Source organism: Pan troglodytes, chromosome 18, assembly GCF_028858775.2.
Source record: "Pan troglodytes isolate AG18354 chromosome 18, NHGRI_mPanTro3-v2.0_pri, whole genome shotgun sequence".
NCBI classification, from domain to species: Eukaryota; Metazoa; Chordata; class Mammalia; order Primates; family Hominidae; genus Pan; species Pan troglodytes.
The window spans coordinates 87,056,221-87,194,403 of record NC_072416.2 but is presented as its reverse complement, the minus strand read 5'-3'; the positions used below and the strand labels follow the sequence as shown (position 1 = coordinate 87,194,403).

The following is a 138,183-nucleotide window of genomic DNA, read 5'->3' as shown; positions in this document are numbered from 1 at the left end:
GGTCCTCCTGGCAAAGATGAGGTGGATGTGTCAGGGTCCTCCTGCAAAGATGAGGTGGGTGTGTCACGAGTCCTCCTGCAAAGATGAGGTGGGTGTGTCAGGGTCCTCCTGCAAAGATGAGGTGGGTGTGTCAGGGTCCTCCTGGCAAAGATGAGGTGGGTGTGTCAGGGTCCTCCTGCAAAGATGAGGTGGGTGTGTCAGGGTCCTCCTGGCAAAGATGAGGTGGGTGTGTCAGGGTCCTCCTGCAAAGATGAGGTGGGTGTGTCAGGGTCCTCCTGCAGAGATGAGGTGGGTGTGTCACGAGTCCTCCTGGCAAAGATGAGGTGGGTGTGTCAGGGTCCTCCTGCAAAGATGAGGTGGGTGTGTCAGGGTCCTCCTGGCAAAGATGAGGTGGGTGTGTCAGGGTCCTCCTGCAAAGATGAGGTGGGTGGTGGACACTGACCCACTCTGGAGACCTGGACTCCTTGCAGTCCTTTACACACCAGAACCCGGGGCTGCCTCTCCATCAGAGCCTCATCCTGTGTATGAGGTGGGTCTCACTCAGAACCAGCCTCCGCCCAGCCCAGGTGGGTGTCAGAGCCTCTGATCCCATGTGAGGGTGAGGTAGATGGCTCAGCCAAGTCCCCTGTGTCCCACTGGGACTCCACTCCCTAGAGAGACCTTCCCACTGTCACCCTCAATCATTTATTTATCATTCTAATTAATGATTGCTAATGATCACTAATATCTGCAGAGAACAATCCTGCTCACCAGAAGCTCTTGCCCCCCGGGGGCCATGGCATTTGCTCATGAATAAGCCCAGGTACCCACATAGACCCGCCTCTGGGGAGAGAAAGTACAGCACTGGAGGTGATATGGACCAGGGGCAGCCAGAGACAGCCACAAGGAGGAGCTGGCCACTGTCCCCCAACAGCAGTGGTCTGTCCTGAGAGTCGGGGCCAGAGGCTTCTCAGCCACAGGAGTAGGAAGTCAGGTTTTCTTCTGCCCCGTGGGTGTTCTGAAGTTTTTCTGATTTGTGCCTGTTTTCTTTTAAACATGCTTGTATCTACCCAGGTAGGAGGAAATGAGGCTTCTCCTGCTGGCCTTCTGGGACCAGGAGGAGGCAAAGGAAAAGTGATGGAAGGGGAGGGGGGAGTGGGGAGGAGATGGAGGGAGAAGAGGGGAGTGGGAGGAGATGGAGGGAGAAGAGGGGAGTGGGGAGGAGATGGAGGGAGAAGAGGGGAGTGGGGAGGAGATGGAGGGAGAAGAGGGGAGTGGGAGGAGATGGAAGGAGAAGAGGGGAGTGGGGAGGAGATGGAGGGAGAAGAGGGGAGTGGGGAGGAGATGGAGGGAGAAGAGGGGAGTGGGGAGGAGATGGAGGGGAGTGGGGAGGAGATGGAGGGGAGTGAGGAGGAGATGGAGGGGAGTGGGAAGGAGATGGAGGGAGAAGAGGGGAGTGGGGAGGAGAGGGCAAAGGAGGGAGGGGAGTGGGGAGGAGATGGAGGGAGAAGAGGGGAGTGGGGAGGAGATGGAGGGGAGTGAGGAGGAGATGGAGGGGAGTGAGGAGGAGATGGAGGGGAGTGAGGAGGAGATGGAGGGGAGTGAGGAGGAGATGGAGGGAGAAGAGGGGAGTGGGGAGGAGAGGGTGGAGGGAGGGGAGTAAGGAGGAGATGGAGCGGAGCGAGGAGGAGATGGAGGGAGAACAGGGGAGTGGGGAGGAGAGGGCGAAGGAGGGAGGGGAGTGAGGAGAAGATGGAGGGGAGTGAGGAGGAGATGGAGGGGAGTGAGGAGGAGATGGAGGGGAGTGAGGAGGAGATGGAGGGAGAAGAGGGGAGTGGGGAGGAGAGGGTGGAGGGAGGGGAGTAAGGAGGAGATGGAGCGGAGCGAGGAGGAGATGGAGGGAGAACAGGGGAGTGGGGAGGAGAGGGCGAAGGAGGGAGGGGAGTGAGGAGAAGATGGAGGGGAGTGAGGAGGAGATGGAGGGGAGTGAGGAGGACATGGAGGGGAGTGAGGAGGAGATGGAGGGGAGTGGGGAGGAGATGGAGAGGGAGGGAGGGGAGTGGGGAGGAGATGAAGGGAGAAGAGGGGAGTGGGGAGGAGAGGGCAAAGGAGGGAGGGGAGTGAGGAAGGAGATGGAGGGGTAGGGAGGAGAGTGGGGAGGAGATGAAGGGAGAGGGAGGGAGGAGGAAGGAGATGGAGGGGCAGGAGGGGAGTGGTGAGAAGGTAGAGGGGGAGGGGAGTGGAAAGGAGATGGAGGGAGAAGAGGGTAATGGGGAGAAGAGGGGAGTGAGGAGGAGAGGGCGAAGGAGGGAGGGGAGTGAGGAGATGCAGGGGGAGGGAGGGGAGTGGGGAGGAGATGGAGGGGAGGGGGAGGGGATGGAGGGGGAGGTAGAGGAGGGGGAGGAGATGGAGGGATAGGGAGGGGAGTGGGGAAGAGATGGAGGGGGAGGGAGGGGAGGGGGGAGATGGAGGCAGAGGGAGGGGAGAGGGGAGGAGATAGAGGGGGAGGGAGGGGAGGGGGAAGAGATGGAGGAGGAGGGAGGGGAGTGGGGAAGAGATGGAGAGGGAGGGAGGGGAGAGGGGTGCCCACCAGCCAGGTCCCACCTTGTTTGGCTGCTGGAGCCTGTGAGCACGCAGCGGCCCCAAGCAGGGAGCATCTGTCTGGTGGCTGGAGGGAGCCAGCGTGCACATAGCTCACTCCCAGCCCTGGGGCAGCCCTGAGCTGTGCTCCACGCGTTCCCCAGAGACCCCCACCTGGAGGAGGTGCCACTCCCCTCAGCAGTGACTGGCCGATGGCGCCTACTTCCTCGGGGATCTTGCCCTCCCATCTCACTCCCCTGCCCTTGGGGTCGCCCTGCAAATGGTCCGCTTGCAGTCAGTTCCTTGTCTCCAGGTCATTTCCTCGTCTCCAGGTCATTTCCTCGTCTCCAGGTCAGTTCCTCGTCTCCAGGTCGGCTTCTATAGGAGCCCGGGCCGATGTGGCTGAGCCTGGGCCGATTCCGGGGAGTGGAGTTTGGGGCGCCGTCAGCACCTCAAGGCGTGGCCCACCCGGGAGGAGGTGGATGCACTCTGGGGTTGCTCCTGGAGCGGTGCCCCGAGGCCCCTGGTTGGCACTGGCGGTGGACTCCTGCCTCTTCTTCCTTGCCCTCTCCTCAGCCACCCGCGTTGGCCTTCTGCTCCTCACCCACCTAAAACCTCCACCTCGAAGCCTTTGCTCAAGCCAGTCCCTCTGCCTGGAGGTCCCTCCACTGTACTCACCTCTGACTGGCCCAGCCCCCGATTGCCTCAGCATCCCACCTCCCAGCCCACCCCTGCATCCAACCCCACTGCTCCTGACAGCCCTGAAGCGATGCCCGCCATACTCCACTTGCTGTTCTCAGCCCGAGGAACGAGTGGTGGAGGAAGTGGACACACATGCCTGCTCCCGTGGCACCCACTCTCGTGGCACCCGGACCCGTGGCATTTGCTCTCCTGGCACCTGCTCCTGTGGCACCCACTCTCGTGGCACCTGGTCCTGTGGCATTTGCTCTCCTGGCACCCACTCCCGTGGCACCTGCTCCTATGTGTGGGCAAGGAGGAGTGCATTAAAGGGAGGGGCTGGTCCCAGAATCCTCTCTGGGGAGGTGGCAGTTGAGCAAGGCCTTGAAGGAGGTGGGCGGGCTGCCAGGACGTCTGGAGGAAGAGGGCTCCCGGGGGCCTGCAGCTCATGTGAGGCCATGAGCAGAGAAAGCCCAGACCAGAAAGGAGGCCAGACCCGGTGGCCTGGGCTTCCCACGGAGGGCATTGCAGCCATGGAGGACGCAGGCAGAGTGGCGGCCTGGCTGACACAGCCTCAGCAGGAATGGCCTCCTCCTCACAGGGCCCTGAGGCGGCTCCGGCACCAGCTCACCTCCTTCCCCGCAGGAGCAAAGTTGTTTATGTGGTTGTGTGTTCAGCACTTGTCTCTGCCAGCTGGGCTGACACCGCAACGACAGAAAAGATAGAACTCGGCTGGGACAGGAGGATCACTTGAGCTCAGGAGTTCAAAAGTAGCCTGACCAACAATGGCAAAACCCCATCTCTACTAAAATACAAAAACTAGCTGGGTGTGGTGGCGTGCACCTGTAATCCCAGCTACTCAGGAGGCTGAGGCAGGAGAATCATTTGAACCTGGGAGGAAGACTTTGCAGTGAGCCGAGATTGCACCACTGCACTCCAGCCTGGGTGACAGAGCAAAACTCTGTCTCAATAAAAATAAAAATAAAAATAAAAACCAATCAATCAATAAACTCTCTGTCTGCTCCCAGCTGGGGTCTGAGGTGGGGTCAGTTACCTGAAGGTGGAGACCAGTGGGCTCTAGTCCTGCCTGTTCTGTGATGAGAGGAGATCTCCCCAGGGTCTGACCCTCCTCTGCTCCGCCTGCCTCTATGCTCAGGACTGGGAGACCCCCCATGACAAAAGCGCAGGAGGCCGGGCAGCAATTGCAGTTGGGAAAAAAAAAAAAAAAAAGATCAAATTCAAACTGGGAACCCAGCGCATCAAGGACTTAAAACGGTGAGATGTCGCCAGGCTGTGCACACGCGGTAGACTGCCACCGCTCGGCCTCTCCGCCTGGACCTCGGGGACAGCTCCCCTGAGGGGTGTGACCCCATGGGATTCCCCACTCACCAGGTGCTTGGAGGCCCCCCCTCCTGGCCGCTCCACCTGTACCTGAAAACTTCCCTTCCAACTGAAACTTGGGGCCCAGAGACGATGGCCAAGGAGAGAGGCTGAGAGGGAACAACGTGATGAAGTGTCAAGTCCCCGTCAGCTGCGCTGGTAAACTCCATATTTCCCACGGCATTTAAACGCCTGCGGGCGGATTAATAAGGTCGCGGTAATAGCGCGGCCGTGCGTGCTTATTCTATCTGGAATGCCAGTCGCTCAGGCTGTCTGCATGTTGATGGCGGCCGGGATTGAGGACAGGCGCGTGCTGGCTTTATCTCGCCCGTGCAGGCTACGAGGCCTTATCAGGCCCGCCCGGCTGTGCAGCTGCGTCCTCAAGGGCTCCCGCTGCCTCCCGCTGCCTGCTTTGTAATCAGAAGAGAAGTTGCTGCCTTGATATTTCCATTTTTATCTCTTTTATTTACTTCATTTTAATGTCTTTCAGGGAATATTTTCTTTGCAACAAGGCAAGGCTGTTGGTCGCCTACATCTTCCTGCGGCCCCTGCCCCTCGGCCAGGCTGGGGAAAAGGGGGTGAGGGGTAGCGGTCTGGGCTTCCCTTCTCCCCAGCACCTCCTTTCCCCACCGCAGCCTCTCCCTCTCGGTCCCGGCCTCATCTGCTCTCTTCTCCTATCTTCCATCTCCTTCTTTCGTTCCCGTCTGCTTCCAGCCCTTCCTGGCTGCCGTTGCCGGGTTGGGGGGGCGGGTGCTCCCCAGTGATTCTCCCCTCCAGATCCAGATCCAAGCCCCACAGCCTCCCTGGGCAGCCTCTGCTGCTCCCATGCAGGCTCTCCTCGCTTCTCCCCCAGGATCCCAGCCCCAGCTCAGCCCCCTCTGAGGGCTCCGCTCCAAATGCCAGCTGGGTGCCCCTGATGGTGGGGCCTGGGTGTGGGGCCTGGGTGTGGGGCTGGGCCGGGTGTGCACAACACAGCCTGCCCCAGTCGAGGAACGGGATGGTTTTGAGTGCGTCCGCCGTCTCTTCTGCTGCCACCTGATCCTGCGAGAGATGCAGTTATCTTCTTCTCAGACAACGAAATTGGGGTTCCAAGGGGTTCTCGGTCACGGCCACCTTGCTCCTGCTGTAGCTCGTGATGGAAAGCAGAACGCAGGATGGAGGTGGCACGTGACCTGCTCAGCCTCGCTGAGGCCGAGCTGACCCAGTGCCTGGCCCATCTGCCGCCTTGCCGTGCCGCCTCTCCTGTGAGGCAGGGGTCAGAACACGCTCATGAGACAATTCAGCGAAACTGGGGCTGGCAAAGCAGGTGGGATGGGCAGAGGGGCTGGAGCCCACACCCTGACCCCCACTGAGCCTGGCTCCTCTGTCCCCCTGGCTCCTCTGTCCCCCCGGCTCCTCTGTCGCCCCAGCTCCGGCTCCTCTGTCCCCCCGGCTCCTCTGTCCCCCCAGCTCCGGCTCCTGCGTCCCCCCGGCTCCTGCGTCCCCCCGGCTCCTGCGTCCCCCCGGCTCCTCTGTCCCCCCGGCTCCTCTGTCCCCCCGGCTCTTCTGTCCCCCCGGATCCTCTGTCCCCCCGGATCCTCTGTCCCCCCGGCTCTTCTGTCCCCCCGGTTCCTCTGTCCCCCCAGCTCTTCTGTCCCCCCGGCTCCGGCTCCTCTGTCCCCCCGGCTCCTCTGTCCCCCCGGCTCCTCTGTCCCTCCGGCTCCTGCGTCCCTCCGGCTCCTCTGTCCCCCCGGCTCCTCTGTCCCTCCGGCTCCTGCGTCCCTCCGGTTCCTCTGTCCCCCCGGCTCCTCTGTCCCCCCGGCTCCTCTGTCCCTCTGGCTCCTGTGTCCCCCAGGCTCCTCTGTCCCCCCGGCTCCTCTGTCCCCCCGGTTCCTCTGTCCCCCCAGCTCTTCTGTCCCCCCGGCTCCAGCTCCTCTGTCCCCCCGGCTCCTCTGTCCCTCCGGTTCCTGCGTCCCTCCGGCTCCTCTGTCCCCCCGGTTCCTCTGTCCCTCCGGCTCCTGGGTCCCCCCGGCTCCTCTGTCCCCCCGGCTCCTCTGTCCCCCCAGCTCCTCTGTCCCCCCAGTTCCTCTGTCTCCCCAGCTCCTCTGTCCCCCCAGCTCCCCAGTTTCATGTTGCCAGTGGACACATCCTAAAACCCAGAGCCTGGAAATGTAACCTTATTCAGAAAAAGGGTCTTTGCAGGAAAACTTAAGTGACGGATCTTGAGATGAGGTCGTCCTGGGTAGGGTGGGCCCTAAATCCAATGGCCAGTACCCTTAGAAGAGAAGGAGGATGGAGTCAGACGCGCAGGGAAGGCAGCTGCGTGCGGACAGAGGCAGAGATGGGAGTGAGGGCCACGAGCCAGGGAGCCAGGGAGCTGGATGAGGCAGGAAGGGCTCCTGGCGCCTTCAGAGGAAGCCAGCTCTGCCCGCACCTTGATGTCAGCTCACCGCTGCAGGCTTTGAGAGCCCCAACTTCCATTGTCACGGCCCCCAGAGTGTTGGTGCTTTGATACTCAGCCAGAGGACACACACGGACCTCCGCCTGGCTGTGGCCCCTCTTGGGCAGATGGCAGGACTCAATCCACTCCGAGTCTGCAGCCGGGAGCGTGGAGCCTCCACCCGCGTGAATTTCCCCCAGCGCAGGAATGAGGTAGAGTGCCAGCAGCTCAGGGGTGCCGGGAGCCGAGCACAGGAGGCTCCCAGGGTGCTGAGCCCAGGAAACTCGTGGCAGCCGGGCAGCGTGGTGCTCCCCAAGCACACTTGGCCCCCACATCTCCTGGCCGTGCTGTCAGCACTCCTCCTCCTCCCTGGAGATGCAGAGGCTGTGGCTTCAGATCTCAGCAGCCTGCAGCCTGGATCCCTGAGTCACCACGTGGAGGACTTGCCCGACTCACACGGAAGCCGTGGCTGTGTCGAGTGGAGGGTCTTGCCCCCCAACAGCAATCCCAGCCCGCCTGACCCACGCATCCTCTCCCCAGTGATCCAGGCCAAATAGAGTATGGAGCCCACCCCTGGGGGATGGGCAGGCCCAGTTCTCCGTCTTCTTCATAGACAGTGAGTGCTGACCAGAGGCCACAACAGGGCAGAAGCTGGATGGAGGCAGCTAAGGTGGCTTTAAAAACTGGGACTCTGAGTATCCGTGGGGGCTGCATGTTGGTCAGGAATTGTTATTTTCCAGAATTCTCTCTGAAGAACAGGAGGTGCTGGAAGCTGGCAGAGCACCCATGTGGCTCCTGTCGTTAGAAGGAGAAAGGTCGAGGCTGGAAAGGGCCCCTCCCCACTCCCTGCAGGTGCGGAGGCTCCATTCCCCACAAGGAAGCAGTGGGCGTGGGGTCACCTCCGACATCGCGATGAGGCTGTGGCACCACTGGGCCACACAGGAGGCACAGCGTGGGTCACTCTAGCGGCCTTGAGCGATTCCGGTCTGGAGGAGGAGGGGGCACAGACAGAGGAGGGGGCAGCGGAGGAAGCCCTGGGCGTGGGAGAGGCCCCAGCCCAGGGACGGAGGTGCGTGTGGGTGCAGGGAACATCTGGGGACTGGTCCATCTGGAGGGATGGCGGACACGTGGCAGCAAGAGAGAAGACAGACGGCGCGGGCCGCCTGGAGTCCGCTTTCGAGGTTGGTGCTGCTCAGATCGCTCCTAGAAGCACAGGACACCCCGTCTGTTCCTTCAGGGTCACCTTTCCCACAGCCCTGTCCTTCCCGGAAAGATGGAGTCTAGTGACCGATGAAGGCTGTGCTGTGCAGGTCTCCCCACAGTGCCAGCCGGACGGGCCCCTTGTGCACCAGAGCTGCCCGCGGGGTCACCTGCCCCGTGGGGCCTGCACCACACGTCAGCCCTGCCTGCTTCCCTTCACACGTGCTGGTCCTAAACATCTTCACACCCAAATCCAGTCTCAATTCGGTTTCCAGAGACATCTGAAGATGTGGCGCCGTTTGATGAGAAACCCAAGCCCCTTGCAGCAGTGCGATTCCTTCCCCACCCCCACGCCTCACGCTCCTGTCCTCACACGTTCTATGACTCAGACCCCACGAAGCTCATGATGCTGGACACACACGCGTGCAGATTTGCCCTTTAAAAGAGACAACGAGGACAGGACAGGCGCCTTGTTCACCTGCACGGTCGCATATGGGCTGTCGCCACCCTGCCCGTCAGCGAGTTCCTTATCTTGTGCAGATTACGCAGCTTTAGCATGTTTTTGTCATGCGGCTCTTAGGACGGCAAATGTTCTCAGTTTCATTTACTTCAGAGCGCTTTTATTTCACCTTCACCTTCACTGAGGATTTCCTGCTGGATTCAGAGCGGTGGGGGCGGCTCATTGTTTTCACTCCTCTGCCCTCCGCCCTCCGCCCCCCGCCCCCTCCCCCTTCCCTCCACCCCCCCGCCCTCCGCCCCCCGCCCCCTCCCCCCTCCCCCCTCCCTCCACCACCCCCCGCCCTCCGCCCTCCACCCTCTGGTTTTTGATGAGCAGGCAGCAGCATTTGGCACTTCCGGCCACCCTCTTCTCTGGCTTCTTCCACATTTTCGTCAGTTTTCAGCAGTTTGACTGTGCTGTGCCTACAGGTGTGTTTCTATTTATCCTGTTTGAAGTTAGCTGAACTTCTTGGGTCTATAAATTGATGCTTTTCACTACGTCCAGGGAAGTTTGGGCCATTATTTCTCTAAATAATGTGTCTGAGCTCCAATCTCTCTCTCCTCCCATTTGGAGACTCCAATTATACGTGGAGTTGGCAATTTCACATTGTTCTGTGACTTGGCTCTGTCTCTCTTTTTTAGTGTTTTTAAAATTTCTGTTCTTTAGATGATTACCACTGCTCTGTCTTCACGTTCATTGATCTTTTCTTCTATCTTTGCAATATGCTGTTAAGCCTATCCAGTCTAATTAGCTTTGTTTTGTTTTGAGACAGGGTCTCACTGTGTCTCCCAGGCTGGAGTGCAGTGGATTACAGGTGTGATTCCAGGTGTGAGCCACCACGCCCGGCCTCCCAAAGTGCTGGGATTACAGTTGTGAGCCACCTTGCCCGGCCTCCCAAAGTGCTGGGATTTCAGGTGTGACCCACCACGCCCAACCTCCCAAAGTGCTGGGATTTCAGGTGTGAGCCACTTTGCCTGGCCTCCCAAAGTGCTGGGATTACAGGTGTGAGCCACCGCGCCTGGCCCAGTGAATTTTTTATTTCAGGTATTATACTTTTTAGTTCTAGGATTTCTATTTGTTTCATTGTTTTCTGTGAAGCCCTGTCCACCCATTGTGATCACATTTTTTTGGTAAGCAGTTGAGCACATTTCTTTTGGGGTGAGGACTGGGATTTATTTATTTATTTGTTTTGATATAGGATCTTGTTCTGCCACCTAGGTTGGAGTCACATGACCACAGCTCACTGTGGCCTCAACCTTTCAGGCTCAGCTGATCCTCCCACCTTGACCTCCCAAGTAGCTGGGAACATAGGCACCACCATGCCTGGCAGTTGAGCACATTTCTTTTTGTTTGTTTGTTTGTTTGTTTTTGCAGACAGAGTCTCGCTCTATCACCCAGGCTGGAGTGCAGTGGCACAATCTCGGCTCACTGCAACCTCCACCTCCCAGGTTCAAGCCATTCTCCTGCCTCAGCCCCCCGAGTATCTGGGATTACAGGCACTCATCACCACGCCTGGCTAATTTTTGTATTTTTAGTAGAGACGGTATTTCACCATGTTGGCCAGACTGGTCTCGAACTCCTGCCCTCAGGTGACCCCCCCACCTTGGCCTCCCAAAGTGCCGGGATCACAGGCGTGAGCCACTGTGCCCGGCCAGTTGTGCCCATTTCTAATAGCTGCTTTAAAGTTCTTGTTTGCTAACTTTGGCATCTCAGTGTCTACTACTAGTAACTGTTTTTTCTGTTGACTATGGGCTCTGCATTCCTGTTTTTCTGTATACCCAGCAGTGTTGTATGTTGAGTACTGGGGATGATACACTGTAGACATTTTGAATTCTGCTTCTTCCCTTGAAGAGTCTTGCTTTTTCCATCTTTTCCTGCCTTCTCTGGTGTTAACTATATAAAATGCTCAGTCCTCCTCCCGCATCAACTTCTTTTCATAATTTTCTCTTTGTCTTTGGTTCTCTGGAGTTTGAACATTATGTGCCTGGGTGTGGGTTTTCGTTGTTTGCCATACTGTTGCTGTGTTATCCTGTGTGGCATTCCCAAGCTTCCCATATCTGTGGTTTGGTGGCTGCCCCAGGCCCAGCCTCCCACCAGCCCCTGCAGCCCTGGCCGGGCTGGGATCCAATGCCCTGGAGGGTGATGTGTGTGGCAGCCCAGATGAGTCACCTGCAGGCACCAGTGCGGGCGGCTGAGAAGGGCTGCATTGACTCAGTCCCAAAACCCATATTATTGGCCCAATCCAGTGTGACTGGCTTCTCATCCAAGCCAGTTGATTGAGGCTCAAGGCCAGCAGTCCAGAAGATGGGTGAAGGGGTGCAGGAGGCTCACCCACCATGGCTGGACTCATTTAGGGGGGCTGCACCTGCCAAGATCTGGAGCCCTCTCTCGAGGGTCAAACATGAATGGCTCAAGGCCAGGAGCCCAGAAGATGGGCGAAGGGGTGCAGGAGGCTCACCCACCATGGATGGACTCATTTAGGAGGGCTGCACCTGCCAAGATCTGGAACCCTGTCTCGAGGGTCAAACTCCTACTCCACCCTCAGTCCCCACAGGTGCTGGCTCTGGGAAGCCCAAGGGGATATGCCCCCGCCCAAGACTGTGAGGCCTAAGAGGTTTACCTTATGGGTTGGATGGAGCCCCCCACCAATTTATAAGTTGAAGTTCTGACCCCCCAACACCACAGATGATGGCCTTCCTGGGAAATAGGGTCTTTCAAGATGATCCAGGTGAGATCGCTAGGGTGGGCCCTCACCCCACAGAACTAGCTTCCTTCTAGAAAGGGCAGGTGTGGACACTGAGCTGTGCACACAGGGAGAACGCTGGGTGAAGAGGGAGGCGGAGATCGTGGTGATGCGTCTACAAGCCCGGGCGCGCCAGAGACTCCCGCATCCCCCAGAACCCGCCGGGTGCACCAGAGACTCCCCCATCCCCCAGAACCTGGAGAGAGGCCTGGAGCAGATGCCCACCCCCACCCCTCCAGCACCGCAGAAGGAACCGGCCCTGCAGACAGCTTGGTCTCAGAGCCGTGGGAGAACAGATCCTTGCTGTGGAAGCTCCTGGTCTGTGGTGATTTATCACGGCAGCCCCGAAAGACTCCCACACCAGCCACCAGAGCAGACTCCAGCTGTCACCAGGGGATGGCACAGGGTCCCAGAGGCCCCCCACCTCCACGCCAGGGGCTGCCCCTTTCGTTGATGGCTAAAAGGGGTGAGAGGCTAGGTGACCAGGATGGGGCTGGGGTCCCAGGGACCTCCAAGGCTGCAGTGTCACCCTGTGCCCGAGGGCCATCCCTCAGCCCTCCCGGCACCTGTAGGCCAGCCTTTGTCAGGCTGCGGGAGGTGGCCAGTCCCTGCAGGGGACGCGAATCCATTTAGCGGACCGTGACGAGCCTTTTTTAGTGAGACAGAATAAAATGGAAAGTGTGGGCGCTGAGAGGCACAGGCCCCAGGACGAGGTGCCCCTGTACCCCAGAGAGACTGTGTGTGTCTGGATGCCGGGCACTGGGTCTGGGAAGAGGGAAACAAGCTCCCTTCTCAGACAGCCGCTCATTCCGGGTCCCTGGACGTGGGAGCTTTCCACACCGAGCCAGTCTCCAGCTCTCTGTGGATGACCGTGGGGAGCCCTACGATTTAGCCTGATTACAATGAGTCACCGCAGACCTGGGGAGCCCAGGGCTGTCCTGCAGCTGCCCTCACTTCAGCGCCAGTCTCTGGGTCAGGCCACCTGTGCTTCTCACTGACCAGCTATAAACCCAGACTCCTGTGAGCCCTGAGCCCCGGTCTGGTGTGTGCTAGGCCAGCTCACAGAAACACTTACACATGCTGGTTTATTATAGAGGATGTTACAAAGGACTCGCAGGAAGGGGTCCGTAGGGTGGGGTCCGGAAGCTTCCAGAGCGCAGGAGCCCTGTCCCCACTGAGTGGGGGTGGCCGCCCTCACGGCAGTGATGTGTTTCCACCCTGGATGCTCCCAAGTCCTGTCTTTTGTCTTTTAGGGATTTCTTTCGAGGCTTCATCACATAAGCATGACCCCTGATGACCTCAGCGTCCCAGCCCTCTTCTTCCCAGGGGCTAGGGCTGAGAGTTCCAGGCTTCTAATCCTAGGGGGGGCTCTCTGATGTGCAGCCCCCATCCAGGAGCCCCCATGGGTGCCTCAGTAGAACAAAGGATGCTCCTGGCATCCCGGAAAGGCTAAGGGTTAGGAGCTCCATGCCAGGAACTGGGGCAGAGGCCAAATGTACGTTTCCTATGACGCTGCAGTTTGTGACTGTGAACGTCCCACAGCGGCCTGGCGGGACAGACAAATGAAGCGAGGAGACGTCTCCTCCAGCAACGCTGTGCGGCAGGAACGTGGGAGCCTGAGACTCACCCCCCACACGAAACAGAACTCAGAGGCAAGGAGGCGAAAAAGACGTCGGGTCCCGGCCACAGGCAGGCGATGCTGTGCTGAGGAAGGGACACGCACGGAGGCCTAAAACGACGGAGAAAGCAGGGATGTGATCGCAGCTCGAGCCGGGGCTGAAGCCACCTCCTGGGGCAGCCGTGGAGGATGCAGGGGCTCAGGGCGTCCCACCTGCTCTGTTTCCTGCTGCCCCAAGGGTGTGTGCACTTCACAGTGCAAAGGTAAAAGAAATGCTACAGTAAATAAAATGGAAGACACGGCACTTCTCCAAGGGGAAGGGGAAGGGGAAGGGGAAGGGCTGCTGTCCGCCACGTGTGAGCATGAACAGATCCCACATTCACGCACACAGAAATCACATAGACTCGTGCATCTAAGTGGCATAGCTGTGTCATTTGCAGAACACACAAGAGCACGTGAATATTGTGAGGAGATAAAATGCCTTCCTCGCTGTAGATTGTGCTCAGAAAGGCTCGCAAGCCACAGACCTGGGCAGATTTCAATGCAAACACTAGGAGAACTGGCTTCTCCTGATCCCCATTTGAGGGATGGGCAAACAGGCTTGTGAGGAGTGGGGGACAGCCAGGGATCCCCAGCCAGGCCCCAAACCTGGGTTGCTGTTGGGGGAGCCCTTGCCCCAAGCCCCTTGTGAAAGCCTGACTGTGGCCTTAGGGCCGCCCAGCTCAGGGCCCCGACTGCCGCCGGGAGGTCTCATCTGGGTCCCACAGCTCAGCCACTTGGGGACTGGGGTCATGGGTGCCTGACACAGAGGGGGCACTGGGTTCCAATTCTGGTGCTGCCTTTTCCTGCCTGGGAGACCCTGGCTCTCAGTGGCTTCATCCGTCCCATGGGAGAAGCAAACCCCCAGGACAGGAGCTGATGGAGGTGGGTGGTAGACAGGCCCCCTGGGCTTCGCCAGCCTGGAAGCAGGTTTCCCACCTGTCCAGCAAGGGCTGAACCTGCCTCAGCATCAGTGCTCTCAGACCCCAGGACTCTGGACAGGCCCAGTTCCTCCTGAGCCATCAAGACTCCTGGTCCTGGGGCTCCCTCGGCCGTCCCTGGAGCTGAACAGGTGCTGACCACAGAGAAGCCTCGTGCACAGGTGCCTGGGGGGCACCTTATGGGGCAGGGGCAGGGCCGACCGACTCCAGATAACCTCAGTTTTCTCATCCGCAGGATGGTCCTGTTGCTTCTTCCCCAGCTACAGTCAGATTCCAGCTCCTCCCAGCCGCCAGCCATACCTCCCCTGTCCAGCCCCAACCTCAGACTCCAAAACCACAGCCTCCTCACTGGTCCCCTGGTTCTGGCTCTCACAGAAGGGAAGGAGGAGAAAGAAAGGGAGGGAGGAGAAAGGGAGGGGAAGAAGGGAGGGGGAAGGAGGAGGGAAGAGAGAGGAGGGAGGAGGGGGAAGGAGGAGGGAAGAGAGAGGAGGGAGGAGGGGGAAGGAGGAGGGAAGAGAGAAGAGGGAGGGAGAGAAGAAGGGGGAGGGAAGAGGGAGGAGGGAGGAGGGGAGAGGGAGGGAGAGAGGAGGCGGGAGGGAGGAGGAAAGAGGAAGGAGGAGGAAAGGAGGGAGGAGGGGAGAGGGAGGAAGAGAAGAAGGGGGAAGGAGGAGGGAAGAGAGAGGAGGGAGGAGGGGGAAGGAGGAGGGAAGAGAGAGGAGGGAGGAGGGGGAAGGAGGAGGGAAGAGAGAAGAGGGAGGGAGAGAAGAAGGGGGAGGGAAGAGGGAGGAGGGAGGAGGGGAGAGGGAGGGAGAGAGGAGGCGGGAGGGAGGAGGAAAGAGGAGGGAGGAGGAAAGAGGAAGGAGGAGGAAAGGAGGGAGGAGGGGAGAGGGAGGAAGAGAAGAAGGGGGAAGGAGGAGGGAAGAGGGAGGGAGGAGGGAGGAGAGAGAGGAGGGGGGAGGAAGGAGGGAGGGAGGAAGGGAGGAGGCAGGAAGGAGGGAGGAGGAGGGAGGGAAGAGGGAGGGAGGAGGGAGGAAGGAGGGAGGGGCATCTGCTTTGTTTCCTCTCCACCCCCTCTGGACATAAGAGCAGTAAGGGCATCCGTTACATGAAGCAGATGGAACCCTCATGTGAACCCCCAAACAAGTTGCAAACATATTGTTTAGTCCAACCACGTGTTGGGATGGAGGGGAAGGAGTCTTGGGGCCCCTGGGGATGGTGCTCCCGGCAGGGGGAAGCAAGTGCTGAGGCTGTGAGGCAGCCGCAGTGCAGCCAGTGTCTCCACCCAGAGCGGACCCACCTCCTGCCCAGCTGCAGCCCAGGGCTGGGCTCTGAGCAGAGGCTCACAGCAAAGGGTCCCAGCTGGTGGGCCTGGCTCTTGTGGGGGCCCAGGACACTCCTCCCACTTGGTGGAGCAGGAGCCAGCCCCTCCAGAGGATCTTGGGGCTGGGAGGGGCTGAGGAACGAGATGGGGACAGGGAAGATGGGCAGCAGGTGCCGCTCCTAACAGCCCTGACCGGCTGCTGGCCTCCTCTGAAATCCGGAGCTCATCTGCGCTCATCAGTTGGCCAACAGATGGGCCCCGTCTTCATATTTTTGGATTCGGTTAGATTCGAGGGCTGATGTGAACCGACTCAGAGACTCAGAGCGCAGGTGTGAGAGCAAAACAGCCCTGGGCGGTGGGGGTGGGGGAAGCCGCAGGCAGCCAAGGGAACAGGGCTCTCGCGCTTGGGGCTGGGAGCCCACCCAGGCAGCTGATGGGAGACACTCCGGGTGCCCCTGGGGAAAGAGCACCTCGGGGTGGCTGGGGATTTGGGTAGAAGCCTCTTGAAGGGGCGCCTGACGCTGTGACCCCTGCCCCCAGTTCACCGTGGCCGTGATAAGGAGGCGGCCTGGCTGGGCTATGGGAGATAAACTCAGAGGAAGGCCAAGCAGGCCGGGTAACTGCCTCTGTCACAGCAGGAACGCTCCCAGCCCCCTGCCCAGTATCTCTCGGGCCACCTTGGGCAGCCTGTGGGAAGTTCCCAGGCACAGAGATGGGCTGCCGGATGTGGAGTTGTCTGCAGACTCAGAGCCCCAGCCCCACCCTGTAGAGGCGATGACCCCGGGGGTGGGATGTGGAGGTGGCCCAGGAAGACGTCCCCACAGCCGCCCAGCCGTCAGCAGCAGAGTCCCAGCCCGCCCCCAGCACTCCCGGCCCGGGGTGCTTTCTGCAGAGAACAACTGACTTTCTCTCACTATACCCCGTTATCCCTGTAGGATGGTGGGGAAACTGAGGCCCAGGCGGTCAGGGAGCCCCACATCACAGACACAGCAGGCCCAGAGAGAAGCCATGCACCTCACCAGGATGCGGAGGCCTCAGCCTCCAGAATCCACGAGGCCGCCACGTTCCAGGGGACCCAGTTGTTTGGGCAGCCTGGGGGATCCCAGTCACCAGGCAGCTCCGGGCCCGCGGGTCGCCAGCTGTGTGTTTGGCTTCTGTCATGGGCTGGAGTCTGGAGTCTTGGAAAAACAAATTCCTACCTTTGGGCTCCAGTCTGTCTGGAAAGAAAAGACTCACATTTACAAACAAGCAAACACATAACACGCCCCCCAGCGCCCACGTGTGATCAGGCATGTGCTGTGTGGGTCACGTTGGGCTTCCTGGGCCCATCACAGGGGTACTGTTCATTCGTTCCTTCTACAAACACGTACAAAGCACCTACTGTGTGCCTGGTACCAGTCTAGGCACTGGGGACACAAAAATACAGCCCCCAGCCCTGTGTTCAGATAAACAGCGGTATTTGTGGAGGAAGGGGTGGCTAAAGGGACCAGGGCCGCTGCATTTTATTTATTTATTTTTTGAGACAGAGTCTTACTCTGTCGCCCAGGCTGGAGTGCAGTGACACGATCTCAGCTCACCGCAACCTCCGCTTCCCAGGTTCAAGTGATTCTCTTGCCTCAGCCTCCCGAGGAGCTGGGATTACAGACATGTGCCACCACGCCCAGCTAATTTTTGTATCTTTAGTAGCAATAGGGTTTCACCATGTTAGCCAGGCTGGTCTCAAACACCTGACCTCAGATGATCCGTCCGCCTCGGCCTCCCAAAGTGCTGGGATTACAAGCGTGAGCCACCTTGCCCAGTCGCTGCTGCATTTTAAAGCAAAAATTGAGATTTTCAGGGCAAATGTAGAAGTGAGCCTCTTCTGGACTCCTCGGAACAGCCAGGCAAGGGGCACCATGAATCAGCTGCAGCCCTCAGGCGGGTACAGCTGAGGGTCCCCATCATAGTGAGGGGACACAGGGCTCCCAGCCAGCCACCATCCCCATCCCTCGAAGGTAGGCAGGGGAGAGAGGCAGCCCCAGGTGGAGGGAAAGTGGGAAGGATCCACACAGCTCCCCAAGGAGCCTCCTCGGAGAAGAGGTACACGTGGGGTTCCACCCGGAAAGAGGAGGGCTCCTCCGCTCTGCAGGCGTGAATTTGCTCCAGGCCTCCGTTGCAAGAAGCTCTCCTACTTTGCGTGTCTGGGTCTAACGGCGCTGCCTGAGGCCCTCCCCAGGACAAGCCCCCTCATCACCAGTCTAAGCCTGCTGTCCACACCTGGGGGGATGCTGTCCTGTCACCCCATCCTGAGCCCCAGAGCACAGGTACTGTCACTGAGGCACACACTCAGGCGCCCAATCCGCTCCCCAACACAGCACACAGCCTCCCGCCGACTGGAGCTGGGCCCAGCAGTGTTCCGGCCCCACTCAGCCTGGAGGAATCTCTGCTCTTCCTTCCATGGCCACGGCTAACTCTGTTCCCTCTGAGCCCTCGCCTTTATCCCCCCGAAAGGCAGGGACCCCACAGAACCTTCCCAGCTCCCTGGCAGCCAGGCACGGCTGTGAGACCCGGCTTAGCCAGTCAGCTGAAAGGGGAGAACTGCATGGGGTTTCTGGAAGAGATTTTCCTCCCTGGCTCTTTCTCTTCCTTCCCTGAACGCAGTGGTCAGAAGCTGTGACTCTTGGAGCTGCAGCACCCATCTGGGAACCATGAGGCAACAGGCCGGACAACAGCAGGCCGGGCAGAGGCCACGACAAGCCGGATGACAGCAGGCCGGGCAGAGGCCACGACAGGGCATGAGAGGGAACGGGCCAGGGTCCCTGATGACGTCACTGACTGACACACCCAGTCCAGAACCTCAGGATAGGCCCCACGCAGGCCTGTGTTTTTCCATTTGAAGCAGGAGAGGGCCCAGCAGCGCCCCCGTGGAGCCCCCCACAGTGCCCCGTCTGCCGCTGCTGCACTGGGCCACCCCCCAGGGCCTCACAGCCCAAATCACCCACTACCATGACTGAGGACGGGTGACTGGAGCTGGGGGTGGTGGGTTGTGAGGGAGGGGCTTCCGTACGGAACCACCGGGAAGCCCCAGCTGTGGAGAGGGCACAGGAGGGCAGCTCGCTCCGGGCTGTGAGGGCTGAACCTGCCTTAGCCTTCAGCTGATGGGACATGGGGAGCCAGTGCTTGTTCTAGAGGGGAGGCATCCCTTGCGTCCAGGACAGATCCCAGCTCTGCTCCCATCTCCCAGGGCCCCAGGGGTCTCTCAGGGTCTCTGGAAGGAGCCGCCGTGGGCTGGGAGAGAAGAGCCAGGAATTCCGAGTCTTCTGTGTGGCCAGAGGGTCCCCTGCCAAGATGACCCTGTGAGCTGCCGTCTGGTTTACCATGCAGGGCCGCAGGTGAGCACCTGGCTCTTCCCCAACCAGGGATAGGGCCAAGAGTGGGAAGAGGGAAGTTACCAGATGCTGCCAAGGCTGCAGATGCACACACCCATCGGGCTGGCGCCAGGCCCAAGCCCCTCAGATGCCCTCAAGGCCTCCTCAGGGCCAGGGCAGCTGGCACGGTCTCGCCCCACCTGACAGATGGCAGGGCGGGCAGCAGCCAGCGAGGGGCCGGCAGGACTCAAGTCCGACCCCCGCAGACACCCCTGGGGGCCCCACCAGGCAGTGCCCCCGCTTGAAGGCAGTACAGGCAGGAGAGGGGCCATATGGCCCCGGCTCCCAGCTCCCACGGAGGCCGCATCTCCCAGCTGCTCTGTGCTGAAAACATTTACATCCAAATACGTCCCAGCGCGCCATGTTTTTGCCTCAAGCCAGCCTGGGAGTCTGTCGTCGCCACCTGGGAGGCCCCGGTGCCCAGATTAGGGAAGGCCTTGCCTTCCAGGGACCCCACGACTGAATCCGCAGTGGCTGCGAGACGCTGGCCGGGGCTGGGGGCCAGGAGGAGCTTTGCACGTGCGGCTGGTCCTGCGGGGAGCGTGCCTCCCAGAACTTGACCCACGCTTGGGCCATGCGGGCTGCCCCGAGTTGCCTCTCCCCTTGAGGCCCTCCCCGCCCTGCAGTCATGCCGCATGCCTCACCCCTCCCACCGCACGGCTTTGCTCCCCTGTCTCATGGTCTGTTTTGCTGTCTTTCCCTGGTGGTGAGGTCAGACCCCCAGCCTCGTACAGGGACCAGCAGCCAGCTCCCAGCGGGCCCGCAGGACACGCGTGTGCCATGCACGAGACACTGAGTGGGTGGGAAGGGGATTGCTGGGAGCCAGGAGCTCCCTTTGCCCTGCGTGGAGCCAAGTGGGTGGGAAGGGGACTGCTGGGAGCTCCCATCGTGGAGTGGGACCATCACCCAGTGCTGACCCCTGGCTTCCCATCTGCAATATGGGACCGGAGGATAAGAGCGGGTTTGCGCCCCTGTGGCCCTGCACGCAAAGGCCCAGGGCTTGAAACCACAGAAACACGTTCTCGCATCTCTGGGGTCCACAGTCTGAATCAAGGTGTCGGCAGGGCCACCCCCTCTGAAGGCTCCAGGAGGAACCTTGTGATGGGGTCAATTCTGCCCCACAGATTCCCATGTGGAAGTCCCGATGGGACCTCAGAATGGGACTGTATTTGGAATTAGGGCCTTTAAATAGATAATTAACTTAAACAGAGGCCAGCAGAGTGGGGCCCTAGCCCAGTCCAACAGGTGTCCTTATAAGAGGAGGAAGCTTGGACTTACAGCCGGGTGCGGTGGTTCGAGCCTGTGATCCCAGCACTGTGGGAGGCAGAGGCGGGCGGATCACCTGAGGTCAGGAGTTTGAGACCAGCCTGGCCAACATAGTGAAACCCCATCTCTACTTAAAATACAAAAATTAGCCAGGCGTGGTGGTGTGTGCCTATAATTCCAGCTACTCGGGAGGCTAAGGCACAAGAATCACTTGAACCCGGGAGGCAGAGGTTGCAGTGAGCCGAGATCGCGCCATCACACTCCAGCCTGAGTGACAGAGCAAGACTCCATCAAAGAAAAAGAAAGAGAGAGAGAGGAAGGAAGGAAGGGAGAGAGAGAGAAAGAAAGAAGGAAGGAAAGAAAGAAAGAAAGAAAGGGAAGGAAGGAAAAGAAAAGAGAAAACAAAAGTTGGACTTACAGAGCCGCCAAGGGTGCGTGCACGTGGACAAGGCCACGCACGGAGGCGGCTGTCAGCAAAGACAAGGACACAGGCCTGGAAGAAGCCAAGCTCATCAACACCTTGGTCTCGACCTCCAGCCTCCAGAACTGTGCGAAAGCTGGTTTCTGCCACCGAAGCCCCTGTGCGTGGTGTGTTGTTCTGGCCGCCCTGCCTCTTTCTTCATGTATTAATTCAGGATTTGCTGAGTGTCCATTTGCCGTGTGCTGTTTGGACTCTGGGGCTGCAGCAGGAAATGCAGCTGACAGCATCTTACACGATGCACCCCTTGGTATTTACCCACACGAGTTGGAAACCTGTGTTCACACAAAAACCTGCACAACGGTGTTAAAGCAGCTTATTCACAATTGCCGATACTGAGACATGGAAGCTACCAAGATGCCCTTCAGTGAGTGAAAGGAAATGAGCTCCCAGGCCCTGAAAAGACACGAAGGGGCCGGGCGCTGCGGCTCACGCCTATAATCCCTGCACTTTGGGAGGCTGAGGTGGGTGGATCACTTGAGGTCAGGAGTTCAAGACCAGCCTGGCCAACATGGAGAAACCCCCGTCTCTACTAAAAATACAAAAATTAGCTGGGCGTGGTGGCACGCTCCTGTAATCCCAGCTACTAGGGAAGCTGAGGCAGGAGAATTGCTTGAACCCAGGAGGCAGAGGTTGCACTGAACCGAGATCACGCCATTGCTCCCCAGGCTGGGTGATAGCACGAGACACCGTCTCAAAAAGAAAAGAAAAGAAAGGAAAAAGACACGGAGGGACCATAAATCCATGCCGCTGAGTGAAAGCAGCCCGTCTGCAAAGACCACACACTGTAGGGTTCCGACTCTGACATCCAGGAAAGGGCAAAACTGTGCAGACAGTACAAAGATCAGCGAATGCCAGGGGCTGGGGAGAGGGAGGGACGGAGGGATGTGCAGCAGGAACACGGGGGACCTGGGGCAGTGAAACTACTCTGTATGATACCACAACGGTGGGTCCACATCAGGATACGTTCGTCCAACCATAGACTGCACAGCACCCGGTGGACCCTGAGGTCGTGTGGCCTGTGGGTGATGACGCTGTGTCCAGGGGGGTCTCAGCTGTAACAAACGGCCACTCTCGTGGGGATGCTGAGCCCAGGGGTGCAGGGGAACCCTCTGTACTTCATGCTCAATTTTGCTGTGAACCTAAAGCTGCTTTAAAAAATAAAATATGTTTAAACAAAAAAAAAAAAAGAAAAAGAAAAAGAAAAAGCTCATCTCCCTGGAGCTGACCTAGCGGGAGAGACAGGCAGTAAACAACATTCAGCACATCAGAGAGTGCCACCTGCTATTCAAGACAAGCAAAGCAGGGAGGGGGTTGCAAAGCAGGATGGGGGCTGCGGGGCTGTAGGGGGGCAGGCGGATCTCCACAAGGGGGTCCCAGAGGCGAGGGTCTGAGAGGCCCGGGGTGAGCCGTGGGCAGAGGTGGGAGTGGAGCAGGCTGTGGCTGGGACAGGGGGACAAGGAGCAGACAAGGGCCGAGACCCTCACTCAGAGCAGACCCCACATCATACCCCCCCTGCAGCACATGCCTGAGAGACCCCCCGGCTTGTGGGTTTGCTGAGTCACCCACAGCCTTCCTGGGGTTTCTGGGTGTCCCAGGACCCTCAGATGCCCTGCTACAGACCCCAAGGCCCCTTCCCCAGGGTCCAGCATCCAAACCCCCTGGGGGCTAGCGAGAAGGAACTTCCAGGAGGAGCCGAGTGAGCAGAGGGAAGAAAGGAAGCAGGACTGGAGGGCTGAAGCAGGTCCCTGGACATGGTGGGGCAGCCGGAAGGCGGTTGGAGGCCGGACCCCTGCCTGCAGGGCCAGCTTCCCTGGGTGCTGAATGATAAACCTCATGCTGTGACAGCAGGAGGAGGCTCAGGGGCCCAGCATGGAGCCCCCTCCCCTGAGCTGCCTGATGGGGGGACTCAGCTTGGTGGTCTTCCCTGCCCCCACCTCTGTGCTGCCCGATGTGGGGTTTCAGCCTGACGGTCTTCCCTGCCCCCATTTCTCCTCCATGACCTTCAGCTTTCTCCCAAGAAGCCCTACCCTCTTGGGCCGGCCAGGTTGGACCCCCTTAGACAGGTCAGGCCAGGTTGGACCCCCTTAGCCGGGTCAGGCCTGCAGGCGACAGCCAGGAAGGGGCTGGACCCTGGACCCACCCCCACGCCAAGCACCACAGACATGTGCTTCGAGCTCAGGTGGCTGGAACTGCCAGGGAGGTCCCAGAGCCTCAGGGAAGTCCCTCCACCCACCCATGGGGAGAGACAACAGTTGCAATGACAGAGTCACAGTGCCGCCTCACCCTGTCTCCAAGCAGACCCCGGGGCAACCTCGTCCCTCCAGATCCCCTCGGGGACAATCGGAGCAGACCCAGGACAGCCCCAGGTGCCCCACGCACAGATCCTGGGTGGGTGAGGATTTCTGACAAGCTCCCAGGGTCAGGGACCGCGCTCTGAGAACCCCTGGACTCCCCTCCCCGACCCCTCTCACTTTCCTCAGTGTCTGGAGTCGGGACTGAACACGGGCCCAGGGTCAGGGACCGTGCTCTGAGAACCCCTGGACTCCCCTGCCCGACCCCTCTCACTTTCCTCGGTGTCTGGAGTCGGGACTGAACACGGGCAGAGTGGGAAGGGTGTTTTAGGCCAGGGCACCCAAAGGCGCCTTAAAAGAATCTGATGTTTAAAATGTTTCAAGTTCAGTGAAGCAGAGTGCTTGATCCACAAGCCTGTGTTATATCCTCTAAGCTTGTGTGTGTCTGAAAACAAGGTCAATAGAAACCTAACTATTAAAAAGCCATGAGGCCGGGTGCAGTGGCTCATGCCTGTCATCCCAGCACTTTGGGAGGCTGAGACAGGAGAATCGCTTCAGCCATGAGTTTGAGACCAGCCTGGGCAACATAGTGAGGCCCCATCTCTACAAAACATAAAAAATTAACCAGGCATGGTGGCGGGCGCCTCTGGTCCCAGCTATTCAAGAGGCTGATGCAGGAGATTCGCTTGAGCCCAGAGGGTGGAGGCTGCGGTGAGCCAAGATCACACTGCTGCACTCCAGCCTGGGTGAAAGAGCAAGACCCTGCCTCAGAAAAAATAAATAATGGAAGCAAAACACAAAGTTTTTTTCGTATTGGATACAGGCCAGTTTGTCTTCCAGTTCAGCTCTAAGGTACAATAACAGTGCTGTGATCGTCCATCACACTCACAATCGCCCAGGACGCGAATGGTTAGGGTCCTGCAGCCTCTTCAGGGACGAAGTCCACGTTTGGAGCAGGTCAGGCTGCATGGTTCTTAACCCAAGACTCCCAGATCCTTCCGGGTCCTTCCAGGTGCCTGGAATATCCTTGGGCCTCTTGGCCAGACCTAGCTGGGTCTTCCATGGCCCCAGGCCCCACTGCAGCCCGAAGTAGCCACTGGTGGGAGGCAGGAGCTTGGCACTGCTTGGGGGAGGTGTCTATGACGCAGGAGGTGGCACCCTGGCTCTGGAGGGCGGGAGACTGCCTCTCCCCACGCACCACGCGCCACACACACAGAACCACACACCAGCCTCTTGGTATTTTCCTCATGTTGGATGCCGCTCGATGGCCCAGGTTTACCCAGTTCCCAGGCTCCGGGCTGAGAACAGAATGTTCCAGAATATTCTAGAACATTGGTGGGTAGGCCAGGGCCACATTCTTCCCTCTTAAGCTGCTGTGAACACCCAGGCAGGACAGAGGGGAGGAGAGGAAGGGCACAGGGCGGGGGTTCCCCCGTTCATTCCTTCTGCTGCACACACACCACCCCCCGTCGGCAGAGCCGTGGACTCTCGGACTCACAGGAGATGAGATGAGGGCAGGTCACCGGTGTGGGGCCTGCGGACTAGACATGGCACCAGCACAGGGGCAGCCGCCTCAGCCTGAGTCAGAGGGAAACCGGGGCGGCACCGGCACATCGCAGCCCTCACCCCGCCTGGGCTCCTTACAGGGAAAGTGGCCTCCGGACGGGGCTTCCCCCTTTGCAGCTGAGGTGCAGCAGCCCAGGACCCTGGGACCCCCAGGGAGGTTGGGACTTTCCCCTCTGGGAGCCTCGGTTTCCTGTTCTGCAGAACGGGCAGCCTTGCCGGGTCTTGATGCCTCCCGGGCGCTGGGGAGGAGCAGAGACCACGGTGGGCAGAGGGCTCCGTGTCCTGGAAGCTGGGTGGGTGTAGTCACAGCAGGCTGTCTGCCTCAGGGAGAGGACTGGCTTAGACCCAGCCTGAGTCCCAAATCCCACCTCAGGGCACCGCTGGTGACCTGGGAAATTGCTTAACCTCTCCAGTCCTGTCAGACACTGAATAGATGCCACCAGGTCACCAGCGGCCCCCGCAAGTCCAGGGTGCTCAGGAAGCGGGGGCGAGGCTGTCGCTGCCCTGATGCTCAAATTCCTGTCTCTGTTCAGACTCCACCCTGCTGGGCTCAGCCCCATGCGCTTCAGGAGGGGAGGAGGATGCCAGCCAAGGGAACAGCGGGTCCTGTGGGGCTGTGGCCTCTGACTGCCGTCAGCTCTCTGTCCCACACCCACTACCCGCCTGGGGTGGCTGACGAGCTGGGGAAGGCCCTCCTGTCCGGGCAAAGGCCACTGAGCCCCCTAGGCCTTGGGGGCTGCCCCAGGGTCCCAAGGCTGCGCTGGGCGGCCGGGCCTGGAGACTCAGCCCATCCTGCTCTTCGGAAGCAGCTGGGGAGACCGGCCATTTCCTCTGTGTTCCCTGGGATGTGTGTGGGGCAGAGCCCCAGGGGAGTCCTGAGGGCGAGAGAGGTGGAATTCAGCCTAGAGAAGTTCCAGGTGTCGTGTGGGGGACCCAGAGGTGGGCGTGCCAAACTCCGCCAGCCAGTCATCACCCATGGAGCCCTGCGCCTTGTGCCGGGAACGCAGCACAAGCAGACAGGCAAGGTTCCCGCCCAGGGCTGCTTTCCTGTGGGTCCAAGGAAACCAGCCCACAGCAACTGCAACCCAAAGTGCTAATGCTGTGATGGAGGCGTGCAGGGGGCATGGAGCCCAGGAAGGTGTACAGGGGGTGTGGAACCCAGGAAGGTGTGCAGGGGGTGTGGAGCCCAGGACAGGACAGGGCACTTCCTATGGGCTCTGAGGGCTGGGTAGGAGCCCGCCAGGTGAGGCAAATTTCGATGGGAGGGCTGGGGGAGGCCCAGAGATGAGGAAACACCCTCAGGAGAAGCGGCTCTGATGTAGGGTTGGGGCAGAGTGTGGAGGGGCCCCCAGCCACCTTCAGGGTCTGGCCTTGATCTTGAGGGAGGTGGGCAGCCACTGAAGGTTTAAGAGGAGGGGCGGGGCAGCCACATCACAATTGAAGCAGGTCTCTTGCCATGGGGGCGGGAGGGCTGTGGGGGAGGAGGCTGTGGCTGACTCCAAGGGGCGGCGGTGGGGCTGGGAGAGCCCTTTCTCCCTTCCAAAGCACTCTTCCGGAGAGGGGCCGCATCTGCAGGGATGCCAACCTGAGCTCAATTTAGGAAGAGCTTTCTAGCAGCAACGCGCCTGCCCCGGAGGCGGGCATGGCCAGAAGGCGGTGTGGGGATTCCACTGTCCCCCTGGGCTGGCCCCTTCACGGCTCAGGGATCTCGCAGGGGTCACAGCTGCCCGTCCGTGCTTGCCCACCTTCACGGGCACCATAAGAGAGTCCAAACGTGGACCGTTTTATTAAATCCTCACCACACCCCCATTCAGCTGACTCTGTTACCTTCTTACTTTACAGTTGGGGAAACGGGTCAAGACATTTGCCCAAGCGTACCCAGCACAGACAGGAAATGCTGAGTGTGAACCAGAGGCCTGTGACTTCGAGACCCTCAGTGGGGTTCCGGCTGTCCCACCGGAGACTCCTGGAAGCTGAGGTGGTGAGCGGGACCGGGGGACACCTTCGAGGGAAGCTGGAACCGCGGTTCTTTCCTTGGAATTCAGGGGATCCGTGGACTTGGATGAGTTTCATCTGGCATTGTGTCGTGTCTCTGACCAAAATTTAGCCTTTCCTTTAACCATGAACGTGGGCACCTCCCCAGGGCGTCAGCCGCGCCTGTGCCGTTGACACCGATAGAGCTGCCCCAGGGCCACTTTGGTGGGCCCCAAGCAGCCACGCCTTGGGAGGGTCCAGGTCTCCACAAAAGACCCCCCTCGCCTTCCACTCACCACCATGTCTCCTAATGCGGTTCCCACGCCTCACCACTTTAAATCATGGCTTAATGAAAAGCACAGTGCTCACTACACCAGAATGTTCTAACGGGGTGGTAGCTGTATTTTGGTAAAATGGGTTTCCTTCGTAATTCTGTGAACTTATTTGCTTACTAGATGCCCAAGGAGTCCACACACCGGGAAGGTGAAGACCCCGATTCCAGTTCCGTGCTCTCGTTGGGGTGTCTCCGGCCTGCGCCTCGGCTCGGACTCCCCAGGTAGACCTGCTCTTTCTGGGGGTGGCAGGTGTGCCCAGTAACTGCAGTCTCAGAGCCCTGGAATCCTACACCACTTTGTACCAGGTTTCCCCAAATCACCCCAGCCCTCCGGCCATGGCACCTTCTCCGTGGTTCTGGGTTTGCTCAGCCGCGCCCTGAGCTGGGGAGTGGCTGAGCATCCAGCTATGAGCCGCTTCACCTGCACTGCCTTGAACACCCGGGGCAGGTTTTTTCCTGCCTCCCCACTCCCCCGGCCCCCACTCCCTCTGTGGCTCACCCCAACTGTCCACACCTTATTCAGGACCAGAAAGCCGGGGCAAGGCTCCTCCGTACATGACAGTGTTCAGCATCCTCTGGGGCGGCCTTGCGACTTACATTCCTCTCTCCAGGCTTTGTGACTGGGGATGGCACCCTTGTGGGCCTCCTCCCTCCTCTGTAAAGTGGGCTGGCATGAGACTTACAGAAAACCATATTACCACTTATTCATTGATCCACCTGTCCACCCACCCACCCACCCATCCACCCACCCCTCCACCCATCCATCCACACATTGACCCACCCACCCATCTATCCACCTACCCACCCATTCACCCATGCACCCATCTATTCACCCATCCATCCATCCATCCATTCACCCATCCACCCATCTATCCACCCATCCATCCACCCATCCACCCATTCACCCATCCACCCACCCATCCACCCATCCATCCACCTATCCACCCATCCACCCATGTATCCATCCATCCACTCATTCACCCGTCTATCCACCCATCCATCCCTACCCACCCATTCACTGATCCACTCATCCATCCACCCATCCACGCACCCATTCATCCACCCATCCATCCACACATTCACCCATCCACCGATCCATTCGCCTACTCACCCATTCACCCATCTCTCCATCCATCCACCCATCCACCCATCTATCCATCCACCTACCCATTCACCCATTTATCCATCCATCCTTCCACCCATTCACCCATCTATCCACCCATCCACCCATTCACCCATCTACCCACCCATCCACCCATCTATCCATCCACCACCCATTCACCCATTTATCCATCCATCCATCCATCCACCCATTTATCCATCCACCACCCATTCACCCATTTATCCATCCATCCATCCACCCATTCACTCATCTATCCACTCATCCACGCATTCACCCGTCTATCCACCCATCCACACATTCACCCATCTATCCACCCACCCACCCACACACCCATCCACCATTCATTCACCCACACACCCATTCATCCACCTACCCACCCATTCACCCATCTCTCCATCCACCCATCCATCCACACATTCACCCACCCACCTATCCATTCGCCTACTCACCCATTCACCCATCTCTCCATCCATCCACCCATCCACCCATCTATCCATCCACCTACCCATTCACCCATTTATCCATCCATCCTTCCACCCATTCACCCATCTATCCACCCATCCACCCATTTACCCATCTACCCACCCATCCACCCATCTATCCATCCACCACCCATTCACCCATTTATCCATCCATCCATCCATCCACCCATTCACTCATCTATCCACTCATCCACCCATTCACCCGTCTATCCACCCATCCACACATTCACCCATCTATCCACCCACCCACCCACACACCCATCCACCATTCATTCACCCACACAACCATCCATCCACCTACCCACCCATTCACCCATCTCTCCATCCACCCACCCATTTACCCATTTATCCATTCATCCATCCACCCATTCACCCATCTATCCGCCCATTCACCCATCTATCCATCCACCCACCCATCCACACATCTATCCATCCACCCACCCATCCACCCACTCACTCACCCATCTATCCACCCACTCACCCATCTATCCACCCATCCATCCACCCATTCACTCATCCACCCACCCATCATCTACCCACCCATCCACTCATCCACCCACCCATTCATTCATCAATCTATTCATTCATCTATTCATCCAGCAGTGAAGGGTGTGTGTGTTGGGGGTGGGGGGGTTCCTACATGCTAGAAGAGAAGGCAAACATAAGACACTCTGCCTGAAGGAAGGCCTCCTCACCCACCCCCACATGGCGTCATCTCCCCCACTGCCCCTCACCCTCCTCCAGTTCTCTGGCCATCCTACAGATTCACCAAAGCCTGCCTTAGGGCCCCTCTGCCCACCCAGGGACAGTTTCCCCAACTGCCCTATGGGCCCCACATGCTGGGCCATGTTGATGGAACGTGTCTCCTATAGATCCCAGACAGCAGGACCAGGGGCTGTCTTGGACACTGAAAGAACCCCAGTAGGCCCTAATAGGTCTTTTAGGAAGGAAGGAAAGGCCCCTCCTGCCCCGCGAGGCTGGGTGCTGGCTGCAGACGGCAGGGGTCTCTGGGAGAAGCCGTGGCCCCTCCTGCCCCACGAGGCTGGGGGCCGGCTGCAGACAGCAGGGGTCCCTGGGAGAAGCCATGGCCCCTCCTGCGCTGTGAGGCTGGGTGCTGGCTGCAGACAGCAGGGGTCTCTGGGAGAAGCCGTGGCCCCTCCTGCTGCCCCCACCTCTGCAGCCACTTCCTCCCCAGCCCCTTATCTCCCGGCCGCCCAGCTCTGAAAGCCACAGCCAACGTCTGCTTCCCCACAAGCACCAACTGCCCGGCCTGGGGAAGAGGAGGCCGGTAGTGGGGAGGTGGGGAGTGGGGCCCACACCCCCAGGTGGCCGCCAAAGTTGGGGGGCAGCTCCTGCCCCCAACTTGTGGGCAACTTTCTTCTCTTCTCTTTCCAACCCCACCTCCGTCAGACCCCCTGATTAGACACCAGGCAAGACGGGGCCAGGCGGGGAGCTCAGGGCCTCATTGCGAAAGTGGAAGTGTCCCATCTGCGGGGGGCACAGGTGCAGGCCTCGAACATCTGCCTCAGGGCTGGGGGCAGGGCTGCCTGTCTCCTACCCCGGGTTGGGGGAGCCACCACCCTCACCCAGGGTGCTGTCCTGCTGCCTCACGGAGTGGGGGCTGTGCCCCCTGAGACCCTCAGTTCCCCGACTCTGAGACTCTCACTGCACACAGCTGGGGAACAGGCACTGACACAGACCAACCCCAGCCACATGCTCACGGTGGCCCCGGCCCATGTGGCGGCTCAGAGCCTCTGCTGTCTCCACTCCCGGAAACGCTCCAGGAGCTGAGGCCGTTAGGATCGTGCACCCTGCACAAATGAGGAAACCAGGAGGGTCAGGGCCCCCAGGACCCTGACTGTGAATCCCACCCTGAGCCAGAGCACAGGGAACAGCAGGGGACGTGGGGACCAAATGATGGCACCAGGGGATGGGCCCCGGGCTGGCAGGAATGTCTTCTCCAGCCTGAGTCCTGGGGACAGAACAGCCGACCACCCAGGGCAGGGGAGGCCCCGGGCGGGCCTGGCGTCTGGGAAGTTCCCCAGCAGGAACAAACACATCCCCACTGTAAGCTGGACACACACGCTGGCATGCAGCTTGTTGTCACCAACTCGAGAAGGACACTCGATTATTGGGACACGGAGACCCGGGACACCCGGAGACCCTGCGGGGAAGGAGTCGGCTTTTACTCCTGCACGGCTTGAATTATTAACTGTGTGCAAACGTGACCTAAAACTCAAATCAAATCAAATCAAAATAGCACAGATGCCCGTGAGCCGGCCCTGGGTCTGCGGGCTCCACAACTCTGGCCTGTCTGAGGCCGGGAAACCTCCAGCCATGGCATCAGAAAAGCCACCGAACCAGGGCTGCAGGGCCGAAGGGTCACTGTCCCCTCCCGGGAAGCTCCTGCCCTCTGACAGTTGTCAGGGAGCTTTAGAAAGTGGCTTTTTTTCCCAGCATCTGGGATGTGCCTCACTCTCTCAGCCCAACGGCCGCTAGAAAGGGGTCCTAGGACTCTCCCTAGGGTCTAAGTAGTCCCAAGAGTGCTCTGAGGTGGCTTCTGGAATTTCCCAGACTGGAGAAGCCACCTACCCCCGACCCCCGCCAACTCCAGGCTGCTCACCGGAGGCGGCCGGTGGGGCGTGGGGTGAGGGTCTTTCTGAGGCACCCCCAGAGAGTGGGGGAGCCCTGCTGTCTCCACAGAGGGCCAGGAGCCCTGTGCACGAGGCCAAGCAGAGAGAGAAGGTTTCCTTCCCAGCAGGCAGGAGGTACTTTGAGGACAGGTCAGGAGCCCAAGAACCCCGGAGCAGGGGCTGAGGGGAGGCTGGTCAGAGGCCCCGCCTGGCTCAAGGGCACAGTCAGCACACACAGGAACACGGGCAGGGTGGCCCCTGGAGCGGGGGCAAACTAAAAGGGGTGCTGGGGAAAGTCCGGCTGACTGAGGGCAAGCGGAGAGGGAGGACACCCCCAGATACCCGAGGCTGAAGGAAGGGCCAAGCCCTGGGGGGAAGATGGGTGGGCGGGGCAGGCCAAGGGCTCTGGGCCAGGATGGAGCTGCCCTCAGGCCTGCACACCTGCCCTGGGGCCGAGGAAACACATGGCCAGTGGCCACGCTGTAGGGCTCAGGGTGGGTGGGACGTCACCAGAGCTGCCTGGGAGGGGGAAGTTGTTGGAAGGTCAAACCGGAATGGCCCGAGGGAAGGCCGCGCAGGGCAGGGCCCCAGATGGTTCCTGTCAGGGAAGTGGCGGGCGCAGCTGCAGGCCTCCGGCCCCGGCATTATCACGGGGACACAGCTGGCTGCCTCACCCGCAGGCTGCAGGGAGACCTTCCCCAGCCTGCAGCCCCAGGCCCGCCCCGCATCACATGAGCCCCAGGGCTCCCACCCCCTCCCCAGGGCAGAGGACACCCAGTAGGTGGCCGGGAGGGCCTCGGCTTTCCAGGGACAGAGGCCCAACTCCAGGACGCCCCAGCTGGCCCAGCCCCTCCTCTTTCCCTCAAGGCTGCAGGAGGTCGGGAAGGCAGTCCCGGAAGAGGCCTGTCCTGGGCCCCAGGTTGGCCCCTGAGGGTGGCCCTCCTCATGCCGGCTTCAAGACTGAGGGACAGGGCAGCTGGTTCAGCCTCGGGATCCACCTGTGGCTCCATGTCCCAGACGCACCCTGTGCTGGAGAGCGGCCTCCTGGCATCTGCCGGCTGCTCCGCACCCCGGGGTCCCAGGAAGGGCGGCCCAGGTAAGAGGCTCGGGGGGAAGGTGGTGGGGTGGGGGCAGAGAGCGGCAGCCGGTGCCGGGGCCGTGACTCCTTCGAGCTTCGTGGGGCCTGCCCAGCTTAGTTGACAGCGCCGGCACGGACGGCCGTGTTGACTCACCTCAGATATCAACAGGGCCACCCCACAGGCAGGTCCTGCACAGCTGGGGCAGGTGGGCTGGTGAGGGCTTGGCAGGTGCCAGCCGGGTGCCCCAGCCCCACCCAGAGGCAGATGCTGGAGGCCGGGCTGCTCAGCCCCGTCTAGGAGGGTGGGCTGTGTTCTCCTGGGGGTGGGAGGGCTGCAGCCGGGAAGTGATGGGGGGGGGTCCTACAAAGAGAGCCCTCCTGCTCCTGGGATGCCCTCCGGGTGTGACGTCTCACAGCAGGTTGGATGAGGAAACTGAGGCCAGAGGGGAGGGCACTGGCCCAAGATCCCCATGAGGAGGAAATGGACCCAACCCTGGGCCCCTGTCCGAGGAACGATTCCAGCCAGGGCAGTGGGGGTTTATGGGGAAACTGGGCCTGCCCTTCTGGGGGCTTCGGGCTCTGGGGAGGGGTCCAGTCCAGCAGGACGCCAGCTATTGCTGATACCCCCCACCCGAGCCTGCAAAGTCCCAGGACAAGGATCCCCGGACGCTGGGGGCTGCAGCTGCAGGCTGGTGGCCCCGATTCCCAGGGGCACTCGTGGCCACACTCCCAGCAGCCGTCGGAACCTTCCGGAGCTCGCAGTCTCCCGTCTCACGGGTCTCTTACTGCAGCCGTCAGGTCCAAGGTCTGACTGCACCCCTGACACTCACACACAGAACCCGGGACCGAGGGGTGTCCCCATCTCTGGAGACCACATTCCCTGAGCAGGTCCTGGCAGCGGCTGCCTGAGGCTGTTCCCACCTGCAGCTGCCCGTGGGGCCCCAGGGCCATCCCCCACAAGGGCCCCAGACGTGAGCAGGAACTTCCCAACCCCAGGTGCCCGGAATGCAAAGGCCGGACCTCACCACAGCCAGTGCTACTGTTGGTTTCTCCCTAATGGGTGACTCAGAGCCACCTTCAAGGCAGCACCAGCTCACTGGCCCTGGCATCTGCCATCCCGTCCTCTCTGGAGCGGCCCTGTCTGTCCCCTGGCGCTGAGTGGCCTTGGGCCAGGTGCTTCCTCCCTGGGCCTCAGTTTCCTCATGGGTCAGACCCTTCCCACCTGCTCCCCGCGTGAGAGCAGGTTCTCACCGGCGCGGAGAGAGACGGGCTCTGAGGTGCATGGAGAGCCGCCGCTTTGTTAGGATGGGGGCGTCTACTGTGGAAGGACAGGGGCGTCTACCGTGGAAGGAGGTTAGGGCCAAGAGGTGGCCCCGTGCCTGAGTCATGCGAGGGGCTGCTGGCTAGAGGCATGAAACAGAGGGTCAGGGCGGGCCTCTGACATGGCTGCAGGTGAGGAGCAGAGGATCAGGGTGGACCTCTGACATGGCTAAAGATGTGGAGCAGAGAGGGTCAGGGTGGGCCTTTGATATGGCTGGAGGTCAGGAGCAGAGGGCCAGGGTGGCCTCTAACACAGAGTACCCAGCCACTGTGCCCACCCCCAGGGAGCCCCTGCTTAGGGGCTGCAATGTGAGGAGGGAGCAGGGTCTCACTTGGGTGCGGGGTCCTGCCCCTGGCTTCTAGGGGCTTCTGTCCGTGCAACCACCCGGCCCTATTCCAGGGTACCCACGGGACAGCCTTAGCCACCTCAGGCAGCAGAGCTACATGTGAATACCAGCGCTTGGGGTTTCTCATCCTGCACCCCAGGGGCCCCCCAAGGCCCCCAGGGGACAGATGTGGGGGCCTTGTGATGCCAGAAAGCCTCGGCATCAAGCCTCACCCGGCTGGAGGAGCGGGGGCCATGGGGGGCATGGGAACTGTGGGGGGTCCTGGACACACCTGAGGGCACCTCAGCCCCACTGTGTGGATCTCAGGCACACAGGCCTCCCAAGAGTTCCTAAAACCTTTGAGGCCTGAAAACAGGCCGATTGGCTTTAAACTCTGGGGAGAACAGTAATATTTCTAAAAGCTGAAGTAGAAGAACCTTCCTGTCTTTAGACCAAAGGCGTACCGAGCAGGGCTGTGTTGCTGCGCGTTTGGTGGCGGGCAGGAGAGACGTCTGTGTGCTGTGCAGGGGGTGGGAGGACCTCAGCCCCTCGTCTCCTCTGACAGCGTCCTGGGGGCTGAGGTGTAAGCAATCAGAAGATGGCCACAGAGCACAGGCCGCCGTCTGGGGGCCGGGACCCCTTCCCTGGGCTCCTTCGCCAGCCCCCTCACGCGGAGGGTCTGGATCCTCACTGACCCCTGGGCCCAGTGGTGCAGAAGGAACTCCTGAAGATGGTGCTTGCGGTGCTGGGTTTACGAGGCGCCCGCTGTGTGTGCTCGGAGCTGTGCAGGCTCTCACCGCCTTGTCCCCCCAAGCCCACTTTGCAGAAGAAGAGGCTGAGGTCAGAATGGTGACCTGACTGCCCCAGGAGAGAGGGATGGGAACCAGGTCACCCGAGGAGGGTGCCGGGGACAGAGACTTTGAAATCCACCTGGGAAGTGTAGGCTGAGGCAGAGAAGGTTCAGTGCCATGTGCTGGGACCTCCATGGGGGAGAAACTGAGTCAGGCCTGCCTGGTGTCACCTTAGAGGGACGACGTGGGATCTCGGGGCGGTGGTGAGCACTATCAGTGGAGGAGTGCAGGCAAAGGCGGGCGGGTGTTATGGGGACCAGGCAAGGCGGGCAGATGTTATGGGGACCGGGCAAGGCGGGCAGATGTTATGGGGACCGGGCAAGGCGGGCAGATGTTATGGGGACTGGGCAGATTCTGTGAAGGCACCATCCGTGCAGGAAGCTTGAGCCCTGGCTGGAGCCCACCTGGCAAAGGGGTCACGTCCAGAGCCTGCGGTCAGCCTGGGCTCCCTCCACCCGACCTTGCCCTTGGGGCTGGGCTTTGCCGCCACTCACTCTCCATCCTCCATCCCCTCAAGTGGCCATCCAGGCCCAGCTGTCCTCTGGAATGTTGTGGGTCTGGAACGTCCTGGGTCCGGAATGTTCTGGGTCCGGAATGTTCTGGGTTTAGAATGTTCTGGGTCCGGAATATTCTGCATTGGAATGTTCTGGGTCTGGAATGTTCTGGGCCTGGAATGCCCTCCCCGGGTGTTTCTATCTCCTGGGGCTGCAGTAAGGATAGGCTGCAAGCTGGCTGGGGGCTCAGAACAACAGAGGCTTCTGCTGTCACAGTGCCGCAGGCTGGAAGTCCGAAACTAAGGCGTCAGATGGCCGTGCTCCTCCAGGTCCTGCTGGTCCCAGGTGTTCCTGGGCTGTGGCCGCCGTGCCGCAGCCACTACCTCTGTCTTTGCAAGGCCTTCTCCTCCCTCCCAAATCTTCCTCTGCCTCCTTCTTCTAAGGCCCAGCCCACCCTAGGCCAGAGCTCCAGCCACTCACTCTGCACTCCAGGCGGTGGGACACAGGGAGGCACTGGAGAGGCTGCAGGCAGCCCCGGTTACGGGAGGTGCCCCATCAAGGGGGCGCGGTGGGAGGGGGAGTGGACATGAGCAGCCGGGCGGTCTCAGCCCGACTCCTCCTTCAGCCGCAGGCCCTGTGTCTGCTGGGCTATGGAGGTGGTGGATCATGCAGAGCTCGGCCAGGGTGTCTGTGGGCTCCAGCCAGAGGCAGGGAGGTCAGTGTGTGCATGACAAGACGTCTGAGGCCACAGACAGACAGGCAGCCCCAAGGGTGCCTGCAAAGGGGCCGGATGGTAGCTGTCAGAGCTGTGTCTGTGAGCAAAGTGCCATCACAGCCGTCATCCCAAGGTCCCCAGCACCCTCAGACCTCACCTCCCGCCTCCTGTCCCCACTTTTGTTGACCACATGGTGTTGGGGGGCTCCATGTCGGGGAGCCAGCCTGGGAATGCTGCTGTTACTGCTATCACAGAAGAAGAGACTGAGGTTCTGAGAGGCACACAGCAGGCTCTGCTGACCCTGTGGGGCAGAGGCAGATGGGCTGGAGATGTGAGGATCTTGCTGCTGTGAAATCAGACTGACCGTGGAGTCCAGCCCCAGGCTCGGAGGGAAGCTTGCCCTGGAATCCCTCCTGGGTCAGTCATGGCAGAAAGCCAGCAGCATCGCAAGGGGACAGGGCTGCCAGTGCATGGACAGCTCCATGAGGGAGGATTTACGAAGGTCAGACAGAGGCGGCAGAGTGCAGAGCTCTGGGGCCAGAGGGTGAAGAGGAATGGATGAGCTAGTAATAGAGAGAGGGGCATCCACAGAGGCAGGAAGTCCTCAGGAGAGTGGACGGTGGGACAAAGCCTGACTCCCCCCACAACTATCTCCCCACCGGAGGCTCCACTGGCACAGAGCAGGGAGCAGGGGCTCTGGGCATGTCCTCACTGCCAGGTGCAGCCAGCTTTCCAGGCCCCATAAGTGCACCTCCCTCCCTCCCTCCCTCCCCAGTAAGTATGGCACTGCTTCCCTGAGGCCTCAGTGGCTGCTGGAACGCTCCGCTCCTTCCCCATACCAGCCCATGGCCACACACAAGGACAGCAACCAGCCATGTCCTCCTGTCCAGCAGAAAGACCTTGAATCAGCACCTAGGAAAACAGGGGCGGTGCCTAGGGTCAGGGTGCAATCCGGGCCAGCTTCCTGGAGGAAGTGGCCCCATGGGGGCGGCTCTAGGAGGCCACTCTTTAGGCGAAGACAACTTTCACTTCTCACCACATGTGGACCGAGAAGCAGCGCGTCCCGTTAACCTGCCTGGGCGCTGGGCAGGGGTTTTCCGGCACTTTCACTTCCGTGACTGCAGTTGACCAGGGAGGCGCAGGCAGGAAGAGCAGCCTCAGGGAGAGGCCGATTGGTCGCAGCTGAGCCAGGACTCGCCGGCCAGTGCTCCTCCGAGGAGACGTCGGCCAGGGGCAGCTGGGGAGAAAGCAGGGAAAAGAGAGGCCTGTCTGAGGGCCGCCCACCCACCCTTTGAAGGAACTCCAGCCGGGAGCTGTGGACTGGGTCACTCAGGTCGACTGTTACAAAGCCAGAGGCCGGCCTGCAGCAGGCGCCAATGAAGTTCTCAGCACTAAACCCCCAAGTCCACCCCCAGGATGGCCGCTCCCAGGCCTGTCGGGCAGTTGCCCAGGACACAGGTCCACAGATGGGACCCCACCGAGGGGCTTCCTCTCCCAGCTCTGCCCACCCCAGGCCCCAGGCAGCTCTCTCAGGTGGGCAGAGAGTGGCTGGGTCACCATGTCATTTGAAAAATCAAGGCCAGGTGCCGTGACTCATGTCTGTAATCCCAGCACTTTGGGAGGCCGAGGCAGGTGGATCACTTGAGGCCAGGATTCTGAGACCAGTCTGGCCAACATGGCAAAACCCTGCCTCTAGTAAATATACAAAAATTAGCTGAGTGTGGTGGTGGGTGCTTGTAATCCCAGCTACTCGGGAGGCTGAGGCAGGAGAATCGCGTGAACCCGGGAGGCAGAGGTTGCAGTGAGCCAAGATTGCGCCCCTGCGCTCCAGCCTGGATGACAGAGGGGGACCGTGTCTTTAAAAAAAAAAGGAAAATTGAGTTGATGAAAACACGTCAGCCACATCACACCTGCGCGCACCCACGGCCCAGCCCTCCCGGCCCGACCCCACCGCGTCCGCCTCCGGCACTCACAGCCTCGGCTGCCTGGCGGCTCCGCAAGCCTCCCGAGCCCGTGCCTGTGCTGTGCCCTCTCCGAGGAGCCCCCTCCCTACCGACCTCCTTCCCTCGGTGTTCGTCTCCTTCAATCTCTCACCCCATGAGAAAAACCAGCTGCCCCCTTACGTACTACTCATCCCCCGGCCCCCAGCGTCGGCTGCACGAGACAGGGGCTCTGGTGCCTGCTTGCAGCAGGGCCCTCAGCAGACGGTGCTGGCCCAGGAGGGTGCTGAGCCCTGGAAGGCGTGAGTCTATTCCATCTCCAGGCGAGGCGAGGCCTCCGCGCTACTGGTCCTTCAGTTGTTACTTGGCTGTGTGCATCCTGCTGGTGCTGAGGCAGGGACTGGCTCCACAGTTTCCCCAGGAACTCAGGCCCTGTGGCCCCGGAGGGAAGGGGCAGACGGCAATCCTTTCCCGGCTTTCACCCGGCAACACTTCAAGAGCATCGCTGACCTCAGATGAGGACACAAATCAGAAAGGTCAGGAAACCAGCCGAGCTCGCACAGCGGGGCTGGGGTGGGCCACGTCCTCCCAGGCTGTGCATCTCTGCCAAGGACCCTCCCAGAGGCAAGGCAGCTGAGGTCGCATCTCAGGAGAGGGACCCCACTGCACGCCCTGCTCTGAGACAAGAGCCGCGCCCTCAGCTGAGCCCCTCCGAACCCACCTCTCTGTCTCCTTGCTTCACTTGAGGAAGCCCCACGCAGGTGCTGCCTGACACCCGCGTCGCTGACCCCTGGATCAAGCACATCCTGACACCCAGCTGATCACACAGCAAGGCTGCCGGCTTGGGGCCGCCGCCACCGCCTCCTGGAGTGAAATCCTCTCTCGGCCCAGGACAGCTGCAGAGCAGCCGTTTCACTGGCAGCTTTTGGAGAGTGGGCCAACCCCTCGCCCAGGCCTGCCCCCCACTGACGTGAATTTCCATCAGCTTTTCCAGGCGCCCCCTTTGTGGAGACGAGGACTCCTGGGGTGAGGGCCCCAAGTGTGGCTTTCTCCCTGGGAGGAGTGGGGCCAGAAGGCATGCCCTCCTGAGAAGACATGGCAGAAGCCGCCAACAGCCGCAGCCTCTGGGGCTCATATCGGGAGGCCCCTGTGGAGGGGGATGGGGTGAACCCACAGCCTTGCAGAAGGTCGGGGGCTCTGCCAAATCGCAACCCCCCAGGCCATGCTCACCCTAACTGGACCGGGTCCACGGTGCCCTCTAGCAGGGCCCACCGGGAGCCCCAGCACCTGCCCCCCGGCACCTGCCCCTCGCACCCTGGCAGCCAAGCCTGGTCTGCTGCCCTGAGCCTGCAAGATGCAGCCCCACGGGCGGTGCTGAGGTCTGTGCGACGTCAGGCCGGCCCTGCCCCCCCCCCTCTCGGCTCCCTGGTCTGTGAGGGGCAGTGGCTGGACCCGACCATGGCGGGAATGGAAACCGCTGTCCACCGGCCACGCCGACCCCAGCCTGTCTCCTGTTTGTAAAACGGGGTGGCGGCGAGCCCCTCCTGGAGGCTGGGGTGGGATTTGGTGAGGAAAGACCCTCTTCCTGGCACTCCCTCCCAAGGGGCCCCGCTCTTGCGACCCCCGAAGCTGGCCCTGCAGACACCAGGCCTCCCACCCCTGCCAAGGCCAGGAGGCACCGGCCGGGAGGGAGCCCAGTAGAGAAGGAACTGGAGAATTCACCCCACCCTGTGGGCTCCCGGAGCTTCCTCCTGAGCTCCCAAGTCCAGGTGCGTTTTGAGTGTCTAGAAAGTCCCGACTTCACAGACCTGAGGGGGACAGAGTGGGGGAGGGGACCTTGCAACCATCCCTCCAGCCGTGTCCGCTGCAGCCCCTCACTCCAGACAGCGGTGACCCCGGCTGCATCCGGGCCAGGCTGCAGCCGAATCCCAGAGCCGGCGGAGCCAGCCCGACCCAGCCGACTGCTCGCGAGAGGATGGGGGATTCCTCAAAACGGGGGCACCAGGCCGCACACTGGGGCTGGGTCTGCTGAGGGCTTGCTCGGGCTGGGCTCCCAGATTTAGAGAGCAGATCTTAGGCTCCCGGCCCCCAATTTGTGTGAGACCTGCAGCGCTGCAGACCCTGGAGCTCAGAGGGGTTATGGTCCATGGGGGTCACATGGCACTCAGGTCCAGGGCCTCGCCACCCTGTCACTGCAAGTCACCCAGTCAGCCCCACCCGCTGACCGCACACCCCTCCGTGCCAGGCGCAGGGTGCAGAAATGAAAGAGGCATCCCCGCTGGAGGGGCTCGGTGCAAACTGGACCCCGAAACTTCTTGCCGCTTATTTCCAAGGGGGCCTGTAGTGGTGGGTGTTGTCCTGACACCCCCAGCCCCAGACAGACGGACTGACAGGCGGGGGACGGACAGCCGTCTCAGCTGCTTCTGCCCCTCCAACACGGCAGCATATTCTAGACCAAGGGTTGGGACCACGTGTTCTAAAAGGTCACCAGCAGGTGACAGAAGATGCCAGTCAGATCTGCCCTCGTCTGCTCTCGGCCCCCAGGGGCTTCTCCCACCCCAGGTCCTCCTGAGACGCAGCTGAGGCTGGGCCTGGCTCTGTCCCCGCTGCCAGGAGCCGTGAGGCTTGTCCTGCGGCCCCTCAGCTGGGGCTTCCTCGTCTGCAGTGCAAGGGGCCGTCCCCACCTGGGGGGCTCTCCGGGCGGCGGGTGGGAAGGGAGACAGCAGGCGGCCGCTTCCTGGCGAAACTGAAACTGCCAGGTGCTTCCCGCCCCTCCCTGCTGAGCCCCTCCCCAGGGCCAGAGACAGCTGGGACGGGCAGGCCTGCGGCCAGGGCCCCTGGCAGGCCCCTGTGGTCCACCCTGACTCGGCCTCTCACCAGGGCGTGCCTCTCTGGGCCTATTTCCTCCAGGTGGGCCCCAGCATGGGCGGTATGGGGGGTTCCTCATCAAAGCCCTGTGGTCACATGGTCCCAACTCAGCCCCATGACCCGTCGAACCCACAGAATTTCAGTCACTTCAGTCATGGTGCGAAAAGAAGGATGCAGAAAGCTTAAAAGTTTATAAACTGAACATGTGTGAAAATGGTGACATTCCGGAGGCCACAGAGCGACCTCTCCTCTTGCCCTTCCACTTCCTACCTCTGACTGCAAGGGAGGGTGGGCGCCTCCACACAGCTCACGCCGACCCCCGCTGGACGCGCTGCTCCAGGGCAGGGGGCGCCCTGAGTTCCCCGGGACCCTGGACAGGAAGGGGCAGTGTGAGGGCTGAGCCGCGACGAGCCCCCAGGCAGTGTGCGCCTGACCCTCACCCCTGTGCTCTGTGGCTGATCTTTAACCCCTCCGGAGAAGCCAGGTCGCGGGAGCCATGCAGGGCAGCATGCCGTCCCCGTCCCGCTCCTTCCTTCCCTCTTCTTTATAGAAAGGAATTCCTGTAGGTTCAGTGTCCCCAGCCCGGAAGGCCACCCCACCTGGGGGCGGCGAGATGGGATCAAGGGGTTGGGGGGACCTAGCTCAGATGCTTAGCCACCCCACACCCCGCCACGGCTTCCTTATCGGTAAATGGGGCAATAGCAGTCCCCGTCTCCGGCACATCCGTGAAAACTGAACAGGTGGACGCATGGCAGCACTTAGGGTGTGGAAAGCCGTCCCCAGGCATCCTGCCCCGTCCGCGTCCCCGTCGCTCCCAGGCAGTGTGTCTCGCACAGTTACAGAAAAGGCATCGAATTCTCATTTTCCTTTGCAATTTCCTCTCTCGACACCTGCGAGGCTGACTGCATTGAGCATGGTGCTGCCTCGTGCTGGGGCCGAGCGGCGCCTCGGGGGCTGGGGGGGTGGCATGGCGCTGCCTCGTGTTAGGGCCGAGCGGCGCCTCGGGGGTTGGGGGGTGGCATGGCGCTGCCTCGTGCTGGGGCCGAGCAGCGCCTCGGGGGTTGGGGGGGCGGCATGCGCTGCCTCGTGTTGGGGCCGAGTGGCGCCTCGGGGGTTGGGGGGGTGGCATGGCGCTGCCTCGTGTTGGGGCCGAGTGGCGCCTCGGGGGTTGGGGGTGGCGCACACCAGCGCACTGTTCTCGGCTTCCCTATGGAGAGAGGTTGAATGCGTCAATTTCCCGTGCTACAAACAATGCTTCATTCAAGGATGCTTTCCCTGGTCCCCTGGGGCCCACATGGTTTCTCCAAGGCAAACACAAGACATTGGCCACAGGGACGAGAGTGTGATACGAAGTTCTCATCCTGGGCTTCCAGAGTCCAGGGTGGGTGTGGGCCCTATCCCGGCTTCCTGGGGGAAATGAGCACCTGGTCTCTGAGGGGCAGCAGTGGGTGTGCTGCATCCGACTTTCATCTGGGTGGCTCTGCAAGCCAGGCAGGGCCAGGGCACGGGAGTCACTGGAGACGCCCCCCACCCCAACCCACCCAGCTCGTGTTCAGAAAGGCCTCTGTCTGGCGCAGGTGTTGGTGATGGCAGGCAGTGGTTCTGGAGGTCAAGAGTGTCCATTGCTCCTGGAGGAATTCCTTGTTTGTGGAAACCAGGGCCGGCCTCCAAGGGAGGCTGGGAAGCTAGGCGCTGGGTAGGGCCTGGCACCGGGTGCTTCTACTGCTTCCACTACTGAGTTCATGGGAGGCCGGAGGTTGATCAGGCCTGGTCCTCATCTGGACATGGGTTTGGTGGTCACCCCAGGTGGGATGAGGGTGTGGCAGGGGAGGTAGCCCAGCCATGCTGCTCAGGTGGGAGAGGGGCCGGGAGGTCTGTGGACTCGCGATCCCCCGCTCTGCTCTCCTCTGTGGGCACTCACAGGGGCTGCCACCCCCCACCCTGGCACAGGCCTCACTCCTGCCAAGGACCAGGGTAAAATGGCAGCCCTGTTAGCTGGCTGCTCTGGAGTCTGTCCCTGGAGACGGCCTAATGTGGCCAAGATGTGTTTCAGGGAGCCGTGCTGTGACTCAGGTCGGGGAAGTCCTGGGACTGTGCAGGCCAGTGAGCAGAGTGACCCTCAAAGCAGAGCGACCCACACAAACCGGGAAAGCCCGCTCCGTCCAGAGGGGCCCCAACTTGCAGGTACAAGAGGAGGCGAGGTCTGCTTTCCCTGGCCAAGGAGTGGCCCAGGGGGAACTCTGTATCCACCCATGCTCTGTGGGGTCTCTCTGTTCCTGCTGCCGAATGGGCCCCCGTCCCCTCCCCTGACATCAGCCCACAGAGGAGGGACCGGTCATAGTGGAGAGGACCTGTCGGGTGCCAAGCACCAGGCCCAATTCTCAAAGCCGGTGGTTCTGTGGGCTTTTAACGCTTTTGTTTGCGAGCTCCCTAAAACTTTTTTTTGACAGGCCAAGTTCCCCTATAAGATGAAATTGCTTACAAAGCAGCCTCACCCACCCTGGCCACACACAGACCTTATGCTGCTTCGTTTTTGGCAGATAATGGTGGCCCAGGAGCCACTAGAGAGGTTTTCAAACATGACAGGTATCTGTGGACAAGACGTTGTTAAAATAAATAAGGTGACAGCTGCACCCCGCAACCTCACCACTGGGTCACAGAAGAACAGCTGCATAAAGTGTGTGAGGCATGTGTTGGCGTGGCACACACCTGTCCTGCAAACTCTCTGCCCCGCAGGGACCTAGCCCCCTGGGTTGTAGAAGCAGGATTCAGGGCCTGTGGCTGGCACTGCGCACCAAGTATCCTTCTAAACCAAAGGCTGGACACAGGACCCTTGGCAATGGTGCCACATGGGCCAATTTGCAGCCTCTAAACGTTGATTAAACAGTCTCAAAAACTGTATTTTCTAGCATACCTAATATGTTACCAGTCTTATGAAAATCTGCAGATTTAGCTCACTTGATTTATAGAAATGCTGCCTTAAAAACAAAGGGCAGAACTGGTCCTCACTGAAAAACAATCTGCCCAGACTGATGTTTGTCAGATATTAATTCAAATAAGCATGTTATTAAATGATCCAAATGCCTCACTTTGAATTCTAATTGTGATATAGATGGATGGATGTGTGGGTGGGTGGGTGGGTGGGTGGGTGGATGGATGGATGGATGGATGGATGGATAGATGGGTGGGTGGATAGATGGATGGATGGGTGGATGGATGGATGTATGGATAAGTGCATAGGTGGTGGGTGGATGGATGGATGGATGGATGGATAAATAGATGGTGGGTGGGGTAGGTGGATGGATGGATGGATGGATGGAGGGGTGGATGGGTGGATAAGTGGATAGATGGTGGATGGTGGATGGATGGATGGATGGACAGTTGGATAGATGGTGGGTGAGTGGATGGATGGGTGGGTGGATGGATAAATGGATGAATAGATGGGTGAGTAGATGGATAGATGGTGGATGGATGGGTGGATGGATGGATGAGTGGGTGGATGGATAGATGGGTTGGTGGGTGGATAGATGGATGGGAAGATAAAAAGGTAAGGAAGCAGGAAGGAAAGGTCAACGTATATTTTTCAAAACTTAAAAACATAGTTCTTATACACACATACAGTAAGCATGTGTGAAAGGTGTATTACTCCGCAATGAGGGAGCCAGTCGGGCAGCCCAGGTGATTCAGAGGGGACGAGGGACATTAAAGACCCCATGAAGAAGGAAAGCCACACGGAACCTGACGAGTGGGAATTAGTGAAGTGCAATCTTTCTTCAGAACAACAAGTAGCTTGCAACTTGTCAGTTTTCTGCACCCTAACCCTAACTGAAGCCTCACCAGCAGTAAATTAAAAGTCAAAAGAGGCCACTGGGCCCTTGGCAGCCTGGCTGACACCAGGAGGGCCAGAAGTCAACGTGACTTTTTACACCTTTGGGTCTGTGGTTTCCGAACAGGAGGCAGGCAGGGCATGGGGCCTGCCCCAGGTTTTCACTGGTGGGTCGAAGCCCTGTCATCAGACTCATGCTAGAGAGAGGCAACCCATGAATTGGGGGAAGAGCAGGCAGGAGCAGCATACAGCTGACCCCAAGCCGTGTTTGCAGAACAATCTGGAAGGTGAAGACCCACATATGGATTCCTTTAAGCCGATCGGCCCAGGTATGCAGACGGTCTTGTGTGCGTGGCCCTTTAAAGACCCCCATAGAGCTGTGCCACCTGCCTCACAGGTGCAGGGCTGGGAGCTCTGGGCAGCTCTCTGTCCTCTCCTCACTGCAGACAGAGCTCTTCTCTTTCTCAAGATGCACTGCAAGCGAGATGCAGAGTCCCCTAAGTCACCACGAAGAGACAGAGTCTCAGAGGGATGAGGAACCCACGCCCGTGTGGCCAGGCCGGGCCTCCTGCCTCAGACGTGCACGGACCCGAGCCTCCCTGCATTCCAGGATCCCGCAGGACCCTGAGTCACAGAACGCGGCTCTCCTCGGGCCGCTGTGTGCCTGGCTCACGAAGTGTCAGCTGAGCAGGGAAATCCAGGCATGACGCCGCTAAAATCTATTCCTGATGCGCACTGCAGCGTGGTGCTTCAGCTCTGAGACCATCACACTAAGTGAAAGAGCCAAGAGGCCGCATATGGTCTGGTCCCATTTTATGGAATGTCCACGATAACAAATCCACAGAGACAGAGTGGATTTGGGGTCGCTGTGGGGAGGGTGTGGAGAAGACAGTGACAGCTCCTGGGGCCGGGATTCACTGCGAGGTTGATGACGTGTTCTGGAGTTAGGTGGAGGCGCTGGTTGCAGAACGTTGTCAGTATACTAAATACCACTGAATTGTGCACGTTAAAATGGTGAAAATAGTAAATTTTATGTTCTGTTTATCACAAATTTTTAAAAGATCTTAACATTCTTTAAAAAAAAAAAAAAAGCCTGGCAGAAGATGAGTGCCTGCCCCTGGCAGAAGACGAGCGCCCACCCCTGGCAGAAGACGAGCACCCACCCCTGGCAGAAGATGAGCGCCCACCCCTGGCAGAAGATGAGCGCCCACCCCTGGCCTTCCCCCACTGCCCCTGGACTTTGGTAGAAACTCCTTACAGCCTCTGTCCAAGCCCCCACCTTCTCTCCCTCCAGCCCTGGGCCTGTGTCTGCTTCTTCCAGCTCCCACTCCAGATTTGAAGAAGCACCCCCAGCATCCTGCCGGGCCCAGCTACACATCTGCCCAGGGCCCCTGGCACTGACTGTGTCCCTGCAGCTCAGGTGCTGGGGATGTGGCTCTGGACCCAACCTCCGTTATCTCCCCTCTGCAAACCACAGAGTGGGGTGGCGTGCCCTGTGCCCTCCTGGAGGCCCTGTGGAAATCAAGCAAGTGGAAGTTTTCAGACACGCAGGGTGGGGTTGCCCAGCTCCCTTCCAAGTGGACCTGGGAATTCACGTCGGTGCTCAGAAGCCGTGCAGGGTCAGCGCCCCTCATCTCCAGGGTTCGGGGCACAGACGAGAAAGCAGCAGCAGGCTTTGCTCCTCCTGTTTTCCCATCAGCTGACATCTAAAGACACCCATGTTCGTGGCTGGGCCGAGCACCGTGAGGACCACACGAGGTGCTGGGTGGGAGGGCACTGGCTCCGGCTGCGTGGCTGTCTCCCCCGGAAACGTGGTCCAGGGGACTCGGCATCTGTGTTCAGTCCTCCCAAATGTGCGCTTTGGTGATCCAGCCCCACCATGTGCCCTCAGGGTGCAGAGTGGCCTGGGCCCTGGGCCTCTCCTTCGGGACTCACGACAGGCATGGGTAATGGATCACAATGCTTTTCCTGCTGAGCACAGAGGAAGCCTCAGTGTCCCCCACAGGACAGTGACCCCAGCAGACACAGCAGACACAGTGGACACAGCAGCCTGGGAAGTGCATTCACCTTCGAGGCTGGTTCATGGCGTCTCATGTTATTTGTGGAAAATAAATATCCATTGGCAATTGATGCTTTTGTAAAAGTAAAAAAGTACAAGTATGCAGTGGAAATCTCCAGTGCTGAGTATCAGTTACTATGGAGTGGGAAAGCCAAGTGCTGAGTGTCAGTTACTATGGAGTGGGAATGTCCAGTGCTGAGGGTCAGTTACTATGGAGTGGGAATGCCCAGCGCTGAGGGTCGGTTACTATGGAATGGGAATGCCCAGTGCTGAGTGTCGGTTACTATGCGGTGGGAATGTCCAGTGCTGAGTGTCGGTTACTATGGAGTGGGAATGTCCAGCGCTGAGGGTCGGTTACTATGCAGTGGGAATGTCCAGCGCTGAGTGTCGGTTACTATGGAGTGGGAATGCCCAGCGCTGAGTGTCGGTTACTATGGAGTGGGAATGCCCAGCGCTGAGGGTCGGTTACTATGGAGTGGGAATGCCCAGCGCTGAGGGTCGGTTACTATGGAGTGGGAATGCCCAGCGCTGAGGGTCGGTTACTATGGAGTGGGAATGCCCAGCGCTGAGGGTCGGTTACTATGGAGTGGGAATGTCCAGCGCTGACGGTCGGTTACTATGGAGTGGGAATGCCCAGCGCTGAGTGTCGGTTACTATGGAGTGGGAATGCCCAGCGCTGAGTGTCGGTTACTATGGAGTGGGAATGCCCAGCGCTGAGGGTCGGTTACTATGGAGTGGGAATGCCCAGCGCTGAGGGTCGGTTACTATGGAGTGGGAATGCCCAGCGCTGAGTGTCGGTTACTATGGAGTGGGAATGCCCAGCGCTGAGGGTCGGTTACTATGGAGTGGGAACGTCCAGCGCTGAGTGTCGGTTACTATGCAGTGGGAATGCCCAGCGATGAGGGTCGGTTACTATGGAGTGGGAATGCCCAGCGATGAGGGTCGGTTACTATGGAGTGGGAATGCCCAGCGCTCAGTGTCAGTTACTATGGAGTGGGAATGTCCAGTGCTGAGTGTCGGTTACTATGGAGTGGGAATGCGCAGCGCTGAGTGTCGGTTACTATGCAGTGGGAATGCCCAGTGCTGAGTGTCGGTTACTACGGATTGCGAATGCCCAGTGCTGAGTGTCGGTTACTATGGAGTGGGAATGCCCAGTGCTGAGGGTCGGTTACTATGCAGTGGGAATGTCCAGCGCTGAGGGTCGGTTACTATGGAATGGGAATGCCCAGCGCTGAGTGTCGGTTACTATGGAGTGGGAATGTCCAGCGCTGAGTGTCGGTTACTATGGAGTGGGAATGCCCAGTGCTGAGTGTCGGTTACTATGGAGTGGGAATGCCCAGTGCTGAGGGTCAGTCACTATGTGGTGGGAATGCCCAGGGGTGAGTGTCTGTTACTATGGAGTGGGAATGCCCAGTGCTGAGTGTCGGTTACTAAGGAGTGGGAATGCCAAGTCCTGAGTGTCGGTTACTATGGAGTGGGAATGCCAAGCGCTGAGTGTCGGTTACTTTGGAGTGGGAATGTCCAGTGCTGAGGGTCAGTCACTATGCGGTGGGAATGCCCAGGGGTGAGTGTCGGTTACTATGCAGTGGAAATCTCCAGTGCTGTGTGTCAGTTCCTACAGAAGGTTCCGTCACTCCCCGTGCGCCCCGTCTGGGAGCCACCTCTCACGGGCTCTGGCGGCATCCACAGGCCCCCTTCTTTACAGATCTGTTACAGCAGGTTTCAGAAAGCTCTAGTGACACCAGATCAGGATCAAAGCAAGGAGAGGCCGTGGAAGACAGAAGGCAGAGCCCCATCCACCACCTGCCCACAGCGAGACCTCAGACAGGTCTCACAGCCTCTCTGGATTCTGTGATTTCATCAGTGAATAGCATTGCAGTTAAAGTCAAATTTCAGATAAACAAATTTTTAAATTGTAAGCGTATCTCAAATATTGCCTGGGACATGCACTAAAAATCAGTTATTGTTTATCTGACATTCAAATTTAACCAGGCATTCTGCATCTGTAATCTCCAAAATCTGGCAGACCTCCCTGTGATGGATTTGATCCCTGTAGCCAATAGGATTATGTCAGCTGCAAATCACAGAAAACCTAACAGGAGTGTAAACAAGGTTTGTTTCTACATGACCAAACCCAGAGGCGGGTGGCCCAGGCTAGTGCCACAATGACACTGTCTGGTACCTGGCATTTCTGCTCTTTTGCTTCACTATCCTCTTGCTTATGGTTTCCTGGCTGCAAAGTGGCTGCCCCTGCTCCAGGCATCATGTCTGCATTCCAGGCAGGAAGGAGGAAGAAGGGGCAGAGGACAAAGACTAGGCCAGCCTCTTCATAAGGAAAATTGAGATTCTTGTGGAGGCCTCACTCAGCCGACTTCTGTTTATGCCCCATGACAAATGGATTCATTCCGGTAGGTTCCAGTCCACAAATCAATAGTGTTCAAATGTGACACTCCCGAGGCCCTTCTCACACCAGGATTTTCAAGCTTCTTTCTTCACATCTTCTCTGCTATCTTCAAACAGCCTCTGCACCCATAACCCCGTCGACCTGGCACCTGGCCCCGTGAGTTCAGCAGAGCAGGTGACACAGTCCCATTTCACAGATGCCGTCCACATTGAACTTAGAGCTTGAGGCAGAAGAGTGCCCTGCCCTCCCAGCCCAATAGGTGTAGGCCTGAGTCATTCAATACCACTCACATCTCGTGGGCTGTCCTGGGAGGGCAGACAAACCTGGGAATCAAGGACTTTGTCTTATCTCTGCCTGTTTTCTACTGAAAATCATCTGAGGGAAACAGACTCATCTTTCCTTGGAACCTTAATGATTTATTTATTTATTTTAATTTATTATTATTATTTTTTGGAAAATCTGGCTCTGTCGCCCAGGCTGGAGTGCAGTGGTGCAATCTCGGCTCACTGCAGCCTCTATCTCCTGCGTTCAAGTGATTCTCGTGCCTCAGCCTCCTGCCAAGTAGCTGGGATTACAGACGCCTGTCACTGCACCCTGCTAATTTTTGTATTTTTAGTAGAGATGGAGTTTCACCATGTTGGCTAGGCTGGTCTCGAACTCCTGACCTCGGGTGATCTGCCTGCCTTGGCCTCCCAAAGTGCTGGGATGACAGGCTTAATGATCTTCTTAAACAATGAGCCACCTTTCCTCCAGTAATCCCAGACACCGTCTCTGCCCTGCTCCCGTTTTCTCTCCATCGCCTTTCCCAGCTGCTGGGAGCAAGGAGGAGGAAAAGGAGGGTTTCCCCGGGACCTTCCCTCTCCTGCACCTGGGTTCCCTCTCAGGCAATCGCAGCATCACATTTATTTCTAGAACATTCTCTACTGCACCTGGCTTTTACAGGTGGTATGACCCATGCCACCTCCTGCCTCTGCCTGCACCTCTGTCCAAGACCTGCAGGCTCTGTAAGCGCTGGGTGCTGCCTCGGTGCCTGGGCCTCCTCACAGGCCCTGAACACCCACGTGCCTCCAGCCCTGGGCGTGCATGTGTGTTCCCTCCACCTCTCCTGGGAGCCCCCCATCATCGCCAGGACTACTTCAACTCTCTCCCGCAAGGAGACCCCTCTGCTCCCCCAACAGGGTCATGCCCTGTCCCCACCACCCGTCCACGGCCACAGCCGCTGCTCATGTGACTGTCCATGTAGCATGTATGAGACCAGGACACAGCAGGCCCAGGCCAGGCCTGAACACCTGGCACACAGCACATGCGGCGTGCCTGCCAGTAAGGACGGGGGCACACGATTCAGCGCGTCAATCAGCAGGGTGCTGCCCCTCCAGCTGCTGGGACCTTGGCATCGCGAGGATGGGGCTTCCTCTCTGTTCCCCTCTGAATCCTGGCCCTGGGTTGGTGCGGCACAGCCCGGGCACACAGCACTTGTCTATTAGGTGAATGAGCAGCTGACAGGGTTGCCAGGGGTCGGGGCAGAGAGAGGAATCGGCCCTCTGGGAACTCAGGCCCGCTCCATGGAGGCAAAGGGAAAAGGGCGGCAGAGGCGGTAGAGGGTCCTGCTCTGACCATACCCCTAGGGAGCCAGGCCTGTGGTGTGAGAGCTGCCCACGGGGGACCCACACCTGCAGCGGGAAGAGCGCAGAGCCAGCGCAGACCTGGGCTACGCTGAGGCCCCAAGGCCCCAGCCCTGGGAGAGCAAGTTCATCTCCTTCCAAAGGCCACACCGAGGCCCCCAGCCCCTGGCCCTGGGGGAGCGAGTTTGTCTCCCTCCAAAGGTAGTGCTGGGCTGCTGGGCGGCGACTGTGCTTCTCCACCTGCCCCCACCCAGGCCTCAGTCTCCCCATCTGAGAAATAGGAAGGACGCCTCTCCACCAGCTTCTGCTCCAGATGACACGCGTGTGATGCCCAGGGACGTGGGGCACTCACAAGCGCTGCACCAGGACATGGCATCACTCTAACGCCCTGCCCCAGAACCTTCCTCCCCCGCCGCCCCGCCTGGCGTCACTCTAACGCCCCCACCCCAGAACCTTCCTCCCCCGCCGCTCCGCCTGGCATTACTCTAACACCCCCGCCCCAAATAAAACTTCTCCTTTCCTTCCTGGAGGAGTTCCCCATTCGAGGTGACCACAACAACCTCAACTTCTCCCTGGGAGCTTTGGGCTCTTGAAGCTATTTTAGGCTCAAAATAGCTTTTTGAGGAAGCTCAAAGCTTCCCTGGGAGCTTTGGGCTCTTGAAGCTCTTCTGCCATAGCCTGTGCCCAGGGCCCTTTCCTCTCGGGATAGGTTTGTGCCATCTGAGTCCCCGACAGCCTGACCAGGCTTCCTACGGCCTCGTGGATGTGCACAGCCTTGACACCCATCCCGCTACTGCCCCGGTGCGCTGACAAAGTTCCATGGCCTCTCTGTGAGCGAGGGATTGTGAGCAGCTCACAGGTACTTTCGTTCCGGGTCTACTGTGGTTTTCCAGCAGCCTTGTTGAGGTATAACCCACACATCTTACAACTCACCCATCTCAAGTACACAAGTCAGTGGCACTTAGCAAAGTCCCAGAGGTGTGCAACCATCACTGCTAACAAGTTTTAGAACATTTTCCCCCAAAAGAAACCCCATGCCCACGGGCAGTCAGGCCCATTCCCTCCCTCAGCCCTGCCCACCACTGATCTGCTTCCTGCCTCTGTGGATTTGTCTTTTCCGGTGTTGTGTGTAAGCGGGATCCTGTGTCCAGCTCTTCCACTCGCCCGTGTTTTCTGGGTCCATCCCCACTGGAGCGTGTGTCGGACCTGCCTTCCTTCTTATGTCTGAATAAGTGTGCACTGCATCTGCATTTGAGTTTATCTGTGCTCGGCTGACAGTCTGTTGAGAACCTTGTCTCAACACAGCTGTGTGTCTCAGGTGAGCCACCGACCCTCTCTGGGCTTCCCAGATGTACACTGAGGACAGGTGTGGGGGTCAGCAAGGGGATGTGCCTGGGGGTGGAGGGACTAGCTATCACCTTCGTGTCATCCTCCCTGGGCTGAGGGGGCATCGTGGTCTCTGTGCAAGCTCCGACCCCGTTTGTGCTGTGTGAGTAGCACTGTTATCCCGAGTCAGGTGGCAGCCCCACGGAGAGTGCTCTGCCACGTCTGCTACTGACCCTGAAAGGCAGTGGCATCTGCCATGGGGGCGGGGGTGTCCCAAGGGCAGGGAAAGGCAGCACTTCTGACCAGGAACCTCTGGGGCCATCAGCTGGCTGTCCAGACTGAGGTTAGAACCACCGGCAGCATTTGGTGAGAGGGAAGATTCCGGGGAGCAGGTCGATGGGGGAGGAGTGAGCAACCAATCTCGTGTGATGATGGGTCTGCTGGGCAGCTGCCTGTGGGCATAACCTCTGGGGCCTGAAGCCCAAGGGCGGTTTTGTTCCAGGAGAGAGCGTGACAAAGACGTAGAGGGCCCCGACTTCAGGCTGCCGCAGTCTCCGGATGAGCCACTCATTCTGTGGTTCAGCCGACTTCAGGCTGCCGCAGTCTCCGGGTGAGCCACTTCTTCTGTGGTTCAGCCTCTGCATTTCAGAGGCCCTGGCAAAGTACAGTGTGGGCTGGAGGGTGCCAGGCAGCCGAGAACCCCAGGGGCCGGGCTTGGTGCAGCTGCTGCAGGCCCCCGTGACGCCACCTGGAGAAGGCACAGAGGGAGGGCAGGGGCCATGCGGTCCAGTTCAAAACTCGGTCAGGAAAGCAGCCAAGGAGCAGATGCCAGCCCCCGCCGCCCACGCCTGGAGCGCCTCTTTCTCCCAGGGCGCCGCCAGCAGGGTCCACCAGTAACAGACACCAGGCCAGGTGGGGCAGCTGCAGGTTGGGGTGATGGAGACAGAGCCTGTGGGTCCCAGCCTCGCCTCCCTCTGCCACGGTATTGTGTGACTCCAGACAAATGCTTTCTGGGCCTCCATGTCCCCTGCTGGGAAGCCGCGACCTGTGGAACTAAATGAATGGGGCCATGCCTGTGAGGCCCTTAGAAGCTCTGCGTTCCTCTACCCTCCACCCTCCGGGAGCTGCTGGGCTCTGAGCCTGGGGGAGCAGGGTCATCCTGGGCTCAAAGAGCAGAGAGCCCTGAGACCCCTGGGAAGAGCAGGCGGACACGCTGCGTCCCGGGGACCTGGCGGGTGGGTGAAGGTCTCCCGCCCACCCTGGCACAGGCCATGAGCTCCGTGTGCGTAGGGTTCTCCCGTGATGCAGGTCTTCGCCCTCCGTCACACGTGTGATAAATGGGCTCTGACTCAGTTTCCTGGCCATTCTGTCTGGAGGCTCTACATGGCCTCGGGCTGGGGCCAGGCGGCTGCCCTCCAGGGCTCTCCTGGCAGACAACTGACATCCAGGGTGTCTTTCCCAAAGCCTCAGGGAGCAGGAACTCGGCAGGCCTGGGGGTTGGCAGCCCTGGGCAGGGTCGGGAGCCCTGGGTGGGGTCAGGATCCTTGGCTGGGGTCAGAAGCCTTGACTGGGGTCAGGAGCCTTGGGCGGGGTCAGGAGCCTTGGCTGGGGTCAGGAGCCTTGGGCGGGGTCAGGAGCCTTGGCTGGGGTCAGGAGCTTTGGGTGGGGTCAGGAGTCTTGGGTAGGATCAGGAGCCTTGTCTGAGGTCAGGAGCCTTGGGTGGGGTCAGGACCCTTGGGTGGGTCAGGAGCCTTGGCTGGGGTCAGAAGCCTTGGGTGGGGTCAGAAGCCTTGGGTGGGGTCAGGAGCCTTGGCTGGGGTCAGGAGCCTTGGGTGGGGTCAGGAGTCTTGGGTAGGGTCAGGAGCCTTGGCTGGGGTCAGGACCCTTGGGTGGGTCAGGAGCCTTGGCTGGGGTCAGAAGCCTTGGGTGGGGTCAGAAGCCTTGGGTGGGGTCAGGAGCCTTGGCTGGGGTCAGGAGCCTTGGGTGGGGTCAGGAGTCTTGGGTAGGGTCAGGAGCCTTGGCTGAGGTCAGGATCCTTGGGTGGGGTCAGGAGCCTTGGCTGAGGTCAGGAACCTTGGGTGGGGTCAGGAGCCTTGGCTGAGGTCAGGAGCCTTGGGTAGGGTCAGGAGCGTTGGCTGAGGTCAGGAGCCTTGGCTGGGGTCAGGAGCCTTGGCTGGGGTCAGGAGCCTTGGGCAGGGTCAGGAGCCTTGGGCAGGGTCAGGATCCTTGGCTGGGGTCAGGAGCCTTGGCTGGGGTCAGGAGCCTTGGGTGGGGTCAGGACTCTTGGGTAGGGTCAGGAGTCTTGGGTAGGGTCAGGAGCCTTGGCTGAGGTCAGGAGCCTTGGCTGGGGTCAGGAGCCTTGGGTGGGGTCAGGACCCTTGGGTGGGTCAGGAGACTTGGGCAGGGCTGTCGGGGAAGGGGGCTGTCAGAGTAGATGGGTGGCCGGCCTATCATGGTGGACAGGGTGCCTGTTGTGGTCAGGGGACCTTTCATAGCAGTTGGGGTACCATCGTGGTGGCTGGGGGAGCCCACTGTGGTCAGGGGACTATCTTGGTCAGTGGTGAGATTTGGGGTCTTCAGAGGAGGAGTGGGAGCTCCTGGGCAGTTCTCTGACTGGCAGCTGTAGAGGGGCCATGACCACACCCAGGCATGAAGGACCAGGACTCTAGATGAAAGAGCCTCCTGCTAGGTAGCCACTGTCCTGACATGGTGTCAGCTGTTAGAGGCCACCTGCCCTCAATTGCCCAGGGCAGGAGCACAGCCCACCTGCTCTGTGGGCATCTCTGTCCCTGTCCTCACCAGCCCAACACAGGTGACAAGGCCCATGGCAGCCTCAAAGTCATCTTAAGGGGAGCTATCCCCCTTAAGGGAAACCCAGAGACACATATGATTAAGATTCAGGGGGTGCAGTCACAGCGAAATAAACCCAAATGTTTATTTTCCCAGAAGTAAACTGTGCCTTCAATAGGCAGACATAAGGGTCTCAGGGTGCCGAATACAGCAAAAGGCGCTTTGGCATCCAAGCCACACACAGCCCGGGAGCAGACACCTCACCTCGCCATCGTCCCGGCCACTCCTGCTGGCGCTGTCCCCAGCCGGGAGCCCCCAGGCCCCTACATTCCGATCCTGCCAGATCCTGATCCCCACTGCTCAACCCCAGCCTCCCCACACTCAGGGTCCCAAGAGTGGGCGGCAGCTGTGGGGACCATTTTGAGGGCTCCGCTGGGAGCTGTGGGGACCATTTTGAGGGCTCCGCCGGGAGCTGTGGGAACCGTTTTGAGAGCTCTGCTGGCCTCTGGACACAGTGTCTCCAGGGCAGGGCCAGCTCACCATCTGGGTGGACATGGGGAGCCTGGCTGGCTCTCCCCACGCTCACTCCTTCCTTCGTTCTTCCGTGAACCCTCACCACTGGCTGTGTGCCTGTCAGCCCCGCAGGCCCTGGAAGAAAGGGATGCAAAGGCAGAAATGAGGGTCACTCGGCCTCTCCACCAGGAGCGGGTCTGGCTGAGCATGACAAACCCAGCTGAGGGAGAGAAGCGATGGCCCAGCCCAGGCACGGCACTGCTCTTTCCTCCTCCTCTGTCATTGCTGGGGCCAGCAGGACTGGGGGCCGATCTAACTGGCAGATGGAGACCAGGTTGTGTTTTTTCTCGTGGGTGAGGACGGTCACTCATTAGATCATCTGCTCATTCAGCAGCAAACCCGATGGCGGGACATACCGTCTCGACACACGCCCTGCGTGGGGGTCCTGGACCTGCCGTCTCGACGCAGGCCCTGCGTGGGGGTCCTGGACATGCCGTCTCGACGCAGGCCCTGCGTGGGGGTCCTGGACATGCCGTCTCGACGCAGGCCCTGCGTGGGGGTCCTGGACATGCCGTCTCGACGCAGGCCCTGCGTGGGGGTCCTGGACATGCCGTCTCGACGCAGGCCCTGCGTGGGGGTCCTGGACATGCCGTCCCCAGGGTGTGGGGGTGGGGGGGAAGGAAGCCTTGAGCTGTGGCTCCAGGGTGTCCACCAAGTATTTGTTGAGGGAGAACACAGAGATCCGTGAACAATTGTGATGGGCTGTCGTGGGGGTACGGGAGGCGTCTCTCCCAGACTCAGGAAGGGTAGATCAGGGAATTCCTGCCTCCCAGCAGGAATGGCCACTCAGCAGGGACCTGAGGCTAAGAGGAGTCTGTGGGCAGAATGTTCTGGGCAGGGGAGCGGTGTGTGCCTGTGAGGCTGGAGCTCAGAGAGGCGGTGGGGGTGAGCAGCACGCACCCCAGGCTCAGGAGCTGAGACTTTATCTCGGTCAGGGAGTGGCAGGGCCGCATTTGTCTTGCTGAAAGCCGTCTCGGTGCCCCGTGGGAGAAGGATTGGAGGGCGGCAGCTCCCTCACCCCATGGCCTGGGCATTTGTCCTGCTGAAAGCCATCTCAGTGCCCCGCAGGAGAAGGATTGGAGGGCGGCAGCTCCCTCACCCTGTGGCCTGGGCATTTGTCTTGCTGAAAGTCGTCTCGGTGCCTCACGGGAGAAGGACTGGAGGGCGGCAGCTCCCTCACCCCGTGGCCTAGCAGAGCCTCACCGGATGTCCTGGCTCCAGCGATGATAGACGGCTTTGTCAGTGCCGGGATGCATGCGGTTTGGAGATTGTCCACCCTGGGGCCTGGCCAGGTATCTGGCTGATAAAAATTAGTCTCTCTGTCTCTGCATAGCAGCGGGCTTGTTTCCATCACTCGGGCTGTCAGCACTCAGGTGCCCAGAGCAGCTTCCGGCTTAGATCTCACAGGCTCCTGGGGCTGCTGGGGCCAGGGAGACCCAAACCCACCTCTGCACAGGGGTCCTGGGCCAAGGGTCTGTGCCAGAATGCTGCAGCTGCAAGTGACAGAAACCCAGCTCGGAGGCGTCAGGGCGACCTGGGACTGTGCCGGCTCAAGCACCAAACTATAGGATGGGCAGGGGCACCGGTTTCAGGCCCCACAGACCCAACCATTAGCACACCCTCGGCCGCTCTGCCCACCTTCTCTTCCCAGCAGCTGTACAGGCCACACTGGGCTTGCCTCCCACGCAGATCAAAGAAGAGGTCCTTCCTTCTTGTTCCAGTTCAAAAACTCCCAGGGCAGGATTGTGATTGGCCGCGTGTGGTCACTTGCCCTCCTCCTGGACCAATCGCTGGGGCCGTGGCTGCCTGCATGACTGTCCTGCTAGCCCTGTGCCCACCCTGGGGCCGTGGCAGCAGGTCTGTGACCCGAGCTGGAGCTGAGAAGCCACAGACCCGAGGGGACGGAATGGCAGCAACCTGGTCGCCACCCTGATTTTGTACCACAGGTGCAATTTTAAAACTGATTTTTTTAATTTAAAAAAGCAAAGATGAAACAAAAATACTTATAGGAAAATTCAAACATACAGGTAACAGAAAAGAAGGTGAAAATAAAATAAGATGGGGATAATGATACCTCTCGTAGAACTGTATGATAAGGAAATGAGAACATGCAGTCACTCAACAAACAAAGGGAGGGATGGAGACCCGGAAGACAGGTGCCAACACTCGACCCTCTGTGCCGGTGCCAGTCCAGGGGAGGGGTGAACAGACCCGGAAGACAGGTGCCAACACTCTGACCCTCTGTGCCGGTGCCGGTCCAGGGGACGGGTGAACAGACCCGGAAGACAGGTGCCAACACTCTGACCCTCTGTGCCGGTGCCGGTCCAGGGGACGGGTGAACAGACCGATGTGGTTCCTGCCCTGGAGAACAGGGAAACGCATAACAAGCACAGACAGATCCAGATAAAGAGAGGTGAAGAGAGACGGGAGAGGAGGGGAGGGGGCCAGGCATGAGGAAGAGAAGCAGGGAAGCCGTGTGACTTCGAGAGTGGCGGGGCTTATCGTTCCTTCGTTTTCTTTTCTTTTTTTTTCAGACAGAATCTCACTCTGTCACTCACGCTGGAGTGCAGTGGCACCATTTTGGCTCATTGCAACCTCTGCCTCCCGGGTTGAAGTGATTCTCCTGCCTCAGCCTCCCCAATAGCTGGGATTACAGGCACCCACCACCACGCCCAGCTAATTTTTGTGTTTTAGTAGAGACGGGGTTTCGCCATGTCGGCCAGGCGGGTCTTGAACTCCTGACCCTAAGTGGTCCGCCTGCCTCGGCCTCCCAAAGTGCTGGGATTATAGGCGTGAGCTACTGTGTCTGGCCCCTTTTGTTTTCTTCTTGTGGGATTTGCCTACTCATGAAGTTTGTTGAGCGTTATTTTGAGTGCTTGTATTGTTCTTCTCTGCAGCAATGTTTGTGTGCTGGGGCCACTGTCGTTTGTCCCCACACCCACTCCCAGCCCATCTTCTTTCTTTTTTTCTTTTTTTTTTTGAGACAGAGTCTCGCTCTGTCACCCGGGCTGGAGTGCAGGTGACTCGATCTCAGCTCACTGTAACCTCCGCCTCCTGGGTTCAAGTGATTCTGCTGCTTCAGCCTCCCGAATAGCTGGGACTACAGGCACACACCATCACACCTGGCTAATTTTTGTATTTTTGGTAGAGATAGGGTTTCGTCATGATGGCCAGGCTGGTTTTGAACTGCTGACCTCAAGTGATCTGCCCTCCTCGGCCTCCCAAAGTGCTGGGATTACACCCGTGAGGCGCCGCGCCCAGCCTCCCAGCCCATCTCTTATCAGGGTCCCCTGTCTCTTTCAGGACATGGAAGTTGCTCGTGCCTACACGGCCAAACCCCTCCAGCTTCTTAAAATTTTTTCAGAGTTTCTCGGCTGCCTTAATTTTAAAGTGGTATTATATAAATGCTCTGCTTTTTTCTCCTAATCCTTTCACTGTTCCAGTTTTTCACATTTTATTCTTTAACCCAAGTGGAGTTTATTTTTCCAAGTGAAGTAAGGAGTATATAATTCATTTTCCCCACATGGGGCAGTTGTCCTGACACCATCTACCGGCGAGTTTGTGCTTCTCCAGGGATTTTAAATACCACCTCAATCCCATCCACACTCCCTTTTACACACGTGCACTGGCTGGTTTTCCTACAGGACACTTCCGATTTCCAACTGTTTGTGCTGGGCCTGGTTCTCGTGTGAAGTTCAACAAAGACAAGAGAGAACTCTGAACTTGTCTTTGGGCCACATTGCAAATGTGTAGGCCAGCCAGCTCTTAGCCCCGTTTTACTGGAAAAACTGAGGTTTGGCAAGCTTCAGTAACTTACCTTCTATTGGATATGGAGAGTGAAGGAAGAAAGAAATGAATACGTGAATGAAGCCACTTCACAATTAGGAAACCTCATTCTGCAAAAGCAGCGATGCCGATGTGAGCCAGGGGAGAAAGCCAAGAGACACTCCTGAGGCAGGGAAGCCTCCTGTCCGGAGCCCGGACTCCCTCTGCTTTAGGGTTCCTCCCTGCCTCTGGGAGGGCCTCCTTGACCTTGTGGGCAACTTGAAGCTGCGTCATCTGGTTCCCACACCAGATGGCCAAGGCTGATGGCCAAGGCAGAACCTGCTTGGGCCAGTGTGGGTCCTTTTCCCAGCTACCCCTGCACAGTCACCCTCTCCCAGTTCCCCAAGAAAGACCAACGTCTCTCTGCCTGGGGCCAGCCTGGTGCCTTGCCCCCAGCTCCCCACTCGCCACGAATGTGTCTCTGCTGCAACCTGCTGATTTCTTGTGTTTGCATGAAACAGAATTGAGGGGGGACAGAACCGATTTGTCAGCTGATAGTTATTAAAAATGACTTTGATGACCAATCACCACGTGGCTTGCGGCATCTGACTCTCAGAAGGAGGTCACAGTGAGATGGTTAGGACACAGCTCCCGTTCTGATCGAGTTATTTATGGGACTGAAGATTCTCTGGCTTTCACATTAAACACCCACCACGGGAATGGAATTAATGTCAAATCCTGTCTTTTTCTGGCAGTATTATTCATGCATGAATACACAAACTACTACCAAAAAGTGCCCCTCCCTCCTTTCACGAGATGTCTTCCAACAAAAATTTACTTTGTATCTTTATTTTTATTTTTGAGACAGGGTCTCGTTCCATCACCCAGGCTGGAGTGCAGTAGCGTGATCATAGCTCCCTGCAGCCTCAACCTCTTGGGCTCAAGCAATCCCACTGCCTCAGCCCCCTGAGTAGCTGGGACTACAGGCACGCACCGCCACACCCGGCTAACTTTTTTATTATTTGTAGAGATGAGGTCTTGCTATGTTGCCCAGGCTGGTCTTGAACTCCTGGGCTCAAGCGATCCTACTTCCTTGGCCTCCCAAAGCATTGGGATTACAGGTGTGAGCCACCAAGCCCAGCCTACTTTGTATCCTTATTAGTTCTCAAAATGTGTAATACATTCACATTGTTTGTATCGGTTGTATACTACCAATAATTATAACGATAATCCAGCCCAGGAAATAAATTTTAACATAGGAAAATGTTTAAATCTTGACATTCCCACTATGTACCTAGTTTTGTACGATAGGGGAATCAAAAGACTTTCAAACATGAAAACATATTAGGATAAAAATCGGCTGGGTAGAATGGAAGGAGGCATTAAGGGAGAGAAGGGCCATGTAGAGATTCAGGCGCTGCAGAAGAGTCTGTTTGTATCTGTCTTTTAAACGGCAAATAAAATGTCATTGATATCCTCATTTTTGTCTACTGAATTTTTTAAGTTAATAGATTTTATTCTTTAGCGTGGTTCTGGGTTTACAGGACAACTGGGCGGAAAGCGCCGAGTTCTCATTACTCTTTCCGGCTTGTTCCCTAGTGGGGGGTCCCTACATTGCACCTGGCACTGGTGTGATACATTCGTTACAACCGATGAACCAACACTGACACCTTTTCATTAACTGAAATCCATAGTTTACATTGGGCTTCTCTCTTGGTGTTACATTCTATGTGTCTAGACAAGCATATGACTTGTGTCTACCATTAGACTGTCATACAGAATAGTGTCACTGCCCTAAAAATCCTCTGTGCAGTCTGGGCAACACAGCAAAACCCTGTCTCTATAAAAAATATATAAAATTAGCTGGGGCTGAGATGGGAGGATCAGTTGAGCCTGGGAGGTCAAAGGATGCAGTGAGCTGTGATCACGCTACTGCACTCCAGCCTGGGAGACAGAGTGAGACCCTGTCTAAAAATAAACAAACAAACAAACTTGGCCAGAAGCAGTGGCTCGTGTCTGTAATCCCAGCACTGTGGGAGGCCGAGGTGGGCAGATCATAAGGTCAGGAGTTCGAGACCAGCCTGGCCAACATGGTGAAACCCTGTCTCTACTAAAAATACAAAAATTAGCTGGGCGTGGTGGTGGGCGCCTGTAATCCCAGCTACTCGGGAGGCTGAGGCAGGAGAATTGCTTGAACCCGGGAGGCAGAGGTTGCAGTGAGCCAAGATCATGCCACTGCACTCCAGTCTGGGAGACAAGAGCAAGACTCTGCCTCCAAAAACAAACAAACCTCTCTGCTCTCCCTACTCAACCTTCCCTATTCTATAACCCCCTGAAAACCACTGACCTTTTTACTACTTCCATCATTTTACATTTTCCTGAATGCTATTGAGTTGGAATTAGACAGTATATAGCCTTTTCAGATTGACTTCTTAGCAATATTCACTTTTTTTTTTCTTTTTGAGATGGAGTCTTGCTCTGTTGCCCAGGGTGGAGTGCAGTGGCATGATCTTGGCTCACTGCCACTACAACCTCTGCCTCCTGGGTTCAAGCAATTCTCCTGTCTCAGCCTCCCAAGTAGCTGGGATTACAGGCACTGCCACCACGCCCAGCTAATTTTTGTATTTTTAGTAGAGACGAGGTTTTGCCATGTTGGCCAGGCTGGTCTCGAACTCCTGACCTCAGGTGATCCGCCCCCTTTGGCCTCCCAAAGTGCTGGGATTACAGGTGTGAGCCACCGCACCCGGCCATCAATGTTCACTTTCCATGGCTTGATAGCTCACTACTTTTGTCATGGATAATACTCTATCGTCTACATATGCCACAGTATTTTATCTATTCACCTATTGAAGGCTGTCTCAGTCGCTTCTAAGTTTTGGTAAAAACGAGTGAAACTTCTATCAACATTTATGTGCAGGGTTTTGTGTGGACATTAGTTTTTAACTCATTTGGGTAAATACCAAGAAACGTGAATGCTGGGTCGCGTGGTAAGAGTATGTAGTTTCATAAGAAACAGTCAAACTGTCTTCCAAAGGGCTGTACCATCTTGCATTCTCGTCGGCAGTGAATGACAGCTCCTGTTGCCTCACATCCTCACCGGCATCTGGGGTTGTCGGTGTGTTGAGTTTTAGTTATTCTAACAGGCGTGTCGTGGCCTCTCGTGGCTTTGCTGGCCCACTCCCTGGTGGCAAGGCTGCTGGGCATCGTTTCCTATGCTTATTTGCCAGATCATCTTCTAAATCTCTTCTCTGATGAGGTGTCTATTCAGATCTTTTGCTCATTTTTAATGGGGCTGTTTGTTTTCTTATGGTTTGGTTTTAAGAGTTCTTTGTGTATTTTAGATAACAGTTGTTTATCAGATATGTGTTTCCCAAATATTTTCTCCCAGTCTATGGCCTGTCTTTTCATTCTCTTCATAGTGTCTTTTGCAGAGCCGAAGTATGAAATTTTAATGAAATCCAACCTGCCAAATTTTTATTGTATGCATCATGCTTTTGGTGTTATATTTAAAAACTCACTGTTCTAGGTAGGGAGCTGAGTGAAAATGCAGGTGTTTAAGAAGAGTTTATTCAGATATTTTTAATGAACGACAGTGGCTATCAAATTGCTATTCTATCTAGAATCCATTAGCTACCCGCTTATTTTAAAATATCTATACCTAGAGTGTATCAGACTTTCTATTCTTGGCAGCTATCTAAACTTTTGTTGCAGAGTTTTAGTTATAACAGAAAATGTTTGAGAGTCTATAGTGCTCAGAACTATTTTCTGAAGGTCAGCAACGGTGATGGCCTGGCCTCCCGCTGGACCACGCTGGCCTGGCAGGACCCCAGCTCTGCCAAAGACCAGCCGGTGTTCTGAGATTACTCAAGCTTTCTGGGTCCCGGTGTTCTCCTCTGGCAAACAAGGCTGGTGGCAAGACCTACCTCCTAGGGTCACAGAGGGCACATGAGAGGGCCTAGCGCCTGCCCTTTGGCCAGGGCCCCACAGACAGCGAGTCTCACCTGGTATCAGAAGAAGGGGCCATGACTGCGGGGAGGTGACAGTGCAGGGACGCCTGTGGCAAGTGTTTATAAACTGCGTCTTTATCCAAACCTTGAGCTGGGCACTGTTGGGTGGTTGAGAGGGAAATCAGATGTGGGTGCCGCCCTTTGGGGAGGGGGATCAGGATGGCCAGAAGTGCAGTTGGCAGGACAGAAGGCTGCAGTTGTTTTCCTGAGGGCAGCAGGGTGGGGCCTCAGAGGCACACCCAGCACAGGTCAGCAAACCTGGGGCTGCCCCGCTGTGCGCCGCGGGCCCTAGAGCCAGGCATGGTCTCCCAGGGCTTCCATGGGTGTGTGATCGGGGCACCAGATGCTGATGGGGAGTCAACTTTACTTGGAAACGCTGCCATGCCATGAGGAGGGGAGGTGGTTTCCTTTTTTTTTTTTTTTTTTTTTGAGATGGAGTCTCGCTCTGTCACCCAGGCTGGAGTGCAGTGGCGTGATCTCGGCTCACTACAAGCTCCGCCTCCCGGGTTCAGGCCATTCTCCTGCCTCAGCCTCCCGAGTAGCTGGGACTACAGGCACCTGCAACCACGCCCGGCTAATTTTTTGTATTTTTAGTAGAGACAGGGTTTCACTGTGTTAGCCAGGACGGTCTCAATCTCCTGACCTCGTGATCCGCCCGCCTTGGCCTCCCAAAGTGCTAGGACTACAGGCGTGAGCCACCGCACCCGGCCGTGGTGGTTTCTTTTAAGTGAATTGAGCTCCTGCCTCTACAGACAGCGACACACTGGGAGCTCCATGGGCGCACCCTCGAGCTCCCTCCTCCACGGCTCTGCCCCCTCCCGAGCCCTGAGTGTGGCCCTCCGAGGTCCTGCTCGCCCGTGGTCTGTCTCCCGCACAGGTGACGCTGGCCTTGTCGGACAGACTGCAGACATCTTTCACATAGGGCTGGGAGTCTCCTCCTTAAATGTCCCCTCGAAATGCCCAGGAGCTGTGACTTGGCCGCATCCAGGGCAAGAAACCAGTTCTTAGAAAAGGCTGCAGGAAGTCCGTGTGGCTGAGAGGCTCAGCCTCTCCACCTGTAAAATGGGCGTTCCGGGAGCATCCGCACAGCACGGGGGGAAATGCAGAGACGGTGCCCAGCTCTGTGCCAGCTACTGCCAGGACCATCTGACCACCCTGTGACCGCTGGGCTAGGTGTCAGGCTGACCCACTCACAGCACTAAAGGAAGCCCTCCTGCCTGCGATATCCCTTTCTTCTCTACCATGCCACCGCGGCTCTCCTGAGTAGGGAGGAGGGGCTGTGGTGGGGCAGGTGCAGCGCCTGGGTTGTGGTGTCTGATGGCTGCAGTGGTATCTTCAGTGCCTTCAGGTCTGTCACTCCTCAAATGGTTGTGAGCACCCTGTGTAAGTCAGAGATGTTGCAACTGGTCACTTAACACCCGAAGCCTGCGGTCCAGAGAACCGAGACCACGGACGTGCCGCTGGTGCTGGGCGAGGGCTTCCGGCCCAGGTCCAGGCCAGCTTCTGCTCCCGGGCCCTGTGGGAAGCCACAGCTGCCGCAGGCATTGTTGAGCTCACAACCCGACTGACTTCAGGGTGGTTCGCTGCTGAATTCTCCCACCTGCCCCCACTCCCACGTTTATGTTGCTTTGTAAAATCTCTGAAACCTGGGGGCGTTTTAGGATTATCACCGGCAGAATGTTTTCCTTTCTTAGTGGCACATAAAATAATGGTGCATCTTAAAATCCACTGTGCCTCAGAGTCCATGAAGCCAGGGAGCCAGGATGGATAAATTTCGAGCATAAAATCGGTAACCTTAGGCAACACACCCAACGCATGGGGACTCACACTGTTCTGTGGGGTGGGCTCAGAACCCCCCCTCCATTCCACAAGGACTGGGCTGAGCCACATGGGCGAGCACCATGTTAAGCACAGTCTGAAAACCAGGAGAATGAAGGTGCTTGGCGTTTGTGTCACAATTTTCACGGAGTCTGGCGGGCTTCAGACAGCACTTCCCACAGCCAGGAGCTGGAGGAACTGGCTGGGCCACACTGCGGTTAGTGACCCAGCTGACCAGACCGCTGCCCAGGGGCTGCAGGAGGACATGGTGCTGTCCTCCCCCTCACGGAGCCCCCGTTCTGGGTTTCTGTCCCCTTCCTCTGCCAGCTCAGGTGGGTAGAGCCAAGTCCATGAGAGGGACGAGGGGTGGGGGGAAAAGGCCCGCGGCACAAAGCTGGAATGGGCCATGTTTCGCACGTTGCTATATTTTTATATTGGGGATTGGGGACCTCGGACCTTCACATGCAAAATTTATGCGAAATGAGAGGCAAACCAAGGCCCTGCTGCTCTGAAGGTCTGGCCTCTTGTGTCTCCTAATGGTGACGCCTGGGCCCCCCAGCCGCTTGTGTCTAAAATAAGAGCACGTGTGAGTTGGGGCAGGAAACAGGGAAAAGGCGCCAATTTTACTAAAATGTACTAAGCAGGCAAACGCGCCAGACACGCCACAAAGTACTTTAGGGAAAGGCAAAGCGGGCGGGGGAGGGGGCCTGCCGGCAGAGAAAGTGCGGAGAGGCCAGAGCAGCGGCTCGGGGCGTTTCTGCAGGTGGACATGAAACGCACGATATGCAAATGAATGCAAAGTGTATGCAAATGACCTGGCCCCGGGACCAGCGGGAAGCGAGGGCTTCGCATCGGACCCGCCCGGAAGGCTGAGCGGGGGGAGCGCGACCCCTGCCGGCCACGCACGGAGGTGGCCCCGGGCCGGGCCGGGCCGGGCGCCGCGCTGGGGGCGAGCGTGGGGCGGGGGACGGGGGCGGCGGCCGAAGGAGCGACTTCCCCCCCAACTCCCCACCTCCCCACCCCCCCACACACCCCCCAACTCCCGTTTAGCCTCCCGCGCGGCCGCCAGAAGCCGCGGCTCTAAAGCTGCGAGGCCCGCGGCCGCCGACTGCTGCGAGGTGGGTGTGCGCGGCCTGCGGAGGGGGAGAGGGTGGGCGCAGGCGGGGGCCGCCCCCCAGAGCCGCGCCCCCTCCACGGCGCCCGCGCCCCTCAACCTCTTCGCGCGCCCCCGCCTGCGCCTCCCCGCGCCGTCCCCCGCAGGAGGCGGCGCGCCCCTCGCCCCCCTCCCCGCGCCCCTCTCCCCTCTCCCCGCTCCCGCCGCTCCGCACAGCCCCGGCCCCCACGGCCAGTTCTTAGGGCGCGCCCCGGTGGCGGAGGCGTTGGGGGCGGCTCTCGGCGGCGGGGAGCCCCTCTCCAGGCCGGCGCCCCGGGGCGGAGCTGAGCGCCATGGGCGCCGGGCGGGAGGCAGGTGGCGCAGCGGCGGCGGCGGGGGGCAGGAGGCGGAGGCGGAGCGCGCGGGGCGGGGGCCGCGGGGCCCCGTGAGACTCTCGGGCGAGCGCGCGGCGTTGGAGCCACAGGCGCGGCGGCTGGACCCGGCGCGGGCCGCGGAGGCCGGAGACCGCCCCGGGCGGGGTGCGCGCTTTGTTCCCGCGCGGGGTGGCCGGAGCCGAGTCCCCGGCATGGCCCAGGCGGCCGCCCCGCGCGCCCCAGCCCCGCCGCGCGCCTGAGCCCGGTGCGGCGCCAGAAGACAGCGCGCAGCCGCCCCTGAGTCGTGGAGGCGGGGACCAAGCTGGAAGGAGCAGCGACTCCCGGACCGAGTCGCGAGTGTGCGCCGTCCGCCGCCCGCCGGATCCCCCGGACCCCCCGACCGTAAGTGCCGTGTCCGCCCCGCGCGCCGCCGCCGCTCTACCCCGACTCCGCCCGCGGCTGCCGTTCCCGGATCTGCGCCGCAGCCGCGCCGAGCGCACGGGCCGTTTTCAAAGTTGGTGCCCACGGCAGGGTGGAGCTAGCCGGCCCAGCGCCCACCCATCCGGGCTGAGCGCAGCCCCCCGTGAGCAGAGCCTGACCTGCGGGGGCTGGGCGAAACTTCGGGGGGAACGACGCGCCCGGGTGCTGGGAGTCTCGCGGGCTCCCCTGGGGCCGCCCGGTTTTCCTAACAAAGGCCCCGCGGCCCGCGTGACGGAGACCCGGGAGTGGGGAGGCCGAGGGCGGCCCTGGGAGAGGTAGAGGTGGCGGCGGCCGGTCTGGGGAGGAGGGTCCAGATCTCCCTCCTGCTCCTCTCTCTCCTGCCCGGGTCCCCGGCGCTGCCCCGCAGGCTAAAGGTGGTCCGCGCTGGGGGTCCTGGACCCTGCCTGGCGTGCGGTCCCTGGGGTCCTGACGGCCGCGGGCCACGGCACAGCCGGGTGGCAGCGATGGCGCGCACAGCCTTTGGGAAGCGTCCATCTGTGTTGGGCAGGCCCCGAGCCAGGGTGTGGGAACAGCGGGGAGGGAGGTGTGAGCCTCTGTGGAGGGACAGATGGCTGGAAACGCAGCCCTAGACGGCTGACTTCACTTACGTGGAGCAGAAGGCGGCCAGGCTGGTGGCGGCGACTCAGAGCCGCTGGGCTCCGAACACACTGCGGGGCTGGCGCTCCCCCGCCCCTGCGTCCGCCCGTGTGTGCTGGGGCCGCGGCCGGGCTGTGCCCACCCCTCATTCACCCTGTGGGCTGAGGCTGGCTGACTTCAGGCCCATTCCAGGGCCCAGAAAGAAAAACCTTTCCCTTGAAAAGAGAGCACGTCGCGTGCTCCTGTGGGTGGGGGCTTGTCGGTAGCTGTCAGGCTTGTGGCCCCAGCCAGGGTGCGGCTTCTGTGCGTCCGGCCCGGGTGTGCGTTTCCTCTCCTGGACGAGGAACAGGAGGTTCCCAGGGCAGCCACCTCGGCGGACGGGTCGGCCGGGGATAAGGGGCAGGGGCCGGTTTTTCGGTACCTGGCATTGCTCTTCAAGTTGCTGAGAGGTTGGGGAAACTTCTTGAGGCTGGGACTCCACTGTGTCCCCCAGACCTGAAGGGGCGAGGGCTGGGCCTGAGCGCTTCCGACCCTCACCTGCCCCTGGCATCGCTTTCCCGGCAGGGGAGGAGGCAGGAAGGCCCAGCCCACGGTTCCTGGGCACGTTCGCCCGTGGAGGGCTGGCTCTGTGTGCCTCTGGGGTCGGGCTGTGTCCTTTGCCCCCGCTCCAGTCTGGGCTTTGGGAGTCAGAAACTTCCACAGGGGCCAGACAGGCGGATGCTGTGCAAGCCGGAGCTGCCGGGAGGGTCCTGTTCTGTGCGGCCGACAGCACCGTGCCTGGAAAAGCCATGCTATTTGGGACCGTCCTGCTGGGCAAGCGGCCACTCTTCCACACTGAAAGGGAAACAGAAAGGAAGAAGCGCCCAGAGCAGGAGGAACAGATGTGGCGTCCACCCGAGATTGGGGCTCAGGGAGGGAAGAGAGTATCGCATCAGGATCAGTCTTCCGGCAGGCTCCATCTCTCCTGGGATGTGCTCGGATCCTCTAGTGACAGGGGAGAAGGGAAGTTCACATGAGTGGTTCGTGGTGCTGGGGCCGTGCTTTCGCCACCTGTGAAGCCAGGGCTGGTGAGTGGGAGGGCTTTCCCCAGACATCTCCTTCCAGAACCCTCTGGGGCTACGAAGCCACACGCCAGCCGCCCGAGCCCCCCCGAGCTCTTCCCCTGCCGCCCGCTATCCGCGTAATTCAGTTACCACCTCCAGGAAATCTCTCTGGTTTGGCTCCACGTATTTTCATTTCTGCATGACTGGAAGAAATTAATTTTTCTCCCTACGCGAGGATCTGGAGATGCTGCCGGCAGGCTGGGTCACTAATCCCCAAGATCCCAGCCCTCAGGGCTGCACTGGGGAGGGCCGGGCCTCGCCGCTGCCGCCTCTGGGGTGGCAGGGAGGGTGTGAGGTGGGTGAGGCATTTCCCTGCCAGCTTCTGGAACCATCTTGGGGCTCTCCGCTGGCCTCCCCCTTCCCTGCTGCACCGTTAGCAGGTTGACTTTGGGGTTTTCTGATTCATCCTCAGCCTCCCACAGTGCCAGGGTGGAAGGATGGTGCTTGAATTAAGTGGCTCTGAATTTCCTTCCCTGGCAGGGAGGAACCAGAAGCAACTTCAGCGTGCCCCAGTGCCGTGTGTGCCACGCGGGTGTTCAGACCCAGCATGGGGGGAGCAGTAGTGTGCCCCAGTGCTGTGTGTGCCACGCGGGTGTTCAGACCCAGCATGGAGGGACTAGCAGGGCTTTGTTAGTGGTGCCACAGGTGAAGGCGGTGGCGTCTCTATGGGGCTGCTCTCCCGGCCCGCACTTGCTGCACTGCCTGCCTGTGGCCTGTGTCTCCTGCTCACAGGGTGGTGGAGCCTTCCTGGGTGGGTCTTAGAGCCTACAACAGCGCTGGGGCTTACACGCACTGTCGCGTCCCTGTAACACCCACGAGGGCCGTGGAGCGTTCCCCGTCTCCGACGCCGGGAGGGGTACAGTCACTCCACAGGTCATGCAGGGAGCCAGTCTGATGGCAGGCTGCAGCGAGTGTCTCCAGGCCCCTGTCCAGCCCCGCCCAGTCCCTGTCCAGCCCTGCCCGGGCGTTCCTTTGCCCGTGCCGTCGGTCCCCATCCCCAGCCTGCCGGGCCACATTCTTAGAGCACCTGAGCACCCCCAAGGGGCTGGGGGATCTGGTGGCTGAGGGCTCGGTCATGACTCGGGGTTGGCACTGTAGGTGCAAAAGCCCTCACCTGGACACAGGCCCTGGGGCCCATCTGGGGTCAGGGCACGGGTGGGAGAACTTGACCTCTGCCCTGCCTGGGTCATGGAGCCCCAAGGCCAGCCTCGTCCCAGCTGCTCTAGTCCTGCACCTCTGGCCAGCCCCACCTCTGCTTCCTGCCCTGCTGTGCAAGGGAGGGAGGTCGTTGTTGCTGAAGACCCTCCAGAAGCCACTGGAACATTGCCCGGCTATTATCACAGACATAGCATCCGCTGTTCATAGAAATCCACATCCAGGCAACCAATGTCACCTCCCAGCCTGGCCCCAGGCCCCTGGGGACGGAAAGGACCCAAACTCTACAATTTGTCAATGCCGGAGGGTGGCTTTGCCACCATTTCACTTACAGGACAAAAAGTGCCTGTCCCCAGTGCTCATTCCCTGGGCAAGTATTGATCGAACACCTACTCCATACCAGGCGGGGGCAGAGTCACATGCAGTGAGAGGCACCCAGGCCCTGCACTGGATCCTTAGGGCAGCCAGCCCTGAGGGCACTGCTGCTGCCCCACTTTCCAGACTGGGAAGCCGAGGCCCAGAGAGGTTCCTAGCTCACAGCGCAGGAGCCCGACGCGGGTGGGTACCACGGGGCTCTGCCTGCGACACATCCGGGGTGGTCAGGCCCCTGGAACTTCCCAGTGAGTTCTGACGCGGGAGGGCCAGCGTGGGCATGGCAGGGAGTGGGCCGGGAGTGTGCAGAGTCCAGTGCACACTGTGGGCTGGGACCCGCTGCCTCGCAGGGGCAGGAGGGGGTGGAAACACAACTGCTGGGGTACTGGCTAGGGAGGTGCAGGCCGCTTGAAGGCAGCTCAGAGGGAGGCTCACGACAGCGTCACCATCCCTGGTGTCAGGGCCAGGTTGGGTAGACACCACGCTGTTCGTCCACCTCGTGGCTCAGTCTCTCTGGGAATGCCTGCGTCAGTGAACCACACTCCAGATCCTTTCCTGGGGGTTTTATTCTCCACCCCCTGACTTTCCTGGGCAGAGTGAGAAGGCCTGGTTCTGCTTCTGCGGTTCCGCAGGCCGGGACCCTCCTTTCAGCGGAGCCCAGGCTGTGCTGCGGGAAACAGCCCATCGGGCAGGCCTGGGAGGGCCGCCTTAGCCAAGAGCAAATGCAGGCAAGGGCTTTGCTTGTCTGGAAAAAAAATTCCTGGAGTGGAAACCGCCCTTGTAGCATCAGTGGAAAAGACTCAGGCGGAGACCTGGCAGTTGGGCTGGAAACTGACGATGAGGAGAGTGAGAGATAACTGCTCCCCAGTCCCCACTTCTGAGCTCGCAGCTTGCCCCGAGGGTGGGAGCTGGGGACTCAGGACCCGCCGGGATCCGGCTTTCCGCCTGTGCTGTGGCAATGAGTTTCCTGTGGCAATAAAACAGAAGTTCAGACTTCTGCTTTTTGTAATTCGTGGGACCTCACTGAGAGCCAGATGTCACTGGGAAGGAAAACAAAGATGAATTTGGCCGTAATAAGGAAGATGTCTCCTGGAGCCAAGGCACCAGCAGCCCAGCCGGCAGCTCACCCCGCACTGCTCTCGGCCGCCTGCCTCTGTGTTTCCCGCCCGCTTAGCCACCCAGGGCCGGTTCTGCCCCCTGTCGGGTCTGGGCAGCTCAGAGCCTCCTCGGCTGCCCCTGAGGCTGGGGTCGTGGTGGATACTCGGCTGCCGCTGAGCTGGGGTTGTGGTGGATACTCGGCTGCCCCTGAGGCTGGGGTCATGGTGGACGTGGCAGGAGGAGGTTTGGGGAGGAAGTCCGGGCACCGGGGCAGTCTTGTTTACTCAGCAGAGGAAAGTCCACACCGGGGAGGCAGCAGGTGGGACCTGCCGGAGACCAGGATGGGAGATACCTGGGAGACGCCCAGGAAACGCCCGGGGCAGTCAGGAGGGCTCCTGTGCACGCTGGTGGCCCCAGGTCACAGATGGAACTCATGAGGAAGTCCCCGCCCAGTGTACCCGACCTCCCTGAGTACCCGGGAAAGCCAGGGTGCCGTCAAGCCAGCAGGGGAAGCAGCTCCAGCTGCAGTGAGACCCTCTTACATGTGGGGAGGGGCTCCCCACAAGGGCCAGGGGTGACTGCAGCCCCCTGCCCTGTTCCCGGAGGCAGCGGGGAGGGGGATGGGCAGCCCCTCGGCTTCTTGGAGCCCCCACCTGGATTCGACTCCCCTCCCAGCAGCTGCGTGACCTACAGCACATATTCCCATCTGTCCCTCGGGTCTCAAACGCAAAATGCAGTCACAAAGGCATCTACCCCTTTGGGCTGTGATGAGCTGGGAAAGGTCTGTGTGTGTCTGGGCTAGGACCATCAGCCTCGTCCCCTTTCTTGGGGGGACACCCGGTGGTGTCCTGAGGCTCAGTGGTGGATGCGGCATGATGCAGCTCTGCACCCAGGCCCCCTTCTCTGCAGGCCCCAGAACAGGAAGTTCATTGTCTGCACCTTTGCAAAATGGGGTGGTGCAGAGAGACCACCTCGATGGTCAGACTCTGGCACAGCCCAGACCCCAGGCCCTGTGCCTGCTCCACCCACGCGAGGACAGCCTGCAAGCTTGGGGCCAAGCCCTGGGCCCCCGGGTGCACCACGCCACCTGCAGACCCATTTACAGAGGGGAAACTGAGGGTAAGATCAGTTGTACTCTAGTTACTCCCTGTCAGAGGCAGAATTCCCACTTGGGAGCCGAGGCCACCTGACTCGGGCCCTCCAGAGCCTAGGTATTTCTGCACCACCAGGGTCCCCACGCAGGTGGGGGGGACTCTCACCAGGCCTGGGGATTGCCGGGCCCCTCCCCTTGCCTTGGCCACCACACCAGGGCTCCACAGCCTAATCCAGCCCAGCCTGTACTCAGAGCGCAGTGGACATGGGGCCCTTCCATGCAGCCTCTCCTGCGCCAGAGACATCAGAACCCAGGACTGCCCCTGACCGGGGGCAGCGTTGGGTCTCTGGGCCGTGGCTGTGCCCAAGTGGACAGAACAGGGGCCTTGGGTGCTGGACTCCACGTATCCCTGTGCCTGATGGAGGCTTGCAGCTCCACCACGTGGCCTTCAGCTCCCTTAAAGAATGCGTCCTTCTGGCCGGGCACGGGGGCTCACGCCTGTAATCCCAGCACTTTGGGAGCCCGAGGCGGGTGGTTGACGAGGTCAGGAATTCAAGACCAGCCTGACCAACGTGGTATAACCCTGTCTCTACTAACAATACAAAAAAGCCGGGCGCAGTGGCTCACACCTGTAATCCCAGCACTTTGGGAGGCTGAGGCGGGTGGATCACGAGGTCAGCAGATGGAGACCATCCTGGCTAACACGGTGAAACCCCGTCTCTACTAAAAAATACAAAAAATTAGCCGGGCGCGGTGGCGGGCGCCTGTAGTCCCAGCTACTGGGGAGGCTGAGGCAGGAGAATGGTGTGAACCCGGGAGGCAGAGCTTGCAGTGAGCCAAGATCCCGCCACTGCACTCCAGCCTGGGCGACAGAGCGAGACTCCGTCTCCGAAAAAAAAAGAATGCGTCCTTCTGAACTTCGGGGGTGGAAGAGGGCAGGGCACGGCCCTTCATGCCTCTTTCGCGGCATCTCTGCCTCCCTTACCAGGCCCTGCCAACAGCAAGAACAGGCAGGCAGCAAGGCCAGACTCCTCTCCGCTCCTCTGGGCCTCCGTGTCCCCATCTGTCCCTTGCGGGGGTTGGTCAGCACCGCACACTGTGCACAGGGAAGTTGGAGCCTCGCCTGTCGCCCCCCGATGGTGCCGGCTGTGCCGGCCAGGTGTGTGGCTGAGACCCTCTCTGTGTGGCCCTGCTGGCTGCCGTGTCCCCACCGTGCCTCTGCCGCCGAGCTGCTCCTTCAGGGTCCAGCACTGTTCATGCCCAGAAGCCCAAGCCATCCAACAGGGGACCTGGGAGCAGAGTGTTCGGGAACGTGCACGGAGCCTCCCCTTTGGGCCCAAGTCAGCCCCTCCTGTGACCTGAGCAGCCACGGTGGGGCAGCCCTTCTCGCCCGTGCCTCCATGTGCCAAGGGGCGTGGGGCAGCCCTTCTCGCCCAGGCCTCCGTGTGCCGAGGGGCGTGGGGCAGCCCTTCTCGCCCAGGCCTCCGTGTGCCAAGGGGCGTGGGGCAGCCCTTCTCGCCCGTGCCTCCGTGTGCCGAGGGGCGTGGGGCAGCCCTTCTCGCCCAGGCCTCCGTGTGCCGAGGGGCGTGGGGCAGCCCTTCTCGCCCGTGCCTCCGTGTGCCGAGGGGCGTGGGGCAGCCCTTCTCGCCCGGGCCTCCGTGTGCCGAGGGGCGTGGGGCAGCCCTTCTCGCCCGGGCCTCCGTGTGCCGAGGGGCGTGGGGCAGCCCTTCTCGCCCGGGCCTCCGTGTGCCGAGGGGCGTGGGGCAGCCCTTCTCGCCCGGGCCTCCGTGTGCCGAGGGGCGTGGGGCAGCCCTTCTCGCCCGGGCCTCCGTGTGCCGAGGGGCGTGGGGCAGCCCTTCTCGCCCGTGCCTCCGTGTGCCGAGGGGCGTGGGGCAGCCCTTCTCGCCCGTGCCTCCGTGTGCCGAGGGGCGTGGGGCAGCCCTTCTCGCCAGGGCCTCCGTGTGCCGAGGGGCGGCCTCTCCCAAGGGAGCTTCGGCATGCCAGGGAAGGGGCGTGGATCATTTCAGACTGTCTTGTGGCCACGTTGAAAAAGGGAAGAAGAGACCGGGCAAAATTAATGTTTATAATATATAATCTTACTTAACCCAGTGTGTCCAAAACTCATTATTTTCGACATGCACTGGTTTTTAAGCGACTGAGGTATTTTATTTCAGCTCTCGCGGGGGCAGCGTGCAGCTTGGCCCACTGGGGTCTCGCCTCTGTCCTCGTGCCGGTCTTGTGCTTGCGGCTGCTGTACTGCACAGAGCAGAGGGACGGGGATTTCACCAAGTCACACACGCATGGCATGAAGTGGCCGCTATGGCTGTGGGGATGCAGATGTGTGGCACTGTGAGGCGTGCAGTCTGGGACCCCGCCCTGGGGGAGCGCAAAGCAGCCCCCAGGAGTTGACCAGCGAGACAAACGGGAGGTGCACCAGGCAGGGCCGGGGCCACAGGGCAAAGCCTGTCTGGAAAGGAGAGAAGGCTGGTGGCCTGCACACTGAGGGCCTGGCCTGTCTCTGGGCGTGCAGACTTCCATCAGAAGTGAGGTCTCCGGGTCCTGGCTCCATGCCATCACCTCCCTCGAGCTCCCAGGACCTGGTCCAAGAGGCCATTTTTCTTTTCTTTCTTTCTTTTTCTCCCCCAGACACAATCTCACTCTGTCACCCAGGCTGGAGTGCAGTGGCGCAATCTCAGCTCACAGCAACCTCTGCTTCCCGGGTTCAAGTGATTCTCCTGCGTCAGCCTCCCGAGTAGCTGGGATTACAGCCACACACCACTGCACCCGGCTTTTTTTTTTTTTTTTTTTTAGTGGAGACAGGGTTTTGCCATGTTGGCCAGGCTGGTCTCGAACTCCTGACCTCAGGTGATCCACCTGCCTCAGCCTCCCAAAGTGCTGGGATGACAGGCGTGAACCACCGCGCCCTGCCTCTTTTTTCCCTTTACTTATAGTCGGGGTCTCCCTCTATCGCTCAGGCTGGAATGCAGTGGTGCGATCATGGCTCACTGCTGCCTTAACCTCCTAGGCTCAAGCGATCCTCCCCCTTCAGCCTACAGAGTAGCTGGGACTATGGGGGTTCACCACTATGCCCAGCTAATTGTTTTTTTAATTTTTAATTTTTTTGGTAGAGATGGGGTCTTGCTACATCGCCCAGGCTGTCTCAAGCTCCTGGGCTCAAACGATCCGCCCGCCTCAGCCTCCCAAAGTGCTGGGATTTTAGGCGTGAGCCGCTGCGCCCAGCTTAAGAGGCTGTTTTATGGTCATTGAGTCCAGCGCCAGGGCGGCCTCTTTCCTGGAAGTGTGTGCTCTGCCTGTTTTCCGGAATGGGGAAGCGGGGGCCATGTGAGGGGCCACCTGGCAGGCTGTCTCCGCGACGACAGCAGCCCCAAGGTCACTGTGTCGGGTGCCGTTGCCAGGGGCGTACGTGCAGGTGCATGTGTGTAAAGTCTGAGTGTGTGATGGTGTGCACACGTGTGCATGTGTGTGGGGTACCACAGTGTGAAAACCGGGCCAGGAGGAAGCATGACCTATGACCTGGCTGTCCAGACTCACAGGGGATCCCCACAGCCAGCCTCAGAGAATGTTCCACAAATGATAAGTGCCTCGGGGAAGTGCTTACCCTCCCCAAACCCTCCTCCCCATCCCCTCTGCACTGTGACCCCTTGAGAGCTTTTATAAAGCGTGAGCCGTGACACCAGGGCTCACCGGGGACCACAGCACCTACATCCAACCAAACCTGCCCAGACCCAGGGACCATGCTGCCCCAGGACTGGGGTGACCAGAGGGACAAGCAGAGGCCTGAGCTGCAGGCCAGTGCCCCCAGCACCTGGTCACTCTGCACCACGGGGCCAGCCCACGGCCCTTCTCCACCTCTGGCTCGTCCACGGGGCCGGCCCACGGCCCTTCTCCACCTCTGGCTCGTCCTTGGCACGTGAAGGGGCTTCTGCCGAGGAGACCTTCGGGTTGAAGATCACTTGTCACTTGCCACAGACCGGTCCTTGTGAGCGCTTCCCACCCTTAAGGGTGTGCTTGTGTCTCTGGAAGGGGGTTGTTTGCAGCAAGAAGGTCGCTCAGCTCCCACTCACTCCAGCCAGCAGCCTTCTGGGCCTGGCCTCCACCCTCCTGGTTTCCAGCACAGCCAGGCTCACAGAGCCAGGGCTGGGGTCACAGCAGTGCCTCCCGCTACCTGCCTGCAAGTTGGCCCCAGTTGACAGGAGCAGGGCCCCTGGGAGGGAGGCTGAGCCCCTCTCACATTTGAGGTGCCCAAACTCAGGGAAGAGGCGGCCTGGCTCCACTCATCACTCCTGGGCTGTTAGCAACGTGGATGGGTCCCTGGCAGGGGCAGGTTAATAGGTCATGAGCTGCCTGTCTCAGTCTCCCTGCTGTTTTTTTAATTGTGGGAAAATACACATAACGTTTATCATTTTAAGCATCGTGGAGTTATAGTGTCACTTCAGTAGCACTTAGTGCACTCATAATGCAACGCCCCGCCCCCCACCAGCTCGCTCCCACACGTGCTCATCACCCCGAAAGGAAACCCCACTCCCACTGCCACTCACTCCTCCACCCCCAGCCCCCAGTCTGCCCCTCCCCATCTCCTCACTCCTCCACCCCCAACCCCCAGTCTGCCCCCTCCCCATCTCTTCACTCCTCCACCCCCAGCCCCCAGTCTGCCCTTCCCCATCTCCTCACTCCTCCACCCCCAGCCCCCAGTCTGCCCCTCCCCATCTCCTCACTCCTCCACCCCCAGCCCCCAGTCTGCCCCTCCCCATCTCCTCACTCCTCCACCCCCAGCCCCCAGTCTGCCCCTCCCCCATCTCCTCACTCCTCCACCCCCAGCCCCCAGTCTGCCCCTCCCCCATCTCCTCGCTCCTCCACCCCCAGCCCCCAGTCTGCCCCTCCTCCTGCATCTCTGTGAACTTGCCTGTTCCGGACACCGTGGATGAAGTTGACAGGGCCACGTGTGGCCCTCGCGTCTGGCTTTGTCAGCTCGGGGCCTTCGTGGCTCCCCGCACTGGAGCCTAGTGGGGAGCCTCCTTCCCCATGGCTGAGCTGCACTGCACCGTGCAGAAAGACCACGTTTTGTGTGTCCGTTGATGGACGCGTGGGTTGTTGCCCCCATTGTTGTTATGGTGGACCATGCAGCTGTGGGCATGGGTAGCTTTTGCGTGGACGATGCAGCTGTGGGTACTGGTGACTTTTGCGTGGATGATGCAGCTGTGGGTATTGGTAGCTTTTGCGTGGACCATGCAGCTCTGGGTATTGGTAGCTTTTGCGTGGACCATGCAGCTCTGGGTATTGGTAGCTTTTGCGTGGACCATGCAGCTCTGGGTATTGGTAGCTTTTGCGTGGACCATGCAGCTGTGGGTATTGGTAGTTTTTGCGTGGACCACGCAGCTGTGGGTATTGGTAGTTTTTGCGTGGATGATGCAGATGTGGGTATTGGTGACTTTTGCATGGATGATGCAGATGTGGGTATTGGTAGTTTTTGCATGGACCATGCAGATGTGGGTACCGGTAGCTTTTGCGTGGACCATGCAGCTGTGGGTATTGGTAGCTTTTGCGTGGACCATGCAGCTCTGGGTATTGGTAGCTTTTGCGTGGACCATGCAGCTCTGGGTATTGGTAGCTTTTGCGTGGACCATGCAGCTCTGGGTATTGGTAGTTTTTGCGTGGACCACGCAGCTGTGGGTATTGGTAGTTTTTGCATGGATGATGCAGATGTGGGTATTGGTGACTTTTGCTTGGATGATGCAGATGTGGGTATTGGTAGCTTTTGCGTGGACCATGCAGCTATGGGTATTGGTAGCTTTTGCGTGGACGAATGTCTTCATTTCTCTTGGTTGGATTCCTAGGAGTAGAATCCCTGGCTCACCTGGTAACTCTGGGTTTAATTGTCCACGGGGTTTCAAGGGATAAATTATCAAGAAAAGCCACTGTCCTGGTGGGCAGGGGGCTTGGCCTTGCTGTCACCGGGTCCTCCCGCAGGCCCGTGGGAGCAGCCCTCGCCATGCCTCTCACAGGCGATGGTGTGCTGGCCCCGGTGATGGATGCCGTTGCCTGAGGTCACAGGCTGGTTCAGGGACGCCCTGGGTTGTTTGCACAGCGGCAGCCAGACTGCCTGCAAGCTGCTGTCCTGTTTGATTCCACAAACAGTTATGGGATCTCTCCAGCACCTGCTCTCTGACCTCGTGACTTGTGCCAGATTCTGTACCTGGTTTCTTTGCTTCTACCCCTGCCCCCCATCCTAGGTCTATTTTGCACTTGGCAGCCAGATGGAACCCATTAAAGGCCAGTCACAGCTCTCCAGGAACGGAGCCGAGGTCCTCGTGGGGCCTCCAAGACCACACAAACTCCCCTCCCTTCCACCACCCACTCTGCTCCACCTTGCTGCTGGCCCACCGTGCCTGGCTGCAGTTCAGGGCCTTTGCGCTGCTGGCCCCAGTGCCTGGAATGCTCCCCCCGACGCCTGCGTGGCTCCCAGCTGCCCTCCTTCAGGCCTTGCTCAGATGGCACCTTTTCAGTGGCCGTCCAGTCACCCACCCGTGCCTCTCCCAACCACCACACCTCCCAGCCTCGGTCTTGTACGTTTGCTGGGTCTTGTATGTTTGCTGGGTCTTGTATGTTTGCTGGGTCTTGTATGTTTGCTGGGTCTCGTACGTTTGCCCCCCCACCCCCGGCCTCGGCCGTGGGTCTCGTACGTTTGCACAGTATTCCTGGGCTCCCGTCCGAGGTCAACTCCGTGGGGCAGGACTTTTGCCTGTCTGCACCTGCACCTGACACACGAGGCACTCAGTACACAGGCACCCTGTCTTGCCTGAGGGACGGTCCCCATACCCCACCTGGCGGGTGACAGCGCCCGGGGTCGCCAGCTACTTCAGGGACGCCCTCGCTGGGTGCTGGAAGAGGGTTGTTTGCACAGCGGCTGGGCTGCCTGCAAGCTGCCGTCGTATTTGATTCCACAAACAAATACATCCCCTGTGTCTGCTTTCCAACCCTGGGGCTTGATCATGAGTCTCGCCTGTGTGGGGGCAGCTGGACGTGTGGCCACAGAGGCAGCTTGGAGTGACCTGGCGTTGTGACTCCCTCACAGACCGGGCCCGCTCCACCTGGTCATCGGCCCCCAAGGCCAGGTAGTAGGGGAGCGTCCTCTAAACCACAGGATCCCAGAAACGCCCCCAACAAGGACAGCTGTGCCACACGCCGGGCAAGAAGCTGTCCCGGGCCCCAGTGCTGCTGAACAAACCACCCCAAACTCAGAGGCGTGAGGCAACCCTGGCGGTGCTCAGAGACCCTCGGGCCAGGAGTCGGAACAGAGCCCCGTGGGACAGTGATGGCCCCGTGGTGGCCAGGGTGTCGGCCAGGTGGCCTTCCCTGCTGGGGTTCAAAGGCTCGGCTTGGGGGTGCCAGGGGCTCGGTCAGCAGCGGTGGGTGCCGGGAGCCGCTGCCTGTGGACGGAGGCCTCCATGAGGCCCTCCCTGCGGCTCCCACTTCAGAGGACGCCCCACACTGGGCAGGGTTGCCCGTGTCAGCATCTGCGGCTTTTCAGAGCTGACCGCAGCGTGTCACGAGGCGCCTTTCCATCGTGGGCCGTGCAGCCCAGCAGGAGGGGACCGGATCCCACCTCCTGAGGGAGCAGGTGGGAAGTCTGGCTGACCTGTCTTCGGGTCAGTGTTGGCTCCCAGGTGTCCGCATGGGCGGACGGCCAGCTGGGCCTCCGGGGCCTGGGGAGGAGGAGGCGGAAGGGGGATCATCCCAGGCAGTGCTGGCTTCCCCGGCTCCCTCTGTGACAGCTGAACCCCCCTACAGCTGCCGCCTAGCCCCAGAGCAGCCCGGAGATTATCACCTGCAGGCTGCATGCCAGGCTGGTACCTGGCTGGTGTGGCCCCCGTGGCCAGGGTCGCTGTCTCCCTGGATGCCCAGCTCTGACCTCATGAGGGGTTGCAGGGAGGTCCCTGGAGGAGAACAGGTGGACCCACCTCTTCCCCAGCCCCTCTTCCACCCCGGCAGGATTCAGACACCCAGAAAACAGGCTGGGTGTGGGGTCAGGATCTGGCTCGAGGAGGATCTGGTGCCCCCAGTTTCCAGCTGCCTCTCCCCACAGATGGGGCCCAGCGGCCTCACCTCAGCGGGGGCATCAGTGCTGCCTGGGGAAGTCCATGCACCCGAGGGCAGGGCGGGACCCGGCTTGTCACGTCGACCTGGCCTTCACGCTGACATCTCTGAGCCACGCCTCCATCTGACCCAACTCGTTAGGCGGTGCCTGTTCATTCCCTCAACAAATAGTGATTGGTGCCTGCTGTATGCCCGGGGCTGCTGCTCCGTCTGGGAGAGACAGAGTGAAGGAAGGGAGCAGCGATGGTGTTTGGTGCCTGCTGTACGCCCGGGGCTGCTGCTCTGTCTGGGAGAGACAGAGTGAAGGAAGGGAGCAGCGATGATGTTGCCCCACCAAGGGCCGTGGGGGTTGACACTGGCTTCTCTGGTAAAGGGACGTGGAACTTAGCTGCGGGAGGAGGGAAGGACCACGCGTGCCAGGCCCGAGGCAGGAGTGTGCCGCCACCTCCAGGACCAGTGAGGAGCCTTGTCTCAGAGAAAGGAAACCAGGGCAGGGAGGCAGCGGGGGCCGGACGGGGCTGCCCTGCTGCTGCAAGGACCTCGCTGTGAGGTGGGGCACAAGGGACAGGCACGGAAGGCGTTGTGAGCTCCTGGGAGCCCACGGTGCACCGAGGCCCCAGCCCAATCCAGAGGAGGAATTCTCAGCAACCCCCACTGTGAACACCTCCGTCCCGTCTTACAGCCGAGGAAACTGAGGCTCAGCAGGCCCCACCCTGGCATGCACGGGACCATGGCCAGCTTGTCCCTTGGGAAGATCCTGCCCTCGGGCCTCCCTGCAGCCATGCAGTGGGGGCAGCGCTCACCCACGCTGTCCTGACACAAAGCTCGTTGGCTGACCCAGGGCCACCTGGTGTGACGCACGACAAACCTCTGTGTCACAGCCCTGAGACTCCGGCCTGGTGACCGGCCCCGAGCAGGAGAGATAGAAAGAGAGATCACTCAGCCTTGACCCCTGAAAACCACAGCACAGCGCTGAGCAGACACCGACATTTCGGAGACGAGGCTGGGACAGACGCCCCCCAGCCCATAGCACGCCAGGTCCCTCGGAGCGCTTGGGGGGCCTTCAGTGGTGGATTGAGGAGGTTTGTCCAGCTGGACATTGGAGGAGGAATTTGTCACACCTTTTAGGTGCTGGAACTCCCTGCACGGAACCCAGATTCACTCCTCGCCTCTGGGAACAAGGTTAGGCTCTTGGAGACGGCAGCCCGGCCCCAGAAGCCAGTTGTACCCCCGGCTGCGGCTCTGCTCTGCCCTCCTGGGAATTCGCTCACTGGCCCCGTCACAGTGGGATTCACCCCCTTTCACAGGTGGGGAACGTGAGACCGCCCAGCGCCCACCAAGTGCTCCCTGCACAATTCACGGGGGCCTCCCCCGTCTCACGGAGCTGACCTTCCAGGGGGCAGAAGAGATGGTGCCAGTTCGAGGCTGCGGCCTGTGGGATACAGGACAGCCATGTCTTTCTAGTCCTGGTCCTTCTCAGCCTCTCTTTTAAAAATCATCGTAAAAACGTTCACATGGTGTCTGGCGTAGAGAGGATGGCACCGACTCCGCAGTGCCACCCATGTCCTTGGTGACTGGGGCTCCCTATGCCGCAGCCTGGAAAAGCCCGTCGCCAGGGAGCAGGGGCAGCTCTGAGCCCCTGGGAAAGCACATTGCCATCTCCACACACGCAGGGGCTCCCATCGGGCAGTCGGGCAGACAGTGAAGGCTGAGGGACGGCCCCTGAAGAAACTAGAAGCCTCCGGTTACCCTGGTGCCCTGGAGGGAGAAGCAGCATTCAGAGCCATCCAGGTGGCCTCAGGCAGGCCTGGAGCCTCTCTGAGCCTGTGTCTGCCACTGCAAAGTGACCGCTTGTCCCGCCTGCCACCCTCAGAGTCATCCTCCTGCTGGGATGAGAGCAGTGCGGGGCACTCGGAGCAGGTCCCTGGCTGCCTGGCACAGGAAGGGCCTCCCTCCCCTGCAGAATATTCCCTGGGGGCTGTTTTGACTCAGCAGCACCACCCCCTGGCCCCCTGCAGATCTCCTGGAAGCTGCATGAGAGCGCCTGGTGGATGAGTCAGGGTACTCGGAAGGCACCGCTCAGGAGGGAGCAGCAGAGCAGGCCCCTCGTGGGTCTCCCCCGAGCAGCTGCCACCACGGCTGCGGCTGCACTGTGCCCGAGCCCGGCCCATCTGCCTGCCTGGCACCTTCCCAAGGCCGGGGGCTGGGAGAGGACCAATCGGGGCAGGGCTGGAACCCGGCCTTCTGCCCACTGCGGACATGGCCTGCTGCCCCAGGGTCAGGGAGCTCGGTGTCCAGGACGAGGCCGTTGCTGTGTGACTCCGGGCGGGTCCCTGTCTCTCCGTTGCTTCCCCCTTGGGCTGGTGCAGAGCTGAGACCCCTCGCAGACACAGCAAGCCCTGGGCTTGGCCGCGGTGACCGGTGGCTTGTAATTTCTTCAGGGCCGTCCCTCAGTTTTCACTGTCTGCACCCACACATGGTGGCGGGGAGTGTGGCTCTGTGGCCTTGGTGGAGAGAGCACTCAGTGAGGTGGGAGGCAGTGGCAGCGGCCTCCATCAGCCCGAAGCTGTGGGCAGGACTCGCCTTCACAGCCCCTGATTGGGTCTAAATTCAACAGGTGGTTTCCTGCACCTGCTTGGCCCCCAGTGCCTGGCTGTCCCCGCCGCGTCCGGCCAGCTGGGGCAATGGGTGAGACCATCCGCATCTGGGCAGCAGAGGCTGTCTGACGAGAGTGACCTCGTGCTCCCGGCCATGGGGCTCTGCCTCTGGGAGCCACAAGGCTTGTCCTGTGCTGCCTTGCAGGGGCCACTCCCTGCTTCCAGCTGCTTCGAGGCCCCACGACACAGCACCGAGAGCTGCCCTGGTGGCCCCCGCAGCCACCACTGGGCCCTCCGCCCGCTCTTCTCCCCCTGGCCTGTGTCTGCCCGTTGCTGGACCCGTCTCCAAGGCCATCCCAGCCATCGCCCCCGAGAGCCTCGTTCACCACCTTCCCGGACCCCGGGTCCCTCTCCTTTTGTCTCAGGAGAGTCTAGCCTCCCTGTGGTCGGCGGCCCCAGGGAGGCAGGGCCAGGGCAGAGCTTGTGCAGGGCGACTGGGGCGGTCCTGAAGGCACGCAGTGTGCCCCACGTCAGCACAGCCATTGCAGCTCCCAGGGAATAGCAAGGAAGGCGGGGCCCAGAGAGGGCAGATCTTCACTAAGGCTCACTGGGACTCAGCCCAGCAGGTGTAGCCCCTCCAGAGTAGACATGACCACCACCTGCCCCGCCCCCACCGCAGGGGTCCTTGCTTTAGCCCAGCAGGCGCGGCCCTCCCACCCTGGCTCCTTGCTTTAGCCCTGGCTGGGTTGCTGTGACCTTGCCTGACCATGCCCCCACCTCCACCCGGGGTCTTTGCTGTAACCATGGCTGGGTCGCTGTGCACCCTTGCCGGGCTGTGCACCCTCAGCATGAGATCCCAGGGTCTTCGTGGTCCTTGCACTGTGGTGATCTATGCTCCAAAGTCTTGGCCAGTGAGCCTGGCCTCTCACCTTTGACTGGGCTCCTCCCCCGGCCCCACCTTTGAGAGAGGACGGTCCTTGGGGGTGGGTTCGGCATTCTGGTCTTTCCCAGAGCCTCCCCAACCTAGACGGTGCCGGCGTCCAGCCCAGGAGCCCAGAGCCCGAGTTCCAAAGCCGACCTCCATGTCGGAGCCTTCCCACCCTGACAGCAGGAGCGACATGTGTGAGCCGGGTTGCGGAGGATGCGCAGCTTGGCCTCCCTCCCCGAGCTGTGCTGCGCGCCAGGACTGGGCTGTGCAGAGCCTGCAGCCCCTTCACAACGCAGCTGCTCCCCAGCTGCCCCCTCACGGCTCAGTTGCTCCCCAGCTCACACAGCAGGAAGTGCATTTGTTGCTGAAATTGTCTCAAAGGCCCCAAACAAACAGCCCTTCTGGTGGCAGTGGATGTGGCGGGTAACATGGGCGGCCAAAGGTCTGAGAGGCCCCCACTCAGCTTGAGGTCTCTGTGCAAGTCCCTGGCAGCTCAGGAAACCTCAAGGCAACTAGCAGGAGCTCAGCCTGGTGGCCTGCCTGGAAAAGGAGGCAGGCAGGGGGCAGTGGGCGGAAGCGCCGAATCCTCACCTCCTCTGTGCGATGAGGAGGGGGTGCAGGTCCCCCCCGTTTCACAGGGAGAACGCTGCAGCCCAGCAAGGCCAGGGGACTCGCCCACACCAGTGGACGCTGACTTCAAACCCCAAAGCTGTGCTCCCAGCTCGCCAACCTGCTGTGCCATCTCAGCACATCACAAACTCCCCCGCGTCTCTCCCTCCACATTTGGCAAATTGGGGAGATGTGGGGTATTTGGAGGGACCTGGTGGGAGCAGGCAGCTGGGGTGCGCTAGGTGAGGGCGCTGGGGGCCTGTAAAGAGCCGTGTAGAGCTGGTCGGGTTCCAGCTCTGTCCGTCCGCTGTGCACCTTGAGCAGTTCCTTCCACTCTGGGCCTTTGCTGCCCTATCTGTACGGTGGGAAGAGTGAGAGGTTTATGTTTTCATCGTGATTATATAACAGAACAGCCTCCTGGGTGGGGGTGCTGCCAAGGTTAAATGAGTTAGTATTTTGTTGGCCATGTGAAACCACGCAGGGGCAAAGCCTGTGCCACGGGAACAGTGGTGTCACTGTCTGCGAGGTCGGGATGGGATTCCAGGAAGGGGCCGTCCGCCACCCTCCGACGGCTGCAAGCTGGGACCCGGCCTGTAGGAGGGATTTGCCCAGGAACAGGCGTGGGTTGGCCGCTGTCCCGGGCATTGGTGCATTCTTGACCCCACCCTCGGGAAGGCCTCAAGCATAGCCCTGGCGTGGGGTAGGAGAGGCAGACTGCTTGCAGAATGTCTGCCCTGGGCATCAGCATGGCCAGGCCCTGGGACTCAGGTCCTGCCTCCTCTGTGCTGCAAAGGGCAGACAGGATCTAATGCTCCAGGCCCATACAGCCCCTTCCCACTGCGCCCACGCTGGTGCCCGGGGCAGACATGGTGAGTGCACCGAAGCACTTGGCCCCCTCAATCCTGCTAAGGCAGCAGCAGCCTTCCCGGGGAGGACCCTAGGCCCTGCTGCTGGACAGGACTTTTACTCTGGCTAGACCGGCTCTGAGAGCCCAGCCAGGTCTGGCCAACTCCGCATCCTTAGACTGCAGAAACCTAGGGTGAGAACAGGGTCAGTTTCTGTGGGGGCTGCTTTCCAGGGAGGCATGGGGTACCCTCTTGGGTGAAGACCCTCAGATGCCCTTAGACCGGAAGCACCCCCACCCAAAGTGTGGCGCAGGCCAGCCTCAGCCGTTGAACCCAGCTCCCGGGATGTCCTGGCCACGACACGTTTGGTGGCATCGACACCAGCCCTGAAATCAGAGTCCTGGGCTCACGGCTCACCCTGGCCTGTCCCAGTGATTTAACCCTGGACAGGCAGTTGCTTGTGTGGGCCTCAGCTTTGACATGTGTGAACTGGGAGTCAAAATGCGCCGCACAGAGAGGTCTGGGTGAGACGGGGTGAGGCGTCCCCATTCCCCAGGTAGACATTTAATGAAGCAAGCGAACGAGAAACTGTGTCATTACCACGAAGGCTATGGCGCATATGGGGGGCGTCCCAGGTGCCCCCGAGGAAGCAACTTCAAATAAGGGAGCTGCAGCCACAAGTCCCCCGGCACCGCGGATGTACGGCTCAGGAAATGGCAGCTGACAGGATCCTAATTCCCAGGGGCCCTGTTTAGGGTGACTCTTATCCTCCTACCACCCCAGCCTTAAGGCAGAGCTTCCTGGACAAAATCCAGGCCTCCCCCCAACCACCCCTCCCTCCCTCCCTCCCCCAGCAAAATGTGTCCCAAGAAGTGAGCAGGGGGCTGCAGACAGAGAGGGAGGGCAGGAGAGGGGCAGGGGCTGGACCCCACCCAGGGAGATCCCGGGAAGAGGGGCCCACTCGCCGCCCTGGATCGGGAAATCCCGGCTGGCCGCGTGCCACCACCTCCCTGCCACCCCATCCGTCACCAGCCAGACACATTTCCGATCCTGCCAAGCTGGGGTGGGGCGGCGTGGCACGGAGGATCGGCTCGGCTTCCCTGCTCCCCCCGCCCATCCTTTCTGCTGCCTGCGTGTAATTAACAGAGTAATTAAAAACAGGATGAGTTAATTGGTATTCATTTATGTGGCAGATGTTTTTAATTGAGGCAGGAAACAATTTACCTGTTTACATCAACAATGGCAGAGGCAGGCTTGTAAAACACATTTTTAAAAATATTTTCCTCCCCCTTCCTAGAAAGAATTGAAATCACTTGGTCTCCCTTGCCCCAGGCCTCCGCCCTGTGAGAGCCGGGCAGGCCTTGCCTGGGGGAAGGCCCAGGGTGGGGGCGGAGCAGGGAGATTCCGCCAAGAGGAAACATCTGTTTAAAAGGTTTGCCTCCAGAGCAGCCTGTTTTCTTTAAATTCAGAGAAAGGATGTGTTGTTCCAGGTTGTGGAGACACCCGTCCCGCTGCTCTCCAAGATGCCTCCCCAGTGAGTCTGGCCATGCTGTTTAATGTAGCCCCCTGGCGAGGGGCTTGGCCTCCAGGAGGGCGGGAGGCAGCCTCAGGTGGGCCTGGCTGGAGGAAGACCACCCAGCTGGGGCTGGCAAGCAGGCAGGGCAGGGAGGGGCTGGGGACCCAGTCCTCCTGGCAGAATCCAGGAGCAGGCACAGGTGTGGCTGCCCCACGGGGAGGCAGAGGCCGCCCTTGTCCACCTGCACTTTTGGTGCCTTTGGCATTGCGTGGTGGGGCCTCCTGCCACTCCGTCACCATGCACCACCTGTGGCCGTTGGAGTTTAAATTAATTAAGATGAAATATTCCTGGCCAGGGGTGGTGGCTTCCGCCTGTAATCCCAGCACTTTGAGAAGCCGAGGTGGGCGGATCACTTGAGGTCAGGAGTTCGAGACCAGCCTGGCCAACATGGTGAAACCCAGTCTCTACTTAAAAAAAAAAAAAAAAAAAAAAATTGGCCGGGTATGGTGGTGGGCACCTGTAACCTCAGCTACTCTGGAGGCTGAGGCACAAGAATCACTTGAACCTGAGAGGCAGAGGTTGCAGTGAGGCGAGATCATGCCTCTGCACTTCAGCCTGGGTGACGGAGCGAGACTCCATCTCAAAAAAAGAAGATAAAATGTAAAATTCAGTTCTCCCCTCATAGGGCTTCCTTTCAAGTACTTGGCAGCCAGGTGGGGCTCCGGCGACTGTCAGTGCATGGGCCTAGAACATTCCACTGTCGCACAAGCTTCACTGGTCAGCTGACTTGCGTATCCCTGGTGTGGGAGGACGGCAGGCCTGGGGCGCACACTGCCTGACCCTTTCACTATCTGGGGAAGGAGGGAGGCAGGAACGCCCACCCCAGGGAGTGGGTTGAATCCTTGAGCAGAGTGCTCAGGAAGCTGCTGGTTTACAGACTGGCACTAATTGAGCACTTGCTGTATGCCTGCACTTGTAAATCGCTTTATTTCTCATCAATTCTCATGCTGCTTCCCAAGGTAACTCTCCAGGGAAACATTATCATTGGCCCCTTTGTGCAGATGAGGGAACCGAGGCCCAGGAATTGCAGTGTGGGGCGGGGTCTGACGTGGCCTCCAGACCTGCATTGAAACAGTGTCCACGGATTACGTGGAGCAACGCTGACTTTCCAACAGTTCCTCTTATAGGCACCATCCTTGTCTTTCTTTTTAGAGTAAACATGCACCAGACTGCACGTGCTCAGAAGTAACTGGGGTCCCGCCCGGGGACTCCGCGGAGAGGCTGCTCTCGGTGGGAGGGAACACCCGCGCTTGCCCTGCACCATGCGTGTAGTTTGGAGAATTCGAGGAGTGGGTTTTGCCCTTGTGATCATGGCCATGGGCACTGAGCTTCTTACCCATAAGGCTGAGTGAATACCGCGCAGTGGGGACAGCGCCTGAGGCCACGCTGATGTTAGGAATGTTTATTTAGAAATAGAATGCTTGTTCCCTGGTGCTGCAAAGAAATAGCACTTGAATGTAAATTTAATTCTCTCAGCAAGGCCATATTTACTTTCTGCAGAAAGGGTACACTCGCCAGCAGTTTTGCCACGAGAGTACACCGAATGAAGGAGACCAGGGTCATTTATAACCTGACGCTGTGTCCGGTTTTTTTATACCTACTGCTGTGTCCGGTTTCCATTGGCTGGAACGGGACCTCACATTCTGTATTTGTCCCAACTGGCTGACAACTTAGAACTTTTTAAAAGAGGCAAAGGCAGAGGAGAACAAGGGAAGGAGGAAGAAATGTGTGGAGTGCTGAGAAAGGTCAAAACACCTTCAAATAAGGAAGAGGAGCAGGCCGTGACCTAATGCTTGCTTCGACCAGTATAAGCCAGGGCAGATATTTAGGCTAAACTGTGGGAGCTGAGAACATAAAGTACATTGATTTCTTTATTAAGGCTAGCAGATATTGAAGAATGTTAGTACAGGTCTTTGAATAAATGTTGCTTTTAAGAGAAGTTACTGTTTATTCGTAATTAGACGGGGAGGAAAGTGTCTTTGAAGGGGAACCTCTACTTTTTTATACTGATAACCCGGCGAGCCTGCAGCTCCGACCTCTCTCAGCACCAACCCTGGAGGCCGTGTGGCCGCAAGGTTCTCGGCACCCCCTGCTGTGGGAGGCCGGGCTGGGCCATGTGGGTGACCTGCCATGGAACTTCTGGGACATTTCAAAAGTTCTTAGGGCAAGAAGACAGAATGTTCTGGGCTGGGGGCTCTGGCCTGGGCATAGCTCTGCTCAGCCCTGCCTCCTGGAGGCATTGGAGGCCACCCAGCCTCCTGTGTGGGGCTCACAACATAAAACCAGCAACAGCCACAAATTTTGAGGAGGTTGGTGGGCCGCACGCTTGGAGCTCAAGGCCTGTGCCAGTAGCCGTGTGGGCTCTGGAGGGGTGGGAGCCCCACCCTGTCCAGGAGGTGAGAGTGGCGAAGGCATCCCCACGGCTGTGGGCTGGGACCTCGTCGTGATGCAGCTGGTCCCAGGGGCAGCCACAGCCCACACTGCGAAGGCAGGGGGATCAGGGCCCCTTCTGATGCCAGGGCAAGAGGACAGGGCCCAGGCCATGGTGGGGTCTTCTCCCAGGCCTCCCTTCACCCCCGGCCTGCAGGGATCAGGGAGGGCCCAGGTTGGTGCCTCAATGTCAAAAAACTGAGAAGCAAAAGGCCATTTGTGCACGTGTTTGCATTTGGGTGGGGGTGAGAGAGAAAAGCCACAGGCATCCCCGGCCCAGGGTCCTGGGGTCCCAGGGGCTTCCTGCAGTCAGCACCAGGGAGGCCACGCTGTCTCTCCTCCGCACCCACTCTCTCCTCCGCACCCGCGCTCTCCTCCACACCCACTCTCTCCTTCGCACCCACACTCTCCTCCGCACCCACACTCTGGTCCGCACCCACCCTGTCGTCCACACCCACCCTCTCCTCCGCACCCACACTCTCCTCCGTACCCACTCTGTCCTCCACACCCACACTCTCGTCCGCACCCACTCTGTCGTCCGCACCCACCCTGTCGTCCACACCCACCCTCTCCTCCGCACCCACGCTCTCCTCCGCACCCGTGCTCTCCTCCGCACCCACGCTCTCCTCCGCACCCGCAGTCTCCTCCGCACCCGCGCTCTTCTCCGCACCCGCGCTCTCCTCCGCACCCACACTCTGGTCCGCACCCACCCTGTCGTCCACACCCACCCTCTCCTCCGCACCCACCCTCTCCTCCGTACCCACTCTCTCCTCCACACCCACTCTCTCATCCCCACCCACTCTGTCGTCCGCACCCACCCTGTCGTCCACACCCACCCTCTCCTCCGCACCCGCGCTCTCCTCCGCACCCGCGCTCTCCTGCACACCCACAGTCTCCTCCGCACCCGCGCTCTCCTCCGCACCCGCGCTCTCCTCCGCACCCGCTCTCTCCTCCGCACCCACACTCTCCTCCGCACCCACACTCTGGTCCGCACCCACCCTGTCGTCCACACCCACCCTGTCCTCCGCACCCACACTCTCCTCCGTACCCACTCTCTCCTCCACACCCACACTCTCATCCGCACCCACACTCTCCTCCGCACCCGCGCTCTCCTCCGCACCCGCGCTCTCCTCCGCACCCACTCTCTCCTCCGCACCCACACTCTCCTCCGCACCCACACTCTGGTCCGCACCCACCGTGTCGTCCACACCCACCCTGTCCTCCGCACCCACACTCTCCTCCGCACCCGCACTCTCCTCCGCACCCGCAGTCTCCTCCACACCCGCACTCTCCTCCGCACCCGCAGTCTCCTCCGCACCCACGCTCTCCTCCGCACCCACTCTCTCCTCCGCACCCACACTCTCCTCCGCACCCACACTCTGGTCCGCACCCACCCTGTCGTCCACACCCACCCTGTCCTCCGCACCCACACTCTCCTCTGTACCCACTCTCTCCTCCACACCCACACTCTCATCCGCACCCACACTCTGGTCCGCACCCACCCTGTCGTCCACACCCACCCTCTCGTCTGCACCCACACTCTCCTCCGCACCCACACTCTCCTCCGCACCCGCACTCTCCTCCGCACCCACAGTCTCCTCCGCACCCGCGCTCTCCTCCGCACCCGCGCTCTCCTCCGCACCCACTCTCTCCTCCGCACCCACACTCTCCTCCGCACCCACACTCTGGTCCGCACCCACCGTGTCGTCCACACCCACCCTGTCCTCCGCACCCACACTCTCCTCCGCACCCGCACTCTCCTCCGCACCCGCAGTCTCCTCCACACCCGCACTCTCCTCCGCACCCGCAGTCTCCTCCACACCCACGCTCTCCTCCGCACCCGCGCTCTCCTCCGCACCCACTCTCTCCTCCGCACCCACACTCTCCTCCGCACCCACACTCTGGTCCGCACCCACCCTGTCGTCCACACCCACCCTGTCCTCCGCACCCACACTCTCCTCTGTACCCACTCTTTCCTCCACACCCACACTCTCATCCGCACCCACACTCTGGTCCGCACCCACCCTGTCGTCCACACCCACCCTCTCGTCTGCACCCACACTCTCCTCCGCACCCACACTCTCCTCCGCACCCGCACTCTCCTCCGCACCCACAGTCTCCTCCGCACCCGCGCTCTCCTCCGCACCCATGCTCTCCTCCGCACCCACGCTCTCCTCCGCACCCACTCTGTCATCCGCACCCACGCTCTCCTCCGCACCCACTCTGTCGTCCGCACCCACGCTCTCCTCTGCACCCACGCTCTCCTCCGCACCCGCGCTCTTCTCCGCACCTGCGCTCTCCTCCGCACCCGAGCTCTCCTCCGCACCCGCAGTCTCCTCCGCACTCGCACTCTCGTCTGCACCCACTCTCTCCTCCGCACCCACTCTGTCGTCCGCACCCAGGCTCTCCTCTGTACCCGCGCTCTCCTCCGCACCCACTCTGTCGTCCACACCCACACTCTCGTCTTCACGCACACTCTCGTCTGCATGTGTGTGTCATACGTGCGCACATCACATGTCACACTTATGACGCTGCTGGGGGTTGCTGGGGGAACATTCTGGCACTTCAGGGAAAACATTCTTGACTTGACGCAGGGGCACCATGAGCCGCCAGACCCTAATTATTCCTTAGCGTCCACACCGGCAGTGGCATGACTTTAAACTTGGCAGCCGCCCTCTGCAGAGTTCAAGGTGATTTGCAGCCAATTCGCACATTTTTTTAAACAGCGACGACACTTTGGGAACCGGTTTAGCCTCCCCTGGCGCCTCATTGGTGGAAAATCCTAACAGAGGCCTCAGGTTTCCAGGGGTTTCCAGACCCTCCGCAGACAGCTGAGCCTTCCCCGCAGGCCCTGCACGTGGGAGGGTCCTGTTCCCAGGGCTGTGTGACCTGCCTGTCCCCAGCATCCCAGCCTCTGTGCCCTCCCCGGGGCAGGCCCTCCCCTCCCACGGTGGCACCTTTCTCCCATGGTGCCAGTTCCGCAGCCTTCAGAACCAGGTGCAGCCTCTTCCTGGAAGGTTCTCTGCTCCGCTTGTGTCTGGGGTTGTCTGTGGGACTTTCTGCTCCACACCTAAGTCCAGGCATGTGGCTGTGCAGAGGGCAGGGCCAGCTAACTCCTGCAGCCCGGGGCTGGGGTCAGCCGACAGCCGATGATCTCAGATTCCACCAGTTCTCCTCCTTTTTCCTTTTTCTTTTTTTCCTTTTTTTTTTTTTTTTTTGAGGCAGAGTCACGGTGTCACCTAGGCTGGAGTGCAGTGGTGGGATCTCAGCCCACTACAACCCCCACCTCCCTGGTTCAAGCGAATCTCCTGCCTCAGCCTCCTGAGCAGCCCTCTTTTTCTAAAAGAATCCATGCTTCTGCGCCTGTCTAGTAACTGATACAACATTCGAGACCCTGCCCTCCCCTCTGTTGGCCCCTCCACGCCTGTCTAGTAACCAATATGACAGCGAGCCTGACCTCGTCTCTGTTGGCCACTCCACCTAGCAGTCACGCCTTCACCCCCAGGGGCTGCAGCAAGGAGGGACCTGTGCCAGTGGCCAAGAGGCATTTTTAAAAATAAAACAATGATGTGGCATGCAATAAAGGGCTGGGAGGCAAGGAGGGAAGGCAAAGGAGCCCCCCCATCCCCCTTCCCCACCCAGCCCACCCACCTCTCCCCAGGGGCCGCCCTTCTTCCTTCCAGAGAAGCTCTGTCTGCAGATCAGACCACCTCTCACTCAGGCCGGAGTGTTCTGCAGCCATCCCTGAGGTCACACAGCCCTTACTAGACAACATGCACACGCAACACCCACCCCACGAATACGCACAGGAATACACACGCACACATACACCCACATGTACACGTGAGTGCACCCACACACGGACACACACCCATGCACACGCATGAATACACATATGAATACACACATACACCCACATGTATATGTAAGTGTATATACACGGACACCCATGCACACACATGAATACACGCATGAATACACACGCACACATAAACCCACATGTACACGTGAGTGCACACACATACACGGACACACACCCATGCACACACGAATACACACATGCATGAATACACATGCACACATACACCCACATGTATATGTAAGTGCATATACACGGACACACCCATGCACACACATGAATACACGCATGAATACACACGCACACATACACCCACATGTATATGTAAGTGCATATACACAGACACACAGCCATGCACACGCATGAATACACACATGAATACACGCATACACCCACATGTATATGTAAGTGCATGTACACGGACACACACCCATGCACACACATGAATACACACATGAATACACATGCACACATACACCCACATGTACACGTGAGTGCACACATACACGGACACACACCCATGCACACACATGAATACACACATGCATGAATACACATGCAGACATACACCCATGAATACACATGCACACATACACCCACATGTACACGTGAGTGCACACATACACGGACACAAACCCATGCACACACATGAATACACACATGCATGAATACACATGCACACATACACCCATGTGTACACGAGTGCACACATATACACACGGATACACACCCATGCACACAGGCACCCATGGACACACATGAATACAGACCCATGCACCCACGTACACTCACGCATGCACACTCACACGCACACACGCCTAATGGATAGAGGGCACCGTGACGTTCCTGAGAGGGGAAGGTGGCAGGGAGTGGCCCAGAGAGGACGAGATTCTGACTGAGGTGACCAGCCACACAGCCCACCAGGGCGCCCGCCCACCCTGTGTCCAGCCCACGTGTCTGCTTGTTCTCTGCGCTTCCCCCTTAGCGCTCCCCCCTCCACACTCCCCTCCACGCTCCCCTCCACGCTCCCCTCCACGCTCCCCCCTCCACGCTCCCCCCGTCCACGCTCCCCCCGTCCACGCTCCCCCCTCCACGCTCCCCCTCCACGCTCCCCCTCCACGCTCCCCCCTCCACGCTCCCCCCTCCACGCTGCCCCCGTCCACGCTGCCCCCGTCCACGCTGCCCCCCTCCACGCTCCCCCGTCCACGCTCCCCCCTCCACGCTCCCCCTCCACGTTCCCCCGTCCACGCTCCCCCGTCCACGCTCCCCCCTCCACGCTCCCCCGTCCACGCTGCCCCCGTCCACGCTGCCCCCTCCACGCTCCCCTCCTCCACGCTCCACTCCTCCACGCTGCCCCCGTCCACACTCCCCCCTCCACACTCTCCTCTCCACACTCCCCGCTCCATGCTGCTTGTGGAGCTCCTGAAGGAGCTGTCCCTCCTCTGAGTTGAGATCAGACTGGAGAATTCACTCAGATAGGCAGACCCAGAGCAGGAGGCCACCACCCACCAGTTTCCCCACCCCCCGACCCACCCATAGGCCCCCCAGCCCCATCTCCCCACCCCACACCCACGCCTCCTCCTGGTGGCACCCCCAGCACACGGATCTTCAACGGAAGCTTGCTTGTCTGCAATTCGGCTGCCTCCCTTGGTGGCTTGGGGGCATGGAGACAAGAGAAGGGACCCGCTACCCCCAGGACTCCCAGGGTGCCAGGGCCAGTGCTGGGTAAGGACAGCACCCCTTCCTCCCTCCACCCCTGCCCCCGGCTGGCAGCCACACCCCCACCCCCACCCCGCCCAGGCAGCGGGAGGCCCAGATGCCGGGGCCGCCTCCCCCAGGGCGCTCAGGGAGTTGCTGTTGGCAGGGCAGCTCTAGCAGCTGGGCGAGGAATGTGCTTCCTTTGTGTGCGGCCGCGGGGCGAGCAGGCCCCGGACATCTGGGTCCCATTTGCGGCCCTTTGGGGAGCAGGGAAGATTTTTCACTCCAGCCTCTGAGCTCACCACTCTCCCCCAGCCTTTCCAGGCTTTGTTCTACCAGCAGGGTGCTATACAAGACCAGGCCCTGGGCACCATCCGCAGGGTGCAGGGCAGAGGGTCAGGGCCCCTTTGATGGCACCTTTGATGGCTTGGGGCTCTGGGCTTAAGCCAGAGGACAGACCCAGACTCACCCTGGTCGCTTTAAAAACATGGCAAGAGTGTGATGGCTGTGACAGCGTCCTGCCCAGCGACCACGATCACATTTTTGGTCTAGTCGTCTTTCTGTGCGTCTTTTTATTTCCAAAATAGAACCTCATGCTTTGTCGCCTTGTTGATGTTCACTCATAAGGGATGTCAATACAGAGCGTCCCGTGACATCATTTTTGCAATTAAATGTATGCTTGTGGCACTGCACACAGAAGTGTGCTCCACAAAGCATCATGTGCACACAGCTACGGGCCTGACAAACGTTTTCCGACCTGCCCCCAAGGCCTCCGATCCCCCTCTGGTCACTGCGCTGTCAGGGTGGCCACCATTCCTGATCTCTAGCATCACAGAGTGTTGCTGCCTGATTCTGATTTTTCTAGAAACGGACTCTCGCATCCCATGCTCTGCGGGGCCTGGCCACCGTGTTTGTGAGAGACTGTGTGCAGTGCTGTACGTTTGTGACACCGTGTGCAGTGTTGTACTTGGTGGGCCTGTCCTTTTTCCTTGCTGTATTGTATTTCATTGTGTGGCCGTACTGCAGCCTCGTGTCCCTCTACCTCGGTGCACGCTTGCTGAGGAAGTGGCCGGTGCAGCTGTGGCTCGTTGCTCTGGAGGCACCTGTGTCTGTGGGTTGGCTCTTCTGCAGGTTCTGTGCCCAGGAGTGAGCCGGCTATTCCAGCAGCTGTGACTGTTCCAGTCAGCAGATACCAACAAACAGCTTTCCAAAATGAAGGTGGCCATGGTGTGATTTTCAGGTTCCTTAGTTTTGTGTCGAGTAGATAATTTATCTACCCAGCCCTCTCTGAGGAGTCATCGTATTTATTCCGTTTGTCATTCTCATAAACGATGCTGTGACGAACATCCTTGTAGATCACTGTTTGTGCACATGTCCCGAGAATGCATTCCTGAAGGTGGAATTGCTGGTCCCGGCTGAGACCCCCCCCACAGAGGAATGAGGTGTGGAGTAGCGGAGGGCAAGTGCAGCATTGCCATCTGAGGCCTGGTTCAGCTAGAGACAAGATGGGTCACTTGTCTTCTCCAGCTTCCCAGCCTCCCTCTCACCAGCTGTGAAATTTGATTGTCTCTCAGGTCCCTTGCAGCTCTGATATGTTGAGATTCTAAGTACCAAAGTGTATCAGTCAGCTATCGCCATGTAACAAGCTACCCTCAAACAGTGTCTCAAAGCAACCACCCTTCTTTGGCTCACGGTTCTTTAGGTTGGCAGTTTTGGCAAGCTCAGGGGGGTGGTTCTTCTGGGCGTGGCTGGGTTTGCTGGCTGGTCCGTGGTCAGCCACGGTCAGTCCAGCTCCACCAAGTGGCCGGGCCAACCCTGTCCTGCGTGTGTCTCATCTTGGGCGTGTTCACGTGGGGGCTCCACAGAGGGCTAGTGGGGCTGCCCGCCGCTGACCTCCAGGCTCAGGGTCATCTGACATCCCTTGTGCCACATCCTGCCCCCAGCCAAAGCAAGTCCCCCGGCCAGCCCAGATCCAGGGGGCAGGGAAGTGGACCCCGCCTCTGCACCGGAAGAGCTGCAATCCCGTCCAAAGGGCAGGGGCTTTGGCAGGGTGGGAAATCGAGGCCATTAGCAGGAAACGCACCTTGGGGGAGAGGGCCCTGAATAGCCATGACCGGCATTCCCTGGCCTCCTGCTGCAGAGCAGACTCAATTAGCCTCTTATTCCTCAGACGCACCCCCGGGAGGGGTGTTCCTCCCACTTAATGGATGAGGGGAGCTGCCCGCTGGGCTCACACGGCAGAGGGGGCAGGCCTCGACTCAAGCCCAGCCCAGGCTCTGTCCTGCAGCAGCGAGCCGCCCCGTTGAACCTGCAGAGGACAGGGCTGCCATGGGAGGCAGATAGGGGGCTTTGTCCTTATGCGCCAGTCAGCAAACCTTTACGGGGCCCTGCCGTGTGCCAGGTGCTGTTCAGGGCCCTGCCCTGGGGGAGACGGGCGTAAACACAAGGACCAACACAGACGGAGGCTTCAGACATTGACGAGTGGCTGGAGAAGAAAAATGGGTGATGTGGCAGAGAGCATGGGGGCAGGGACATGGGTGGTCAGGGAAGGCTTCTCTGAAGAGGGACATTTGCGCCAAGACCTGAATGATGAGGAGAAGGCTATGCAGAGATCGAGGAAAGTATTCCAGCCAGAGCGAAGGCCCTGAGGCCAACGGGAGGGACAGAAGCACAGCTGGCGTGGCTGGCCAAGACTGACGGAGAGACCCCCAGCCCATCTGTCCCCATCTGGTCCCAGGACGCACGGCACACTTTGTCCCATCTTCCGCATTTCTTTGGCGAGCCCTGGGTTCACTTGCAGGGTGCGGCTATCCAGAGAGCCTTCTTGGTCCTCAAAAACCCATGAGGGAGGCTTTCTTCTCTCCTTGGGAAAGGAAGAGGCAAGGCCAGGTCCGCCTGGAGCCACGTAGTGGGTTGGGGAGGCGCGGGTGGGCCCAGCCTGCAGGCAGAGGCCGGCCTGTGCACCTTCCAACGGGAAGCCCTGGGCCGGGGCCCGGAGGGAGTTTGTGAGATTTTTGTCTGCTACGGTTCAGCAGCACTTCTGTGACAGACGGGACCTCTGCACCCAGGCCGGCTGAAGGCATGCCCTGGGTACCTGTTCGTGGTGGTGATGGCAGCCGGTGGGCAGTCTGGGCCCTGCCAGCCAACTCTGGGCAACAGAGCTTCCCCCACACAGCTGCGAGGCAGGAGGGGGGGGGTCTTCACTGTGCCCCAGAGACTCTCCGATTGGTCCCCTTCCCCAACACTGATGCTCAGTGTCACCTATGGGCCAGCTCTGGGCACAGTGCCAAAGACAAGCCCCACCTGCACCAGCTCCACGCGGCCGTTGTGGCTGGACAGATGGCCCGAAGCATGACAGCTGGGTGGCCAGGGCGAGCGGCCAGGCGCTCTGTTCTAGACGCTTTTCGTGAGCTCATGTACTTCGTCCCTCCGTGATTCTGCGGGAATTCCATCCCCATTCCCATTTTACAGATGAGAAAACTGAGGCTAGATTAGGAGACGGAAAAGCCAACTCCGTTCCTGCAGGGAGAGGGCGCCTGAGATTCCCGTTCCCTCCCTGCCCCTGTCCTTCAGATCGCCAGAGATGACGTCCCCGTGGCAGGGCCACAGAGGGCTTTTGAGTTTACGAAAGCCTTTTTGTTTGCTGTGACCCCACCCAAAGAGGCACTGCATCTTACCCAAGGGGAGCCAGAGACTCATACACATTTGGGGACGGCCCCCACCCCGAGTTCACACAGTCGGTTCACACAGCGGCGCGGGAGGCGAACTGGGTTTCCTGCCACCCGGCCCCACTCTGTTGCCATGGCAACCCCGTGACCTCCATCGTCATCACCCACAGGCCTTGGGGTCAGGGTCCCTTGTTCCTGTCCACGGCGGGAAGGGCAGCAGGAGTCAGTCAGTGGGGCCAGAGGAAGGGCCCGCCCTGGGTCAGGCACATGAGGACCTGGAAGGGCCTGGGAGAGAAATAGGACTTGGCTCCTTGTCCCTGTGGGGGCGGGAGGGTCTGCCTAGACCGATGGCAGAGAAGGCACTGCTCCCCGTGTTTATATGGCTGCTTATTCGCCAGGCAGGAAGGCTGGATACAAGCCAGATGTGGAGGCGGCTGCAGGGCAGCGCCTGAGGCTCTCAGGCCGCCTCTGCCCACCCCAGATCCCCACACTTGGCACAGCCCTGGAGGCTGGAGCAGGGGAGGGAGCTGCCTCCTGGTCATCTGGATACGAGGGGATTTGGGGGGACACCCACTGTCCTAGAGCCTGCCTAGAAGGGGCCCCACGTCCCTTCACTTTGCCTCTGTCTTGGCCTGGGAGCCCCGGGTCTGATGCTGGTCAAAGACCTTCTCAGGGCCCTTCCCAGAGTCAGCACCAGGTTCTCCTCTGTTTCACATGCCCCTCAGGGGCACCAGAGAGTGGCACAGAGACCCCGCTGCGAGGGCCGCCCTGCACTGCTCACGCCATCCACAGCTCACCCCACAGCTCTTCCTGAGGTGGGAGGGCACTGCCTGTCCCCAGGCCTTCAGATGACAGTGGCTCCGGAGGACACTGAGGCTGGGACTGTCCGGTCCTCAGTGGGCTGTGCCTTTCCAGGTTTTCTCAGTCACCACGCAGCAAGTGTTTGCTGAATGCCTGCAGTGTGGCCGGCACTGTTGTAGGCTGTAGAGGAAGCCCAGCCCTCCTGGAGCTCACGGGGAGCATCCACAAGAGAAGAGGAGGAGCAGGACAGGCGGGTGGGCTCACCAGCAGAGCTACAGGGAGAGCCGGTGACAGGAGGGGAGCCAGGGCGAAGGGCGGCGCGGGCTGCAGCATCACCGGGAAGCAGGCAGCCTGCAGCAAAGGTGTGAGGATGAGAGGCAGACTTGCGGGGACCTGGTGGAAGTGCATTCCCTGCAGAAACAACGCCATGCAAAGGGCCTGGGGCAGGTGCGGCGAGTGACCGAGGCACAACACAGGCGGGTGTGGGGTAGTGCGTGTGGTTAGGCCAGAGGGGACAGCTGGTGAGGCCGAAGGGGACAGCCAGGCACCAAGCGAGGAACAGCTGGGCCACTGTGGCACTGGCCAAGCAGCTGGGGAGCCGCCGTGGGAGCCGCCGTGGACTGCTCTTGGGAAATGTGTGCTGGAGGGTGGCTCGCCCCTCTGGTTCCCCAGAAAGCCAAGTGTACAGGTTTACCTTGGCCTGGGTTCACTGCACTGGACGGCTGCCCGGCCAAGTAGAGGCTGGAGTTCAGAGGCTGGGGCTCCATTTCTGGCTCTGCCCGTCACTCACTGCATGGCCGTGGCCAGTGACCTCAGATGACCTCACCTCTCAGGGGCAGCGTGGGTGTGGGGTCGTCCATCTCCGGGGCTGTGAGGAGGCGGGAGGGCGGCCGTGGACGGATGACTCTCGGGGTCTCCTCTTTGCACATCTGTGCCTTTCCCAGAGGAAGCTGTGGGACCGTGTGATTCTGAAGGAAAATAAACAGCTGTTTAAAGCAGTGGTGTCCTCCGTCCCAGCCACTGTCATGGTCACCCGGGTTGCAGTGCTGTCCTCCGTCCCAGCCGCCGTGATGGTCACCCGGGTTGCAGTGGCGTCCTCCGTCCCAGCTGCCGTCATGGTCACCCGGGTTGCAGTGGCGTCCTCCATCCCAGCTGCCGTCGGGGTCACCCGGGATGCAGTGGTGTCCTCCGTCCCAGCCGCCGCCGGGGTTGCCTGGGATTTGCCAGTGACTGCCACGCGTGCATTCATGTCAACCCTCACCCCCATTGCACAGATGTGGACACTGAGGCTGCCCACCCAGGTTGCAGGGCCCGGAGCCTGAACTCAGCCCCTTAATTCTGCACTTTTATGGAGGAGCCAACTGAGGCACAGCACTGTTCTGGGTCCAGAGCCCGTCCTGGACCTGTCCTGAGCATCTCCGAGCCTTGCCTGCACCACAGCCCCAGAAAAGGCTTTGCAAGAGGCCTTGCTGGGCCTCTGAGGCTGGACTTTGGGGCATCCTGGGATGAGGGTTCGGCTGGACTAACAGGAGGAGAGGCCTGGAGCCCTCGGGTTGGTTGCAGGCCGTGCCCTCCTCCTCCCCTGCCTGGGGCCTGTGGTCAGCTCCAGCAAGGGCAGAGCCAGGGCCCCCCGCTCCCCGGGAGCATATTCCAAACCCACGGAGAGGATCGGATCCAGAGCCAGGTGCCCAGGGCCCGTGCCTCAGTTTCCCCACCTGACAGCCTCTAGACCTTCGGGGGCACGAAATGAGGTGTTCTGCACAAAATGCTCGGGTCAGGCCTGGCACGCAGTAGGACGTCATCACCATGGCTATGTTGCCTGTGCAAAGGCCTCAACAGTCACCTGCGTTACCTGCCCAGCGTCCTATGCCCCAAGGCTTTTGTGAGGGGTCAAAGGAGGTTACAGCGGAAGCAGGGCTTGTTACTCCAGAGCTGGCGAGGGTACGAGGCGGGGAAGGCCGGAAAGATGAGCTCTTGCACTGGTGTCCATGGGTCCTCCTTCCATGGAGAGTTCTGGAACTCCCGGGCTGGGAGCCCTGGGCTGTGGCTGTTTCCCAGCTGGGCAGGGCGGGCTGGGTGCCCCCGCGGACGGGGAAGTGATGGATGAGCGGCCCCGGCACATTGCAGGCTCTTTCCCACTCGCTCTGCCCAGCCTGCAAAGCGGCTTCCTCTCCCGGCCCGTTAGTGACATTTCGCTGGGAACTGGATGTGCGGTCTGGGAAAGACACGGCCTCTCCCATGGGCCCCGGGGAGCGGCCTCCAGGGTCTGGGAATTTTCTTTTTCTTTTTTTTTTTTTTGAAACAGAGTCTCGCTCCGTTGTCCAGGCTGGAGTGCAGTGGCACGAATTCGGCTCATAGCAACCTCTGCCTTCCAGGCTAAAGTAATTCTCCGGCCTCAGCCTCCTAAGTAGCTGGGATTATAGGCACGCACCACTATGCTCGGCTAATTTTTGCATTTTTAGTAGAGACGGGGTTTCACCATGTTGGCCAGGCTGATCCTGAACTCCTGACCTCAAGTGGTTCGCCTACCTCGGCCTCCCAAAATGCTGGGATGACAGGTGTGAGTCACCACGTCTGGCAGGTCTGGGAACTTTCTTGATGAGTGGGAGCTTGGGAGGCAGATGAGGCTGCAGCCAGGGCTGGGGGAGGAACTGGCACCCTCCCCCTGTCCTCTTCCTTTAGACGTCTGACCAGCTCCTGCACGCCCAGACCCTTTGGGGAAAACCGCATAGAGGGAAACCCAACATCAGGGCAGACTCAGGCATGCCCAGAGAGGGGCGCACTGTGCCCAGAGCCAGTGCCTGAGCCATCGAGGGTGGGAAGGACAGGCAAAGCCCCTGCTCTGGGGTGAGGGGACAATTAGAAGATGCCACCGTCAGTCATGGGCAGGGGGAGTGAGAAGGACACTTGGCAGAGGCCCAAGCCACAGAGGGAGGCCAGGAGGGCAGGTGCCTCCCCTCGGGGTTCCCAGGCTGCAGGTGCCCTCTGTGGCCAGTGGGGAAGGGGTAGCTGGGCCAGGTCACCTGGATCCACACCTGGCTCTCCCCCTCCTCAGCCTCTCTGTGCCTCTGTTTCCCCACTCGTAAGATAGAGAAGCGCAGGCTCTCCCTCAGGGCCGCGGAAGAATCCGTGAGGACAGGGTTGGTCCTCTGTATGAGATTCCTCTCCTCCGGGCGTCAGCGCCCTTCTCGTCAGATTCCGCACCCGCTGCCCACCTGCCTCTGAGCCAGGGCCATAGGGAAGGGACTGGGACCCAGACTGACCCCACCCACCCCAGCAGGAGGACCTCAGTGCTGTTCTGAGCCAGGGAGGGGTTAGGATACTTGTGTAGGCCACAGGAGGATAGCCAGGGTGGGGACAGCAGGTGCCCCAGGGACCCCCTTGTGCTGGGCGGCCAGGCCTCAGGAGCCCTCCCCAAATTCCATGCTTTCTTCTGCACAGGCAGCGCTGGGCCTCAGGAGCTGTTTGAAAATACATGTGGGTGTCCTCGGGGACCGGGGTCCCCTTGCAGCTGATGTAGAGTTCAGGGATGCTGGAGGCCTCGTTTCTCTTTCATGGGCACTTCGAGCTCTGGAAAGAAAACCCCTTGGGGTTTGAAAGATGGTCCTTCCGCTCATGCCTCAGAGCCGGCCACCCCAGGTGCTACCCCAGACCCTGTATGGTGACGGGCCACCCACCCCAGCCTCCAGTACGAGTCAGCGTCCCTTCGGCCTATGTGACACCCACAGGGCCGCGCGTCCCAGCGTGGGGCTGGATGCCTGGGCTGTCCCAGCAAGGCTGAGTCAGGGTCCAGGCTGGCTGGCATCGGGATCGTTTAATCTCCTGGGGGTTCCAGGCACATGCCCTGGTGCTTCTGGGCTCTGAGACCCAGAACAAGTCGCTCACCCTCTCTGGGCCTCAGTTTCCCTGTCTAGAAAGTGGGTGTAGTGACAGGGCCCGCCTCATGGGGCAGCGGGTAGACGGTGCTGAGAATAGGCCTGGGGCGCCAGGTTCCTCCGTGACATTAGCCCTTCCTGCCACTTCTCTATTCTGCCTTGAGACAGAGACGGTCCCCTTTCTGGCGCTGCTGAGCCCCCGGGGTTGCCTGAGGGCCATTGCACCAGGGCACTGGTGTCTACTGTGAAGCTCCGTGTGTCTGGGCGGGGCCGTCTTGCGGATGGAGCAGGGTCAGCAAGTGGTCTTGGGGACGAGGGGATGCGGCCAGGCCTCTTCCTGTGTGGTTCGCAGCCGTGGGCTGGTAGCCCACGGGGCCTCCGAGCCTCGAAGTGGGTCTGGGGAGTAGAAATGGCCCGTGGCCAAGGTGCAGGGCCTCAAAGGGGAATGGGGTGGGAAGCCAGGCACCTAGGAAGGACGAGGCTGCCCCTGTCTAGCGGTGTCTTAGCCTGGAGAGGAGCCTGCAGTTAGCCTTGGTGGAGCTGTGGGCCGGTGGGAGCTCCAGAGACTCCCCACACTGCTTGGGGGTGCAGGGATAGAGGAGGATAATAATAGCCACCATTTCGAGTGATGGCAGAGAGTGCTGGACCCCCCTGCTGCGCACGGCCTCATCTCCATCCCCTTTGAAGAGGCAAGGAAATGGACAGAGAGGCTGTGGCTTGCCCGAGGAAGCCAGGCCGGCAGGACTCAGCCTCCCGCTGTGGCGGTGGGGTGGACCCGCTGTGGCGGTGGGGTGGACCCGCTGTGGCGGTGGGGTGGACCCACTGTGCCTCCCTGCCCAGCCAGCGCCAAGGAGATGGGTGTCCAGGGCAGCCATGGGTCTCCTGCCCTGAGCAACCAGCCCCCCATGTCTGCAGAAAGCACCTGTCCTGCAGCTGGGCAGCCCAGCCCCTCCCACCTGCCGCAGACTAGCTCTCAGCCCCGCCCCCTCATCCCCACCTTCCTTCAGCCCCGCCCCCTTCAGCCCCGCCCCTCCTCCAGCCCCGCCCCTCCTCCAGCCCCACCTCCCCTCAGGCCCGCCCTGATCATGGCGCTCCACTCACCCCACTTCCATCTTTGCTCTCCTCCAGCCCCTAAGCGGGGGCGGGGGGAACCCAAAGAGGCATTTCCCCTGGGGGCCTTCCTTTGAAGGCTACCCTGGGCGAGCTGCATCCTGGGGGGCCCAGTCAAGCACAGAGACCCTGCAAACAGGTCAAACAAGAGGCAGGACCGCCCAGTGTGCGGTGACATCCTGAGGACTGAACAGGGAAGGATGGAAGAGCTTCACGGGGGCGGGGCAGCCTCTCCTGGGGAAGTGAGGTTGAAGCTGAATCCCAGAGGGAACGAGGGGCGGTTGGGGGGTCGTGCATGGCCCTGAGCCCCGCACTGGGGGAGAGCAGGGAGATGGGTGTCATGGAGTGGGTGTGGGCTGGTGAAGCCCCATGTACAGTAGAAGCTGCTGAAGGGTATTAAGCAGGAGAGAGACGATGTGCCCGCCCCAGAGACGGCCCCAGCTGCTGCTGTGCAGAGCTCCCGACTCCCTGCTGCCCACACCCCCACCCCCCTCCTTCCCAGGTCCCTCCACAGGTCCTGGCCAACTCCCAGGCTGTTCTCTTGGCCACAAATGCTGTTCCTCTACCTTTCCACACTCACCCCTCATCTTCTCTGAGGGTCCTGGTCACTTTCTGCTTTCTCGGGTGGAGTCTGTGCCAGGGGCAGCGCCAGGAGCAGGTCCCGGCCACACATTGCTCCATGAGCCTTGGCCTGGTTTCCTTGCGTGCCAGGCAGGGCATGGGGAACTCCGCATCATCTTCCTGTCACCTGGCTTCCTCCACATGTACAGAGGAAGGAAAGTGAGGCTCAGAGAGGGGAAGAGGCTCTCCCTAGGCCACACAGCCAGGAGCACTCAAACAGGATTCAACAGACACCCGTGAGGTCCCATCACCTGCACAGCTGCCCCCACACAACCCGGGGTGGGGCCCGGAGAACGGAGGGGAGGACACCACCAGCTCCCAGGGTGTTCCTCAGGCACGGGGCCTCCTGCCCCTGCAGCCTCCGTTCGGCCTCAAGTTTGAATCCCAGACCTGCTGCCTCTTTGCAAGTACCTTGAGGCCTAAAAGGAGGCAAGCGTGTTGATGACAAGCGGGGACTTTGGAGTCCTGCCGAGCCCTGGCCCTGTGGGGGCAACACCAGGTCGTGGTTCCGATCCCAGCCCGCAGCACACTCGCGGTGTGACCTTGGGTAGATGACTTCATCTCTCCGAGCCTGGTCCCTCCTAGTAAAATGGGCTGATGGCAGTATCAGCCGCAGAGGGTCTCGGTGAGGATGCAATGAGTCGTCGATATCTGCAGAGCACCGAGAAGGGTCTTCCTGCAGTGAGCCTCTGTCCAGGCCTCTGAAGTAAAGGGACAGCCTCCTGTTCTGCCCAAAGGGAACCACACGAAGTCCCCGACTGCTCCGGACGCCGGCAGAGCACTGTCTGCTCTAGCTTCGGGATCCAGAGTGTCACGAGCACGCAGGTGGTGGCCACGAGCACACAGGTGGTGGCCATGAGCACGCAGGTGGTGGCCATGAGCCCTTGTTGGGTGACGGCTGTGGTGACTCCTTGCGCCGTGGCATGACGGCCCAGCAGTCTCCTGGCCACCCTCTCCACCTTAGGAAATGTGGCGTGTCCTTCCATCCTACGAGCGCCCGTCCAGCGCCCGGCACCAGCTCCCCAGTGGGGCTCTCTGCATCCACTTCTGTTTTATTCGAGTCTCGTGGCTCAAATGTAGCCGCCTCCATGGGAGGGCTTTGGAAAGTCCAAACAGGGGGCATCCGCAGTGTCCTGGACCTGTGTCCCCCAAGCCAGCCTGGCGTTTGAAGCTCTCGGCCGCATCCCTGCCTGCTCCCTTCTGGGCATGCCCAACCCACGTTGGCCCAAGGGCAGCCTGGTCTGGAAGGGCTGCCCCCACCAGGAACGCCCCTCTCCAGGAATGCCCCCCCAGGAACGCCCCCCCCCGCCAGGAACACCCCCACCACAGGAACGCCCTGCCACATTCACCTTCTTTGATTGTCACCAGGGACTGGCCACCAGCCTTGCAGCCAGGCAGTGTTGACGGCCCCCACAGCTGTGGCCACACGTGTGCCCAGCCATCAGCCTCCGGACAGGCGGGTGGCCAGGAGGAGCAAGGCGCCCCGTGGGAGGGAGGCCAGCGGCTGTGCGGAGGGGACAGCAGGTGCCGCGAGGCCTGTGGCTGTTTACTGGCTGCTTTCTCCCCCCACCACTCCCCACAGGCCCAGCAGAGGGGGACTGCTCCACTCCTGCCTGGAGCACTAGGGGCCGGTTAGAGCCCAGGCGCCACTGCCCTGAGATGTTGGGCAGGAGCTCAGCACCTCTGAACCCCTCTGCCCCTCTGTAAAAGGAGCCGGCGGCAAGAGGATCAGGAGAGGTTTGCGCCGTATTTGGCATGTGATCGCTGTAGAAGTCATTTATCCGTCACCTTCCACAGAGTCCGCGTGGCCGTGGCCCTGGGTGGATCTCTCCGTCTGACGATGGTGCTGGGGCCCCGGGAATGGGGAACGGGCAGAAGCAGGGGCAGCGCCCACAGTTGACTAATAACACGACAGATACCAGCCCCCAACTGTGGCCTCACCTGTTTCATGCCCCGGGCTGTGGGTGAGACCCACAGGTGTTAGCAGGAGGAGGGTGCGGGGCAGTCGTGGGTGAGACCCACAGGTGTTAGCAGGAGGAGGGTGCGGGGCAGTCGTGGGTGAGACCCACAGGTGTTAGCAGGAGCAGGGTGCAGGGCAGTCCAGTATTCAGCAGATTGAGGATGCCTACCTACCTTGCTGCTCTAAGCCGCTGAGGCCCCCGAAGTCTCAGCCACGGATAGCAGGTCTTTCTGCCTTGCTTTGGCACTGGATGACCTTGCCTTACGATAAATGGGGAGGCCCTGGGGCTTACACCCGCACCCCCTGCAGAAAATGCCACAGACAGGGTGCTGGCTTGGCCTCCTGGTGTCTCGGGCAGGTCTGTGCTGCAGGCCCTTCGGTTAACCTTGTCTGCAGGTCCTGCTCTCTGGGTGGCACAAGGGGGCTCAGTGCCCCCCCAGTCCCGGCCCACCAGCGCCTTGAGCGTTTTTCTGCCCCCCTGCTCTCTGGGTGGCACAAGGGGCTCAGCGCCCCCCAGTCCCGGCCCACCAGCGCCTTGAGCGTTTTCCTGCCATCTCCGCACACAGCTGGCCCTGGGTAGAGCTTCTCAGACTTCAGGGAGCCTCAGACCACGAGGGAATCTTGTTCAGCTGCAGGTTCTCATTAATCATGTGTCCTGGCGTTACCACCTGCCGGGGGCTGCGCCCAGCGCGGCCAGGCCTCGGCCATCCTGAAATCAACGCCTCATCCGCCTGCTGGTGGCCGCACTCGGTGTGGCCAGGCCTTGGCCATCCTGAAGTCAACGCCGCCTCTGTCTTGGCTGCCCTATGAATCACCGGGGTAGAAGACCGTTAAAATAGAGGTTTTGTCGCCCTAAATGGCCTGCCTGCCGGCCTCTCCCTGGGCAGACACCGTCCCCCGCCCCCCAGCCCAGGGGAGCCTTCTAGCATCTGAAAGTGGAAGGGACTCTTAGAACCATGGCTTCCAGGGCCGGACCAGCAGCAGCGCCACCTGGGAACATGCCGGAAAGCAAATTCTGGGTCTCAGCCTGACCTGCTGAATCAGGACTGGGGGAAGAGGCTGAGGTGTCTGAACACCCCCCGGGGGATGCTCATGGAGGTGGGAGCAAGGCACCGCTGCCTCGGGGCACTGCCCACTCCCTGGTCTGTAGACGCCTCAAGCCTGGAGTGGGGCACAGCTCTCCCAGGGCCGCCACACACCGAGGGCCCCAGCTCCAGCCTGGCCGGCCACCTGAGATGAGCTGGCCCAAGCCCGTCCTCCGGCCTCGTTCTGCCCCCGTGATCCTGCACGTGGGACGTCAGCCACCTGTCAGGACACCTGGGGCAGACTGCCCCAGCGCTGGGCAGACACTCAGTGGGGACTTGGCTGGGAACCGTGGGGCTGCGGGCCCTGGCCTTTGCACTTAGCCTGCTTCACCGACTCTTTCTTTCTCCTTTGGTCACAGCCCCAGTGGACAGGAAGGCTAAGGCCTCAGCGATGCCGGACTCCCCAGCGGAGGTGAAGACGCAGCCCCGGTCCACACCCCCCAGCATGCCGCCCCCACCGCCTGCCGCATCCCAGGGGGCCACACGCCCCCCCTCCTTCACTCCACACACACGTAAGTAGCCCCCACCTGGCAGCCGAGGGCCAGGTGTTTCAGGGGAGCCCCTTGTGTTGTTTGAAATTCTGAGCTTCCTGCCCGGAGCCAGCGGGCACCTGCTGTGAGCCCTGAGTGTGAGGCGCTCGTGTGGCCCAGAGCCCAGACTTGGCCGGTTCAAATCCCAGCTTTCCTGCTTCCCACTGTGTAGCTCCGGGCCATGTCCTTGCCCTCCGGGGGGCCTGGGCTTCCTCTTCTGCAATGCAGGTCCTCCCAGGGCTGTGGTGGGGCTAGGTGAGTCCACACAGGCCTTTCACCAGGGCTGGCCGTGGGTCAAAGCCGGCCGCTGTGCCTCAGGCTTCCTGCCTCGTCCGGCAGGCCTAGGAATGCCAGGCTCATCCAGAGAGAACGTGGAACTCGGATGGGGTCAGGGGCTTCCGCAGGGTCACACAGCAGGTCACCTGCGTACAGGCCCCGTGGACAGACCACAGAGACGGCTCTGGCCTTGGAGGGACTCAGATCCCAGGAGCTCCACAGCCCAGCTGAGCACGGGGGCCAGGGTGGGGGCCTCGAGAAGCTGTCAGGCCTTGTCTTGCTGGCCCTCGCAAGGGGTTGGCCGTGCTTGGCGCACAGAGCCGCCGATGGTGGGCCCTGGGAGGCTGTGGGGCAGGGAACAGCCAGTTCTCATCACAGTCACCCGCAGAGCCTTGGCTTTGAGGACAGACATTGGTGCTCTGTGGCCCAGTTGCTGGGCCGGCGGGGTGGCAGCGTCCCTGTCCCTCAAGGCCGGGAGCTCAGGAGTGCATCTCAGTGTCTGCAGTGGGGGAGACGCCATGTACCACCTCCACATGCAGCGGCCAGAAAGCCCTGTACCTGGGGGACCCTCCCCAGGCTCTGAAACTCAAATGAAGCCCCTCTCTGGGCAGGGAGCCTGAGACTTCCATCCTGCTTTCCCCGGGTCCCCCACAGGCCAGGAAGAGCTGCTTCCTCAGTCCCTTTATGTCACGACTGTCCCCAGAGCACCCGGTGGCTATAGGCCAGGCCTGGCTCCCTCCCTGGCTCTGCCGCTGAGGCTGGGGGCCTGCTCCGCCGAGGGCTTTGGCCATCATCTCCCTTCCATCTGGAGAGAGCACTGGCTGTGCGGTCAGGCAGCAGATTTGCGGCCCTGTTTGTAGGATGTTGGCTCCGAGTCAGCCTCCCGACTTGGTTGGGGAATGGGGTGGCCCAGCAATGGGGTGCCCCGACGTGTGCCGCCCAGAGGCAGGTACAGCTGGAAATGTGCCCAGCACTCAGTAGGAGCCAAACAGCCTAACGCCTACTCCCTGCACCCGCGGGGGCGTCCACGTGTCATGGAGCCCTTACTGGGGGCCGGCCCTGCCTCAGAGAGTCGGGACGCCACACTCACGATTTTGCAGGTCCTGAGGGACAGCGGGCCCAGCGTGCAGGTCCTGGCTCTGCAGAGCTGGCCACGGTTTCTAGTGAGAGGCTGGCTGAGCTTTTTCTCACATGTCCTTGTCACACGGCGATGTGGCCGGGCTGGGATCACCCTTCCCTCTCTTCGGAAGAGCCCTCCGGTCTGGTACAAACCACGGGCCGTCTCTCTACCAGGCAGCTTGCGACCACACTGAGCCCACATAGGTAGAGGGAGACCGCTGGTGTGTTAAGTTTGCAGCATACCCCAGCCCCGGGGGAGGAAACGCTCAGGACCGACCACGGGAGACCCGGCCATGGGCGCAGTGCCTAAAACACCCGCTCTACAGACAACCTCAGGCCCCACTGTCAGGGACAAACACCGTGGGCTGAGCCTGGTTCCCCAGACCCTCAAGGGTGCGTCTCCCCCACCTGCTCTTCCCTGGGGACCAGCAGCCTCTGCTTCGAAGGTGCTGGTCTGATGCTCCTGGCTGGAGGTGGGTTGGGATCAGCGGAGCCTCGGGCTCTGCTTCTGGAGACCTGTGAACGGATGTGAGGGCAGCCGGCATGCCTGGGGCTGGGGTCCTTCCTGCTCCCTCCACTCCCAGCCCGCCTTGGGGTCATGTTTTTGGGGTGAGGTCCCAGCTGGTTTAAGGAGCATGAAGGTTATGAAAGAGATAAGCAGGTGCTTTTTCTTTTCTAAGCCGATGCTTTAGTCCCACTGGGCTGTCAGCAGCATCAGTCTGAGGCTCTGGCCACCCCTGAGGTGGCCTCAGATTTATCCCCTAATCCACACAATTCCGTGAAAGCCAGGTGGTTGGCCGCACCCCTGCCCCTGGCTGGTGGGTGGTGGGTGCCCTTCAGGGGCCACAGCTCAGTTGCAGAGCCCTGCCGGGAGGCTCCTCGCCGGGGACTGGCCTCTGAGCCAAGCTGATGGGAGACTGAGTCTGAACGGAGACTTGAGGGCCGAAGTTTCTCTTGCCCAGTGACAGCCCTGGGCGCAAATTCATCTTGGAGTTGAAGCTGCGGTGCTGCTGTGGGGTGGGAGGTGGGGAGGGGGGAAGGCATATAAGGAGCAGGGACCCAGACCAAGCTCCTCTAAAGCTGGGAGGACGCTTAAAGGGCTAAGGCTTTATCCTGCCCTTGATTACCCCCATGACAGAGAACTCACTACCCGTGTTTACTAGAGCCTGTCTTCCTGTGGCCTGCGCCACTAACTTCAGCTCGAACAAATTCAATCTTTCTTTGTTTTTTTATATAGTAGAGTTTGGGTCTCCCTACGTCGCCCAGGCTGGTCTTGAACTCCTGGGCTCAAGCAATCCTCCCGCCTCAGCCTCCCAAAGTGCTGGGATTACAGGCGTGAGCCACCGCGCCCAGCCGAATCTTTCTTCCTGTTTGGTGCTTCCTCCTCCAGCGCTGACCCAGGGCTTTGTTTTTAGAGACTCCAAGCCGAGTCTCAGGTCACTTTTAGGACACGCGGCTTCGGCCCAGGTCCCTGAGGATGGTGCTCATGGGGTCACAGGGGCCTTCTGGGAAGAGGACAATGAAAACAAGGGGCCCCGCCCCTGCTCATAGAGAAGCCGCGGTTCTTGTAGACTGTGGAACAGTCCTGCCAAAACGGCCCTTAGGGATCACCCACTCTCAGAGAAGGAAACTGAGGCTCGGAGAGGGGAGTGGCCTGGCCCCAGGTGGTGACAGAGCCCCGTCAGAAAATCACTCTGAGAAGCAGGAAACGGCGGCCCGGGCGGCCCTGAGGGCAGAGTCTCCTGCCCAGGCCCCTCTGAAAATCAAAAATCACTCTGAGAAGCAAGAAAAGGCGGCCCGGGTGCCCCTGAGGGCAGTCTCCTGCCCACGCCCCCACCAAAAATCACTCTGAGAAGTAGGAAAAGGCGGCCGTGGGCGCCCCTGAGGGCAGAGTCTCCTGCCCACGCCCCTCCTGACAGCGTGTTCTTCTTATTTTGCTTACAGATCGAGAGGACGGGCCTGCGACGCTGCCCCACGGCCGTTTTCATGGCTGCTTAAAATGGTCTATGGTCTGTCTCTGTAAGTAAAATAACAAAAACCGCAGGCCTCCCCAGAGGTCTTCACCACAGCACCCTCAGCTGGCCCAACACTGCTGCCCTGGGGGCGCTCAGCTCTCCTCCCCGGCCTCCGCACCCTCAGCATTGCCTCTGCTGTGTTGGTCCTGCCTCCTTAGGGAGAAGAGGGCGCAGGAGGGCAGAGCCGCCGGGTCGCTGCATCCCACAGACCCTCCGCTCCAAGCTGCGGGGCCTTAGGCAGGAACAGAGCCTCTCTGAGCTCTCCTTCCCCAGCAGCAAAACATGGCCAATGGGGCTGACTGCGAGTGCCGAGGGGCGGGGCGAGACACTGTCCCTGGCCAGCCTGTAGCTCAGCCATTGCTAGGGCAGACCCCACCTACCTGGAGTCCCAGCTGCAACTCCTATTGCCAGGGTGACCTTGGTCAGGTACCACCCCCCGTGCCTCAGTTTCCCCACCTGTAAAATGGAAGTCATCATGGCCCCTAGTGCCAATGGTGTTCTCCAGGAGCCGGGAGATGGTGGGGCCGTGCACACACTGAGAGGTCAGCAGACTTGAGTCACCAGCAGACGTTTCTGTCAACCTGCGTGGCCCATGGCGGGCGTTCAGGGAGCACGGGCTCTTACCAGGTGGTGTTTATAGTTTTTGTCAACCACTGAGTGCAGCCATGCTTGAGCCCATCAGACAGACTCCGGTCCATCACTACCAGCCAGCCTGGCAGGACGGCCCAGGTGTGGCTGTCGCGGCACTCCCGGCTCTAAGAACGAGGGCGGCAGAACAACTGTGCGTTGTTTCTGTTGCACAGGGCTGTTCTTGTCACAGCCATTATTCTGTGATGGGCCTGGCCACGCACCCGCGCCTGGCGTGCAGCTCCTGGACAGTGGCTGTTGTCACCCACTCTGTGATCTTATGGATGGCAAAGTTGGTGAATCCCAGATCCCGGAGCCCCCACAGCAAGGAGCAGGGGTGACAGGAGGGGCTGCGTTAGGGTGCCTCTGTCGCATCTGACCCCCCCACCAAGGTTCTGAGGCTGGGGGAGCCACGGGGGTGCTCGCGTGTGCCCCCAATCCTCAGCTGGGGACACGTGTGCAGTCTAACTTAGGAACACACCTGTTGTGGGAATGAAAGTGCTTGTGCCGGGGTTATTTTTGGCGTCTCTTTAGCTGCTGAGACTGCCCAGCAGCGCGGGAGGGAGTGCGCGGGCAGGCGAGGGTGAGCAGGCCGCCGGAAGGACCAGGCACCCAGGGCAAGGCTGGTAAGCACACCTAAGGGAGGGCCAGGCCCAGGCCGGCCGGGGCGGTGGGCAGGGGCCCCGGCGTGCACTGTGGCGCGTCTGAGAAGCTGCTGGAAGGTCCACAGTCCTGACGACAGTCCCTCGTGTCCTGGAGAAACCAGCCTCCCGCTGCAGTGAGGTCTCCCATGGTGACGGGCCGTCTCCTGGCCTGACTGGGTGACCGCAAGTGGCTATCCTCAGTCTTGACGGGGTGTGTGTGTGTCAGAGTCCACCGTGTGGCCACATGGAGCTCACCAGTGAGAGGGAAACTCAGCAGCGCGGTGGGGTCCTCCGGACAGAGCCTCAGAAGGCGAGAGACCAGGGGCTCAGTGCATCCTGCGTCAGCGTCCACTGTCCCCCCAGAAGAGGGAAAGCCCCAGAATACGACGCCGTTATCGGTGCCGCGCGCTCCAGAGGGCCGGTGCGTCCATCCTGAGCCCAGGAAGGCGCTGCTAAGATCGTTCAAGCCAGGGGCGCAGACAGGCTACCCCCTGTGCAGGTTGCCCCGGTTGAAGGGAGCAGCCGCTCAGAACAGCGTGTGGAGGTTCGCAGCCCCAGCAACAGAGATGTCTCAATCCTGCAGCCCCCCCATAGGAAAGTCTGAGGCCACGCATGCACTCAAGGTTTTGTGCCATATCTGGCCTGCGATTAGTGGTTTCCAGAATTCCACTAGGTATGGGGGCCGTTTATTGCCAACAGCCTCACACAACACCCAACCCATAAAACCAGTCAGGATGGAGCAACCCTGGGGGGCTGACTTGGGCAGCGCAGGAGAGGCTGGGGAAGCCCAGGTCAGGCCTGAGCGACTCTGGCTGGGGACACACAGTACAAAGGAGGTCACTGCCATGCTGTCCTCTGGTCCCTGGAGCCCCACTTGGAACTCCAGGATGGGTTGGGAGCCATTTGCAAATGAAGAAACTGAGGCTAGGCGCCGAGTCTGACTCACAGGGCACGTCTGGGCCTGGCGGCCGGTCCTCACTCCTAACCAGGGCAGCTTCCCCCAGCCCTCAAGGGCAGGGCTGTGTCTGTCTGGACTTCCTCACCACGCTGGTGTGTCTGAGGGCCTCTGTAGCATCCCCCGCCCTCCTGGCCTCCCACAGCCCCTGCAGCGGGTATCTGTGAGGCCCAGGCTGGAGTGAGAGCAGAGTGAGTGCTGGGCCCCAGGGGAGGCCGTCGTGGGCACACCTGTTCCCCCCGCTCCACCAAGAACATCCAGAGCACAGGGCCGGCCTCCCCCCTGTGCCACTGTGCCCAGCGCTGTTTGCTCGGTGTGTGGGGTCTGCCGGGGACGGGAGGCAATCTGGGGGAGCCGGGCTGCCCTGCTGTGTGTCTTCGGTTCCTCGGAGCCCATTTGCCACATGGGATGTGTGTGATAACCGCGCAGCCTGTGTGCAGGTGCAGAGCCCAGCCTGGGCCACAGCACAGCTTCCTGACCCGGGAGCACCTCGCAGGTGCCACTAGACCACGGGTCGGGAAGGTGGGAGCCTCAGGCGGCTTCTGGGAAGGCGGAGTGGAGGAAGCTGATAGCGGCCACCTAAAGGTTACTGGAGGGACACTTAGAGAGGGCCTGACCCCTCAGAAGGGCCTTGTTGGAGGTACGGGCTGGTCAGTGCCCTCTGGAGGGTGCGGCCCCTTCCGGTCCAGGCCTGCAGGAGCGGGTAGAAAGGGAGGCCTGGCCTAGCCGGAGCCCCAGCTGTGGGGACGCAGCCCAGGAAGAGGGGCCGGCACGTAGGCCCCCACGTCCCATGTCCCCTCCCGTCCAGGCAGAGGCCACAACACTCAGCAGGGGTCACCTCCCAGGGGCCAGGTCAGGATGGGCAGGGCTGGCCTGATCTGAGGGGTACGCCAAGACCCCCCACCATCCAGGGCACAGGAAGGAAACAGCTGGTGCCTGCCGGCTGCCCAGGGGGAGCCGCTGCACCAGCCCAGCCCAGGGGTGTCTCCATCCTGGAGAAAGGGTTTTCCCCTCCTCCTCGGCGCACACAGGCCAGGCCTCAGCCACAGGCGCGAACACACGGCTGGGGCCTCGGAGGAATTCCGCCCTGAGGGAGCAGGTGGCTCTGAGCTGCCACCGCCCCCCCCCCCCGCCTAGACCCACACTCTCAGCACGGGTGAGGGGTGGGTCCCCTGGAGAGGGGCACTTGGGGCCGCAGTGGAGCAAGAGAGACGAGCGTGTACGTCATAGCCGTGCACGTGTGCGTGCATGTGTGTACATTGTGTGCATGTGTATATGTATGCATGTGTATATGCATGTGTGCGTGCATGTGTGTAAGGGTGGTGGGGGGTGAGTGCAGGCAGGGAAATGGAGGGCTCGCTCTGGGGGCAGGGGAGTTGGTACCCTTTGTAGGGAGCGTGTCCTTCTGTAGGAGGCGGGAGCCAGCCGTGAGTGTGTGCGGGGCTTCAGTCCTCCTGACAGAAGGAGCTGGCCAGGACTTCAGGCCTCCCAGAGGCATCCAGTCCCCCTCCCCTGTCAGCAAGGGACTTGGGAGCCCTGTGACCTCTGACCTGCCTTCAGAGCCTGGAGGTCGCCCCTCAGGCTCCTGAGGCCAAGGGCACAGGGTGCGGGTGTCCCGGGCACAGGAGGGGTGTGCTGGCCGCCTTGCAAGAGGCTTGGCCTTAGCTCTGTCACCTGAGAAAAGGGGTGAGGCCCAGCCCTGGGACTTTCCATAGCAGCCCCATGTCTGCCAGGCCCCTGGAACGCTGACCCCAATAGCAGGGCCAGCCAGGCAGTCACGTCTCAGTGGTCAACAGGCGGCCCTGCAGCGCGCTCATCAGCTGTTCCTTATGTCACCTGCTTGTCCTCAACATGCACTGGCCTGTGTGCACGTGCATCTGCGTGTCCAGCCGCCAGGGGCAGGAACCCACCCAGTGTGTCCTTGGGTGTCCCAGCTCCTCTGCCCCCTGGAACCCCATTAGCAGGCGTTGGGGCTGTGTGCAAATGAAGGCATTGCTCATGGCTGGGAGTCACCTGTCTGGGACATTGCTCAGGGCTGGGAGACACTTGTAGGAGGGACATTGCTCTGCTGGAAAGCACCTGCAGCGCACATTGCTCAGGGCTGGGAGGCACCTGTGTGTTGGGGGGGCACATTGCTCAGGGCTGGGAGGCACCTGTGTGTGGGAAGGCACATTGCTCAAGGCTGGGAGGTGCCTGTGTGTGGGGAGGCACATTGCTCAGGGCTGGGAGGCACCTGTTGTGGGGACATTGCTCAGGGCTGGGAGATGCCTGATTGGGGGTGGGGGTATTGCTTGGGAACATCATGCCAGAGGTGATGGTAGCTGGCCTTTTGGGGGATGAGTGACTTCTCATTTTCCAAGTCTCCTGTGCCTCCAGAAAGTGGGAACTGAGCCATCAAGCCCCCGATGTGTGGAGAAGCCCCTTGCTCCCTGTTCACAGTGAAAACCTGAGCCAGCCTGGTAGGGTTGGTGTCTCCCAGGCCAGGCGTAGGGGCCACACCCCTGCTGGGTGTGAAGGGCCTGACTTCAGCCCCAGAGCAAGTCCCAAGAGTGGTGCCAGGCAGGAGAAGCCACACTCAGAACGCAGTCACTCCACGGCCACCACCATTGTGGGTGCCATCCCAGCCCTTACCCATTGGGGACCTGGGGCAAAGAGGCTTCACCTCCCCGGGAATCCATTTCCAGGTCTGGAAGGGGGTGTGTGTGACCTCTCAGAGCAGGGCCGGAAGGACAGATGGTCAGCATCCTAAGGGCCAGCTCAGCTGCCCTGGGCGGGCCCAGGGCTCCTGCTGTCATCCTCAGCACTACTGTCCTTGTGTCTCATCATTGTTGCCGTCACTATTGACATTGTCACCTTAGTCGCTGCTTCCCTCACTGTCGCCGCCGTCTGGGTTGTGTTGTCACCATCACCTTTGTGTCCTCATGTCCGCTTCCCTCCTGCAGTGATGAACGGCAGCAGCCACTCGCCAACAGCCATCAATGGTGCACCGTCCACACCCAACGGCTTCAGCAATGGCCCGGCCACCTCGTCCACAGCCTCCTTGTCCACACAGCACCTGCCCCCGGCCTGCGGGGCCCGGCAGCTCAGCAAGCTCAAGCGCTTCCTCACCACACTGCAGCAGTTTGGCAGCGACATCTCCCCAGAGATTGGGGAGCGCGTGCGCACACTGGTGCTGGGCCTGGTGGTGAGTTGGGCAGGGGCAGCCGGGGCCTTGGGACGTGCATATTCCCTCCGTTTAATGAGGTTGCAGCCACGGCCACTCCTTACATGGGCTCCACGCTGACAACCGGGCGTGGACCCGCTCCCACGATGCCACCTGCACCCTCTCAGGCCGTGCCCAGCTCCTGGGCTGCCTGCCTGCCTCCAACACGGAGCCTCCTCCTCGGGCATGGGTGGGTCGGCGCTGGCTCATATGCCGAGCGGTGCTGATGTGAGGTGGGTTTTCTCCCCTGCAGAACTCAACACTGACGATCGAGGAGTTTCATTCCAAGCTTCAGGAGGCCACCAACTTCCCTCTGCGGCCGTTTGTCATTCCCTTCCTGAAGGTAATGCCAAACCCGTCCCCCGTGCTGCGGGGGCCTCCCTAGAAGGCCCCTAATCCCATTCCTTGCCAGCGTGGACAGCGGTGGACAGGCGGGAAGGGGCTTAAGTGGCCAGATAGGCAGGTGGATGAAGAGGTGTCAGGCATCGATCTTGGCCAGCCTGGGACCCTGTGGTACCCTAGGGGAGCACTGCTGACTAGTCAGGGTTGACTCCTACTAGTTAAGGCCTGAAAATTAGTTGCCAGACCGGATGATTATCAGCCCTTAAATCCAGCACAGGACAGAGCTATCCGGTTTGCCTCTGGTTGATGTTGGCCGAATGTGCTCGCTCACTCCACGGGTGATTTTTGAGCACTGACGACGTGCCAGCGTGGGGCAAGGCTCGGGGATAGGGCCCAGGACATGCAGCAGGTCCCTCTTGGAGCCAGCACCCTGGGGTGGGAAGGCGTTCGGTCCACAGCCACTGTCAAATCTGCAGCTGTACGTGGTGGAGAAATATTCCGAAAGTCCTTTGCGTGGAGGCGTGTTGGTGAGGGCTGAGGATGAGGGCGGAGCTAGGTGCAGAGCCAGCGCAGGGTTTTCCAGACAGCAATAACTGCACGTGCAAAGGCCCTGAGGTATGGGGCGCCCGCTGTGCTTGAGGAACAGCAGAGGGGTTAGTGTGACTGGAACAGAATACGTGGGGTGGAGAGAGCAGCGGTGAGGGTGGGAGGCGGTAGACAGGCGGGAAGGGGCTTCTGTGGCTGCGCAGGCCGATGGATGAAGAGGTGTCAGGTGAAAGCAGGTCAGATGGTCACACCCAGATCAACCATGGACCAGGGTGGCAGCACGCGGGGCTTGTCAGCTCTGCAGGCTCTCGGCCCGGCCCAAACCTGCTGAATCAGAGCCTGCATTTTTAAAGATGCCAGTCTGAGGAACGGGGATTGCTTGAGGCCAGGAATTCAAGACCAGCCTGGGCAACACAGCTAGACCCCATCTCTACAAAAAATATAAAAATTAGCTGAGGATTGTATGCACCTATGATCCCAGCTACCCGGGAGGCTGAGGTGGGAGGATTGCTTGAATCCAGGAGGTCGAGACTGCAGTGAGCTGTGATCGCGCCACTGCACTCCAGCCTGGGCGACAGAGCAACACCCTGTCTCTGAACGAATGAATGAATGAATGAATGAAGGAAGCCAGTGATTCCCATGGGAGACTTATTCCCACGCACACACAGACGGGACGGGCACAGGAGTGCCGTGGAGTCAGACTGCCATCTCTGCGGGTCTCCATTTCCCCAAGACGGCTGCACATCTCTAGCAGGAGCTGAGGAAAGGTTCCCCAAATGTGTCTGACCATGTGACCTTCTCTGCCGAGCACGTGTTGGGGTCAGGGTTCCGTGGAGCTTAACTGGGAGCTGCCAGCCTGGCCACACCTTCGGGCCCAGCCTGAGCACTGCCCGTACTGCTGTAGGCGCCATCTCTGCTGGGCCAGGCCTCCCCTCGGGGGTCCAGAGGACAGACCAGACCAGATGCTCCCTGGCTTGAGCCCGAGCCTGCCACTTAGCAGCTGTTGGCCCCTGGGCGAGGCCAGTTCCTCTGTGCTTCGGTTTCTGTATCTGCAAAATGGAATCATCCTCAGGCTGTTGAGGAGACAGCGTGGAGGGACACGCAGAAAGAACGGGGCCTCACTCCCGGGCTCAGGGGAATCTTCCACCTCAGCCTCCCAGGTAGTGGGGACTACAGGGAGGTGAGGCATGTTCTAGATTCACGCGGGGCATCGTCCAGGGATTTGAAATGTCCCCTGGAGGAGGAGGAATCACAGGGCGTCGTCCCTGGAGGAGGAGGAATCGCGGGGCGTCGTCCCTGGAGGAGGAGGAATCGCGGGGCGTCGTCCCTGGAGGAGGAGGAGGAGTCGTGGGGCGTCGTCCCTGGAGGAGGAGGAATCGCGGGGCGTCGTCCCTGGAGGAGGAGGAATCGCGGGGCGTCGTCCCTGGAGGAGGAGGAATCGCGGGGCGTCGTCCCTGGAGGAGGAGGAATCGCGGGGCGTCGTCCCTGGAGGAGGAGGAATCGCGGGGCGTCGTCCCTGGAGGAGGAGGAGGAGTCGTGGGGCGTCGTCCCTGGAGGAGGAGGAGGAGTCGCGGGGCGTCGTCCCTGGAGGAGGAGGAGGAGTCGCGGGGCGTCGTCCCTGGAGGAGGAGGAGGAGTCGCGGGGCGTCGTCCCTGGAGGAGGAGGAATCGCGGGGCGTCGTCCCTGGAGGAGGAGGAATCGCGGGGCGTCGTCCCTGGAGGAGGAGGAGTGCTTCAGGAAGGTCTCTCACAGACCTGCTGATCTGTGTCAAGGTGTAGCATAGGCACTGCCATGTTCCTGATTAACAGGTGGGGAAACTGAGGCTCTGGGTTCCCCCCCAGGTAGTGGAGAGAGGGCGCCAGGGCTCAAACCTAGATCTGTCAAACTCCAAACGCCCTGGTCGTCCCAGGGCACGTCCAGGGTCAGACCCTCATTCCCCTCAGTCCCTCCCCAAGGGGACCCCACATCACACCCACCTCTGTTCCCACCCTCGCTCCCTCCCTCCCGCCCCTGCCTCCTCTGCTTTTTCCTGCCCTCCCTCCCTCCGCTGCCCCAGTTCTCCCTCCCTCCCACCACCCCCTCCTTTCCTCCTGCCCTCCCTCCTCTATCGCTCCATCCCTCCTCCCGCCTTCCTCCGCCCCCTCCCACACCCTGCTGTGCTCATGCTCCCAGATGGTGACAAAAGAGAAGCTTCTGGAGTGGCAGGAGCCTGGACCCATCTGGTGTTGTTTGCAGTTCCTTAGCGGCCCTTCCCTTCCCTTCTTTTAACTTGCTGCGGACTCCACCCCTCCCAGTCTTTGGGGACACAGTGCGCCTGCTTATTACCAACAGATGCCCCCAGCCTCAGCCACCCTTGCTTAACCGAGGATCAGGGTCAGGCAGAGAAAGGCCGCAGCATCCCCACCCCTGCCCCCACCAGGCCTACGGCCCCTGACCATGACGTCTGGTCAGGCCCTGGTGTCCCCCGGCCACACCCCAGCAGGCGCCGCCCGCAGCACGGCTCTCGTGAGGGCCGTGTCCACCTCAGTCTCCCCTCGGTACACAGGGGCTCCCACAGCCTGTGTGGGGTAGCTGGAGCTCAGGGCCAGCCCACCTCGTGCCCCCACCCGGGTCCCAGGGCCAGTGGGACATGAAGTCTGTTCACCTCTCTGACATGGAGCTTCTAGGGGGAGGCCAGGAGGATTCAAAAATAAAAAATAAAGATCCTGCGACCAGTCCTGCTTCCAGGGCTTGTTGCTCAGATACAAGCCAGAACCCTGGCCCTACTGTCCCACCCAGGGAGTAGCCCCCACTCCACCCCACCCCTCCCCCACCCCACCCTTCTACCACCCCCACCCCCACCCCTCCCCCACCCCACCTGCACCCTTCCCCCACCCCAGCCCCACCCACACCCTTCCCCACTCCACCCCACCCCTCCCCAGCCCCACCCACACCCTTCCCCCACTCCACCCCACCCCTCCCCAACCCCACCCGCACCCTTCCCCCACCGCACCCGGACCCTTCCCCCACCCTACCCCACCCCTCCCCAGCCCGACGCACACACTTCCCCCACCCCACCCCACCCCTCCCCAACCCCACCCCTCCCCAACCCCACCCGCACCCTTCCCCCACCCCACCCGCACCCCCCAACCCCACCCACACCCCTGCAGGGCCGCAGCCCCTTCAGACACAGAGTGCAGTGGGGGAGTCCGACCTTCCCAGGCCAGACAGGAGGTGCCGAGTGGGAGTGACCCCCAGCCAGCCCCCTTGGGCCTCGGTGTTCCTGACTGTGGCCTGGGCTGGGGGAGGGGTAGCACCTTCCCAAGACATCCACAGCCCGCCAGGCCCAGTCTGGGGTACCCTCACGCAATCCTTGAAGACATCATCCTAGAAACGGCAGGAATCGTGGCTGAGGGGCCGGAGAGGGTGGGGGCCTGCTTGGCTGGAACCCCAGCCCTGGCTTGGGCCCTCTCTCTCGTAGTTGGGGTGGTAAATCTCCCCCACGGGGTGGTGGGAAAGGACTGAGCTGATTTGCCCGGAGCTCCCCGGAGTCTGTCTCGGCCAGAGGCTCCACAGCGCTAGTTTGCAGATACAGCAAGGGTCAGAGAGGTTAAGTGACCAGCCCAAGGCCACAGCCCCTCTATGGCAGAGCCCGCCGTCAGGGAGGCTTTAGCTGGGTGCTTGGCAGAGCAGCGGAGTCCGCGAAAGCCCTTGTAGCTCAACTAGTGCCTCAGCCACCGCCGCCATCGTTGCAAACACCAGTTCCCCAGCCTGAGCTCCCATCTGTGCAGAGGGCAGCTTCAGAAGTTCTGCAGGCAGAACCTCCGTTCACTGGTGGAGTTGGGGCATTTTTGACCAGCTCAATGTGTGTAGCATTTTAGTGGTGACACCTCCCCGGGTGCCCTGGGCTCTTGGGGACAGAGTGGGGACACTGCCTCGAAGGAGGCACTGCCGGAGGTTCCCACAGTCCCCACCCCATTCTGCAGGCCTTGGGGAGACGTTCCCTGCTTGCCGAGGGCTGCTGTGCATCCGGCCCCCACGCTGATGCTGCCCAGTCCTGGGTCCTCTGCACCCTTTCCTGAGCCTGCCCCACACGCAGCCCAAGGGTCAGGCCTTCCAGAAGCTGGGGGATGCAGCCCCACCCACCGCCCCGGCTCCCAGCTGGCCTCAGCTGGCCCCAGCCAGCCAGGGATCCAGATGTTCTCCCCGCCCTAACAGTGACCAGCCGGTTCCCGAACTGACCAAGAGGAGGCCCCTGGGGAGGGGCTGATGAGGGAGGGAGGATGTTTGGCTCCTCAGACCTCCCGGGACCTCGTTTCCCAGCTCATGCTCCTGATGTGCTCGACAGATGGCCGGTTGGCCCCTGTTCAGCCATCCAAAGAGAAAAACAGGCCGGCAGCCGGCACTGCTCGAGGGCCTGGTGGATGCACTCGTGGGGAAGGGGGAGGCGCTGGCAGGAGAAGGCGGCGTGGCAGCTTTGAAACGCATGAGAAAGTTGGGGAATTGGATTTATTTACAAATGCTTACAACTGCTGGCTCTCCCAAGTGGCCTGCTGCTGGGCCCTGGTCCAGCACGCTCAGGGTCCAGCCTGTCCGCCCTCCCGCGGCAGCTCTGGGAAGACTTTGGGGAAGGCACCCGAGGAGCCCGGCTTGCGGCCCAGCAGTGCCAGCCTGGAGCCAAGGACGAGGCGGCGGGCGCCGCGGGTACACACAGGTGTCAAAGGCAGGGTCTGCATACGAATCCCGTACACCGGGCCGTCCTTCGGCCGCATGCTGCGGAGTCCTTACTCGCACACGTGGCTCTTGAGGCCGTCCTCACTGAGGCTGGAGGATCACTGAGCAGCCACAGAACGTGGGTGTCCACGTCCTAGGTCCACACTCCATCGAGGCCAAGGCTGGAAACCAGCAGGAAGGGAAGGGGAAGCTGAACCTCAGGGCTTCCCATCAGGGCTGGAGCAGACACACTGCAGGCAATCCCAGCCGGGTTTCACTCCCAGCTCCCTCGTGTGAGCCGCCTGTAGGCCCAGGGCTGCCTCCCCCTCTCTGAGCCTGCGTTTCCCCAGCTGTGTTGGGTCATGTGGTGCCTGCTGGGCAGGGCGGGTGCAGGCGGGAAGACCAACCATGATCTGCTGCCCCTTCGTCCCCTCGCCTTTTCCAGACCATGCCATGGGAGGGAGCTGGGTGCGGTGGGAAAGCCCCACCCTGGGAGTCCAGGATCTGGGCTCAAGTCCCACATGCCCCACATCGCCGTGTGGCCCAGGTGAGGCACTCCTGCGAACCTCTGTGCCCACCCTCCCACGCCACCCTCCCATGGCACTGCTAGGAAGGAACTTGAGGCCCAGAGAGGTCGAGCACCTTGACCTTTGAGGCCCGAGGTCAAGTTGAGCTTTCGGCCACCCAGCCCAGGCCCCCTCTGCTCGGACCTGAGCAGGGCTGTGCACCCCTGCATGCCACCCAGGCCCTCCTTCCCCACCCCACAGGCAAACCTGCCCTTGCTGCAGCGGGAGCTCTTGCACTGTGCACGCCTGGCCAAGCAGACGCCCGCCCAGTACCTGGCCCAGCATGAGCAGCTCCTGCTGGACGCCAGCGCCTCCTCCCCCATCGACTCCTCAGAGCTACTACTGGAAGTCAACGAGAACGGCAAGAGGGGGACGCCCGACAGGTACCTGTGGGCTCCGGGCATCTGGGCTGGGGGTGCCGTGGACACGCGGCTCACCCTGCTCCCCTCTGGGTAAGAGAGGGAACTTCCTCTGGGGCTGCAGCCAGCCCGGCCGGCTCTCTCGGGCTGAGGGAGCGTGGCGAGGTGTACTAGGGCCAGCAGGCTTGGTGGCTGCACGGGCGGACACCCCAGTGGGCTGCAGACTCAGATGCTCCGGGGAGCCTAGGAGGACAGGGAGGAGGCGGTGGGAGGACGGCTCTCCCCTGTGTGCCTCCGAGCGTGCCTGGGCTGGGCCCCCTCTGCTGCCCCAGACGCTCTTGTGCTGCTGCTGCCCAAGGGGCAGGTGGTCTCCAGTTACGGAAGCCTGGTGTATCCCTCTCCTCGTTCCCAGAGCAGCGAGTCCGGCTCTTTGACCACCAGGCCCCAGGATCCCATGCAGCTGGAGCAGGGGTTGAGGCTGGCATGGGCCCTGGCAGAGGGGCAGAGAGTGGGGGTGCCGGGCTGGGCTCCCCGGGGCTGGTGTTTTGCTCCGTGTTTCTGTCTCGCCCTTACGTGTCCTCTTTCTCTCTGCCCATGCCTGTCTGCCTCTCACCCCACCTGCACCTCTGTCCCCGGTTCATCCTGTGTCCACTGCCCTCGCCCCACCTGCTGTTGGGGCTAGGACCAAAGAGAACGGGTCAGACCGCGACCCGCTGCACCCCGAGCACCTCAGCAAACGGCCATGCACCCTGAACCCTGCCCAGCGCTACAGCCCCAGCAACGGGCCACCGCAGCCCACACCGCCGCCGCACTACCGCCTGGAGGACATAGCCATGGCCCACCACTTCCGAGATGCCTACCGCCACCCAGATCCCCGGGAGCTACGAGAGCGCCATCGGCCGCTTGGTGAGCAGCGTGGTGGGGCGGGAGCGTGGACGCGTGTTACAGGAGCACACATGCGCCCACATGTACACCTGAGCATGTGGGCACAGGGCACCACGGGCAGCTGTGTGCATCTGAGCTCGGGAGACCCCTTCCCCCTGCCTGGCATTCCCCCTGGAGCAGAGCGGTGGCTGCAGAGGGGCCTGTCCTGGGCCCTGAACCCACCTCCCCCCCCGGGGTGGGCAGCCTTGGGCCTGGAACTGCCCACGTGGTTCTCATCCGAACTTGGCAATTCCCACAGTCCACCCACAGGTGAGTCACGTGGCTCTCTGCTTCTCAGTTTCCTCCTCTGTCACCTGGGTCAGACGAGAGTCCCAACTCTCAGAGTCCAAGGCCTGGGGGAGTTAATGCAGGGCCCAGCAAGGGCTGCCGTGAGGCCTGGCTGGTATCTAGAGCAGGAGAGGGGCACAGAGTCTCAGCGTGAGGCCTGGCTGGCGTGGATAACAGAGAGGTGGGCACGGAGTCTCGGTGCATTTTACCCTTCACTCGTTTCTGAGCCCGTCAGCGGGGTGGCGTCAGCACCCCCATACCACAGATGAGGAGACTGAGGCCTGAGAGCACACATAATGCACCCACAGTCTCACAGCCCAGCCTGCCTGACGTTTTGACGGCCTCTGTGCTGAGGACCCAGAGATGGTCAGGCCCAGCCCCACCCCAGGAGCCCCCCAGGACAGGCTGCAGGGAGGCCTCCAGTTTGCCATGCTGAGACAGAGGCCCAGGGCACGGTGGGGACCCAGCGGCAGGGTCAGCAGAGGCCTTGCCCTACACAAGGCCATCTCCCAGCCCCCACCTTGCGGAGGGTTCCAGGGCCCAGGCAGCAGGTGACGGCGTCTGGCATGCTGCAGCCGGGTCAGGCAGGTGCTACTCCCACCCGCTTCTGCTAATACAGAAATAAACGCCAGCTGTCGGGCACGTCTCAGCCACTATTTTGGTTGGGGTGTTGGTGCCAGCTGCAGCTTCACAGGCGGCAGAGCAGGCTGGTGACTGAGCTGTGGCTGCCACTTCCCCACCTCCTCTGCAATTTGGGGGAGCCATTTCAGGTTCGGAGGCTAGGAGATCTTTAGGGGCTGAAAAGGGCCCAAAGAGGGAGACCTCAGCCCTGGAAGCGTGGGCCGTGGCCAAATGCAGAAAACAGTGGGGCCTGGAAGCCTCTGATGTCTCCAGAAGTCGTGGGCGCAGCTACCACGAAAGAGTTATAAGCCACTGCCGGGGTCACTAACGTCTCCTGTGGGCACAGCCACCGCGGAAGAGTCGGCCACTGCTGGGCGTCACTCACATCCCCCGTGGGCACAGCCACTGCAAGAGAGTCGGCCACTGCCGGGCATCACTCACATCTCCCGTGGGTGCAGCCGCTGCGAGAGTCGGCCACTGCTGGGCGTCACTCACATCCCCTGTGGGCACAGCCACTGCAAGAGAGTCGGCCACTGCCGGGCATCACTCACATCTCCCGTGGGCACAGCCACTGTGAGAGAGTCGGCCACTGCCGGGCATCACTCACATCTCCCGTGGGCACAGCCACTGCGAGAGAGTCGGCCACTGCCGGGCGTCACTCACATCCCCCGTGGGCACAGCCACTGTGAGAGAGTCGGCCACTGCCGGGCGTCACTCACGTCTCCCGTGGGCGCAGCCACCGCGGAAGAGTCGGCCACTGCCAGGCGTCACTCACATCCCCCGTGGGCGCAGCCACCGCAGAAGAGTCGGCCACTGCCGGGCGTCACTCACATCTCCCGTGGGCGCAGCCACTGCGAGAGAGTCAGCCACTGCCAGGCGTCACTCACATCCCCCGTGGGCGCAGCCACCGCAGAAGAGTCGGCCACTGCTGGGCGTCACTCACATCTCCCGTGGGCGCAGCCACTGCGAGAGAGTCAGCCACTGCCAGGCGTCACTCACATCCCCCGTGGGCGCAGCCACTGCAGAAGAGTCGGCCACTGCCGGGCGTCACTCACATCTCCCGTGGGCGCAGCCACTGCGAGAGAGTCGGCCACTGCCAGGCGTCACTCACATCCCCCGTGGGCGCAGCCACCGCAGAAGAGTCGGCCACTGCCGGGCGTCACTCACATCTCCCGTGGGCGCAGCCACTGTGAGAGAGTTGGCCACTGTCGGGGTCACTCACATCCCCCGTGGGCACAGCCACCGCAGAAGAGTCGGCCACTGCCGGGCGTCACTCACATCCCCCGTGGGCACAGCCACCGCAGAAGAGTCGGCCACTGCCGGGCGTCACTCACGTCTCCCGTGGGTGCAGCCACCGCAGAAGAGTCGGCCACTGCCGGGCGTCACTCACGTCTCCCGTGTGTGCAGCCACCGCAGAAGAGTCGGCCACTGCCGGGGGTCACTCACGTCTTAGTTTCTGGTGACCTGTGGGAGTGGCCTCTGCGGCTTCAGTCCTGGAGCCTGTCAAAAGGGAAAAACCTTAGACACGCTGTATTGAACAGAGTTTAACTGAGCAAAGAACAACCCCGAATAGGATGGGCCTCAGAGCCAGCGTGTTCCGAGAGCCCTGGCCTCGGCATGGCTGGCGGTGTTCACAGGCAGAGACAGGAGGCGGGTGCCGAGGCCACGTGGTTGGGTGGTGTTTGGCGTGGCTTCATCGGAGTCATGGGTGCCTGCGGGTGACCGCAGAGGGCTGCCGCGAATGACTGAGACCAGCTCCTCCCAGCGAGGTTACCCATTGATTCACGGACTAAGGCAGGTCCAGGTCGTGGTGTGACTCGGCACTGAGGCATCCTCAGGCCACGCTTAGTCTAACAAAGTCTTCCCGGGCAGTGGCTGAGGACACTGCTCCAGCTCCAGCCAGCCTCGGTCCACACCCCACCCCCACTGCTCCCTGCCTGGTGACCACGGGCAAACACATCCTCTTAACCAGCCTCAGTTTCCTCAGCTGCAGAATGGGACTGAGACTGAACCCTCCCTTGGAGGTGTGTGCCGTGTTGCAGGGGAAGAGCAGTCGGCCCAGAGCCCCAGGCGGCTCAGTAACCCAGGCATCCTCCATGGTCACCAAGTCAACCAGCCCTTCAGTTACCCTGTCCATCGTCCCCAGCGGGCACAGCCCATGGGTGGGGCCTGGGAGCAGAGGGCGGGGTCTGGGAGAATAGGGCAGAGACTGGCTGTGGGTGGGACCTAAGCGTGCACCTCCCCCATCCACAGTGGTGCCTGGGTCCCGGCAGGAAGAAGTGATCGACCACAAGCTCACAGAGCGTGAGTGGGCAGAAGAGTGGAAGCACCTCAACAACGTGAGTGTCCACACACAGCCACGCCCAGGCGCACAGCCACGCACACACACAGCCATGCACACACAGCCACGCCCACAGCCATGCCCACACACAGCCACACCCATGCACACAGCCACGCCCACACAGCCACAGCCACGCCCACGCACACAGCCACACCCACACACAGCCACACTCATGCACACCCCCCATGCACACAGTCACACCCACGCACACAGCCACACACAGCCATACACAGCCACACCAGTGCACACAGCCACACCGACACACAGCCACACCAGTGCACACAGCCACACCCACACACACAGCCATACCCATGCACACAACCCCCCCATGCAGACAGCCACACCCACGCACAGCTACGCCCACACATAGCTACACCCACACACACAGCCATGTCCCCACACAGCCACACCTGTATGCCTATGCATAAACACGGCCATGGCTCTGCCCCATGGGGCCTGGGGCTGCTGGAGACAGCAGGGCTGTGTGGGCGCCCCTGAGCTCAGTGCCCGCCTGTGTGGCCTGCCCCGTCCCTGCGCAGCGGCTGGGTCCTTCACCTGAGCCCCCCTCCTCCCAGCTGTCAGCGCAGCCCAGGCATCTCGAGAGGCCCAGGGAGGAGGATTTCTAAAACCTTCATGGCGGGCCTTGCTTCCCTCCGCTTACTTTCTGCTCACTGGCTCTTCCCAGAGTCTATCCTGAGTCTTGCAAGAAGTGTGGGCAAAAGCAGTGCCGAGGCCTCTTTGAGGCAGGACGTGTTCGGGGACGGCCCCGGAACTGGGCTCCTCAGAACCCACCCACCCCATCCTGCAGCACGTCCCAGGAGGGGTCGCCAGGCATGGGGCCAGCACGCCTCCCAGCACTGTTGTCAGCCTCACCCCTCGCCCTCGTGCTTTTTGGAAGGGGAGCCCAGGCGGAAAGCCAGGTCCCTGAGGCAGAGCCCCGCTGAGCGGGTTAAAAAGGAGAATCCCAAACTCCTGCGTGCGTCTAGGCCTGTGTCCGTGTGAGTCTGGTACCCCCAGGCGCTCGGCAGTCCCAGGCTAGGGACCCATCTGTGCAAGCCATGGAGGTGAGGGAGCCCTCCCTCACCCCCTTACTCTCACGGGCGGTGGGCTGGTCGGGCACCCATCCTGTCCGGGGCTCTGGCCGAGTGGGCTGGGGGAGTGTCTGGTGCGTCCCGGTCCCTCTGAGGTGCTGAAGGCTGCGCCGCCCGCCCCCAGCTCCTGAACTGCATCATGGACATGGTGGAGAAGACGCGGCGCTCGCTGACGGTGCTGCGCAGGTGCCAGGAGGCCGACCGCGAGGAGCTCAACCACTGGGCGCGACGCTACAGCGACGCCGAGGACACAAAGAAGGGCCCCGCTCCCGCCGCGGCCCGGCCCCGCAGCAGCTCCGCCGGTCCTGAAGGGCCTCAGCTAGGTGCGTGTGGGGTGTGGGGGGAGGGAGCAGACACGGGGTGCTCTGGTGGGGCGGACACCTGGGAGCTGTCAGGCAGGCAGTGCGACGGAACACCAGGCAGAACAGTTTCGCTTGAGAAAGAGGTACCTTTTTCACTTTGTAGGAAAACACGGGCTGGTCTGCCAGGAAGCCTGGAGCTCAGAGCGTCTGGTGGGCCAGAGGCTCGGAGCTGGGAGGCCCTGAGGGTCTCTGCTCCTCTGCCTCAGTGACAGATACTGACACAGGAGAGGCCCAGGACACACATGGCTCCCAGCCGAGTCCAAGGTCCACAGCTCCAGTGCCCCCCGTGCCCGGGCACTGCCCTGGGTGCCTGGTGACTGAGCCAGACCTTGTCCGAGGGCACCTGGGCCTCCCCCCAGGGACGCACACACTCACGCCCTGCACTGAGGGCCCAGCCAGGGTGGGGAGGGCCCCAGCGTGGGAGGGGCAGCCACGTGGCCCATCCTGTGTGACGCCGGCCCCTGTTTCAGACGTGCCTCGCGAGTTCCTGCCGAGGACCCTCACCGGCTACATGCCCGAGGACATCTGGAGGAAGGCTGGTGAGTGGGGGTGCGGGGGCCTGGCGAGCAGAGCTGTGGGAGGCCAGGGCCCCAGATGCGCTTCTCACCAGCTCAGCTTTGAAGAGCTTCTGTTTCTCTCTGGGGGCTCAGGCTACAAGGCTTTATGCATTCCGCTGTGTGGCTCACGGAGAGGTCAGAGTAGATTCACACTCAGGGCAGGACAGCTGCTACCTGCGCCTACCAGGAAATGGACCGGTGGCCGCCCAGCAGAATAAAGTGGGTCCTGGACCTGCACACCCAGGAGGGCACGCAGAAGCGCACACACTCGGAGCCTGGGCACGTCAGGCACGCGTGGCCAGAGTCCGGGCAGAATGGGGTCAGAACAGGGGCAGACGTGGAGCTGGGCGCTGGGCAAGGCTGTGGGGACATTTGCTCATGCCGTGGGAATCAGCCTTGGGGGAGGGGCTGGGGCAGAGCCAGATATGTGGGCAGCAAGAGGGGTTAGGGTTGGGGTTGGGGTTAGGGTTAGGGTTAGGGTTAGGGTTAGGGTTGGGCAGCGGTACCGCGGTCTCCAGCTGGCCTCAGGGTCTCTTTCAGTGGTGGAGTTGAAACATGGCCTCCCCAGCTGCGCAGGCAGTGCTCCCTGGAGGCTGCTCTGAGCCTACCCCATCTTAGCACAGATCAGGATCTGTGTGTGGCTGTGTGTGGGTCGGGGAGCATGGTCTTCAGAGGCCAGCCAGGTTAAAGGATGGCAAGTGCGGTGAGGATAACAGCAGGGTCTGGGGTGACAGCACAGAGCCCTGGACGAGGGGGCTTCCTGGGCTGCGTCTGGGTGGGGCCAGAGGTGAAGGCGGAACGGCAGAGTTATCCAAGTGCTTCAGGTCAGCAGCAGCTCCCCCGGCTCGCGTTAGGAATGCAGATTCCGGGTGGGCCCCTGGCTGACCAGGCCCTGGGGTGGGCCTCGCCATTGCCCTGCAGGGGTGCAGTGCCTGGGGAGCCGCTGCGGTAGAGTGCAAGCTTTGACTTGTGACGCCATGTGACCCAGCTTTGCACACACATGCCTGGGATGCCTGCGTTTATTTGCATGCACTTGTCTGCACAGGCATGAGGGCCATCAACGTGTGTCTGTGTGTGCACAGATGCTACGTGTGTTCCGCTGCCCACAGCCCCATCAACATGTGCCTTTGTGTGCACAGATGCTACGTGTGTTCAGCTGCACACAGCCCTTGTCCCCAGGTTGTGGCCACGCGTAGGAAGTCCAGAGACCCATCTGGGATGGCCCATGTGACCGCCAGCCCTGCCCATGTTCTTTGCAGAAGAGGCCGTGAATGAGGTGAAGCGGCAGGCCATGTCGGAGCTGCAGAAAGCCGTGTCGGACGCGGAGCGCAAAGCGCACGAGCTCATCACCACGGAGCGTGCCAAGATGGAGCGGGCCCTGGCCGAGGCAAAGCGGCAGGCCTCCGAGGACGCCCTGACGGTCATCAACCAGCAGGAGGACTCCAGCGAGGTAGGGCCACCCGGCCACGCTGACACCCATCCCCTGCCTCGGCTCCCGTGCGGTCCCACGCCACCCCCATGAGGATTCTGAGCCTCCACGTGGCATCAGCACAGTTGTCACGGGCATCCTGCAGCAGGCACGCCATCCCTGCCTACACTGTGCTTTATCAGCCAGAGATCCCACATGGTTTAGTGAGGCGTCCTATGGATGTCCCCGTTCTGTAGTTCCAGAAACTGAGGGCTGGAGAGGGTTGGCAGCTTGTCTGAGGTCACGGCCTTGGGAAGTGGTGGGGCCAGGACTCGAGCCCAGGTTGGCTGATGCTGAGATGGAGTTTCACTCTTGTTGCCCAGACTGAAGTGATCTTGTTGCCGTGGCATGACCTTGGCTCGTTACAACCTCTGCCTCCCGGGTTCAAGCGGTTCTCCTGCCTCAGCCTCCCGAGTAGCTGGGATTACAGGCGCCCGCCACCACACCTGGCTAATTTTTGTATTTTTAGTAGAGATGGGGTTTTGCCACGTAGGCCAGGCTGGTCTCGAACTCCTGACCTCAGGTGATCCACCCGCCTCGGCATCCCAAAGTGCTGGGATGACAGAAGCGAGCCGCTGTGCCTGGCCTGAAACCCGTGTTCTCTAGCCTGTGAGAGCAGGAGCATCCAGGAGAGCTGTGAGGGCCCCAGGTGGCGTCCGAGGCGCCCGGCTCCCTCCTGGTGCACACGGCAGGCCTGAGAATTACGATGCTTGTGCCTGTGCACCTGGGAGGCAGGCGGGGGCAGAGGACCCTCCGCGACCCTTTTCTGCCTTGTCCACGAAGAGGGGACAGGGAGAGACCCTTTCCAGGGGAGCCCCAGGAATGTCCCTTGAGATAGGGCGGATCTCTATCTGAAGCCCCTGTGTGCATCTGTGCCTGGGCCAGCCCCGGGGTGGGAGGAGATGGAGCCCCATCGATTCAGGGGTCTCTGCACCGGCCCTTTCCACGCCTGCTCTCAGCTAGGGAGAAGCTAGACCACCACAGGCACAACTCTCACAGAGCTGGCACTGAGAAGGAAACACCAAATGCAGAAGTGAGGCGTGCAGTTTCGGGAGGTGGAAGTGTGTGGGGAGTGGGGCTGTGGAGGCCTCACGGCAGGTGACACCTGAGCAGATGCCAGGAGGAATGAAGCTGGCCACGCAGGCATCGGGGGAGCGGGCCCAGCGGAGGGACCGGCAGGGGCCAGGGCCTGGAGCGGGGACTGTGCCTGGCAGTGCCTAGTCCGCAGGGAGGCTGCTGCTGCAGTGGCAGTGAGGGCGAGGTGGGGTGGGAGGTGGCACCAGAGGCTTTGGAGGCCAAATAGGGACCTGGGCTTCTCCCCTGGGGCAGGTTTGGGCTTCCCACCCCACAGCCCAACCGTCTGTGAGAGATCCAGCCAGGCCCCAAGAAGAAATATGCTCAGGCTTTGTGTGGCATCTCCTACCTGCTCTGCCCACAGGCTTTTTGTGGCATCCCCCACCCCCTCTGCCCACGGGGATGCCTAGGGCACAACTCACCCTACAGGAAGGGAGCAGAGCCCACCACAGGGTGGGGGCAGAGGTGGAGGGGGTGCAGCGGAGGCAGGGGGTGGGGCGGGGGTGGGGCAGAGGTGGGGAGGGGGACGGGTGGGGGTGGATACAGCAGAGGTAGGGGTGGGGCAGAGGTGGGGAGGGGGACGTGTGGGGGTGGATGCAGCAGAGGCAGGGGTGGGGCAGAGGTGGGGACGGGGACAGGGGTGGGGTGGATGCAGCAGAGGCGGATGGTGAGATCTCAGCAGCCTCAATCATGCCGGGGCCACGCCCTTCGGTTTTGCGGTTTTGGAGCCTGGTGAGCTCAGGAGGGCTTCCCGGAGAGGAGGCAGGGGTCGTTGTCCAGTTAGCACAGCGCAGACCTATCTGGGTGGGCTGGAGCGTGAGACACGGTAGTGGGACGCCGTCCCGCACAATGGCCCAGTGAGTGGCTGTATCTGGGGCATGGCCCGAGGGCTGTGGGGCTTTGGAGTTTCTCTCTTCTCACCTGGTGATGATGTGGCTGGGTCTGAATGGCTTGGTTGAGGCATGTGTTGGGGATTCGGGTGGCCAGACCCAGCCCTGACTGGCCCCTCTGCCCCCACCCAGAGCTGCTGGAACTGCGGGCGGAAAGCCAGTGAGACGTGCAGCGGCTGCAACGCAGCACGCTACTGCGGGTCCTTCTGCCAGCATCGGGACTGGGAGAAGCATCACCACGTGTGTGGCCAGAGCCTGCAGGGCCCCGCGGCCGTGGGGGCCGACCCGGTGCCTGGACCGCCCGAAGCCGCCCACAGCCTGGGCCCCTCCCTGCCTGTGGGCGCTGCCAGCCCCAGCGAAGCCGGCTCTGCGGGGCCTTCTCGCCCCGGCTCCCCCAGCCCACCTGGCCCACTGGACACCGTGCCCCGCTGACCCCACTGGCCCCCGGCCTGCCGGACACAGCACCGTGCCAACCCCACCCAGCTCCAGGCCCACCGGATGCTGTGCCTGGCCTCCAATGCCCGGCCTGCCAGACACTGCGCCCCGCCTGACCTGGGGGAGCCGACCAATTAGTCGCTGCTGCTACTGCCCCTCTTCGAAAGAAGACACAGAACCAACAAAACCGCATTCAGTGCACCTGCCTCAGCTACCTAATGATTCCGCCCGGAGACCTCCTGACAACCTCTTTTCAAGCATCCTCAGAAGCCTCGACTGAGCTTTAGACAGCAGAGCAGATGCCGCAGGCGCGGCGGCTCTGCCCACCTCTCTCTTCCTCTCTGTCTGTCTCTCCCCCTCTGTCTTCTCTATCCTCTCTCTCTCTCTGACTGTCACACACTTTCTCTTCAATGAAAAAATCGAATTGGTGGCTTATATTTTCAGCAAAGAATTTTGGGGGGTTTTGTTTGTTGGCAAAAGAGCTACTCAGAAATGGACAAAGAAAACGGGGGGTTCTCCCCCTCCTGATTAAAAAGGGAGAAAGAAAACTGCGATTTTATAGCTGGAGATCTGAACCCAGCTGTGCCCCTCCCCCAGGGGCGTGAGGCTGATCAGCGAAGACGGGAGGAAAGATTTTGATTTCTGACTCAAGATGCATTTTTGGTTTCAGATTTTTTTTCCTGTAATGTTAAACTCTTTGGCTTTAAGTAAAAAATCCAAAAAGTTTTTTTAAAAAAGCAAAGGAAGCATACTTGTGAACTACCTTGCTAGCTAGCCAGCCAAGGATACCGGACACACCTCTGCTCCAAAGGAAATCCAAAAAAGCAAACACAAGAAATCAAAATCCAAAATTTGTTTGTCACTGCCAAAGTATTTTTTTCACTGTTTCACTTGCTCTTGGGTTTGTTTGGATGTGGGTCTTTTTCTCTTCTGTTCTGATTTTGTTTGTGGGTGTCGGGATATTGGGGTGCAGAGGGTTTGTGCCCAGTGAGAAGCGACTTTTGTTCTCTTCTGCGTAGGCGTTGGTGTGTCCGCCGCGTGTGCATGGTCCGTGTGCCGTTGCTCCGGCCTGCGTCTCCGTGTGTGTAGGAAAGGACACGCCGTCTGTCCTCACGCCCCCTGTGACTTTTCATATTTCCTTTTTCCACTTGTGGAAAAAAAGTGCTAAAGTTTTCTTCCCAGAGAGAGCATAATTCCGAAACAAAACTGTGACAATCTTTTGGGTTGATTCTCGACTGCTTTTCGAGCATGCGGAGCCAGCAGGCCTCCCTGGAACACTGCTTCCCGGCCAGCCCGTCCTCCTCTACCTCTCTCCTCTCCGCGCCCTCCGACCTCTCTCGGCCCCCTCACCCCAACTCCAACCTCTCTCAGCCCCATCGCCCCAACTCCGACCTCTCTCGGCCCCATCGCCCCAACTCCGACCTCTCTCGGCCCCATCGCCCCACCGCAGCTACTCCCCTTTCTTCCAAACTTTTGCAGAAAAAACAAAAAAACTACAAACAAAAGCAGCCCTCTGCCTCCTCCCCAGGGAAGACCCTGACCGTGTACATAGCCCTGGTGCTCCTGCCCAGCCACCCCTCAGATGCGTTCGCCTCTGGCCCTGGGGTGTGTCTCGGTGACGTTTTCTATCAGACGTGCTCCCTCCCATCCTCCAGCCCTGCCCACCCTCCCTCCACTCCTCTCAACTGCCTCAGCGATTTCAAGAAGGAAATAAAGGGATAAAGAAATTCATGCTTGCACCGAGTGCGAGGACAGACAGCAGGCACGGCCCGCAGCCTGGCATCTGTGCACGTGGTGCGGCCCGTAGCTTGGCATCTGTGCGTGTGGTGTGGCCCGTGGCCTGGCATCTGTGTGCGTGGCGTGGCCCGTGGCCTGGCATCTGTGCGCGTGGCGTGGCCCGTGGCCTGGCATCTGTGTGCGTGGCTATCAGGAGTTCCAGGAACTCAGTGCAATACGGGAGTGACCCAGCTACTGAACCAGCCGCGAACAGCCCGCCAGAGGCCTGAAGCTGAGAGTGTACGTTAATGTGAATGTATATAGTCTTTGCAGAGGTCCAAATGATATTCATGATGGTAATAAACGAGATGTTTGCCAAATAAAAAACAGAGAAACCGCGGGAGTTTGCGAAGTGTAGGAAACAGATTTTCAAAGAAATCTGAACAGTGGCCCCGAGGGGAGGAGCGGTTTGCCTGCTGGTGGTTCTTTCACGGTGGTAAAAATTCATTCTTTGAGCATCATAAGGATGGATCCTGTCGGGTCACCACCGGTCAGGTACCGTCTGGAACCAAGTCTGACAACAGAAACCTCGTTCTGAAAGTCAAGATAGAGCGAGTCTGTCCTCCAGACAGTGCCCTGGCCCCGGCACCACCTCCATTCCTCAGTGACAGGCCCAGCAAGCTCCCCAAGGTTTGCTTTTGTGGGTTTCAGAGAAGCAAGGACCAGTCTGGGATTTGGGCTCTCGGTTAAGTGGCAGAAGCGCGCCTCTCCTCCTTCCAGGGCTGCGGTTCTCCAGCTCTGAACCCACACAGCGGCAGCAGCGGACATGCCCGTGCCCACGAAGGGGACTTGCCTCCCTTGGAGGTAGGCGTCCTGGGACTCTTCTCATCTCTCTCCCCCACTGGGGCTCCATCTTGTCCCCACCCACACTCCAGTGCCCTTCCAGGTGGGCAGGGTAGTTGGCTGTGGTGATCAAAGGCTCTAGGGGACAGGAAATGGGTACAGTGCTGTGGGGTAAATTGAGTCAGGCCCTCCAAGGCTGTGCAGGTGAACCAGTGGTCTCTCTAGAGCACCAAGCCCCAGGGCAAGTGGACCCATGGGCAGCTTCCCTGGTTACTCAGGTCCCTGGGGTCAGGACTGTGGGGAGCGTGGAGGAGACACGAGTTTACTTTCTGGGCAAAAGCCTCCTCTTTTTCCCTCCCCTCCCTGGATCCTTCTTTGGGGACACACAGGTGTACCAGGGACAGTGGCATGTGCACCAGCTGGCTGCATCGATATGGCCAGCAGCCTCCAGGGGCCAGACCACAAGGCTGAGGGTGAGACAGGCCCTCTCACCTCAGATCTTGGGAAGGGGTCAGCCCTCGAGCCAAAGATGAATGCCATCTGCCCTGCGTAGCCCCCCACCATGCACCAAGCCACCCTCAGCACGAGTGCAAAACTGGCATGAGGACCTGGCCAGAGACCAGGCAGATGGAGCCCTGTGGCCGAGGGCCACATGGAATCAGGACAGCTGGGAAAACTGAGGCCTGGAGACAGAAAAAGGGGATGTCCTGGGTGCAATGTGTCAGGGAACCCTGGGCGGGTGTTGGCCAAGTCACGTGAAGCAAGGCAGCTCCTGCCCAGGGAGGCTCTGGGGCCCCCTCCGATGCTTCAGAGGCCCGTCTTTCCGTAGCTCATATGCCCAGGCCCTGGTGGCCAAAGACCTGACAGCAAACCAGGTGGAACCCATAGCTCTGGGGAGGGAACGGGGACAGGCGGCATTCTTGTGTTAGGGGTGGTCCCCTTGGTGGCCATGAATCCCCATCCCCTTGGTGGCCATGAATCCCCATCCCCTTGGTGGCCATGAATCCCCATCCCCTTGGTGGCCATGAATACCCCATCCCCTTGGTGGCCATGAATCCCCATCCCCTTGGTGGCCATGAACCCCCATCCCCTTGGTGGCCATGAATACCCCATCCCCTTGGTGGCCATGAATCCCCATCCCCTTGGTGGCCATGAATCCCCATCCCCTTGGTGGCCATGAACCCCCATCCCCTTGGTGGCCATGAATACCCCATCCCCTTGGTGGCCATGAATACCCCATCCCCTTGGTGGCCATGAATACCCCATCCCCTTGGTGGCCATGAATACCCCATCCCCTTGGTGGCCATGAATACCCCATCCCCTTGGTGGCGATGAATACCCCATCCCCTTGGTGGCCATGAATACCCCATCCCCTTGGTGGCCATGAATACCCATCGCCATGGTTCCGACCTGCAGTCTGCACCTGCAGGCATCTGCCTCTCTTCCCCCAGGCAGAGGGGGGTCTGGACAGAGGATCTGGGCAAGGGCCACACCTGGACTGGGGAGAGTCACCCTGTCTCTACCCCTTCCCGGCTGCCACCTCCACAAGCTCACAGATCACTGGCCAGAGGCGCAGCCTGCCAAGCTGTCCTCCCGCCAGCCACTGTCAAGACAGGACCATGGCAAGCCAAACGCTCTTCAGAGCCTTTTCCTCAAACCCCAAACCAAACGGCTGCTGCACCTCCCATCCTGAGATCACAGCCAGGACAGGACAGCCGTGAGGGAGCCCAAGGCCCGGCCGGACGATGGCCTGATGGGTTAGCAAAACCAACGTGACCTCTTTGGAAAGAGGCTCGTGATGCAGGCCCCTCAGCCTTTGCCA

General features: G+C 60.6%; 4 protein-coding genes across 8 annotated transcripts; 2 read left to right on the top strand and 2 right to left on the bottom strand.

Moving 5' to 3' along the window:
- The first annotated feature begins 31,338 nt into the window (after positions 1 to 31,338).
- CBFA2T3 (CBFA2/RUNX1 partner transcriptional co-repressor 3) lies at positions 31,339 to 135,905 on the top strand. Of its 5 annotated transcripts, none has more exons than XM_054669603.2 (12): positions 31,339 to 32,050; positions 108,238 to 108,390; positions 111,748 to 111,822; positions 116,987 to 117,228; positions 117,500 to 117,589; positions 123,594 to 123,775; positions 124,434 to 124,657; positions 127,838 to 127,923; positions 129,141 to 129,339; positions 129,849 to 129,917; positions 131,195 to 131,385; positions 133,500 to 135,905. In XM_054669603.2, exons 1-12 carry the CDS (start codon positions 31,900 to 31,902, stop codon positions 133,797 to 133,799), a joined length of 1,962 nt encoding a protein of 653 aa, XP_054525578.1. In that variant the 5' UTR covers positions 31,339 to 31,899; the 3' UTR covers positions 133,800 to 135,905. The 5 variants fall into 5 exon arrangements, with proteins under 5 accessions (XP_054525578.1, XP_054525579.1, XP_016785884.2 ...); XM_016930393.4 differs by lacking the exon at positions 31,339 to 32,050 and adding an exon at positions 66,418 to 66,605; XM_054669604.2 differs by lacking the exon at positions 111,748 to 111,822 and having other exon boundaries at positions 31,463 to 32,050.
- Positions 57,158 to 67,561, bottom strand: LOC134808792 (basic proline-rich protein-like). The gene is made up of 4 exons (XM_063797573.1): positions 67,053 to 67,561; positions 66,080 to 66,322; positions 65,769 to 65,869; positions 57,158 to 57,646 (listed from the first exon to the last, which is right to left on the bottom strand). Exons 1-4 carry the CDS (start codon positions 67,427 to 67,429, stop codon positions 57,261 to 57,263), a joined length of 1,107 nt encoding a protein of 368 aa, XP_063653643.1. The 5' UTR covers positions 67,430 to 67,561; the 3' UTR covers positions 57,158 to 57,260.
- LOC107968710 (uncharacterized) lies at positions 77,057 to 77,710 on the bottom strand. The gene has a single exon (XM_054669606.1). The coding sequence runs from the start codon at positions 77,708 to 77,710 to the stop codon at positions 77,123 to 77,125; it is 588 nt and encodes a 195-aa protein (XP_054525581.1). The 3' UTR covers positions 77,057 to 77,122.
- On the top strand, positions 124,664 to 127,223 carry LOC104002727 (uncharacterized). The gene is made up of 2 exons (XM_009431428.5): positions 124,664 to 124,945; positions 125,931 to 127,223. The coding sequence occupies exons 1-2, from the start codon at positions 124,708 to 124,710 to the stop codon at positions 127,130 to 127,132; spliced, it is 1,440 nt and encodes a 479-aa protein (XP_009429703.1). The 5' UTR covers positions 124,664 to 124,707; the 3' UTR covers positions 127,133 to 127,223.
- Positions 135,906 to 138,183: the final 2,278 nt, after the last annotated feature.

What these genes read in the sequence shown, in the direction of transcription:
- CBFA2T3 (XM_054669603.2), top strand. Translation starts at nt 31,900, where the DNA reads ATGCCGGCTTCAAGACTGAGGGACAGGGCAGCTGGTTCAGCCTCGGGA. An exon ending in AGAGCGCCATCGGCCGCTTG is followed by an intron (nt 124,658 to 127,837) that starts GTGAGCAGCGTG and finishes CCCCATCCACAG; the next exon opens with TGGTGCCTGGGTCCCGGCAG. An exon ending in TCCTGAAGGGCCTCAGCTAG is followed by an intron (nt 129,340 to 129,848) that starts GTGCGTGTGGGG and finishes CCCCTGTTTCAG; the next exon opens with ACGTGCCTCGCGAGTTCCTG.
- LOC107968710 (XM_054669606.1), bottom strand. Translation starts at nt 77,710, where the DNA reads ATGGTCCACGCAAAAGCTACCAATACCCAGAGCTGCATGGTCCACGCA.
- LOC134808792 (XM_063797573.1), bottom strand. Translation starts at nt 67,429, where the DNA reads ATGAGGGGTGGGCACAGCCCGGCCGCGGCCCCAGCACACACGGGCGGA. An exon ending in CCCAGCGCGGACCACCTTTA is followed by an intron (nt 66,323 to 67,052) that starts GCCTGCGGGGCA and finishes CGCCGGGTCCAG; the next exon opens with CCGCCGCGCCTGTGGCTCCA. An exon ending in GGCTAAACGGGAGTTGGGGG is followed by an intron (nt 57,647 to 65,768) that starts GTGTGTGGGGGG and finishes CGAAGGAACGAT; the next exon opens with AAGCCCCGCCACTCTCGAAG.
- LOC104002727 (XM_009431428.5), top strand. Translation starts at nt 124,708, where the DNA reads ATGCGCCCACATGTACACCTGAGCATGTGGGCACAGGGCACCACGGGC. An exon ending in TTCCCACAGTCCACCCACAG is followed by an intron (nt 124,946 to 125,930) that starts GTGAGTCACGTG and finishes CTGTGGGCACAG; the next exon opens with CCACCGCGGAAGAGTCGGCC.